At 39.1% G+C, this 107214-nt stretch overlaps 6 protein-coding genes across 9 annotated transcripts; 2 read left to right on the top strand and 4 right to left on the bottom strand.

The window, feature by feature from the left end:
* Nucleotides 1–879: 879 nt before the first annotated feature.
* On the bottom strand, nucleotides 880–6733 carry LOC137276991 (15-hydroxyprostaglandin dehydrogenase [NAD(+)]-like). Its single transcript, XM_067808646.1, has 7 exons — nucleotides 6453–6733; nucleotides 6177–6300; nucleotides 5678–5784; nucleotides 4389–4485; nucleotides 3766–3842; nucleotides 2709–2860; nucleotides 880–1358 (listed from the first exon to the last, which is right to left on the bottom strand). The coding sequence occupies exons 1-7, from the start codon at nucleotides 6543–6545 to the stop codon at nucleotides 1232–1234; spliced, it is 777 nt and encodes a 258-aa protein (XP_067664747.1). The 5' UTR covers nucleotides 6546–6733; the 3' UTR covers nucleotides 880–1231.
* Nucleotides 6734–14527: 7794 nt separating this feature from the next.
* Nucleotides 14528–20853, bottom strand: LOC137278318 (uncharacterized). The gene is made up of 2 exons (XM_067810584.1): nucleotides 20696–20853; nucleotides 14528–18159 (listed from the first exon to the last, which is right to left on the bottom strand). Exon 2 carries the CDS (start codon nucleotides 18118–18120, stop codon nucleotides 15397–15399), a length of 2724 nt encoding a protein of 907 aa, XP_067666685.1. The 5' UTR covers nucleotides 18121–18159; nucleotides 20696–20853; the 3' UTR covers nucleotides 14528–15396.
* Nucleotides 20854–23425: 2572 nt separating this feature from the next.
* On the top strand, nucleotides 23426–50714 carry LOC137276990 (EGF domain-specific O-linked N-acetylglucosamine transferase-like). Its single transcript, XM_067808645.1, has 7 exons — nucleotides 23426–23493; nucleotides 27949–28418; nucleotides 31017–31079; nucleotides 37684–37773; nucleotides 43772–43890; nucleotides 45897–46002; nucleotides 47218–50714. The coding sequence occupies exons 2-7, from the start codon at nucleotides 27957–27959 to the stop codon at nucleotides 47545–47547; spliced, it is 1170 nt and encodes a 389-aa protein (XP_067664746.1). The 5' UTR covers nucleotides 23426–23493; nucleotides 27949–27956; the 3' UTR covers nucleotides 47548–50714.
* Nucleotides 50715–51023: 309 nt separating this feature from the next.
* LOC137278317 (coiled-coil domain-containing protein 124-like) lies at nucleotides 51024–59044 on the bottom strand. Of its 3 annotated transcripts, none has more exons than XM_067810582.1 (5): nucleotides 58988–59044; nucleotides 57072–57266; nucleotides 56592–56763; nucleotides 55015–55132; nucleotides 51024–54387 (listed from the first exon to the last, which is right to left on the bottom strand). In XM_067810582.1, exons 2-5 carry the CDS (start codon nucleotides 57228–57230, stop codon nucleotides 54183–54185), a joined length of 654 nt encoding a protein of 217 aa, XP_067666683.1. In that variant the 5' UTR covers nucleotides 57231–57266; nucleotides 58988–59044; the 3' UTR covers nucleotides 51024–54182. The 3 variants fall into 3 exon arrangements, with proteins under 3 accessions (XP_067666683.1, XP_067666682.1, XP_067666684.1); XM_067810581.1 differs by lacking the exon at nucleotides 58988–59044 and adding an exon at nucleotides 58673–58879; XM_067810583.1 differs by lacking the exon at nucleotides 58988–59044 and adding an exon at nucleotides 58743–58843.
* A 260-nt stretch (nucleotides 59045–59304) lies between these two features.
* Nucleotides 59305–70251, top strand: LOC137278316 (nicotinamide riboside kinase 1-like). The gene is made up of 7 exons (XM_067810579.1): nucleotides 59305–59641; nucleotides 60150–60240; nucleotides 60591–60648; nucleotides 62466–62592; nucleotides 63439–63510; nucleotides 65268–65371; nucleotides 66084–70251. Exons 1-7 carry the CDS (start codon nucleotides 59607–59609, stop codon nucleotides 66170–66172), a joined length of 576 nt encoding a protein of 191 aa, XP_067666680.1. The 5' UTR covers nucleotides 59305–59606; the 3' UTR covers nucleotides 66173–70251.
* A 1983-nt stretch (nucleotides 70252–72234) lies between these two features.
* On the bottom strand, nucleotides 72235–99955 carry LOC137278315 (m7GpppN-mRNA hydrolase-like). Of its 2 annotated transcripts, none has more exons than XM_067810577.1 (9): nucleotides 99769–99955; nucleotides 98261–98412; nucleotides 97400–97527; nucleotides 96417–96515; nucleotides 79755–79907; nucleotides 78915–79027; nucleotides 76109–76472; nucleotides 74460–74523; nucleotides 72235–73886 (listed from the first exon to the last, which is right to left on the bottom strand). In XM_067810577.1, exons 1-9 carry the CDS (start codon nucleotides 99855–99857, stop codon nucleotides 73765–73767), a joined length of 1284 nt encoding a protein of 427 aa, XP_067666678.1. In that variant the 5' UTR covers nucleotides 99858–99955; the 3' UTR covers nucleotides 72235–73764. The 2 variants fall into 2 exon arrangements, with proteins under 2 accessions (XP_067666678.1, XP_067666679.1); XM_067810578.1 differs by having other exon boundaries at nucleotides 76157–76472; nucleotides 99769–99944.
* Nucleotides 99956–107214: the final 7259 nt, after the last annotated feature.

Raw genomic sequence — 107214 nt, 5'->3', positions numbered from 1 at the left:
TTGCAGATTTGACCAATTCATTTGTGTGGATCGCTTCTCATGTTAATCACTGGATTGTCTAGTCCCAATTAGATTATTTAGAGACTGCTGTCATACAGCATGACATTACTGACGTAAGTGTGAGGCAACACACACAAATTAGTTGTCCATGATTTGCAGCTTGTCCCCCTTGAACAAGAATGGATGTTTACTTTGCTTATCATTTTCATCAGTCATATTCAGTTGTAGCTCACTTGAAGAACTGAGAACAGGTTCAAAATCATACCTCTCAAATACTTGTCAGTCAGGATCTACTTCTCCTCGATACAATTTGTCGATTTCTGATGAACAAACTAACATGAATGTCTGATTGCTGATTGTGTGTCATTGTCTTGAAACCAGATATTTACCATTTACAACATAATTATAGGGGGATATTGAGTGCCCATGTCATACTGTGTCAAAAACAAGAGCGCCTAACATACATAGTTATTTCCCAAGCAAGAGTTAGGGATACAATGGTGTTTCGTCACTAGTGTCGTAAACAATAGTATGATATGAGCACAGATATAATCTATTTATTTATTATCATAGAATGGAGGAAAATAAACCCAAATCTACTTTCAAAAGGCTGGCTACCTACTGTTGCCACGTGGAATGCAGTGCCATAGAAGAAACATAATATATAGCATTGTTCATACACATCACCATCACAAAGTGATTATTTGCCCAAAGGTATCATATGAAAAATATGAATCTCATATTTTTTCCCTCTGATGTAATAAAAATAACTATCACAACACAGCATCCACTTCTTACCAGCACCAGAAAACAGGTGAGCCTAAGTCTATGTTGGTTGAAGCCCAATTTTCCAACAGGAGTTCAGCAAGAAGCAATCCATTGAGAAAAATATATATACTTTATTGCTAAAAGTTTGAAAAACCAAGATACAAAGCTACCTGAAATATATTAAGTCTCTGTAATCCCCATACCATTTCGTGTTCTGTTGAAGCTGAAGAGGTAATGGAATACCTGAGTAACTACCAGTGTAGTGATTTGGAAGAATGGGGATGAGTGTATAACAGGGAATCATACACTCAGGTGATTGATCTATACTGAACACGTGCCAAGTTGGCAGACCAATATTTGTCTTGCATGCATTGCAAGCTCTGATGATAATCTGAATATTCAGTTGATTTTGAACACGAAGTGATGTTAGATTCACTCCCTGTTTCAGGTCATCAATATATGATCAAAGTTTATTAGCCACATTTGGTCTTTTTATGTTTATTCCATTTCGCTTAGTAACTGTGACTATCACACCATTTTTATCAGGAAGGTCCAGAAGTTGTTCAAAGGCATCAACTACCTCTTGCACCCTGAAACAGGAACATGATATCTGAAAACAAAACAAGTCATAAACTACAGGAACTGAGATACTACTGATTATTCATGTATCAAGCAAAAACCCTGCCTGTAACATATGTAACAAGTCACCTATTAAACATTCCATGCTAGTTAACTAGTTAAGACAGTTAACTCACCAAGAAAATCCAGTTTCTACCCTTGCTTAACAAGGCCGGAATTTTGCAGCTCAATTACAGCATCATCAGAGGCTGGTTATGTCTATTTCTTTCTCATCAAGAGACATTTACATAATCACAAGAACACTCTCCGTGGAGTATACACTAAAGTAACATGCAGACTGACCAAGATTGACCTACTGTACACACAGTTTGCAGAATAGCTACTGGCCTGCTAGCAAGCACCGTCTATTACCATATTAAAGCCAGGAGATAAGATAATCCAACCCCCTAACTTGACCCATTAAATCAGTGTCAAAGTGGTATGTTTTGTATGTAAGCAATGGGTCGCGGCCATAAGACATCTGGCAGTTACAGTCTTGGATATAAAACATAAGTATGTTTGTTGAGAATAATATCTAATGAAGATTATACAGACAATTTTTCTATAAACCTATGTTTGTTTTCCTTTTTATATCCAATGCGCATATATTATTGACAGAATTATAAACTACTTTTCTCAATGTTATTGGAAAACATTCTCGTACAAATGCTTTGTCTACAGGTTCACATCAGTGTCAAAGAGCAAAGGAACAGTGTTTCAGGGAGATAATTAAAGTGAATAAGTTGAAGTATACAATCAACAACAGTACTGATAAATGTTATCAAATGTACACCATAACTTACTATATCCATTTTTATGGAGCGAATGTGTGCTGTAATTCAATTGCACATTTCGGCTTTCGTCACCTTGAACTATACACTCAGTAGTGAATTTTCATGGGGTCATTTTGTAAAAAAATCTCTCACCGACTTGTTAAGTTAAAATCGACTTTTAAATCATACAGGATGATAAAAATGTACATCATACTAGCAGCTTCATGATGAGACCGTGTCTATTTTGCGTTAGACAACTATGTTACAGGCTCGTAACTTTCAGGCATAGCAAGCCTGACCACCTAGGAAAATTTAGAAACGAATCTACACACTGTATACACAATATTTACTAGCGCCCATTTCACAAAGTTATCGTAGCACTACGGCTTTTGTAAGTCTATGGGGGCTACGATCACCTTTGCGCTACAATTGCTTTGTGAAATGGGATGCTAGCTTTCTTCACCCAACTGACTTATCCTGTCAGCCGTCTTCAATTTTCAAAGTAAAACCTGGCAGTCTCATTGCCAGGACAAAATAATTAGTACTCACGACATTACACCCAGCATTTTCACCAGTTCTCGTGCATCTTCAGCGTACAGGGACTTTTTACCATCATCAACTCCTTTCATGATCTCAGTTTCAGCAAATGTTGGACAGAAGCAGCAGAAACTTACACCCATTGATCCCAAATGAGGATTGTCCTTAAAATGTGAAAATGGGAAGTGCATTTTTGTCTAACAAGTACATGTACAGAATAAACAAACTGTTCAATGATCTGGAAAGTAATCTATACTATAATGTCTTCACTGCTACAGATAACCTTTGGGTTCGTTGAGTTACGTACTCATGTGTGTTCATCTATAGTCATAAACGTCGAAAGGTAAACGTCATTTCAGTCTTCGATGCCATTTTGTATGGTTTTGATTATAAGGGGGGGGCCCCATTTTATTCTGGGGAGGTGAGGGTGTGTCATCAATTTTGTACACATGTTCTGGAGGGTGGTTCATTGGTTTTGTACATGACAAGCATGGGGGTTGAGTCACATACCTTTTTAATGAATTTTTTATTCTTTTTATTTTTCCCAGTGTACATGCAACTCAAAATCATCATCACAGCCCCCTTGCCATAAATTGTGAACGGTCCCCAAGCTCACTGTGATATAGTGCAGCAAATAAAATACAGATTTGAAATCCATAGATTCGTATTATACGTACAGTACTCGCATTTCATATTCTTTTCATGTGACTCAAGATCATTTAGCTTTAAATTTCAAATGTCAAAGGGGGATATTGTCAGGCAGTAACATGAAGCCAAAGGGGTGCAGTAAATGTGAAGCTATTCACTGGCAAATAGGAGATAACCAGATAATCTGCATGTTTTTGTTGGACATTTTCTCTTCACATCATAAATTTTGCTGTTACATGTTTTTACACCAACTAAAGTTGCAGTCTTGTGCATCGCTATACAAGGGCTCTAAAGTATTATAGGCCTTGGATCAGAATACAATACTGCAATCATTACACCCCTACTGATGTTATATGCAATTATACACCATGGAATAAATACATTTACTCAATCTTCAGCAGCAACTGCAACAGGTACTTACCGCCCAGCTTCGTGTGAAACCAACAACACCAAACTTGGAAGCTGCATACACTGGCGTGATATATACTGGCGCCAGACCTGAAATGAGATGAACCATTGCTTGTTATTGAATCTACCTGTATGATTGGCTTGTGACATCTTGTAAATCCCATGCAGGTCCTCAAGCTGACCTGTATTTATGTAATGACATCATAGTGTTTGTAACATCATTTTCTTGTCACATCACAACACATTATGTTCACATGTTGAATACTACGAGCTTTAACAACACAAATCTCAGTGGCATACAAACATACTACTGAAGAGATGTTTAAGAACATGGCGTGACAAATTAACTATAATAATCAGAAAGAATCACATGTTCTTTTAACTTTTTTTGAGTAGTATATTTCCCTGACAACAGTCTTTGTAGATTGTGAATTTCTGAATCAGGAAAATTTGTTAATCAGGAAAAATTGTCAACTGGGAGTATTTCTTAATCAGGACAACCATTCAATGAGGAAAATTTGTTTGCTACACTGGAACAATATCTTCAACTTTACAATTTGTATACATGGACAATTTGCTGGAAACAGTCCAGAATATCAGGTGTCATTCAAAATGAACTGTATATGTAGAACATACCTGCAGCAGATGACACATTAATAACGAGGCCTCCATTTCCTCCCTTGTCACGTCTCAAAGCTTCCACGGCGTACTGAGACCCCATAACAACTCCCTTCTGTTCAACACAAATAAAGATAGGTGTAGTACTTTATTAAAACTGATCAGTACTAATTAGAGAATAATCACAAACCCACCAGCTATCACAGACAATACTGATTCAGTTTTAGTTTTCTGTGTATTAGCTATACATGTTTATTGTTACTTAGATGAAGAAGTACCAAATGTGAAGAAATATGAACTCTTCTGAAATGTTGAAATGAAACTTGTTTTCTCTGATGAGTCTGTAATGTTGTGAACAGCTTATCATTCTATACACCTTGTGTATGGATGCATTTTTTTCGTTTGTTATTTACATAAAATATATAATATCTACACAGGATAAACACCTTGAATGAGTAATTGAATATGGTTTTGCACCACTTTTAGCAATATTTCAATATTATTGCATGGGACACCACAAATGAGCCTTGCACATTGTATCTATGTGTGGAGTTGAAACCAGATCTTCAGCAGAACAAGTGTATGCTTTAACCACTAAGCTACCCTATCACCATCCCCCAAACTCCCCCAACCTACCCCCTCCCATGCACCCTTTGAGTTACATGTGTACATGATGACAAGTGTTAGGTCTCTGTGTTTTACAGGAATAGATGTCTTGGTCATAAATACCTGCAGTAAACTACTGGTGCATTGACAGTATGTGTAACTATTGATTGTTCAGTAATTGACTTCCCTTGATAAATGCACAACACAAAATACAAGAAGTACCAGATTCGTTCACTTTGATTTAGAGTGCAGACTTGCAGCCTCACTGACTGTTTTAAGTGTTTGCGTGATGTGGGTTTCATGTTTCCAGTCAGCTATTAAAAGAGACTGAAACTACTTCAACTTGTTTTCAATTTCATATAAACTATACATTCATTTGAGAAATGACTTCAACTGAAACAAATCATGGAGAACAAAAATCTGGCAATAGTTGCTCGCAATACACTATTGCTATTACATTAGTATGTAGCAACTGACTACCACTATTGCAATAGCTTTTCCTCTCAATAGTCACCCCTAGTTTCCTGTTATTGTGACCTCAGATAATGTACAGGAAAATAAAAGGCAATTTAACCACTGCATCACATGCATCAGTTAATCTCTTGATCTCTTGATCTCTTGATTTTATTGATGTGTGCAAACAAGTTGACTGTAGATGAGTCAAGGTACCAACCAAGAATAATAGAACATGGTCCACTTACCAGGTTAATGTCAATCATTTTGTTCCATGCCCCTTCATCAGCTATGCCAGCATTGTTTATCACCAAATCCAGTCGACCATAGTGCTTCTTGACAGCATCAAATGTGGCTGAAAGTTTCAAGTAATTGCAGAAATACACACTATATTGTATGATGAAGCTTTCGTGATTTACGATTCTGTGTGCATGTGTGTATTTGTTATGTTCAGTTTGGATTTTGTTTTGTTTGTTTTGGCATCAATTTTGTACATAGAAATAATAGAAATATATAAAAATCATGTTTAATCATGACATCATGGTGGGGAGGGGGTGGTCATTTACATTGTACATGCTTTTCATAAAAATCATCACCATCCCCTAGCCATAAGGTTGATTACTATTAGTGCTGAAAATCCCTTTATGTCCTCCTGCAGTGCATTGTCATCAGTCTTCAACCATTGAACAATGATGTATTTAAGTATTGATAATACTCAAACATAAATTTCATAATGAAGAATCGAACCCTTGACGTCTTTCTCTTGTGTCACATCACACTTTGCGAAAAAAGCTCTGTCAATGCTGTACTGTTGTTGGAAAGAAGACACGGTTGCCTCCCCTGTTTGGACTTTGATATCGGCAACACAAACCTGTTTGTAAACAAAATATAAGTTATTCAAGAGATCTAATGGTATGAATTTTGACACATCCTGTAACAACCATACGTTAAGACACACTAAACTGTAACACATGTGAAACGGTCGTTTGTAAAAAGGGCGCTCCAGATATTCTATGCGCTTACGTTAGCCCCTCGCTTCAACAGGACCTCCGAGAAAGCTTTTCCAAAGCCCTGTGCTGCTCCGGTAATAAGTGCAACTTTCCCTGAAAGTGACATGATGCATTGATGGTAATTAGGGGCATTTACAAGAAGATGCACTTCAAAACAACCCTTCCAACGCGTGTGTTCTTTGATCCTGACAATCTTTAGGTTACCCTATTTGACATCCGCATTCGTCAATCCATTCGTCTTATCCAGACTGAAATTCGTCTGGATAAACGATGATCTTGAGTTTATCTCCGAATGTGAAATCCGACATCCACCTGGTCAGTCTAAAATTGTAAACAAACACTGGAGTATGGTAAACGGGTTAAGTCATACGCGTGATTATTAGCGACAATGGATTTCACAGTATCGCTGATGTAACGAGTGCATGTGTGAGTAAGTTTAGTTTTACACCGCACTCGGCAATATCCCTCGCTGTAAATAATCGAGTCTGGACCCGACAATCCAGTGATCAACAACATGAGCATCGATCTCATGTTGAGATGACATGTGTCAACCAGGGAAGCGAACCTGGCTAACGTCCCCGTTAGTCGCCTCTTACGACAAACATAGTTATCTTTTATGGGCAAGGGTGGGTTGCCGAAGACCTGTTCTACCCTAGACCTTCAAGAGTCGTGGGACACCAGAAATGAGCTTTACACATTGTACCTATGTGTGGAGTTAATCCCGGGTCTTCATCTTGAGTTAGTCAGCTTTTATGGCCGTGAAGCATGGGTTGCTGAAGGCCTATTCTATCCCAGACCTTCACGGGCCTGACGTAATGAACTCGATGGTGAATGAATATATTTTTTTCGGCGCATTTAGTAATATTCAAGCCACATCACGATAGAGAACACCAGAAGGGGACTTCACACACTGTACCCACGAGAGGAATCGAACACGACTCCTCAGCATGATAAGCGGATGCTTTGGTCTACCCCACCTCACAAGTCTGTAGTGTTGATGTAATGATAACAGATGATCTTATCTGATCTGATGATGATACTGTTTTTGGAAAAACAAAAGAAAATCTTCAAAAATCGTTAGACTTAATGTGTGATTATTGCGAACACTAGAAATTAAACGTTGATTTATAATTTATCAAAAACAAAATTACGGGACCGGCTAAAACATCAATATTAGAATGTACATATGGAAATAGATATTCAGATATCGTTGATAGTTATGATTATTTAGAAAGAGAATTCCATGGAAATAAAAGAATGGTTACTGGTACTAAACGAGTAGTAGCAAATGCCACAAAAGCGATGTACTCTTTCTTAAAGAAAGCACGAAATGTAAATCTACCACTTGATATTCCCATGTCAGCTTTTGATATAATGATGTCACCAATCCTTACATACGATTCCGAAATATCGGGACAAGAGAAACTAGAACTTACTGAAAATGTCCATTTACAGTTTCTAAAAATGGCCTCCGGTCCACCCCAAACTTTATGGTTCATGGCGAATTAGATGGAAAATCCTTTAAATGTAAGAATCTTTGTCAGTATGTTGGGGTTTTGGGCATTTACTCGCGTCTACTGGGACGATCATACAATCTCATGTTTATACCAATACATGTATATTAGTCATGACTATGAACAACACCCTTCGGCATACCCTTGGTTACACTCCATAACACGTTTCTTTAATCTGGAATCGGTTTATCTGAAATATATGTAAATCCCGCGGCATTTCCTCCAAAGTCCGTAGTTTCAAAAGCAAAACAAATCCTAACAGTTCAGTTTATCATCCAAAACTGTGTTCCACATGAGATATCGCTTGTGTGAGATCAGGAGAAATCGCTTTGGCTTTAGATTTGCACAATGCCCTGACAATGCTATGATGTCATGAACTTTTAGACGTCACAATGCCATGACATCATTGCACTGCAAATCTAATGCATGTGCTGTGTTCCGAGATATACATTTTTCATTGAAAACTAATGAAGAGTGATTTGTCTACTGATATCAATTATATCAACACTCGTTGATAAAAGTAAAATTATCATCGGCAAGCCTCGGATTCTTTGTTACTTTATCAACTTGTGTTGATATATTTGATATCAGTAGACGCTTGGGTGAGATTCTCTAATTATTCAAAAATTGCAAGAAGATAAACGTTCCAGTTCTAAGTGATTCTATTATCAGTACTTTAAAAAACACTGTCTTTTGAAAGATATCTTTCATTTCCAAAATCTATACACATCCCTATTTTGAAATTTAGAACCTCAAATCTAAACCTTCCGATCGAAACCGGCAGACGGCAGAACATACCGAGAGAAAAAAAGAATATGTAGACAATGCAACTGAAATGTATGTCACTTAATTCTTACAGAAAATGATTCATCCCCACAATACTAGTATATCACAGTTGGGCCAATTTATCAACTCTTTGCAGGGTCATGTCGCCAGTCAGTTTTAAACTCAGCAAATGTTTATCACTTTCAATATCTCACTTATATAAATTATTTCGTAAATAACTCATCATCATGACACATGTTTATATTTATGTACATATGTATATTCTTTGCTCTTGTATGATCGATGGTGGTTTTATGAGAATAAAGAAGTTGAAGTGGAAGCCTATGAACAGAATACTATTGTATGGATTGGTACTGATGAAATATGATAAGGTCACAATAATGCAGACCTAACGTTGTGGTGCTGTCCAACGAGAAATTGCTGTGATGTCAAAATTAAGTATATGAATATATTCTGCGGCCAAGCCTTAGTTTACAGACCTGGCTGTACATCACCATGAGTTCGATTCACATAGAAGTAATGATCAGCAGAAGACTTTAATAACTTTCCTGTAGGACCCTTTAAGGGTCATGTAACCAAGGAACCCTTCATAATACATGGCTGGGTACGGTGGTTGTTTGATGATGATTGAAGGGGAGTAGGGTGCCACCTTTCTGTTCTGGGAAGATGGGGGTGGCATCAATATTGTACATAAATCTTTAAAAATTAAGGAAATTTGAGGGGGATGGGGGCAGGAGTTCATAACATGCTGGGGCGGTCACTTACTTTACAAGTACATAAGTCTTAGGGGCATAATTTACATAGTATGTGTCTCCATTAGAAATCATCATCATTCCCCAATTCCATGAATTATGAACAGTCCCCAATATGTTTCCCCCTGTTGATCTTCCCCACATTATACACCATTCACAGAAGTAGGAGTTACTGGATTTACAAGACTGATAAAATAAATATGATGATGCAAATAAGAAGGAAACAGATGATGAAGAGAAATAAGGGAAAATGTGACAATTTATTCCATTCCTTTAGAAATATTTCATCTGTATGGAAATATATTACTTTTCTCACATGCTTTGGCATTGAGTGAGTGAGTTTGGTTTTACGCCACTTTTAGCAATATTCCAGCGATATCACGGCGGGGGACACCAGAAAATGGGCCTCACACATTGTACCCATGTGGGGAATTGAACCTGGGTATTCGGTGTGAAGAGCGAACGCTTTAACCACTAGGCTACCCCCCCGCCCCCATTGGCATTGACTAGTGGTATGTATACTTGCAAAATGGAAAATCCCCTACAGTTTCAGTATGGTATAGAAATGAAAGGTTTTCATGAAGGTTTTTACTTACGTCGATAGATTTACTCTGTCTATAACATTGTCAAATATATCACTTTTCCAGTAGAAGGGCCTTTCTGCTTTACATGATTTGAAGGAAAACAGAAACAGGAGACATGTTTCATCTATTATGGAAATTTATTCATTCATGTTTATGGAAAGAAGAATATACACAAGATTCATGGCACACAAAATAACTGCAAGATCTAAATCTCAAAAACATACATCATACTTCATGCATTCAAACTAACATACAAAAAGAATTATGGTTTTGTGTAATATTGCCCCAAGAATATTCAATTACTGTTACCCTGAATGACATTTTTAATTTATTTTCACACTGTTTATTGCATATTCCCTTTTTGGTTACTATGTTCCATCTGAAATATACAATACAAAAATTTAACATGTACCCATATCTTTCCTATTACTGTAGGTAACCTGTCATAGTATGTCTGATTAACTATGGTAAGATTAACCAATCAGGTGCACTTGAAATTTGTTTAAGTATACATATGCAATAGAACCTGCACATATTTGGCATAACAATGTATAAATCTAAAAGACAGCAGATGGTAAAATGTCATCCCTGTATTGCATTGTGTGTTATTGGTTTTGGTAGGTTATTACACTTGGAAATGGGGTATTATCACTTTTATTGCATTTTACTCACAAAATGAAATCACAAATCATTACTAAACATTTATGATTACACATTTTCCACATTGTGAAGAGCAACTGTAACAATAGTAATGGTATTGGATCTCAAAATAACAACCTGATTCAAACATGACAGTTTGATGAAAGCAGCACCACAAAGCAGTGTGTTTATTTTAAAATTGACTTCAGTATGTATTCTTTTTAAAGTTTCTGTTAAACACTGAGCCAAAAAAGAAAAGGATCAAGAGCGACAGATAACATTTTGTGGTCACTGACTTACGTACCTGCTTGTGATCATCTCAGTTGGGAATACTATTTTCCTGTGAATAACAAAATAATTTGTACCCACCTCCCTAAAACTCATTTGGGTATTTTGCCATTTTCCATTAATTTTAAGTTTAAATGTTGGTTTACACTTGTGTTATTTATATTTGATTATCAATTTGAGAAACAATAAGAAAGACTGAAAGTTGCCTAGTTAATGTGTTCAAATAGAACCTCTTAATATACCTCTTTATTTTATCTGTTTTTGTTTGTATGTATGTAAGATCAAATATAATGAGTACTAGTATTTACAAAACTTCAAGCATACTTGTACGCTATAGACTTACTAGAAATTGGGTTTTCACACACATATTTGTGTATTTACAGATATGCAGCTTATCTGTACCTCTGGGATCATGAATATTTTTGAGGACGCTTCTTGTAATGAAGACTGGGCACCAAGTTACATATAATAACAATGACTCATGAAGATAAGGGTTAGAAATGATCTTCAGTATGAAATCACTGACGGGATTTGGTGGTCAGGCATGCTAACTTGGTTGACACACGTCTCTGTATCCCAACTGCGTAGACTGATGCTCATGCTCTTGATCATTGGATTGTCTGATCCTGACTCGATTATTTACAGACCGCCAACATATAGCTGGAATATTGCTGAGAGCAGTGTACAACTCAACACATTCCCTCACTCATATATCATATCATCCCAAATATGTAGGATCCCTAACTCATTTTGCACAAACTACTATGAAATGGCATCTCTGCGTAATGGAATCTGAAAATCCACATCTATGCACAATGGTAACTTTTAACACTTTGGTAAACCTGCTGACATGGTGCTGAGCTCTCAAGCATTGAAACCCAGGGCATTTATACCCTGGCACCTGAAAGGTGCAACTGTTCACAGCAAACTGAGGCAAAAGAGGTTACTGGGTCAGCTACCACAAATCCTTGAATAGATGCTGATCACCTATTAAAAAAAATCTATTTGTTTGACACAGAAACTATCAATTTTCATACAGGATGTTTAAGTAAATACAAAATGTGAGATTTGCTTTTGTATGACAGCTTTGGTTTACCAATGATAACCTCAAGGGATATTTACACTGGAAAAAAATGCTTCACATTCCATTTGCTTTGACCTTGTGACTACCCAACATAGGCAGCTTATCTATCTTACACTGTTGTATTCTAGTATTTAAGTCTGGCAGCTATTGAAGGACTTACAGTTTACTCATATCAAATCAAACATCGGAACTGTATACCTAACCTCACATATGGTAATAATGTACAATCTGTGACATCATAAATGTAATATTGCCTCCAATCAACATCCCTTTCTCTCTACAATCCCACCTGCAATACCTATAATTACTACTAACAATCATGCATGTACAGCATATGGTATATTATCTGTCACTATCTACCATCTAGACAGATAAAGTATAAACCTGGAATTGCCTGTGCAAGTCACTATCCCCTGAACTAAGGATTGTTATGCTATACCATGTATATATTAAGATGTACAACCACATCAAACTAAACTGTTCAAAATAATTCCCTTGGAAGCCATACATCAATGCATTCCCATAAAAATCATATCTTTCACTCCAACACAAGACAGTTCTGTGCTATGATCTGAGAACACCTCCATAGAAGAAAGCAGAAGGTAAACAATGAGAGCACTGTGACGTCTCCAATATCAAAAGCACCGATTTCACCTATATGTCAGCTATGTCAAGGTGGGGAACACCAGAAATGGGTTTCACCCTACCCACTGCCTCAAGACAATGTATAAAATATATAAATATTCAATGTACTGTCTTCTTTCAGGACTTCATTTTAGTGGGCTTATTAAACATAAATTAAATCAACTGGTTTAAATGCTTCAATCATTTGTAGTGTGAGTTAAAAAGTCTCACTGATTGTTTATGATGAAGTTCTCTGAATACAATCTCCTTAGATATGGGCTCAGATCCTCACACAGAGAAAAAATATGATTTTATTGAGAATGTACACCAGCACATCCTTTCATGCCACTTCTCCTATCTTCAAAAATAATATTTGTGATGTATAAAATATACATCTCATCACCAAAGTACTCTTCAACAACCTTTTCTGAATAAATGTTTGATTATCTATGCATGTAGCTGTTCCTCATGTGAAGTCAGGTTGCCTATGACACGACATTTCAGTTTCAAAAATGCTTCTCTCTTTTTAAAAATTCAGAATCTTTGACAACTTAAATTGTCACAACTATTATACCAGTCCGTCTCTTCACACCCATTGTAAAGGTCAGTATTCTAACCTCATAGTGTTACACCAAGTAACTAGATATACATATGTACACAATACCTGGGCTACAATGGCAGGCCTGCAAAGGTGAACTCTTTCTTACAAATAAATCACTTCAGCATTTCTAGTACCATCCATACCTTATTTCTGGTTTTTAATAACTATTGTGAGTTCTTCTTGCAACATTAATTGTTCACTTGACTTGAAGTTTCCTGACAACACAAAACCAGGCACATTAAAACAGGGATGGCAATTTTCTGTGCATCCAATTTTATTTAAAACTGACACATTTTGTGAATCATCTGAACCCCCATTCTATGGCACAATATTACATTTTTTGTTGAAAACCGATTTTCCTATTGCCATCCCTATTACCAAATGGTTTGTGACAGCTGCAGAGATACCAACCCCTAAGGGTTTAAAATGGTAGTTTCAAGGTTCAAAATTAGTAGTTTGACCAAAATACTGGCAGTCAACTAAATACAAAATCTTGATGGGTTCTGAGATACATATGACACTACAGAAGCGTGAAGCCTTAATTTCAGAAGCCTCCAACAACAGATTTCCAAATTATCAGCATTACATTTCTTCTAAAATGTATTTAATCATGAAAAATTATGTTTTTGTCGATATATTCAAATGTTAAGGAAAATTCTTCAAATTTTGTAGAACACTCTAGTACAATCGTACTGGTGCAGTTGCAACTAAAATTTATAGTAACCACCATAAGAACTGTAAAGGTTGCCATCTCTGAAGCAAATCTGAAATAAGTGAACATTTTCTGCCGAACATGTACCCCTAGAGCAGGGTGATTATATGTAAAATACAGAACATACACTGCCTTACCTCGAACTTAAAACACCTAGTAATATGGCTTGTGTACAATTACAGTATGTTAACAATATGCAGGCTTCTACAGCTGCTCCGGCTGCTGAATTCCCTACCTGTGATGGGTATGGCTGCACAGGTTCACAGAATACAAAAAGGAATGCACTTTAATTATTCAGGGATCATGGCTCCAATACACAGAACTTGGGTACTTATCCTTCATTACTGTTGACAGATTGAACTTGAGGGTTTTCATAAATGTGAACATGTCTCACCATATTTATCAATGCTTGCGGCGTCTATCTTAACCATATTTGTGATGTCTATCTAAATTGTGTTTGTGACGTCCATCTTTATAGTGTTTGTGTTGTCCCCCTTTATCATGTTTGTATTGTCCATCTTTATCAATGTTTGTGGTGTCTATCATGTTTGTGGTGTCCATCTTAATCGTGTTTGTGTTGTCCCTCTTTATCATGTTTGTGTTGTCCATCTTTATCAATGTTTGTGGTGTCTATCATGTTTGTGGTGTCCATCTTAATCGTGTTCGTGTTGTCCCTCTTTATCATGTTTGTGTTGTCCATCTCCAGCAATGTTTGTGGTGTCTATCATGTTTGTGGTGTCTATCTTTATCAATGTTTGTGGTGTCTATCATATTTGTGGTGTCTATCTTAATCGTGTTTGTGATGTCCATCTTTATAGTGTTTGTGTTGTCCCTCTTTATCATGTTTGTGTTGTCCATCTTTATCAATGTTTGTGGTGTCGATCTTTATCAATGTTTGTGGTGTCTACCAGTTTGTGGTGTGTTTGTGACGTCCATCTTTATCATTTTTGTAACAAGTATCTTTAACTTGTTTGTGGAGTCCATCACAATCATGTTTGTGGTATCCATCATTATCATGTTTGTGGTGTCTGTTTGTGGTGTCCATCTTTATCATCATTGTGCTGTCTGTGATGCCCATCTTTATCATGTTTGTAGTGTCCATCTTAATCATGTTTGTAGTGGCAGTCTGTGGTGTTGATCTCTATCATGATTGTGCTGTCTTTATAAGTGACAACTAACTTTTCCATTGGGACATGTCATGGGAGAGAGTTACCATTAGCTAACAAAACATACCATTTTTGACTCAAGAAAACATGAACCCATAACTTTGGTCATCACTAGTTAGACTGTAGAACACTGTCCAAGCAAAACAATGGAGCAACTGTGTATCTATCATTTACCATATAAAATACAAAGTCATTTTGTCAACTTATCTAAACATTTACATAATGTGTTTTCATGTGAGAATCTAAGGTGGTGCTCCATAGGTATTCCTCACCACAAATGAAGCACTTGAATGGCTTGGCGCCATCATGGCGTCTCATGTGCATGTCCAATGTGACACGCTTCGTGAACTTTTTCCCACACTTTTTACAGTCAAAGAACTCCCTGGTTGAGTGGAAGTTGGTGTGGTGTTCCAACAGGCTCTTGGTAGAGAAGGACAGATCACAGTGCTGGCATTTGTAGGGTTTTTCAATGAAGTGGGATTGGATGTGAGTGTCCAGGTCCTCCTTGTTGGTGTACTCCTCCCCACAGATTCCACACTTGAACTCGTTGCCCTCCTGGTGACCAACGGCATGTTCCATCAATCCTCGGCGTCCTCCGAACTGCTTGCCACACAAGGTGCAACGGTAGGGATTCATGACATCATGCTTCTGCATGTGTCTGCGGTAGGCACTGTTTTCTTCATAGTTCATACCGCAGATAGTGCATCTGTATGGATTCTCATCCGTATGCTTGCGATGATGTCGCTTCAGACGGACTTCTGTTGGGAACTTCTTACTACACACTGTACACACAAAGGTTTTCTCAGTATGACTCTCCATATGCTTGGTGTATTGGCTTCTACGTGCAAACTTTTTGTCACAGACTTCACAAGAATATGGAGTTTCACCAGTGTGATGACGAACATGCATGTTGAGGGCTGAACTTTGTCGGAAACACTTGCCACACATTTCACACTGGTACGGTTTTTCCCCAGTATGGACCCTCATGTGGATCCGTAGAGGTGGTAGGGTCCGGAATGTTTTCCCACAGACATTACACAGGTGGGGCTTAATGTTTGTGTGGATCTTCTGATGCTCCAATACACCACGTCGCGAAGAAAACTGCTTCTCACAGATCGGGCACTTAAGGTCCTGAGTAGTTCTTTTAACATAGAACTGTTTTGATAACGTATATGGACTATAGTTTGTTTGGTCAAAGCGTTTACCACAGTTGAAACAATCAACCATTTCTGTTGAGCTGTAGATTTTTATTTTACTCTCACACTGATCACACTGAAAGAGACGATAGTACCGATGATTCTGACGACGATGTTTCTGCAGTTCATTCTTAGAACCAAACAGCTTCTTACAAGTACTACACTTCCACTTGTATGGATTTTCATCTACTTGTGTTCCGATTGTCTTCACCACTTTGGGTTCCTCTGACTTTGGTTCCTCAGGTCTGGCATCCACAACGTCTCCACCTTCAACAACAGGCTCATCTACTTTTGCTGCATCACCTTCTCCCTCGTTCAACTTCTTCAGTTTCTTTAACTTCTTTTTCTTCTTGTCCTTCAATTTCTTTTTCTTCTTTTCTTCAACTGGTTTTGGCTTGAAGGAACATTCCTTACAAGCATTTAAGTAAGTTACTTTTCCATCTTCAATCTTAGCGATTACAGATGTTATTTTCTCCACGTGTTTCATACACACCTGACAGATGTCTTCAGGGGTTTTAACCTTAGGTATAACTATAGGAGGAGCAGGGATTTCAGGGACTGGAACTGGTTGTACTGGCTCTGGTTGAACGTCACCCCTCCCTGCAGCAATCTGTGAGTTCTCCCGAGTTAAACAAGCATTACAAGTATCGAAGAACATACTCTTTCCATCCTCTCCGATCTTAAACAACACTGACTTGTCAGGTTCTACAAGCTCCTTTGCACAGAAGTGGCAAGCTTTAACCTTTGGTTTCCTGCCACTACCTTTCTTTCGTATCTTCGGCATCTGAAGAGTTACGTTGTCCAACATCACTTGGTTTACCTTCCCTTCGTCTTCTTTTCCTGTTCGTAGAACTGTCATCTTTTTCTTCTTCTTCTGAGATTTATCTTCCTCCACTTCTTTCTGGAATGGGTCTGTGTTGTAGTCAGAATGAAACTGAGCCCTGAGTTCCGTCAGTTGACAATTGTCAATGGTCTGGGTGACAACAGCAGGCTGAGGAAGGGTATTCAATGTATTCACAGAGTTGAGAGTGTTAATAGTGGCACTAAAAGAATTAACTGGATTGTTCACTTGTGGTAGAATGTTGGTATTGGTTGCATTGATATTGAGATTAACATTACTAAGCTGAACTGTCTGGTATGTTGTCATGCTGTCCTGCATGTTATCAGGTGTCATTATCATCAGCGCAGCTTTGTAAGCCTCAGACGACTGATAGTTCACATTCTCTCTTTGGGGCTGCATCATATTTCTAGAATACCCATGATCCTTTGCTTGAGTCACCATGGTATTCCCAGGATGTTGCTGCATTGACCCTCCATTCATGGACATTTGGGCATAGCTGCAACTCTGACCTGGAAGAGTGGGCTGCATAACTGTCCGCGGAATTCCCATAGTTCGTGGCACCCCCATACTCTCCTGTTGCGTCTGCATGCAGATGTTACCCAGCATCTGTAGCCCGTCCCCCATGTCCATCCCTGTTGGTACCATGTGTACAGGCCTCATGCCCCCTATGTTTCCCATGGGTGGAGGGGCATGAATGTTTGGAGGGGCTAGATGCTGAGTCTGGCTGGCTTGTGGCATAGGGATGTGACCTCCCATGTTCATACTGTTATGATGAGAGACTGGGGTGTGCTGGACTTGCCGGACCTGAGCCTGATTCAAGTTGGGAATGTAGTACTGGAAGTCTTCAGTGACCACCAGCACATTCTCGTTGTTATCTGGTATTGGAAGATCCATGGTGGGGATCTTCAGGGATCAAACATCCAGAGCTTCAAACTGAAAAATATATACAGAAATCGTGAGAGGTTATCAAAAATAATTGAACTAAAAAACACCTTAATTATTTTCAATTCAATTCAATTCAATTCATTTATTTCCAATAGTGTAAGCCATCAGCCCATGACTACAGTACATGCTGTGACATGTCAAGGCGTGCATACAATAAAATGTTGCATTAGCTAACACAGGGATACTGATCTAAAGAGCATAGCTTTATAGATGTAGATAGATAGGTTCTTTATCAGATCACCATTAGAAGTTGACAATATAATGTTAAATTTTTCTATATTTGGAAAGGTATAATATTTACAAGGTATATATTGCTGCCTCAACTCCTTGTAAGACTGACAAACTAAAAGAAAGTGAAACTCGTCCTCAACATAATCAAGCTTACACATGTTACACACCCTATTATTTCAACTAATACCTGAATACCGTCCCGTTTCAATGTGAAGCTGATGAGAGGAACACCTGAAACGAGCTAATGCATATCTGAACTTCTTTACATTTATACACTCTATATAAGACTCCTTTGAAAGATAAGATTTAAAACAAGAATATATGAAAGTTTTGCTACCAGTTTGGAGTGTATTTCGCCAATTCTGTTCATGTACAAATTTCAAGCGAGAAGTGAACTCCGATAATAATAGACCTGGATTAATAACGTTTTGTTGTTCCCAAACATACCCAAAACCTAAACTGTACAACAACTTCTTACACCTAGTAGCCCAATTATCTTTACCGGATTTAGAAGCTTGCACTAACATACTAAAAGTGTTTTATGGTTCAACTTCTTTATTATACAAGGTCACAACGTTTCGAGACAGATTCTAGTCTCTTCTTCAGATGAAGTGAGGGTAAAACTAAAGGGTTGCAGTATATATACACATAACAGTAGACTGATAACAATGGGTAACAAGATATACAGGTTTCTATTAACTGATGTACAGGCTTCGATTGATAGATGTACAGGCTTCAACTTATGTACAGGCTTCAACTGATTGGTGTGCAGGCTTGTGTTGATTAGGTTAACGAGTTACAGGTAAAGATGTTTGGATAAAGATTAGTCACTGAGGATAAGGTGGTTCCATGCATTGGGTAAGTAAACACCTCCGTCTCTGTTGATTGAGGGATTGTTCCGCTTGATTGCAATGGCTTCTAGGAGCTTCCGTTTTTTTAAGTCATTGGCGTTCCTAACTAATGTCCTGGTGTTGTCCCAAACAATCTTGTGATTGGGGTTGTGCATGATGTGTTCACATACAGCAGACTTCTGATCCAAATTTTGAACTGATGTTTTGTGTTCTTTTAACCTGATAGCCAGTGGTCGACCAGTTTCACCAATATATGTATCTTTACAACTGCATTGGATCTGGTAGATGTATCCTATTTTGGAACGTTTCTGTTCCTATTGTGTTCCTATTTGTAACTCCACCATGACATTCATGTCCTGAAAACACACACTACAAGTTGGTTTCACTATCAATAACAGTTATTGAGAAAGTCTGTCCCCACTGTGGATACTGTCAAGAAACACATGATAAGGGCCATAACACTGTAACAAATTGTAACATATGGTTTCCATTTTTGAACTCCATCAATCATTCATGTCCTGAAACACATACCAAATTTGGTTTCTCTAGCTTTAACAATCTGAAATGAGAAAATCGGACCATGTCATCTCAGACAGACGGATAGTGCTCAAAGCTACTTACCTATATCCCCCTCCCAGAATTTTTGTTCCCCAGAAAAATGTGTATTTATACACTTAGGATCTCTATCTTCAACTACCCTAGCCTCAGTTAAGATGATCATAACAAAATCTGCCACAAGTCTAACTGTTTATTGAAAACACAAAAAACTAAGTCTACAAGTTTAAAGAATTCTCAAAAGTTAGCTGGAATTTCTTTTTCTAAATTGTCAACATAATCTTGTTTAATTGCTATAACTGTGATAACACACCTAATCAAACATTACATTAATGAATTCATAAAACAATCACTGTGCCAACAAGGAATAATTTCCTTTCACAATTTCGCTTAAAGTATGCAATCAGCTATGTACGTAAAATAGGCCTACACTTTTCGAAAGCCATGTTTTCTCATTGAAAAAATTAGTGTCAAGTCTATTATAAAACAGTAGAATGTGTCTTCGTCCTTCTTTCATAGTAATGCAATATATAGACCCACAATCACATAACGTTTCAAGATATTAGTGTCTGTATTACACGGATGAGAGAGTAGCTGTTTAGTTCCGTGAACCATATATTTATTCCCATCACGAGTTATCTGCCCTTGCTGGCGATTGCGCGACAAAATAAACAGATTTTATAAGTAACAAATTCAATCTAAATACACAAAAACCACCAGGTTGTCATAAGAAAGTGGTAGAAATTATTAAAATCTAAGTGCTTTCAATCAAACATGTCACAAATCAGTAACCTTCGAGCATTGGAATAAAGAACAGTACTAATATGCTACATTTCGACCAAAAAGAACGCCTTTAAAACCATTTCTAACGGTCATTAATCACTTACTCATGTGTCAAAACCTTGTGTGCTGTAGTTTGAAATCCGTGTCGTGTGACTGCTCGTGAGTATGTACATTTCAGTGCAATACATCCGGATATTTGACAAGAAATCCTTTGATTCTGACAAGCACCTGTCTGGACAGCATTATACAGGTGGCGCAGTTTCAGGAGGAGGTAACTCTTACGTTTTAGGAACACTAGTCAGTTCGGTGGTTGGGCGCATGCCTTCTAAAGCAAGAGTTTTGTGTAGATTACATAAGTTCAAATACGGTCATAGGCGTGATGCAAAACATTCACTTTTATGCAGATCCTTTGGTCAGGAATTCCTTCTTTCAGGTTTGAATCAAACTGAACAGTGAAAGCGGTATACAAACATAAGAGAAGTGGTAGCATTATGTACAATCAGGGAGCCTATATAGAGTATCCCTGGTACAATCCGCTAATCTGAGATGTTTCAAAACATCTAAATTTAACAAAGGGAATCTCAATACATCGAATAATGACCTGTCCTTACTTTCACCTATATTTACTTGCCATTTTGATGAATAAAAGAGAATGAAAAACAATAGAAATGAAATTCCACTAAAGGTTTCAGCTTATCACTGCCATTTATATATCCAGGGATACTCTACAACAGGGATAGGTCACTCGCTTGCTTTCTTTAACATTTGTACTAATTAACGTGTGCCTCGTCATGCTCCAACTCTCACAGTGGCTTGGCTCGTTCCCAGCTCAACTTCAGTTGTGTTTCACAGAACTTCAGCCATTTTATTGTATCAGTCAGAATTTTACAATGAATCAATGAATGAATTATAGTAAGAATTAAGAGCAAGAATTATGTGACCGAATGAAAGATAGAAAGAAAAAGAATAAAAGAAAAAAGTACATGTGTGAATGAATGAAAGAATGATACACCGCGGCCGATGTTTTTGAGGACGTAACTAGGAATACTCAAACAACGACGCATAGCATTTTAATGGCGAATCGGCGAAATGTCATATATTCACACACCTCAATTACACCCTAACAATTTTTCAGTCATAAAACTGTCACTATTACTTGCAAATACATTTCAACTAAAGGTATGTTCTCCTTCTAAAGATTAAACGAATGTGTGAAAGAAGTTTTTATCGGCACAATTTAGTCTATCTTCGCGGTGAATCGAGAATAGAAGCCAGTGAGCTATAACTTACCGACTTGAAACTTTACTACAAATCTACTGTCCTAATACGGACACTAATTCCAATTATTTGACTTAAACTGAAGTGACAAAATAGTTAACCTATCTTCTACATGTTGGATTTCAGTTGTTATAACACGAACGTAATCATCTGTTGAAAATAAACCGGGCTCAATCTTAAATACTACGCTGCCACCATATTGGCTACACTAGTTACGTAACGACCCGAGACACCCACACAATGAACTATCACCATCGTAAAGTATTCATACGGCTTTTGAGGACACCTAACATTTCGTTGACACCATTTAATCACTCGAGCGACTATGAAACAGCTCACTAACGTAAACAATAGTCATCAGAAGATGGCATATCCCCAACATATTTGAAAGGACAAAATTATCACCTGACGGTTACTGGATGGTTTTTTTTTAGTTATTTTTAGATCGTGAAAAATATAAATGCCATATATCTGTAAACAGCAAAAGGCACAATGTCAAGATCTGTCTTTTGTATCTACCAAGATCTGTTGAAAGATATCAAGTGGTTTTCAAGTTGTGCTCCGGAAACGAAGCCCATCACTCCCTTTTAGGACAAAGTCCGAATTGTTTTCATGGAAACGGAGAAAAATAAAAATACCAAAAATTTGTAAATAGCAATATTCACCAGTCTGGGATCTAGCTCACATATGTGCCAAGTTTTGCAGAAAGAAGTTTTCAAGTTGTGCTCCGTAAACGAAGACCATTCCTCCCTTTTGAGACTAAGTTCGAATCGTTTCCATGGAAATTGGAAAAATGATAAATGACAAAAATCTACAAATAGCAAAAGGCACCACTTTAGGGTCTGCCACACATATCTGCCAAGTTTTGCTGACAGATATGAGGAAGTTCTCGTGTTGTGCTCCGGAAACGAATCACACCTCTCGCTTTTGAGGCTACGTCCGAAACGTTTCCATGTAAACCGAGAAAATAATAAATCACAAAAATCTGAAAATATCAAAAGGCACCACCTTAGGATGGGATTGATATATCTACAAAGTTTTGCAGAAAAATATTGAACTGTGTACTGCTTCGGAAACGAAGCCCATCCCGAAATTTGATGACCTAATTATGATGACCTAATTGTATGGTCTGACGGACGATATAAAACTTCTGCATGATGATGATGATGACGACGACCAAATTCGGTGGGACATGTTGTAGCTTGGACGATGTGACTCGCACTCAGGATGATGACGATGACACTTGTGTCGGTGGTGGAGGGGGAGGCAATGAGTGTTGTCAACGGAAAAAATATGATGTACAAATTATCCTCAGTATTTGTCATACTGCGGAGTCGAGTCAACTATCAATTCAGCCCTATTCCGATCTTTTGTAATTTCAAATTTGAAAGAAGTTGCAAGTATTACTTTTCTAGGTAAATATGTTGGATTGAACAATACAAGCGGATTAACGAGTAGAGTAGGGAGATTTGAACCTGTGATACGAGGAATACCACATTCCAAAATGTAACAACCGTCAAATTACAGTTACCTCCCTTAGACCATCTGGCACTCTACTTTACTATAACAGGTGTGTCCAAGTTGCAAGAAGTAGAGCATAGATCTGTGTCTCCAAGTAACGACAGTAAGTTTGATTTATTAATAAGCACAAGATAGTTTTTCAGATTTTTTAGACATTTTAACGACCCGAAGTAAATTATGTACGGACGATAATATGACATTTGACACACTTTTGGCGTTTACTTTGGACCAGTACTGATTCAAAGCCAGTTGACAGAAAATGGCTACATTTCAGACGCTTTTCAGACGCTTCATCTGTGTGTACCCTGTCTCTTTCAAAATCCTGCATCCACCTCTGAAATCTGAAAACTTTTCAAAAACTTCTTATGAGCATTCGGTGTAAGCCTGAAAAAGTAGCCCGTGCATTTTTATCGACGGGACACGGTATCTCAGCTTCAGGACTTCCACATTTTCATTCTAGGAAAATTTAAGCTGAATTAGGGGGATTGATTTTCAATACACTAACATGGACTTATTTCACAGTTCTCACTCACAAATAAAGCTTTGGTTACATTTTTTAGTTGTCTTTGGTTTATTGGGGAAACTAATTATTACAGAATCATTCTCACTGCTCAACAGTTATCGCCAAAACATCAATATCGCACATAGATCTAGTCAGTTATGGTCAGTTATAGTTCCTATATTGTTTTCCGCATGGTATTTGACAACAATAAAGGACAGCATAAGAAAATTCATCATGGTAAGTAACATGAGAGAATACTTAAAGGGGCACTGATGCGGAGCGAATAATGTTTCTCGCCAAAGGTCTAATTACGGAACCAAACTGCAAATTGGTCAGCGCCCGCTCCTTCGACCGTGACGGACAAAGGAACTGGGCTCCTGTCCATATTAGCAGAATTTCTTCACCCAAAAGAGTCAGGAGGCCGGATGCCCATCATATGCCATTATTTAAAAATATCCATGGTATTCCTTGTCTGATCGTAACAAAATATCCCAGCAGTGTAGTTTTTTTCGGATGCTTGGATGGTATAGTTAGTCGATTTTATCCTATTTCTCTGTTTTTAACCTCGCTATTCAATCATGTTACATGAAAATATGATGTCTACAGGCACGTAGCAAGCCATTTGTTTCAGTACGGAAGATTGCAAAGCTTTATATTTAGGTAATTTTGAGTGTTGGTTCAGCTGTGATAGCAACTATCATAAGTAAATTTTGGTAGCTGTGGTAGCTACAATGGTTTATTATTTATGATAATAAAAACACACAGTTGATTTATTTGAATTCGTAAACAATAAACGATGACTTTGCCTTTGGTAGAGAAATCTGAAAATTTTCTTACGTAAATAAAAAACCCTTATTTCACCTATTTACCCAAGTACACAGCAAATGCCTGTATGTATTACTTATGTAACAAAATTCCGTTGGTATCCTCAAAACAGTTTCAGCCCATAAGTGTTTTCAGGCTGCATCCGACACAGAGATTACATCTTCCTTGCTGTAACTTGCGTTTGATGGTGTAGGTGTAAACCTACACGTGTTATTTGTCATCATTCTCTGGATGGTCAATTAATGAATTCATAACAGGTATAATTAGTAGTAACACCACTCAGGTTACTCAACAAAGGTTCCCATTTGGCATTTCTCCTGTCTTGAGTAAATACTCAACATTATAAATTAAGGTCTGTAATGGCAAATGTATTGTATGTTATGTAATATGTGCATGTAGGTGATGCAAGAGGGTTTATCAGCTGAGTTACAAAAACAAACATCGATCAAAGGATTAACCGATAACACACTGATTGATTAATTACTTTTGTCAAAAGGTAGTGTGTGTAGATGACTACACACTGTCGTAAAGTGCGATTGTAAAAACAACATCCTCCCTTCAAAGAATTAACCACCCTTGCGTTGATAGATTGATTGCTCTTTATTGGTTAACTAAATTACTTATAATAGCGGACATCATACAATTAGTTGCCAGGTGTGCTATCTTGGGTGACCAGTGAGAGGTTTATCAGGTTTTCACCAACGAATGACGTGAAACGATGTGTTGCTTTAGACAGTTGTGTAAGACACGCGACACAGAGCAGGATTATTTACCAGCTGCAGATGAATGGAATACGATTTCTTTTACATGGATATCGATACATTCCTGAACAAGGTAGTAGCCTGACATTGTTGCTATAAAATTAGTCTGTTTTACATTCATTATTTGCATTTTGTTTTAATTTATTTGTTGTAGCATTCAGCAGAATCGATATGACAGAAAACACACACTAGATCGCGTATGTGTGTGAAATAAGATCCACATTGGCAATCTATACAATGTATAAATGTTGCTGTTATGTTAGAAATTTACTACGAGTATAAGCAGACCGTGTGTTCTTTTATTAATTTTCAAAATCATACAAATATGACAATAAACTAATTAGGGTTATGAGACAAAATATAGAGACGTACATTGGCTCCGGTATTTTTCTGTCCTGATAGCTTTTTACCATTTCTACCACTGGCAGATGATTAATCTTCAAAGTGTTTCATTTGTTATCATAACACATTTGTAATGAAGTAAAAATGACTTCACCTCAGTTGATCTGTCTATAATTAAACTATCAGTTGCACATACGGACTGCGCAGCAGAGGTCACGAACCAGTCACGAATTCTGGGATATCATCCGGGTACTCACTGGAGAAAAACAATAACAAAGGTTTACACCAGTCCACGAAAATTGCTCTGCATCAGTGCCCCTTTAAAGGTACAATAATGATCGCTATAGAAAAAGACAACATAAGACGACGTCCCACAACCTATATGATAGCAAGTTCAGGTTCACAAGTCATCAGTTGTTTCATTCTCCATCAATTTACTGTAAAGGAAGCACATAAGTAGTCATTCAAGCAATGTTTGAGGTTACTGTATGATATATATGTATACAATGTATATATATTATTTCATGAATGGTATGAGAAATCCGGAAGGGGCGATAACTGTTACAGTTAGTTGTGACAAAACATCTATTCATACTGCCATGATTCCCTTTCACTGCGTTATATAAAAACACAACTTGAACACAGTGAAGGGAATGGATACAGCAGTGAATAGCTAATTAAGTATCATAATTAATTTTGTTTCATTAATTTAATGAATGGTAGAGAAATTTTGTAAATGCCAATAAAATATGCCGATAACTGTTCTCAAGCCAGTAGACTATGAAACTGAACTATTCTTGCAGTCATGGTAGTGTCTGGGAAATCCAGCTCACAAGTTTACAAGTTCACATAATTTTTCCTGCTTTATTGGTCAGTAATTATTTGATTTTCGTCTATTATCAAAATTCCAATTGGGAAAAGTTCCACCTAGTGTGACCTGGCATCAGGTCAATCACTGGTATGTCTGGTCCAGGCCTGATTAAGCTGTGGTGATCTACTTATACAACTATCATAACATTTTGTGAACTCTCATAACTACTTATCAATTGCATGATTCTGGCCTAATCTTAAGTATGCGTTTATGAAACACTTTAACCTGATGATGATACCAGGTGTTTGCAAAATGGTGAGCATGTGCGGCCCATCAAGTGACACCCATCACAAACATAGGCAAAGTTTTGTCAGTCATTCATTGAAAATTAATAGGAGCATGTAGGACAAGGGCTAACTGGGACTTCTTCAGACATAATGTATGTTATTGATGCATGAAATAAGAGAATGTCCTCCATAAAATATTTTTAAAACTTTACTGAACATGTTGAGTGGCTTAGTGGAGTTTTACATTGCTTAGCAGTATTCCGGCCATATCTCAGCAGACGACACCAGGAATGGGCTTCATACATTGTACCCATGTGGAGAATAGAATGTGGGCCCTCGGTGTGATGAGCGAATGCTAACCACTAGGGTACCCCACCATCGCCTGAACATACTGAATGTTGTGTCCCTGATGAAACAACATTTGAGCAAATGATGATGCTGTTTGAAAACTGCAGACTTCCCAAACACCTGTTACTGTCTTTTATATTTGGATCACATTAAACTGAAAATGAATACAGTATTTATTGATTTATAATTTTAATATATTTGGGGTCTGGCTGTTATATTGTGTATGAAACATGTGTAACAACATTGTACTGCAACAGGGCGAAATCTTACATTATATTACAGTACTTATATCTATAACCCGTGAAGGTCCCAGGGTAGAATAGGCCTTCAGCAACCCATGCTTGCCATAAAAGGTGACTATGCCTGTTGTAAGAGGCGACTAACGGGATCGGTCATCGGTTTCCAATTGCGCAGATCGATGCTCATGTTGTTAATCACTGGATTGTCTGGTCCAGGCTGGATTATCTACAGACCACTGCCATATAGCTGAAATATTGCTTTTTGCTATCATGCTCTTATTAATGCAGAAAAATTTAAGATGTCAAGTCAGAGCATTGGTATGTTTTAGAACACTTGAATAGGTGTAAAATATTAACATGAATCAAATCACTATTGAGTTTTAAAACAGATATTTGTCAAACACCATTTTATATTTTTCATCATATATGTTTCATCGTTGCAGACAGCTCCATGGCTAACGACAATCAGGATATATCCAAGCTGCTGGTATCCAAAGCATTGTTGCTTATTACCATATTTACAAATCTGTGTATAGCAACATGGCCGACCTCCAACATTTCCCCCTTGCGAGGTCATTATCCCCCTGTGTTCTGCAAGATGTCGCATGTCCTTCTCGATACCAAAGACAAAGTGTTTAAATACAAGCAAGATCCTACTTCCCAGAACACTTATGACAGTTCTTGTGGAGCAGCAGCAGGAATATGGTCTGTTCGCCCCGATGATCAGTTGGACTCATTGACCTGTGATAAGACATACGACGAGGGGTATGTGTTTACGATGTACTTCTTCTTTGGCAGTAACTACTTCCATCTCCATTATGACATGATGATTCCCTTGTTTTCTGAGCTGCGTAATAAGGACAAGGGGACGAAGATTGTGCTCATGCCCTCAGTCGAGTCAGTTCGCTTGCAGGTAAGTCTTGGAATTAGTATCACATGACGTGAAAATGGGGTCTGGTGAGTGCGAGCGAGTATTGTTTTTACGTCACTTTTAGCAGTGTTCAATTACTCCAGAATTTCTCCATCATGCTCATTTTTGGAATAAAACATGGATCTTCAGACTAAAAAGCAAATGCATTAACAGGGATTGGGAAAGAGAACTTTGACAGTTGGCCATTTTCTGTATTATTAGCCATTTTCTGAATTTGGAATGGGCAACTGCCTTTGTACCAATAGTATCAAAATTGTAGGCCCTTTGGTTGCCAGGGGCATAGCTGCTGTTATTGAAAATAGCCCAGGCTTACACATGATTGTTGCCAAAAAGGTTGGACAAATCCTCAGTACTATCTAAATATAAAGCGTTACAACCTATCAAGCTTACATGAAAGTTGGATGATATCAATCTTATTAAACTCAGATGTGGTATATTGACTCGTAGCCATTTTGTCCATGTTTTAATCCCACACACCAGGCCACAATAACAAGTATCATTATTTAATCATCCTTTGTTACATAGTGAGTCACTGACTGTCTTGTGTTGCAGACACTTTATCCACTGGAGCAATGACAAAGTTGATGAGGCCAGACCAATTTTATTTCTTGTTTTATGGATTTTTGTCCTCAGAAACCCTAAAGGCTGGAAGGGAAAAAAACAACTAAAATCACCAAAGTAATAATCTTTCTAAATGCTTAAAGTCATTTACTTTTGGCAATTTATGGTGTGTATATGGGGCAAAAAAATAAATCTAAAAACAATTTCCTTTTAAGTTTACGGTTTTGGCCAATAAAAACATTAGGATTGTATATTTGAGCGGAGAAAGTTAGTGTTTATTTTGTTTCTTATTCTGAAAAATATTACCATAGGTTCTGTAAAACAAGAGAATAGATTGGTCTGGCCTTAGCATTATTTAGTAGAGGGGCTTCTGTAGCAAATATGAATTACACAAGCCTTTGCACTAATTGTCCTGATACGCATCTTGTATTATGTAAATGGATTTTGTCAGAGGATAGTTTGTAAGGTATAGTCTGGCAGAAAATGTTTAAAGACAGTGTTTGGTAACTTTACCTTAAAACTCTAAGTGCTATATGTTTCCAATTTGGTTTGAGGCTTGATAATTCTTCTACCATTGAGGATTTTAATTGTCATAATTTATCACTCGATAGTAAGAAAGTTGTCTATAAGAGCTGTCATTGTTTCAAGTCACAAGAAGACCTCACATGTCAAGGGTGTTGAGCTACTTACTGGAACAGCGACACGGTCATGCTTGGCAGGTCATGTCACGTGACTTAAAGCATGTGCATTTCACCAGCTGCACACACATCTACACATAGAGAAATGTCTACATCCAATTTGTCTGCTGACACAAAAGACATTATTAGAAAAATCTATAATTATTTGAAACGAGAAAGTGAAAGGGGCCATTTATGTTTTAAAGTAAAGTTACCAAACACCGTCCTGAAACATTTTCTGCCAGACTATAGTGTTGGGAAACAGAACCAAATCCACTGTCAATTATCAGAGAACTTTTGAGCGATTTCTCCAGTTTTTTCTCGTTAGTGTTATTGTAATTATTCTGTTTATTTATACAACAAATATTTATCAGTATATCTCATTACATTCACAACAGATGTAAAGTTTATTTATGAACAGGTTGCAGTAATATTTACTGTAGAGATGAATACGAAACTGTGAAAACAGTGCACTTAGCATTGCACTGTAGCGCGCATATTTTTAGTGAATATTTGTCAAAAGTAATGGTTATTTAACTTCACTCAAGCGTGTTTGAAAATAAGTTTTTACAATCAGTAATTATTTTTAATCCTTCTTTCAATCCATTTTCAATTATCGGAAAACCACTATTGTTAGGAAACATAGTTACTGTCTTCAAGTTCTTTTGAAATGTAACATTTGTCACTATACCAACTGACATATGAATTATCTAAATACATCGTTACTAAGAGTTAACATTGTTCCATACTTTTTTCAATGTTCCAATCATTATCAGTGTTTATATGAATGATAAATGGCAACATAAGGTAATAGCTTTGCGTGCTTGCAATTTGAGAGTTTTGGTTTCGAATCCTGGTTGGGACAGCCCCCAAAGTACTAGCATTTGTACATTAATGAGAAAGTGTGACGTCAAGTATAACAGTATCCTTGGTCAGGTAACAACTGTTAAACAGAAGCCCAAGTAGATGAGTCACTGTATTTGATGATGAATTGCAGTAGCTGATGTTTTGAAATAATTGCATTGATTATTTAATCTCATTTGGAAATTCAAGCTGATGTGAAGATTAATAGTATCATCCCAAGCCCAAAGAAGAAATAAAAAAAAGAAGACCCTCTGTCCATCTTTTACATTCATTTTGGAGCTTAAAACAGATGTTTCATCTTGAAACTTTGTGTACATATGTTGACATTACTTGATAGTCACAATGCTGTTATATCTGCTGTTCTTTTTATACTGAGATTTTCATAATTGTACAGTTTATTGTTTAGTGCAACTTTGTGATTTAGAGTTGTCTTTATATGTGTGGTACATGTCAGATCCAGCTATTTCCTGTGTTCAAGGCTATGTACTGGGAGACACAGGCATTCCGTGATGAATCCAAGTACTGGTACCAAATGCTGAAGGTGAGAGGTTATTTTTCACAATGATTCCACAGGAATCTTCATCAATTCTTCATAGGTTTGCATTCAGTATGTTCTTCCAGAGTGACTAATATTTGGATGAATATTCTGGTTAGTAGAATGTGTAGCATTCAGTCTCTAATGGATTTAAGTCATGAATAGTACCTTGCGAAAACATTTCCATTGTTGTGTAATCTGAGTGTCGGTATTAAAACCCTTAGGTTCCCTCTCAGTGGAATGTGAGTGAGTTTAGTTTTATGATGCACTCAGCAGTATACCAGCTATATGGTGACAGCCTGTAAATAATCGAGTCTGGACCAGACAGTCCAGTGATCAACAGCATGGAATTGGGAACCGATGACGTGTCAACCAAGTCAGCAAACCCGACCTTCGAATCCCGTTAGTCACCTCTTACAACAAGCATGGATTACTGAAGGCCAATATTCTAACCCGGACCCTCACAGGTTCTCAATGGAGTATGGTTAAAGTTAGTGACTGCACTGCAAAACAGCTACATATGTTCTTGATGGATGAATCTAGAGTACACAAAGCTATAAATTACCCAGTATTGACAGTGTCAGGTACACTGACACATTCAAACTTGTGGGTTTTACCATAATGATAAATAGCTAACACGTTGACTGCCTATCACGTGTATACTCTTAGTATCAGTTCTGGTATTTGCCACTACATGTCATCTCGTAACTACATCAGTAGTATAACTAGTTTCACATGTTGGTGAAGCAGGCATAAGAAACAAATGCCTCCTGGCATTCTCTGTTACCACAGGAGACAATTGATTCCTGGCATTCTCTGTTACCACAGGAGACAATTGATTCCTGGCATTCTCTGTTACCACAGGAGACAATTGATTCCTGGCATTCTCTGTTACCACAGGAGACAATTGATTCCTGGCATTCTCTGTTACCACAGGAGACAATTGATTCCTGGCATTCTCTGTTACCACAGGAGACAATTGATTCCTGGCAGACTGGACCAAAATTGATACTATGAGTATACTCATGGTGGCAATGAACATGTTGAGACTTTAAAGGGGCATTGATCCAGAGTAATTTTCGTGGACTGGCTGTTTCTTTTGTTATTGTTTTTCTCCCGTGAGTACCTGGATGATATCCCAGAAATCATAACTGGTTTGTGACCTCTGCTGCACCACCAACATGCGCAAGTGATAGCATAGGTATAGACTGATCAACAAAGATGAAGTCATTTTTACTTAATTTTCTGAAAACAAATGGAAACACTTTGCATTGAGCTGTGCTACGGAATAATTAGCGTAACGCCAGTCGGCTGTAAGTCATTTAAGTCATGTGTGTAATGGCAGACTAAGCGAACAAAAGAAATGTTACGCATGCTCAGTTTCAATGTTTACTGGGTAATACCAAAGGAGGGAAGTGTAAATGAAATAGGATTTAGACCCAATTGTATGGTTATTTGGAATAATAATATATATAAGTAATAAATGACATGAAAGACCTAAAGAGGGTACTGCTATAGAGCATATATTGCTGTTGATATGTTATGTACATTGCAACTCTACCCTGATACATGAAATAATTAGAAACATAATGCATTGCAACACAACCCTAATACATGTAATAATGAGAGGCTTAATGATTATAAATACAAAGGGAATGATAAGCCAATATGTACTGCACGATGATTTACATTGTATCTTTCTAGTGCATGTCATAAAAAGGAACATAATGCTAAAAACACATGGAAATGGTGAGAAAAAGAAACAACACATATTAGCCAACTAGTGCTTCCATAAGGGTCTGCATAAACTGTACTTAATTATTTAACTATTAAACTAAAGTTATAGCAACAATGTCAGGATATGTTACCTTGTTCATGAATGTATCCATCAATATCCACATTAAAGAATGATATGCCATTTATCTGCAGCTGGTAAATAATCCTGCTCCTTGTCATGTGTCTTTTGACAGTCTAATATTGGATAAAGAGATACATAGTTTCATGTTTTTCACATTGGTGTTTTGTCTCATTGGTCACCCAAGATAGCACACCTGGCAACTAATTGCATGGTTTCCACCATTCTAAGTAATTTAGTCAGCAAATAATGAACAATCAATCAACATATTGACACTAACTTTTAACAAATCCGCTTTGGAAGATAAAAGTAATTAATCAATCAGTGTGTTATCGGTTAATCCTTTGATCAATGTTCATTTTTGTAACTCAGTTGATAATTCCTCTTGCTGCACTTCTAATCACATATTACGTAACATGTAACACATTTGCCACATCAAACCTTGATTTATTGCATGGAGTATTTACTCCAGACAGGAGAAATGACAAATGGGAACCTGAGTGGTGTTAGCACTAAGTATAACTATTATAAATTCATTAACTGACCATCAAGTCAATGATGACAAATAACATATGTAGGTTTGTACCTTGGGTTACAGCGAGGGAGAAGTTCTCGCTGTATTGTATGCAGTTTTAATTGCCTGAAAAACTTATTAGTTGATGCTATTTTGAGGATACGAACAGAACTTCATTGTTGCATAAGAAATACATATAACAGCATTTGCTGTGTACTAAGGTAAATACGTATAATCAGTTTTTAACCAAGAAAAGTTTAAGATTTATCTAGCAATGGCAAATTAAGTGGGTGTTATTAGTTTCAAGATTCAAATAAGTCAGATATGTGTTTTTGTTATCACAGGTAATAAACCAGGGCCGTAGCTACCATTTTAAAAAAGTGAAGGCTTACACATGATATTTGCTATGAAAGTTGGTCCACCCCCCAAATACTATCTAAGTACAGTGGAAGCCCTCTAAACCTGAAATGCTTTGGGACTGTCAACATATACAGGTATAGCAGGTGTGCTGGTTTAGTAGCTTTTCCCTTTTCAACCTGAGAAGGATCTCTTTGTACTGTACAATACGACTGAACAATGAGTTGATAGTCATCCGTTTTTGTTCGTCAGTACAAATAACATTTGATTTCATCTCAAGAGCAATGCCAGCGAACCATCTGATGCCTATAACACATTGATATTAATAATTCTGAAGCAAAATGAGTAGCTTTTTCTTTCTAGTAGGGCCAGAAATGGGTATGCTTTTACTGCAGGCAGTCAAAGACCAATCATTCTTCAGTGTGTTACATTCTTTAAATGTAGATGCATATATCTGGTGCTTTTGACAAATTGGGAATTGATTAATTTGTAATACAAGTGACACCTACCAATCAACAATGTAACTCACCTTCAGATTCTTAAAGGTCACATGCAACCAAAAAATCAAACATAATTAAAACACAATTATCACTTATTCATGATGTATAATATACACTGCTGCTTGTAAAAATTCAGATAGACAAAATTATAAGCGTACAATCGCGATTCAAAAGTGCAATATTTTGTACTTGGGCTTACTTCCCTCGAAACAAAGCCCTCGGGAGACCGAACCCAGTCATAGCGGGTGAATGGGCACTCCAATGTAACGGCTTCCGATTGGCTGGTTCATTTGCTGATACGCTGAGGGCTCATTGTGTGTACAGAAAGAAGATCTGTTTGATGGGCATTTTAGAAGTATGGCGAGTCACAAGAAAGTAAGATTCTTTATGGATAACAACTTCATTTATTGTACTTGATGCATCGTTTCAGTATGGATTCATATGCAGCTGTCAAACTAAATCATATAACTAGAAGAATTTGTTTTTTTGGTTTGGGTTTTGTAAATACATGTTCTCTGAGTTTGCGTTCGATCCAATCAAAAATCATCTCTGTAGAGATGGTGAACTACTGCGTGGCTGGAAACTTGCATTTGTCAAAGTACAAAGCAGGACTTGAAATTGACAAAGGTTTGCACCAGTTTCCATTAGATACAGTCGTCCGAGAAAAATGGAAGTAGTTTGTTTGCAACCCACAGACATGAAAACATGTCATGTGTACAAGTATCACACCTGCCTAATTACATAATGTGGCGGAGACAGGACTCGGATGCACAAGCCATAAATCAATTTATTTTGTTTATGGCGTATAGCCTGATAGGTGTTAAGTTCAAATTGCATGTGGTCAGTGATTGAAGTTGTGTATATTGTCTCTAGCAGACAGCCAGGCAGACAAATAGGTGTCAATAAACCAGACATTGAGCTTTCTCTTTGACAGAGGCTGCTTACCACAATCAACAACTCCTTTTTACGAAACGAGTAGATTATTTACTTGTTTGCGTACACAACCAAGGTTAGACTACTGCTCACGACCTCATACTCCGGGCATGCATACTGTTTCAAGCTCCATGAACCTAACCACTGCACAGCTGTTGAAACCACTTTTTCCCCCAGTGCAGGGGGAAATTTAGCGAATCGTTTGAACTGGCTTTTTTTCAGCATGGTTTTTTTTTTCAACTTTATAGGTTGAATTGACATTTGTGATGGGTTGATTTGGTAAGAGCATACCGAAAGGTATCAGAATCTGCAAAGCTGTATTTTACGTTGCATGTGACCTCTAACTATACTCCAGCTTACTCAACTGTAATCCACTGTGTTCTAATTGTGTCAATCATCACGAGAGCCAAGATACCGAATGCCGGTTTAGTGAGCATTAATTACCATACAAACAGTCAATTGGGCGGTCTTTATTGTGCCGAAATATAGAATAGACTGACACAGGAGTAGAGGGCACGTAAATGATCATAACTTAACCAGCCATGCCCAAATTCTAGTGCCGATATTATGAACATGCCAAACTGGAGGGCTGCGGGTTTTAAAAGCTTCCACTGTATAAAGCTATATGATACAAATGGCTGGCTTCATGTGTGTAGACATCATATTTTTACATGACATGAATAAATATTGGGGTAAAAAAATACAGAAAAGAGAACAAACTGGATCAGTCATTATACCATCCAGGCATTGGAAAATCTTAGAAAGCCAGTGCACTGCTGGGATACTTTATCACAATCAGACAAGAAATACCACGGATATTTTCCAGTAATGGTATGAAATCAGCATCCATCCTTCCTAATACAAATTTGGACACCAGCCTACTCTCAGTGGCCATCAGTCGAAGGAGCAGGGGCTGACCAGCTTGCAGCTTGGTTTTGTAATTAGACTGTTGGCCAGAAACATAAATCGCTCTGGATCAGTGACCCAGGATTTTCTTGTACAGATGCACCATGATAAAACTGAAAGGGCAAAAGGGTGATATAAACCAAACTTACTCACATGAGAAGAATTCCAGTAAACTTTACGGTTCTGCATAACAAAAATATTACATTAATGATTAGTGTAACCATGTATGAAGTGAATATGATATGCAGCACAAGTACAAGGTAACAAATACTTGTATTCAGTCAGATACCAGCAAAGTAATATTTATTGTAAACCAAAAGTCACTGTGTTCTGTAATCTGATTGGTTGAAAAACATGATCAAATGGTATTAGATTCCTGCAAGACTGTTCGCTGCATAGTGATGTAGAAACATCGCAAACAATTGTTTTGTTGTGTCATCAACAGTGGTGAAGTCATTCAATTCATATTGTGACGTAAGGTTAGAATGACGTTACAAATGAGGAACTCCAGATGCTACCATGGGAACAAGCTGAAATGGCCAGCTGATGACACTTCATTGCTGTACCCAGACTCAGTGTAATTGAGTGCAAACAGTAAAACCTTTTGGTTTACTTTTTTGTTTTCAATGTTTGATAAACGAGATGAGTTGACCTGTTTCCGGGTGTTACTGAGTATTTGAAGCATGGGGATATTTCATTTGAAACCTCCAGCTGATGCCGTTGGTTCCAAATGTATTATTTATATACTCAATAACACCCAGAAATTGGCCAACACAAGATGTTTATCTCTTAATTGTTATGTGATGTGTTTTCACCATATCGACAGTGTTAGTTTGACATGACAATGACCAGTTACCACTGTGCTAATAAAAAAGGAAGACATTCCTTTAAAAATATCCATGAATACTTAACTGCAATGTTTATGGATTAGGGCTGCAAGAATTCAGTTTGATTCATCAAAACTCAGATCTGAAGATCTGACATCTTAGTGTTTATTTTCAATAATGATTATCACCATTTCGATTTGATATTTAATATCTTATATTTTGATTATTATCTAATCATTATCTGATCATTTCCTCACAGCGAGACTGAAATTTTGACTCCACCTTCACCAGATTTGACTGCTGACATAAGGCTAACATTGGTTGACGCTGGATTAGTGAGAATTATTGTTGGGAGACATCACCAAACTGACAATAGAATTCATGCTATAAAGCTGGCTCACTTAAACTCTGAGCATTAAATGAAATCTAATCAAATATAAAAAAATAAATCGAACTGAGGTCTGAGTTAATCGTTGCAGCGCTGTCATGAATAGGGAATTATGTTCATGAAGGAGTACAGGTCCTGTTTCACGAAGCATTAAGTTGATCGTAAGTCACTAAGGTAACCTTAGTGCAATGTTAAATAATGGGAGTTACGATTAACCTCAGTAAAGTTTGTTTCATGAAAGGAGACCCAGACCAGTTTACCACAGATGCAGGGTAAGCCTAACATCCCTAGTAACAATTCGTGTCTGACAGTGTGATGCTTATGTTGCAGGTGTTGGCCTCCTCACACATCCTTCTACCACTGGATGACAGGATACACAGTAACTATGGCAACATCTGTTTCAAGTCCATCAGTTTTGGGGTCAGTGTGACCATATCAGTGTTTTTGGTTCTCAAGTACAACCCCGATGCAGAACAGTAAAATACGATTTTGATACAAGTTTGATCATAGGATTCCAGGACTTACATCTGGTGGCATGTGGTCCTGTGTGTAGAGCTCAGATAACAAGACAGTCGAACTTCTGCAACTTTGAGCTCTAACAGTCCTTTGCAGTTTGAGTGTTGAGGGTTTCTAGGACTTTGGTCCTGCCCCACAACGAAACATGTGTGACTGATGTGGTCTCACCTTAGGCAAGCAAGTTTATTCAAAATTACCCCCGTTCACCAAGCAGAAAATGAATACCCAGTTCGACAAGTCACATGACTAATAAATTTCTAGCACCTCACCACCAGCTTGGGTTTTTTTTGGGTAATAATGTTTTAGCACTTTGGCAGCATTAACATCTTTGGTCAGAATGCTTTCACCAGAACAGTTTGGGAAGTCTTATTGTATTAATCATGTTCTTCATTTCTCCGTATCCTGACTCATGCTTATGATTCTTATCTCCTCCCCCTATGTGAAGACATTAGAACACTTGAAATCCTTTTGAAGTTCCTTCTTTTGATGCGGACATACCATCACACTTACCCTCAGGAATCCATCCTCTTTTCCAGCCATATCGGTCACATGTTGAACCATGCTTGTCACTCTTTCCTCCATCGCCCAACGAGGATGGTTGGAGGCACATTGAGTCATGACACAGTGGATATTTTCATTTTATATTTCGGTACCTTTATCCAAATTTTGTTATATTTGGCTTTTGGTTTGTATTAACTATTGTCATAATGTGAAATTAGTGTTGAAATTTTTGTAATATTAATGTATTTGGACATGTTTTTCATCAACTGAGATTGTGTTCTTAGTTGATGAAATCGGTGCAAGCTACGCCTGTCAGTGGTTTATCCTCATAATATATCCTTCATGCACAATTGTTTGTTCAAAGACTTGCTACATAGGCTGTCTCAAGTCATGACTGGTAATTTGGTTGATATGACATCTAGTAACCATGTCTTAACTACTGCTGAGATTCATAGGGGCCCTTATTCATTCTCCAAACATTCGTAGCTCTAGAACTTTGTAACTTTGGTCGTAGCCAATCTCTTAAGAATGGGATTACAAAGATCGAAAGGTTACGAACGTTTCGAGAATTGCCTGGCTGGTAAATTGCCACATGTATCTCAGGTTGACATGGAGACAGTGTCAAAGTCCCAAGAAAGGTCACTGTCAAAATCAATGTTGTCTCAGCCAAAGAAGTTGAAGTATAAGAGGGTAAGATTTTTTATGGATAACAACTTCTTTATTGCATATGATGCAAGAAGTTGAAGTAATCTTCATCCTCCAAGACTAAGTCTTCAACTACAAATTCATCACTGAAACAACGGACAGACTCTTCTACAAAGTACCTCAGCGATGTCATCATCCCACGTGACGAACGGGATGTTTACAACAAGCCTCCGTTCCTACTCCCTGAGGTACAGAGCATCAGCAAATCAGCTCAACATTCGGTGTCTGCTATACCTTCATCAACTTCATCTGCAACGACACAACAATCTTCAGAGAGTCTATGATTAATGCAGACATCCTCAGCATTTTCACTCGACACATTGGATACGTCGTGTGTATCAACAGCCGGTTCATGCACTAGAACCTTTGACACTGGCCTCTTCATGCACTAGAGCCTTTGACACTGGCCTCTTCATGCAACAGTTCATCACTCACATGATGGACCTCATAGAGTGGCGATTTGAAGAGGAAAGAAATAATCAGTCATCTACAACAGTAGCCCTGTGCGACAGTTCAGTAGGTGGTACAGCTCTGTCGGATGAAAAGGAAGCATTGGATAAATGCTTGCATTCACGAAGGACATCACCATCAGCTGTATCATCTAGATGCAGTTTGAACAATGCACCCGGAGAGTGCACAACTGCAAGGATTCGCTTCTTGGAGATTTCCTCTACACAACATGGATCTTCAAGGCAAATGTTGTGATTCACTGTCAATTGAGATGAAAGTCTTGGAAGAATCTACGATCATCAGTGAGTGCACTCACGCACCATCAGCACTTCAGCAGGAAGGGTTCGCTGGAAGCTTCATCAGGACACAACAACTTGAGGTATGGGTCGTCATCACCATTGAACACAGATCTACATCATTCACAGGAGCATGTGCGCATGCATACACAAACTTATGTACAGAATGCAGATTATTCTACAACACCAGCGCATGCTGAAGGAGCTTACCAAAGTTCACCATTTAACGCTAAAAGATTCCAACTTCAAAGGGGATAAGAGGATATTATCTATTCTGCTTGCTTCAATGAAGGATAAGCAGTTAATCTCCAAGCATCTGGCACCGACATCAGCAGGACTTACTCCTTTAAGGTGTCTAGCATCATGCACTAGCAGTGAGGAATTCAACAAGATTATCTACGATGGTTCATTGAACCCAGTTACTACAGTCAACCTGTACCAATTTACAGGAAGCGTGGAAATTGCTTCACAACATCTGTATAAGATAACAATGGTATTATCTTCAGTTGAAGATCACCAACACAACTAGCAGGAGGAGAGTCTACCGACATCAGTATCAAATGGTAGAAGGTCTTCTGTGCTTCTACTCAATCATCTACACACATGCTCACTCGTGTATCTCCAGGACAAGCTTAACAGCCAAGGTACGAACAAGCCCAAGTGCCAGGGAGGGAATCATCGACTGCACAAAATTTCATGATGACCATTTGGCTGCAACACTGGTGACATCATATCTGGAATCTGATTGGTCCATGAGAGACAACACTTGCACAGAATGCTGCCATAGGAAGTTGTCTACAGATGTAAATAACACTTCAAGGTAGAAAGACCTCATTTGCAACCCAGCTGGCAGTCTACAACGTCTTCACAAGGCATAGATGTCTTCTGTTTAACTGGAGGCTTGCAGCAACAGGTGACAGTTTCTGCTGCCATAGCAAGCCAGCTATTAATAGATTTTTATTTTGTTGGCAATCTGTTATCGATGAAGTGAGAGAGTTGCATTCCATGGAAGAAGAGAGTTCACAACATGGAAGGACACAACATTACAACGTTTACACAGGGACTTATTTGCCAGAGCCTAACTGCAGCAGTCATAGTAGCCACTACAAGGTTGGGGTGCCCACCCAGACAATGAGGTTGCAGCAGGAATCTGGACGAGCGACAAATGCGCGCAGCATATCAACCACTTGGAGATGAAAGCCGTAGTCAACACAGTATGACAATGGTTGTCTGTATTGAGGAACAGACTACTAATGGTCCACAATGACTACGTAACAGTAACATTCTACGTAAACAAGCAAGGATCAACATGATCTCACATGCTGCCACAGCTAACCTTTCAATTCTTCAACACTGTCGACAACTTGAATCTCTACATAAGGGCATGCCACATCCCAGGTCATCGCAGTCTAAGTAAACTTAGTCTCAGTGTATTTCATTACACTCCACCACTGAATCTAACAAAACCTAGTAGAAGGTCGTGTCAGGTAACCTTTGAGCGACTTATAACTCCAATCAAACGCGAGACGGTTAAATAGATTTAACCAATCAAACAACGGCTACTATTTAGGGATCAGAAGGACTTTCAAAATATTCAGGTCACTGACACAGAACTCTCCACAAACAAAATCCGCATATAACACAATTATCTGACCTGCAGTATATACGCTTTGGGGTTTCTGTTGACATGGTTACCATTAGCTAATATTTCCGCAAGATGACATCCTTGAATATTGCCAAAAACACCATTTTCAGCGACTGTTTACTCACCGTTGTCATGATTGTACGTAAGCCGTGTGCATCACCCAGAAGCGAGCGTAAGGTAAATACCATTTGGAATCGTTTGGGTACGAACCTGTTCGAGACAAAAAGTTTAAAAGGTATGTGCTAATGCCCACTATCGCGATTTGGTAAGCTGTGTTCTGATTGGTCAATCTCAAAGTTTGCCTGACGTGACCTCCCATACGGTTTTGTTAGACTCAGTGGTGGAGTGTAACAAAAAGTACTGAGACTAAGTTTACTTAGACTGCATGTCATCGCATCCTCTACAACCATTTCCTACAGAGTAGATGCTACATCAGGAGGCATTTCATCTAGTCAGTCAGATATTCGAATCACTGCATATAGACCTATTTGCCACCATGTTCAACAAACAGATACCAACGTTTGTATCTCCAGTACTGGATCCTTTTCCATGGGCAACAGATGCTCTCAGCATCTCGTGGAGAGGAATGAATGCTTGCATGTTTCCACCTCCAGTCTTACTACCAAAAGTCATCAGACAGATGAAACAGACGATGAAGCTACAACTGACTTTAGTCTCGTCTTACTGTCCAGTGAAGGAATGGTTCTCAGTGCTCATCGAGGAACTTGGACAACCATCACTAGGTCTACCAAATTGGAAGAACCTACTCATCCATCTGCACACCAAACAAGCTCATGGCTACCCGACATCATTCCAGCTACAATGGATTGTATCAAAACCTGCTTGAAACATTGAGGATATTACACTATGGCAGCAAAGGCAGTCACCTGAGGTCTATACAGGTCTACTCAGACCATATATGATGACAAATAGATTTGATCTGAGACATATGCCCAACAGAAAGGCTTCACAGCAACAAAAGCCACGCATCCTCAAGTAGCAGATTACTTCTGTCACCTATGACATACTAGAGGACTGAAGGGTTCCCCACTATCAACTTATTTGGTTGCACGCAGCTCTGTTATCACCATGAAAACTGGGATGAAGCTGACTAAAGTGCCTGAATTGTTCACCTTGCTACACTCATTTAAGGTGGAAGAACAACAAAGAAGGTTTGAGGCACCAGCTTGGGTTTTGAATGTTGTGCTCCAGCATCTCACCAGTGATACTTACAAGCCACTAGATCAGACATCCTGTGAACTGTTGACACAGAAAACACTGTTGGTACTTAAATGCTCTGGTAACTGCAGCATGGATGTCAGAAATACATACTCAGGACTTCAGTCGATCACTATTAGACTCCGAACATTGTTAGATTGTGTATCCAAGAGTGAGATATGATTTTATTGCCAAATACTGCCTGGACATCCTGACAGACACAGGATTTAGCATTATGCCGAGTTAGTGGGTTGAAAATATATTTCCAGTGAACCAAGTCAAGGAGGCGAAAGTTCAAGCGTCTGTTCATCCCCTTGTCTACTGAGACACCAACAGAAGTATCCCGCAACACATTCTCAGTATGGATGAGGGCCTACAAAACAGCAGGACTTGAACCTCCGCAAGCCTCCAATCCACATGTAGTAAGAGCCTTGCTCACTTACAGTGATAATGGAGGGCTGCCTTTTTTAATCAAACACTGTGTTTGCTAATCACAACCTAAAAGACATAGCCATGCAGGACATCTAAGGCATTCAACAGTTGAGGCCCCTTGTAGCACAACAGCTAATGGGTTCCACAAAGGCACTGAGACACACTCACCCCTTTTAAACATGAGTGATGATGACCCTATACTTGTAAAGGAGATACTTTTACATGAAGAAGGGTTGCAACTCTATGATTTGGACATCATGAAGAAAGAATTGCTATAGATACCTAGCTGGAGGAAGAAACTCAGAACTTGTCTCAATAGCTATCTTGATGTAAAATTGCATTAGGCACTAGCAGGATACTAGCTGATCTATATATCCACATGAACACGGCAGTCACTTCACACAAAGAAAAGTCTGACTGGGTGTGGGCCCCCCAGTTCATAGATGAACATTGGAAGAACAGGATTGAACTGCAGCTGCTATAGTTACAAGTACTGGATGTACTGGCAGCCAACAGAATGTGGTGATTGATGTGGTGAACATACTTCTTAATACTGAATTATTCAAGGTGCTGATGATAAAATTGTAACAGTGTTCATATATATGATATAAAACTTCCCTGAGTCCATTTGAAGTATCGCTGGATTGTGTTGCAGACCCCCATGTATTCCAGCAAGGACAAAGGACTCATTCTGCCCTATATTCAGTTCATCAAGGAGGAGCTTGGTGTGAGACATGAGCAAGTCACAAAGGATAAAGTTGGTATTATTAAGAGGTAATTTGTCAGTTGCTAAATTACAAAGGATAGTTGGTGTTATCAAGAGGTAATCTGTCAGTAATCAAGTTAAGAGGGTGAAGTTTGTATTGTCAAGAGTTAACATGTCTGTCATCAATTCACAAAGGTTAACGTCAGTATTACAAAGAGGTAGTCTGTCGGACATCATGTCACTAAGGATAAATTCAGTATTATCAAGAGAGAGTCTGTCAGACATTAAGTTACAGGGCTAAATGATGCAAATAACTGGCATGAGGCAGTACTGCAACATGGTGTGGAAGTTGTCTGCTGTGGACCGAAATGGTCATAGATGTATTTGTATTTATGTTTATTGGCATGGTTACTGGTTAGACATTCAGATGCTATTGAATCACTCCCTTCTATAAATGTAAAATATTTATTAGAACCAAGGTGAATGATCTGATGTGCAGATCATTGAACACTTCCTGAAACAACTCTCATCAATATTACATAAATCCTATCATATGTTGATCAGCACATGTTGTCAATCATGTCAGCATCAGCCATTAGCATGCAGCAGTGCCAGTACAGTTGAACCCCGTTTCGTTCAGTAATTGTACTTGATAGTCCAGACTTCTGGACCCAGACAGCAACTTTTCAAACCATTCCCATAGATTTCCTTTAAAAAAAATGATCCAGGTATCCAGACGGAAAGATATTTAGTAAATCCTATCATGTGTTGATCGGCACATACTGTCAGCATCAGCTATCAGCATGCAGCACTGCCAGTACAGTTGGACCCCGTTTACTCGCACCCATCATTCCCAGAAACCCCGCCTTCCAGACGATTTTTGTATGAAACGAAACTTACGTTCAGTAATTGTACTTGCTTATCCGGACCCTGGGCTTTTGGACCCAGACGGCAAATTTTCAAACCTTTCCCATAAATTTCCTTCAAAAAATATAATCCAGTTATCTGGGCGGAACGATATGTGCACACGTGCATATGTATGTGTCACGTCAATACCGTTTACCGCATGAGTATTTTTTCATACTTAATCTATCGAAAGGCATTTGATGTGAATTGATTAATTAGCCATCAAAACACTAGGGATGCGTGTCACTCCGGTTGTTCATTAGGATTTCACAGGCGTGAGAACATCTCATCAGTAAAGAAAACACATGTTAAGTAGGATTAGGGTTAACTAAACTGTAATTGTACTGTATGTAACACTTACAAATCAACCCCTACTATCTGTCGCAATGCAAGTTAAAAATAGCCTGCCACATGATCTAAGTCATGTGATCCCATCTGGAAGTTTACTTTCTGCAGACAGCCTAAGTTCAACTCAATGTCATATGTATTCAGGGTATTTGAACATAAAAATGCGTATGCAGTTGGCAAAATAGAGACTTTTTGTCATTGATGTACATTTATTTTTTCTCTATCTTACCACCTGAGCTTCACACATGCTACACGATTACATCCCAGACAACTTGTAACCTGCGTTCTGCCTTCCATGTTTTATCGGTACACTTATATGTCATGATGATTCTCTGTCATTGCTATTGACTATTGATATACGTGATGAAAAATAAATTCACATTTTGCTTGTTTGATCCAGTTAACCGGATGTCTCGCTATCAGGACGATTTTCGAGTGAAACCAAAACATGCAGATAAACGGGGTTCGACTGTATACACTAGTTACTGAGATGGGTTTGTTGTTGTCTTTGACAATATTCCAGCAAAATCACTGTGTTGAACACTAGAAGTGGGCTTCACACATTGTGGCCATGTAGGAAACTGAACACACTTGTTTGACATGATAAGCAAACGTTTTAACCTCCAGGCTACTCCACTACCCTGGGTCAGTGAATTTATATGATTACACCCAATGGGTTTATGGTTCTTGCCAGACACAACTAACTGCATCCTATTATGCTACTACACTCAATATATTATTTTTAATGTCATATAGAAGAACTGACAGACAATGCACCTTATGAGCTGGTGTGTCATGAAACCAATGCTCTTTTTCTCAGAACCAACCGTCGCAGAATCCTGAATGAAGGAGAACTGGTAAAAGCTGTATCCAGCATTACCAGTGTGGAACTTGTAGACTTCTCTGGACTCACATTTAAGCAACAGGTTTGTACTACCATTTTTATTTGTAGTTTATTCATTTGTTATTTGTTCTTGAATATAAGAAGGTTTTACCCTCTTATTCATATCTTATTTTTTCAGATATATTTTGAGTCTTTTCATTCTTGGCTAAGTTACCTCCCTTGGCATAAGTGCAAGAAATAACATGCCATCACATCCAGTACCTAAAATGTAATGTCCAAACTTTAATTTTTTAAATGTGATTGTTGTATTTGTTTAGTTGCCCTCACTTTTTTTTTATTTCTTGCCTGCCTCAAGATTCTTTCCTGGCTGATCACTGGATCACCATTTGATCCTGATAATATTAATAGGCTATTTACATACCACATATACCCATGTCAGTGACATGCTCAAAGCACACAAAATGAAAAAGTTCCAGAGTCACTATGTACAAGTAAAGAAGAGAGGTTAATGGGGATCACTCATGAAAAGCTAATTTGTAGAAGTATGTCTTGAGTTGCCTCCTGAAGAAGGAGAAATCAGTACAGAGGCTGAGATTCTTAGGAAGATTGTTCCATTCTACAGCAGCAGAGTAGCAGGAGGTTTGGCGTCCATGTAAAGTTGATTGTACTTTGGGGACTCTGAGGAGATTTTTACTCTGAGAGCTGTACCATACTTCACATAGCTGTGCAATTCAGTGTCATGTTTTGCTGGACCCCTTCAATTTATCACACACTTTTTAATGGCCCCTCCAAAATCACAACCTTCATATAACAAATGACCATCGCTAATTGATGTTTCTTTTATAAGAAAGTCACGGAATGTCCTTTTTCAAGCTTCCAGTATAACTGTGATGAAAAGTGGTATTGTGGGGATTCAGGACCTTGATTTTCAAAGCTCTCTTAGTGGTAATATAGTTGTAAGTTAATGTTAATGTATAGCTTTTACGAGTATCTTAGGATGATGAGTGTTTCCCTAATATGTGCTGAGGGAGATATCCTTAGTACCAGCAGAAGAGGACAGCAGTGTTCTTGACTTGAAGTGCTTTACAATTAGTTGCCTGAATTTGTTTTATTGTGACATTTTTCAGTTTGGATGATACCAAATTTTAAATGAAGTGGCTGTTTTTATCAAAATGTATTGCTTTGTTTTTACTAAAATTTCTGGATGGATCTGATTCCAGGACATGAATTCATAGTGATCTTTTTGTTGTTAATCCTGTAAAATCTCTGATACCCTTGATGTATCTCCTTACTCCAGGTTGAGAAGGTACAGGAATACTCTGTGCTTGTTGGCATGAATGGGGCAGGGCTCATGAATGGTCTGTTTCTGTCCCCGGGTGCCGTTGCTGTCCAGCTGGTGCCATTCAGGGCAGATGTCAACTTCAAGGAATTTGGTGTACTCCTCAGGAACCGTGGTCCTTACCTTGAGTGGCACAATGAGCATGCAGAACTGTCTCAAGAAATCCCAAATGATCCCTACCATGGACAATCAGACACTACAGTTCAAGTAGCAGAGTTTATTGGACTCATCAAGAAAGCTTTGCAACTTGTTAACAGTGATGAGTACAGTGATAAAACTGAGCTGTGATTATATATTTTATAAATGAAGGGTAGTTTTATATTTATTTCGGTTTAATCTTGTTACTGTGTTTATGTATTTTTCTGATTAATAAGCATAATATGTTTTACCAAAGGGACCGTATTTAAGCAGTGTATGAAAAATGTATTTTAATATATTATAATGAAATTGTTTTTTTTCTCTTGATGTTTTGCGCTCTCACTGAAAATATTTTTAGAACATATTGCCTTTTTAAAACTTGAAAATTGCCTTATTCTAAACCATACCTTACATGGTCTTGACATGGCAAACTAAAGTTTGACAACACATGTTGTCAAGAAATAGGATCGGTGTTTATTCCCAACAACTTTTCCGTCAAACTTCCAACTTTTGGTGTCGAACTCAAGTTTGCTGTGTGAAGTGTTGTCAAAATCGAGTTGTTCAGAAACAACCAAACACAGTCAACGAAATTGTCACTTGACCAGACCAGTAGAGACATGGTGCTCAAATGACACAAAAGTTTGACAGTATGAGTTTGAACATATGAAAACGTGAGTTTGACAACTTTCATTATTTTAAGAAAAAGAGGTGTCAAAATTTAGTTTGCTGTGTGAAGGCCGCTTTAGGAATATTCACTTAAAGTTTCGTAGTGCATATGACAATCAATATAGATGCATCAAATTTTCAATTATGATAATTGTTTACCAAACCTAAAATGACTTGAATTGGTTGTTTTTGAACAACACAAGTTTGACAACACTTCAGACAATAAACTTGAGTTTGACAACACCAAAAGTTGGTGGGAATAGAGACCAATCCCATTTGTCAACAACAGAGTGTCAACACTGAAATTGATGTTGGTGCTGTGATGTTGGAATATTCACACTTTCAAACTCTAGTTTGACAATGTGTGTTGTCAAACTTTAGTTTACCATGTGAGGGTGCTTAAGATTGAATTGTACAAGTATGTCATCAAGATTCACTTATTCCAGGAAGCATATGAATAGACATTCCTAGCATTGTGCACATACATACGTTGTCAGACTCTAGCAAGGCTTTTGAGCAGTTGTGGTAAAAGGGCTGTATAAATCTATAGTTGTTATTATTGTTACAAGTTATCACTGTGAAATGAACATAATGATGTGATAGCAGCATCTATGAAGTTTTTAAGCTGAAGTTCTAATGAGTATTTTCTCACATATATATCGTTTGAGTAGAAACCTATGCTTTCAGTTTTAAATTATTTAATTTCATCAACACATTTTACTTTTCATGTTTGAGTAAGGTTATAATGAGTCAGACCGTTCCTAACAGTTGTTTACACTAAGAATCTGTGCAGCACTGAATCCAACTATGATTTAAAGAAACTTTATTAGTTCTAGAGTTTGTTGTCTCTGCCAAGTTGTATCAGTGCTGTAAAATAATGTCAAATGGACAAAATGACTCGCTTGGTCTTATTTATTGATGCCTTGGGGGATTTTCTGAGGCAGAGAATTTGGATTTTTTTTGTTTTTATAAGTAGATCTTACATGATGATCTGTTACTCCTATAGGTGATGTATATATACATCTGGAAAAAAGTATTGCTACACCAAAATAATTAAAGGCTGGAATTTCTTTGATTTTGATAGTGACCTAGTTGTAGAAAAAAACTCGTACTTTTCATCTCCTCCATCTGTTGCATCTCCCAAACACACCCATGCAAGAAACATGCAGGAAAAAATGCACATTTAAGTCATGCACAAAGAATTATCTTTGATTGAAGTTTGCCCTGTGTGCTCTTCATAAATTGTTGAGTGTAAAATACTTTTAGTATTTGAATATTACTCTTATTGGTGATTTTTTATTTATTTGTTTTTCCCTCCTGCCTTTAGGCAGAAAATAAAATAGAAATAGAATTGGTCTGGCCTATTTATACATGTCTGGAAACTCCCTCTGAAGCAGATGATGTTGTTCACCTGAAACTTTACATGGTTTCTTGCCATGCTTTCTCTTTATGTGCTTGCAGAACTTTTGATCCAGTTTTACAGATAACCATATGGTATATGTCATTTAGCATATAATAATTATTAACATATGTTCTTTGACCCTTTTATCCAGATTTAAAGGATTTGCATTCTCCCACTGGCTTGGCTTTTGCCTTTAAAATTTGCTCAAAGAATTTAGCCAGATGGTAAACATCACTGCCATTTTTAAAATATCATTTTATTTCATTACATTTCTACTTGTATCATCTGAAGTATTGTTTTTGGAACCATTTACTTTTATTTGTATATCCTGTCCCTGTGTTTTGAGCCTTGTATCAACTGGTCCCAATCTAAATGAAATTATATGGTGAGACATATTTGTATGACTCATTTCTTTCAACCATAATCAAACACATATGAGACCAAAGAAATCAGAGGTTTTTTGTCAGTGTCATGATACTCCCTCACATCATAGTCCTTTGATTTCACCAGTACATTTGAAAATACTGGTAAAATCATTGGATTACTGAACGCATTAATCATTCCTGGCAACTTGTATAAGCCGTAACACCTTGTACCTGGATGTACCTTGCATACAGTTTTGGGGCATGAAGGGATGTTATTTCCAAGGCTGCCATCATTCCATCCCTTACCTATGGCAGGATCCGCTGACAAGGTTGGAATGCCTCCAGTCCAGTCTGGCAGCATCAATGTTATAGTTTTTCATTCAGCAAATTTCTGTTTGAATTTCATTTCTGTTCTTATCAAGTATATAAAACAGAGTCAAAAGCAATTTGTGTGTACTTAAAATATATTTGAGTGTTATTGTTGTCAATGTCTGTATATTTAATCGTATGAATGTCAGGGATGAGAACTGCTGTGGATGTCAACTTCTGCATGATGAGGAATACAACATTGTAGTTTGCATTCTTACGCCATCTCCTGGTTGTTTGTCATAAATAGGATGACACCCAAAGCAACTCTCTTCATATTTGTATCACTTCTAAATATCATTCAGTGACATGTCAATTTTCTATTCAACACAAATATATATTTTTTAAAACAGAAACATATTGTTGCTTGGTGCTAGTTTCTAAGCATATGCAGATAGCTGTAGATCTTGTTGCTTGGAAGAGATGTACAAATATTATGTGGAGTAAATGATTTTCCTGGAATATCGCATGTTAGATAAAATCTACTTTTGTGAAGAATAAATGGTTTCATCACCCAAGTTTTACTCTGCTGTTATTACTCATAAAATGTTTAAAGAACCTTTGACATGACAACAGTTTGTCAGACATGGCACTTTTAATAATATTACAGCAATATCACATCAAGGGACACCAGAAAAGGGCTTCACAAATTTTACCCATGTGGGGAATGAAACCGAAGTCTTTGGTGTGACAAGCAAAAACTTGAACTAGTGTACCCTGCTGACCCCACATTTTACAAACCCTGGATACAATAGCCCTATGAATAAACAGGTGTTACAATATACTTCTTTTGAGAAGTATGTGCAAGCAAATGAAAATGAACAGCATTCAATCATGAACATTTATTTCACAGGTTTGTCATACAGAGGGAAACACCATTCATTTATATTACCCAACACAAGATGCTGATCCCATTCAAGATTCTGCATATCGTAATGTCAATGCTTTTACTTGGGAAAACTGAAAATTATGGATAAAAAATATAAAATTGGTAATTATTTTGGTTCCCATTGAATATACATAAAATAAACTTTTTACCAAGGTGGCAAGATGGACACTCAGCTGCCTAGTGTCCATTTTTGTTACAATTCCAAGGTTCAAGTGGTAAATATATATGGCCTCATTCATTTCGAACTATTTGTTAATGTGATTATTCAATGAATTATCACCATGATATATCCACGGGATATACTTGGCACATAGCTCACATGCAACACTGTAGCACCACTTTATACCACTCCACCTTTGATAGACATATCTTAAATATGATACACAAAACCAATTCTTATGTTATAAAGAGTATTTTTCAAATGGAATGACATCTGATGATATTTATCAAAAGTTGAGTAGTATATTAACATGTTTCATACAGTATCATCTGGATACATATACATTTTGGCATGCTAGGGTTGTCAATATCTGACAAGTCAAAGCCCATCATCTGGAGTGTATATACACAATGCTGCAAAACTTATTTATTTGCTAAATACCCACTTCCTCCTCTGTGTAGTTCCCTCTAAGGCGACAAATATGAACACATTTGATAATAATCCATTCAACCCTGTAAAAACAAGTACACCTCAAAATTGTTTCAACACAACTTGATGCCGTTAGATTTTTAGCAAAATAAGCTCAATGTTGAATGTAGTTTACACTTCAAAAACATTAAATTTATGTTTGGTAGTGGTTTCACCTGGTGCATATATACTGATTATCCCTGATGAAAGCAAATAGGCCAGTGCTTATTGGATTTATTGAGAAGCAACTGCAAACTTAACTTCCATTTAATTAGGTAGACCTAAGTATTCAGAGGATGTCTCTACTGAGACTAATATCTGACTGACAACCATTTTGTAGTAGTGCACACAAATAAGGAAACCTTCACAAATTCATCACAGTTACATTGTAGACCCCATTGCAAGGTGTAATAAATAAATGACTGCTTCATAAGCAAAACAAATAACCACATAAAAACAATCAACAAGAAAATAGCACTTTGAAGCAACCAGTTTTTTTAATACATGTCAAGTAGTTTTTCAGGTAGTACTTTTAGCAATATTCTTGCAAAATCACAAAGGGGGACACCAGAAATGGGCTTCACACATTGTACCCACTTTGGGAATCCAGGTTCTTTGGTGTGACAAGCCACTATGCTTCAGTTACAAGATATTTTTACTGCAGATTTGGAAAGCAATATTTCATGATTGTTTGCACTGGCAGCCTATTTCAGAGTAGGAAAATATATTGTATAAATACAGGAAATACCACATTACAGTTCAATCTCACTGTGTGATGCTCATTTCTGGTGTCCCCCACTGTGATATTGCTGAACATTGCTAAAAGAGATGTAAAATAAAAACTTGCTCACTCACTCACTCAAAGGTATCTTAGCACTAAGATGATCATAACTCAGAAACATAAATCTGCAACAGTTTTATCAGTTATAAGCTTGCTTTCTTCAACAACACCCAGATGTTTAGATTATACCACTTAACATCCTGTGGATTATTGCCTGAATACACAAACACTGGGTGGTGCAGAGTGAGAGAGTGAGTTTACTTTAACACCGCACTCCGCAATATTCCAGCTATATGGCAGCAGTCTGTAAATAATGGACAATCCAATGATCAACAGCATGAGCATCGATCTGCACAACTGGGAACCAATGACACATGTCAACCAAGTCAGCAAGTCTGGCCACCCAAACCCGTTTGTTGCCACTAACAACAAGCATTGGCTACAGAAGGCCAGTATTCTAACTAACCCGGACCTTCACGGGTAGCTACTTTTAAAAAATCAAACTGTGGTCTTGTTCAAGCAGAAATGGGGAAATATGCCAGAGTTCAGAACAAGAAATACAGAGATGTCTTCCACAACCTAAACCACTGTCTTGTGGCATTTCTGCTACACATTGTATTAATGTGAGACAATGATACTGTTTGCACATGCACAGAGTCCATGAGATATATAATTTGTCATCACCAGATGAAAAAAAACACAACTATGCAGCAACTGTGCATATTCCTTGGTAAAGGAGAAAGTAGTGCAAAGTATTGACTCTAGTTTCATTGATACGTATTTGGGTCCTGATTTTGGTTTGTTGTTGTGTAACACCGCCGTTAACAATATTCCAATTTCCAACTGTATGGCAGTGATCTGTAAATAATCAACTCTGAACCAGACAATCCAGTGATCAACAGCATGAGCACTGCAACCAACCCAAATGGTATTTGATGGCATTTCTGAACCAAATCAGCAAGTCTGACAACCAATCCTGTTACTTGCCTCTTGTGATAAGCAACGGTCACTGAAGACCAGTTGTAGCCCAGATCTTTACTGGTTGGGTCCTTCATTTATGTTTATAACCATGTGTAACTTGGACTGTTACTAAAACAACAATACCTATGTATGGGTACATCCTAAAACAGTAAAGGTTTCAGTGCACTTACAAGATCACTTACACACTAGATTTAATTTCAATAAAAACATCACAAACTGGTGCACTAGAAAGGATCATGTCCTTTCAAGCATGATTCAAAGACAAAACTATGTATCCCAAAAGACATTCTTTTGTAATGGTCACTTTTGTTTAGTGTGTACAGACTGTGTTCAATAACTGAATCAAAATAGATGAAGTGCAAAGAAACCAGATGATATGATAAGCAGTTTTCACATCAACCAACATACTTTTTGGATTTGTGTACACATGTACAGACATTTGTGTGGTCAGATCAAGTGTGTGGTATGTGCTGGGGTAGAGCTGTTTCAATACTGATCGAGAATTTGGAGTTCCAAACCATGGTTCTTGTCGCCATGATAACACTGAGGGTACATTCCAGTTCAGTCCTGCAAACTGTGTTTGTGTCCACCAGTACTGACAACTTGTGTCACCTGAAGTCCCAGTTCATTACTTCACCTAATTAATAACATGACTTCACCTGGGATTAACAACAGGGGGTAACACATTTACCATTTTTCAAAAATGTTCATTTTGCATTATATGAAATTGACCTTTGATTGAGAGGGTTGTCAGGTGACTTCTGCCATTCTTTTTTCAACATTTGTTTTAACTGTGATAATCTAAGATTAGGATTTTCTTGTTTGAGACGTGGAAGATGCTCTGCTTCAAATTCAGTATATGCAGCTTTGACACGCTTTTCAGGATGTCGCTCAAGTTTTTCTGGTTTAACACTGAAAAAAAAGAAAGAAAAACATAAAAGGTTTCTTTTCACAGTTTGTTGTGTAACATCACAATCAGCAATATTCCAGCAATATGGGAGCAGCCTGTAAATAATGAAATAATAAATAATAATAATAATAATCCAGAGATCAGTATTGCAAGCCATATCCCATTACAAGTAACAAGGCCCAAGGAGCTGGATCCTTTTGGATGCTTCAAACAGTTGTGAGTTAGTTTCATACCGCACTCAGCAATATTCCAGCTGTATGGTGGTGGTCTGTAAATAATTGAGTCTGGACCAGACGATCCAGTGATCAACAACATGAGCATAAATCTACACAACTGGGACATGATTACATGCCTGACCACCCTATCTCATTAGTTGTCTCTTAAAACAAGCATGGGTTATTGAAGATCAATTCTAACCTTGTCACGGGCCTCTGACAATAGACATCATCAATGACAAATGAATACATACAGCATCACAATATGGTTAATGTAAAGTTGTGCGCAGGAAACTTTCAGTTATTAATCCTTATATCATATATCTCTGTAATTTTCAGTAATGATTCAAGAACAGAGAAAATTAATGTACTGTTCTGGAATAAAACCTTTACAGTTTTATTAGTTGTTCGCACCTGAGAAGGGAAATGGCCTCCTCAACAGTTCTCGCTTCCTGGCCGTCCACATCCAGGCAGTTTAAGTTTTCTTCAAGGGGTTTTTCATCATGCATTAACTCCTTCTCCTGCTTCTCAGCTGAGAAAAAAATATTTGAAACTGGTTTACAGCAAACAGTCTGGATCAACAAACACTCAGATGATCAGAGGCCCAGGTAAGCTGCATATCGCACAGAATATTTCCAATTATGCATTGCACAATAATTGTTGCATACCAATTATGCATTTAAAATGTAAGATACACAAAATAATTTTAACATTTTAAAATCGCTTGTGTGATGAATAAGGCCTTGATTTTTATGAAGTTGTACTGTTAGTGTTAGTATAGGACTAATGTTGTACTGTCAGTTCAGGATGAGTGATTTTTTAAAATGAAATTCAATTATGTTTACCTTGGTTTTGATAAGGTATGACTTAAGACAGTACATGCCTGCTCAGTAAAGTTACTCGGTGACATATACTTAGGTGAGTAAAATCACTGAAATATCCACATATTTGAAAACTGTGGGTAACAGAAGTGAAATACCCACCCATCATTCAAAATACCCTCTCCCCAAAAATACAGTAGGTACAGTACCCACATGAGCTAAATCTTAACTGGGGATCTGGATGATTGTAATTGTTATTTTAATATAAATGAAGGCATGAGGTCAGTTAAAACACATTTTATTTATGCAATGAAGCATGATCACTGATGGAATATGTCTAAAAATACTAAGAATTTTTAGATATCCAGGTACATTCATAATGATGATAAAATCTAAAAAACCTTTTGTTTGCTGTGCTACCAGGGATACACTGCACTCAGCAATATTCCATCTATATGGAGGTGATCTGTAAATAATCGAGTCTGGACCAGACAATCCAGTGATCAACAGCATATGCACTGATTTGCACAGTTGGGAACCGATTTCGTGTCAAAAAGTCAGTGAGCCTGACCACCCGATCCTGTTAGTCACCTCTTACGACAAGCATAGTCACCTTTAACAGCAAGTAATGGGTGCTGAAGGCCTATTGTGGCATTTAATAAGTTAAATAATGCCTGAGAGCATAAATGAATGATAACACAGTAAATAGTTGAAGTTGGCTATAATGACAGGTCGTCAAAACTGGCACCTCAGGCCAAATCTGCAGTGAATGGGTACCTGGTGGGATGAGGGAGTAATTAAACTGTAAACCTATTTGAGACCTTGAAGTGTTCGTCTTGTTTACACTTAAGGTGGCTAAGAATGAAACTTAAAAATACACACTGATGCTAACAGGGACCTATGGCAGATTCCCAGCCAAGTACTCATGGAGGTAAAACGGGGAGAGGAATTACTTTGTAAAAAATTGGGATTGTTTAAATAGACTTTACATGTAAATCAGTAGTATTTTAACATCTTGCTCAGAGCTCAAAAGCCTCCTCTTCCTCTTTACTGGTCTTGTTACCCGTGGAATACAAGCGAAATCTTCAAAGCTACTGATTTTGTCAAAGTTCTGAAAATGAGGTCTGGATTATTTTATTAATGGTGTGGTGGTGAGTGACTTGATTTTACCTGCTGCCGCTGCTGCTTGAAGTCTCTCCTGCTGGGCAGCAATATCTGCACGTGTTATCTTAGATGCAGCCACAGGTTTTGCACTCTTCAGCTTGCTCATCTCTTCGTCATGAAGCTGCTGCAGCTCTTTCTTCTTCTCAAGCTGTTCCAATCGTTTCTTCTCCTTGTCCTCCTGACCATAAGGTGAGTGAACGTTTACGCTTGTATCGTGACAAGTGAATACTTACCCACAATACTACCACTCACTTAACACATGTTCACTGTTGTGTGTGTACAAATTACAATGTGTATAAACACTTAGAACCGATAGTAATATGAGTCTCAAAGACACAGAAACTGTGCATACACTGAAGCTATGGATATTTATCAGTTCTAGCAGTTCTGACTAAAGACAGTTTTGTCTCCACATACATGATACAAGCTATAAGAATGAATCTCATTCTTTTTTCACATTGCTAATTTTCATCAACTTGTTCTTACTTTACGTTGCTGTTTTCTAGCAACATGCTTGTCATCATCTCTCCAAAGTTCATCTTCAGCTTCTTTTTGTTTCTTTTCTTGTTCAGCATGTTTTTGGGCATCTCTTCTTGCCCTTGCTTCAACTGCTTTTGAATTCTCTCCTTTGAATTTCTTTGGCATTTTTCAAATATCAAAGTGTCCAGTACTTTGATATATCTGAAACATATGAACAAAACGAAGGTAACAGATGGTAAGGAAAACCTAATGCAAACCTGTGGCTTTGGTTTAGAGGGAGAGATGGAAAAGAACTGGGGGATTTACAATTTTATCAGTAAACTTGTATTCCAGCCATGGCATGCCTTGCTATATTGTTCTAGTGTTCTAGTTAGTGGATTAGCAGGATTAAGGGATTTATTGCTGCACATCACAGAATGTCAGCTTAATATGGGATGAAAACCTGAAGTGATGAATACCTGAGACATTTACCACTTTGTTTAGCCAGGACGTGGGTGAGAATTCCACCTGTAACCCCTGCCTGAAATGTATTCTATTTCTCAGGACTATTTCAAGTTTTTTTTGCAGACACTAAATCAGCCATTTCGGAACATATCACCAAGTTTCCTGAACACAAAATCAACTAGGACACTGTCAAAACACTTACAAACAACAAACATGATTACACACAGCAGAGAGTGTCCGAAGCAGTACAAATACACTGTTTTAATCCCTCTGTTAACAGAGATCAAGGCTATTACATCCCTTCAGCTTATCCAATTATCCACTCTACCCACTCTGGCTTTTCCTCAAGCTCCCTAACTCATATTCCTCACCTCTAGCTTCCCACTACTTAATCCCCCGACCAACTTGGCTTCTGCCCGGTTAACTTCGTTTCACCTATTGTCCCACTCATCTCATTTTGTTATTTTAAGATCATCACGTCATTGTAGCCCATCATGTAAGTTTCTCTGATGCCCTTTTTTCCACATTTGTTATTGTTATCTTTCATAGTATATATACTGGTGTACCCCCATCATTCCAGCATATGCTTGATAATCCATAGAGTGGTGTGATCTCTATACCAGCAACTTCTAGAATGCCACTCAAACAAATTTTTGGGTTTGGTTTAAGGTTTGGGTAATGGCTAGTTTTAAAGCATTTTTCATATACAAAAAAAACTGTACTTGGGCGCAGATGAATTAAAAAATGACATGGGTTACAGATGGAAATCTTTCCGGGAAATGAATCCAGAAAACTATGGACATGTTTGTGCACGCTAAGGTGCAATGCAGTGATAGAAGGCAAAGTTCGTAAACAGGAGGTATTCACATTTCGATTACTTCCAGGCCAGAATTACTAAACTGGATTTTTCTAAAGCAAGAGCTAAAAATTGATTAAAAAAAACCCCCAAAAATAACAGGAAACATCAAACAGTTCTCGAAGACGCAAAGAAGTAAGTCGAGTGATATATGGGTTAAGTGAACCTGACTACAGTATTGACGGCTTCGGAAAGTCAAACAAACTGGCTTTAACCTTCAAAAAATGCTCACAAACAGTGTGGCTTCTAAATTAATTGTACATTGTATTTATAAAACCTAAATACAAAATTGTCATATCAAACATACCCTCCAAACTTCTGTCCTGAACACCCTCGTCTGCTAGCTAACCTGACAATACGTCTGTTTCACAATTTACCTTCGGACTAACAAAATGGTTAAACAGACAAGTTATGACCATCAGTTCAGTCATAAACATAGAAGAGCAGCCGAGTTTAATATTTCACACCACTTTGCAATATTTACACGCAAAACGGAAGTGAAACAACACGAAATGATTAATGTCGAAATTCTGAAATACGACAAGAAATTCAAACGTTTCACGGTGCAACTCTAAATGCAGGTCAAGTCTTTTTCTTTTGTGAAACATCTTAATTTATTTACCTTAGTTTCAAGCACAATTCGGGAAATTACTACCACATCGACCCCCAATCGCTTCATTAGTTAAACACTAAACTTTGGGATTTTGGCTCCGCATGTACTACGAACGATACCAATTTTAAATCAACCAAGCATGAAGCTCCGTGCAGCGTAAGCTGGGCCCCTTCTCGGATATCGCTAGCGATGGCAAACGGAGTGTGCGCAAAGGGAAACGGGAACCAGCTTACGTGCAACGTGCCAGTAATGCGAGGAGCATTCATTTTTGCAAACTGGTATCCTGTCTATATAATTATATGCAGCGTAGATTTGCAACGCATCAGACACAAACTACTTGTTTATACAATATGGCTGACAAAGTTTCCTTACATGGGGATAACACAGATGAATGTGAATTATTAAGTGTTCAAAAGAAAATAAGTGAAACCAGTCTTCAAGCGGATGTATCTGCTAACGAAGGCGAAAAGAACGAACGAAAAATAACTCAAACAGATCACTTGAACAAAAAATTGCTAGGTGCCTTTCTGTCTCGCCTGAACACCAACGACAATTCTGTTGCTTTTGCTGCCAATAAATCACAAGAAGAAAGGAAGGAAGACAGCTTTGACGAATCTAACTAATCACTATGTCAAGAAACTATTTCGTAATTGGCGTTTCAGGGTAAGCTGAACTGATAATTATTAATTCGATTGTTCATGGTTGGTGTTTTGCTAGCCGAGAGCCGCGATTCGGTCCTTTACAGCCAAGACATGACGTAGCCGAGAACCGCAATGCGACTGTATCATATTTATGGGACCGCATCGCTGCTCTCGGCTAGTACGGGGTACGGGCGGAACTCTTACCGTTTTTCTTATGGCGGCAGTCTTCACGCTGAAGCAGAGGTTCCATTCTCCATCTGGGTACGTGAACATACTAGACTCTTATATATTTGTAAGTATGACCTAAATATATAAGACATAGTATTTACGTCGTACTTCCAAATATATCAGAGTCGAGTGCCTATATACATGATATATGTGAAGTCCATTTCTGGTGTCCCGTGCAGCCATCAGTCACTGAGATGACAACCCTCTCTTTTACGTGAAATATTCTGCAACTATTGATATTGGACTTAAGTTTTGGTGTTTATTCATATGTGTTTCTTCAATTTGCGTTTGTTAATTTCCAGTGCTACAAACAGTGGGAAAACAACTGCTGTGAAGAAACTATGTGCAACTTTTCCAGGGTCTACCACAATGTGTCAAGACAACTACTTCCTGGTGCGTTCATATTTAAGACAGGCAGTAAGAGCTGTAGAGATTGTAGTTAAAGTTAGCAGGAGTGTTATGAATATGGTTATTTCCTGCATTAAAGCAACAGTTGACCCATGAAGATCTGGGTAGAGTAGACTGTCCAAGTGGGTACCATGTGTGAAGACCATTCATGTTTATGGTGTCTCCTTGTGTGAACATATTACTGAAAGCAGCATAAAACCTAATTCACTGACTCTCTCATATGACACAGGAAGAATTTGCTATTGGCAAGGAAGATTATGGATACATATATGTAGTAAGATGTTATAATCCGTCTGTCAAAGTTTCTCTAATACTTTGTTGTGAATGAATTCTAGAATCCTGGTGATGAAAGGCTAGAGATGATACCACAACGAAGCCATGCCAACTGGGAAAGTAAGTTTGTATCATGTCTTGTCTTGTTTTTCCCCTGTTTAAGTGACTGAAATAATGTGGTCATTCTCTGGTTGATACATCTCACCACAGGGACTTGTATTGCTGAAGATATTATGTCCTGGGCCCAACAAATTACACTGATATCCATATACATATAAAGAAGGACCCGAGAAGTATCATTTTCAGCAATACAAGCCCCTATGCATCTAACATTAACCACATTGCAGAGACAGACAATCATAGAGCTCAAATGTTGCTTTGAGAGGATTTGACAACAATCCAGGAGGACGTAGGTTTGTATATTACCATGATTACCATATATGGAATTTTTTCTTGGGCCACCTAGTAATGGTAATTAAGTTTTTGACTGTACTTTTTGCCCCTTATTGCAGCGTGGAACGGGGGACAATGTACTTAGCAGCATGTGTACATATGTACATCCTGATTCTTGTTAATTCAATATTTCATGAACTATTGTACCCAGTGTCTTCAAATTTGGTGACAGCCTACATTAGGGAAATACACAGACACTGGTTTAGTTTGGCGACTTTGACCTTATTTTCAAGGTCACCACGACACTTTGATAACTTTCCAACCTCTTATTAACATGATATCTCATGAATTGTTGTACCTAGTGTCTTCATATTTGATGTTTACTTCGTGGAATCACACAAAAACTGGTAGAGTTGAGTGACTGTGATGTTATCTTCAAGGTCAGCATGAAACTTTGACCACTTTTCAAACTTTCGTTATTGCGATATCTCATGGACTGTTGTACCTAGTGTCTTCAAATCTGGTGACAGTTTGCATAATAGAGGATTATGCAGACAGCAATTGATTTGGGTGTCCTTGACCTTGTCTTTAAGGTCACCACAACACTTTGACCACTTTTCAAATTTATGTAATCACGATATCTCATAAAACATTGCACCAAATGTCTTCAGTATTTTGAGAGCCTACTTGCTGTGATTATGAAGACACCAGTCATTTTAGCCACCTTGTATGTGACCAAAAAATGAAAAGCAGTAAATATGTTATAATTACATCATTCTTCTTTAGCAGCAAGGGACATTGCCATATTAATGGCAAACACTTGTTCTGCTTATTTTACTTTTAATTAAATTGTAATGCAGTATTGTATATGAATGACTAAGTCTTGATGTGCATAAAACACTTTGCCAATACAGTTGACGATCGTTGTGTTAAACTCTAGTGAATCATTATCTCAGTTGTCTCGATAAAACATCTGGCTTCTGACAAAAATCCTTCATAACTTATCATTATTCAAGTTCTTATAACTCAATACAGATATCTTGATGTAATTTCATGATCCCAACAAACAAAGCTATCCCTTTAACTTGATGTTTGAAAAGAAACTCGATATTCACCTGTTTCATGTGCAGGTATCTGTTTGAACTGAGGTTGTTTCCACACGTTTACACACAGTGCAGCATGAATCAAAGGGATGCAGTAGTGTAAATTAATTAGGGCTTATTAAGTTGAAGGTGTCACTTGTTTGTTATTTAATTAAGATTAATTAAGAAGGAAATAATTAGGAAGTACTCACTGTTAGTGTTATGACTAAACACTACTGATAACGGATTATAGTTTCGAATCAAGACATATTGAGAATCCAGCTGATGTTTTTGTGTAATCACATGACTGGCATGTGATTGGTGAGTTTTTTCTAAATCATGATATGTGATGATATATGCCCTGGTCTGATGTTTCAAAGTTCAGATAACTTCATATTTTTGGGGGGTTCCATGAATATATCGAGACAACAGTGCTTGAATGTGATTTTTATTCATATTCAGAACTGTCTGCACTGGATATGAAGACAATGGTGAATCATGTCCACAAGTGGATACAGTACCAACAAACCAAGAAAAGCAACTCCCCCTGTTTTCTCTTCATTGAGGGCTTCCTCCTGTACAATTATAGGTAGGTAAGGCAGGATATTTGTGTCACATGTTGGTGGGATGGAAAAATATACTACAAAGTTACACTGAATAAGACGTCTATGTATTAGCTGTTTGTAGAATGGCTTGAATAATCAGGTACATGTAATTGGCAGCATGTTTGGATGCAGAACTTTCACAGTCTAGGTCAGTTTATTGCAGTTGTAATTCTATTTTGCAGGCATGACATGACATTGAAGGAAGAGATTCTGAGCTGGAATAGATCTTCAGCAACTTAGCTTGTCACAAAAGGCGACTAATTGCATAGGCGGATCCATCAATTTTCATTGGGAGATGAGGGGAATCAGGGGGTTTGAAGCCCCTTGGCTCCACCAATGCAAAACATTAACTTCGATGTAGTCTTTTGTCATGCGTGGGGAAGGGTGTTAATCCTGAAGCCCCCCTCTCCCCCATGGTTCCACTGATGAATTTGGTTGAATGTGCAGACTCATTTTTGCATTTCATTGTATCCTAAAAGTGTATTCTGATGCTTGTGTTTTCAGTCATGTTCTGTAGATATAAATGAGCATTGTTGAGGATTTGTTGTCTTTCTGCGCTTTCATTCTTTCTAAATCATTCAACATTTTATTCTGTTGAATGTTATAATTCAGTTAGATTTCTCACATTAATGTAGTGGTAATGTCTGTAAATTTGCTATAGGCTTGACAAAGCCTCACTCACTCACTCTGTCTCACTCTGTCTCACTCACTCACTCACTCACTCACTCACTCACTCACTCACTCACTCACTCACTCACTCACTCACTCACTCACTCACTCACTCACTCACTCACTCTATTTGACATTTCATTTGCCGTGTTGTGTTACAGTCCCTTGGTAGAGTTATTTGACCGGAAGTATTTCCTCACCGTCGACAAGGAGACGTGTAAAGATCGACGGAGGTATGACGCTTGTTTCTTCCTTTGAGTGCATCCACTGATGTCTGGTATCAGTCAACACACTTCAGTGGTGGACTTGTACATGCTGTATGTACTAGAGCTCCAACAGTTTTGTTCATCGAAAATGAAATCTGACACCTTAGTTTCAGCTTTGGATAGACATTATTGCTATTTCAATTTGATATTTGAATGCTTATTTAAATTATTTCCAAAAACCCAGAATGAAATTTTGACTCCAACTTGAGCTGCTTTGAGCACTGAAATAAGACGAAATATTATTAACACCGGACTAATTATCCAGTGAGGATTGCCAGTAGTAAAGATGACAATGTGTTTCACTCAAAAATTGCCTACTCAGACAGTTTAATTAAATCGGATTACTGATAATGAAGAATTGAATAAAAAATGATCAAATCAAGGGTCCAGTATGGAAAATCGAATCAAGGTCTGGGTGAATTGTTGCAGCCCTAGTATGCAGATCATACACTATTCAGAACTTGCAATTTTGTATCACTATTTTATATTTCCAGCTGTGAGGTGGGAAGGAAGATATTGTTGTAGGGTTTTTTTGTTTTTTTCGTCTGCATTCTTCCATCAGCTACATTTAGTTTCAAGAGCACACATCAATGATGCAGATTCCTTGAACCAACTTTGTACAGATATCAATCTAGCCACTAACTGAATGTTTGAATTTAATGTTTTCTGAACAAATTGTAAAACGCCAGTGTGGCCAATGATGGATGCTGCTTTCAGTCTCAGTGACCTTTTCAAGTAAAACAATAGATGGCTAAAGGTGCCAGTTGGCTACAAACATATAAATCAGACATTGATCATCTTTTGACTCTTTTGAATAAACCCCAGGCTTCTTTAGTGCTCTGGATCACATGGATTGCACTCTACAGAAGAGAATGTGTTTTATAAAAATAAGTGAACACATGAAATGTGGAAATCTGAGAATAAATAAAGGGACACTGCAATGAAGTGGTGTTGCCTTTTGTGTCCCTCAGTATGTAATAAGATAGAGTTTATGGAAAAACAAACAATACAACGATATTGTCAGCCACTTATTTGTGAACCCTTTGAAGATTGGGTTCAAATTGATCTGTAGCAACACATTTGAGGCAACTGACATGATCTTGTGGTTCATGCATGTTGTTGTGATTGATGCTCATGACATCAGTCACTGGAATGCCTCGACCACTGAGCATCATCATTACAGCTTAGATATTGCTGAGTTAGGATCTGTACAATAAATTAATGAAAGCTACTAAATGAGCTACTTCAGCAACCCATGCTTGCCATAAAAGGCGACTAAAGGGATCGGGTGGTCAGACTCGCTGACTTGGTTGACCCATGTAATTGGTTCCAAATTGCACAGATCGATGCTCATGTTGTTGATCACTGGATTGTCTGGTCTAGACTCGATTATTTACAAACCGCTGCCATATAGCTGGAATATTGCTGAGTGTGGCGTAAAACTAAACTCACTCACTAAATGAGAAGTTTTCAGTCAGTAAGAATTCCAATTCAGTTGACGGAAGGACAGAAGAAACCATTGGTGTGTAGAGTTAGCAGTGTGAGATGAGCAGCCAGAATTTGCCAAAATGTGATGAACTCATAAGCACCAAGATGTACCACAATTTTCATCAGTACACTGAGATAAATGAGATACATATTCTGATGTTATGATCATTTTCATATGGGCGATGTCGATAACATTCTATATTATATTATTAATGTGTGGATGTGTTACTTTTCAGGGAAAGGGTGTACGTGCCGGCAGATCCATCCTGGTATTTTGAGGAAGTGGTGTGGCCGATGTATAAGCTGAATCTAGAAGAGATCAGGGCCCAGAATGACATTTGTGAGTTTCTCTGAATTATGTTGGCACTTGTATTATCAGATGAAGGACATGTCTATTTTGGTAACAAACTGCCTGGTAATCTTGATTAAACAAGGGACCCGTGTGACTCATTTTGACCAAAATTTGCACAATGTCACTGTAGTGGATTAGAGAAAAAGAAAGTCATCGTTGTATGGTGAGCATCTTCTGCTTGATTCTGACCTTACTGTTTATAACTAAGATTGCCCTAGACATGACAATATTAAATATTATTATGTCTTGGTTCATATTACTGGGAAGGTTCGGGGTAGAATAGGTCTTCAGCAACCCATGCTTGCCACAAAAGGCGAATATGCTTGTCGTAAAAGGTGAGTGACGGGATCAGATGGTCAGTCTCGTTGACTTGGTTGACACATGTCATCGGTTCCAAATTGCACAGATCGATGCTCATGTTGTTGATCACTGGATTGTCTGGTCCAGACTCCATTATTTACAGACTACTGCCATATAGCTGGAATATTGCTGAGTGCGGTGTCAAACTAAACTCACTCACTCACTCACTCACTCACTAGGTAATCAATTAAATATACATGTTAGTAGATATGAGTTATACATCGAAATGAATATGTTTTTCACAGGCTGATTATGAGGTAAAAGGTTGATGGTAGATTAGCATTTCTAAGTTTTTCCAGGTTTTCATCAAAGTTTCAGAGACTTTCTTATCTTTTGACAGGTTTTTTGAGTGGAGCAGAGGATCAGGAGAAACTTGTAAACACAATAAAAGAAGATATTCATGAATTCTTGAAAAAATCCAATAGTTGATTGTGAACATGTTTAGGTTAGAATCTTGGATGGATACTGTGAACATAGCTGTATTAAGGTTTTATGTATTTTATGGAACGGAGATCAGAATAATGGTATTTAGGGTTGTGACCAGTAACCCTGATACATGGGAAGGGGGGTAATGAGTTAAACCCAGGTACCCATCTCAGTATCAAGATGCATCATGCAATAAATGGTTAAGATTTTGAAACCCTTGAAATTTTAGCCTCCAAGCTAAAGAATGTATTGCCATTTTTTGCAAATTTGATGTCAGGAATTAACATGACAAGTATCCGGATAGTGTAGGGAAATTGGGGGTGGAGTACAAGGGTAGAAAATTTTGACCCTTCCCAGCACCTATATAAGTTGTTGACTGACCACAAGGGGGAGCATGGGTTGATGTACCCTCGCTATTTGTTTATCTTCTCTGAGTCTGAAGGGCGAGGGGACCATAAACAAAGATCGAGGGTATATCAACCGATGGGCCCTGAGGTATCAGCGAACAATTTATCTTACCGAACACCTCACTGTTAATTTTGAACTGTTTGAAGTATGGATATCAGATTGTACACTTCAGCAAACCTGTGTGAATCAAATCTTGCATCTTGTTGTTTTTCCTGCAGGTATTGTCTTAGTAAAGTTGCAGCGGTGTAATTCACCTTCTTAATATTCAGAGGGACTGCATATGAACATATTGTCAAAATATATTTATTGGAATGCGAGGCAAATCTAAAATCTGCGCAGGTTTTGCAGACGACAGGAGAAAAACAGATTTAGAGTTATTTCCCTTCCATCAATTTGCATTCACAATCATGCATGGTTCTATTTGTGATAAAGAATTACTACCAGGAAGTACCGGATGAGTTGCCGTTGGCAGGGGTACACTGAAAATAACAGAAGATTGCTTAGCCAATCAGAAAACAACATTTATGTGTGAGGCAAGATAATGGTATTTGCATGCATTCCTGTTTCTGAGAAGTATAAACATGTCTCAGGTATTTTGTTGTATATTGAGAACCGAATTACTGTATTATATGTATCTACCATTCCACTGATAAACTTTGGAGGCAAACGTTTTGATTCACTGAAAAATGATTTCATATTGAATTCATGTTTACCCATAATAACTTATGCTGTCTGATATTAGTAACAGTTATATATCATGTATATGCAGTAGGCATTTTAGAAGCAACAGTTTCTTTATGCACATCTAACACTTAACAGTTTGGTAAACTTTGCTACTCCCCTTTGACATGCCAGGATCTCCTGATCTTAGATTCAAACTCCTGATGATCTTGGATTTGTCAATGGCATACCCACACTGTTGGGCTTCAGGAAATAATCTTTTTTCTTTAATCATTTACCTGCTTAAGCATTTCTATGAAGTTAGCATATCACAAATCAAATGATTCCTGGATCAGATTGTAACATTTTTATCAGTCCAGGGAATACTTTGTATGTTTTGGTTGAAAAATGTGTTGGTCCTGTTTTTCAGGGGATGGTGAATAATATGTTCATGAATAATTCAGGAATATATAAAGTTTTAAGTTTTCAAACAAATTCAGAATTCAATAGCTTTATATTAGTATTCATATCATGATGTCAGTGAAACAAACTGACAAAAACAGACTAATTCCATATGTTATTTTGAATTAATGTTTCCATGTATATTCAGAAAAGGGAAAGCAATAGACGATAGAAATGTACCTTTGAATCATGCAACTTTGTACTGCTTTGTCTAGTGCTGTTACTGCCTGTGTGCTGCAATTATGTTAGGCCAGACCAAATATATTTCTTGTTTTGTCCTCAGAACCTAAAGGCAGATGGAAAAGCAAAAACCCACATAAGTTTTTCAAAGGCATTGCTTTTCAAGTTAACACTCGCTGAGGTGCTGGGAGCCAAGATTTTGAACACAAATATTGTTAGATAATTCAGTTAAAGTCAGATGCTGGTGTTTTAGTGTCCAACAAACTGCCCCATATGTAGTTGAAGGATCGCTCACAGGGGGAATTATTTTTATTTATTTTCTTATTTTTATCTGTAAAACAATAAATAAACTTGGTCTGGTTTTAGTATTATATTAGTGGGTTGTTAGTTTGTTACACTAACATATTAACTAATGATAAGTGTTATTGCCTGTGAGTTTGCAGTATAAATAACATGTTTTAAGAGACTTTAATGTGCTGAACTAGTTAAGTACCTCATTTTTTAGTAGAACCAATCAGTCTACTCATTTGCCCGAGAAACTTACTTCACTTATAAATATTCGCCAGGCCTCACATGACTTTTTTATTTCGTTAGATTGATGTTATGATACAGATTCTTGTCAAGGCCACTGTAATCTGTGAGTACGGTAAGAAATTAACTGAATATTTTTGTAGCGCCTGTGGGGTTCGGCAAGGCTGTGTTCTTAGTCCTGTACTATTCTCTTTATATATCAATGAACTTGTATCGATATTAGAAACCAAGTTTGATGATGGTATATTTATCTCTGAAAATATGTTGAATATCATTGCTCTCTTATTTGCAGATGATCTGGTTCTGATTGCCAATACTGTCGTAAGATTACAGCGTCGCCTTGACGTCTTACATATATATTCACACCAATGGGGCATGGATATTAATACTGATAAAAGTAAAATTATTGTCTTTAAAATGGGTGGCCCATTGTCCAAACATGAAAAATGGTTTTATAATGGTACCCAGATGGAAACTGTCAATATTTATAAGTATTTAGGACTTATGATAACTCCAAAACTGATTTGGACTAGGGCATGTAAAACATTATCCGATCAAGCTAATAAAGCACTGTGGCCGATCAAGTCATTTATAAGACGATACGACATGTCACCCTCAGAAGGATTGTACATCTTTGATAAAAAAATTGTACCAATTCTAACATATGGTGCCGAGATATGGGGTTTTAAAAAGAGAGAAAGTATTGAAATTATCCATCGAAAATTTTGCAAATTCTTACTTCAGATTAGTTACAGATCATCTAATGTTGTTGCATATGGGGAATGTGGGAGGACACCCTTAAGCAATGTTTATTATGTCAAATGTATTAAATACTGGCTGAGATTGTTAAGAATGCATCCAAGTAGATATCCATATCAATGTTATCAATTCCTATTATCTGTTGAATTCAGGAAACGTGCAACATGGGCGCGTCACGTCAGTGATTTGTTATTTCATTATGGTTTTGGTACTGCTTGGATTTCCCAAGATGTTGGCGATACAAAAATGTTTCTATATATGTTTACCGAAAGAATTAACAACTGCTCCATGCAAGAGTGGCATCTTTCCCTAGATGCTCCTTCGCTGTCGTTTTACAAATCACATAAATCGCTGCTGACCTGTGAAAAATATCTATCATTGAACATAAGTAATAAATCTAAACGTCTTTTCACGTTATTCAGATCAGGATCTAGTGCACTTGGTATCAAATATACTAGACGAAGTATTGCCTCTTCCAATGACGACATTGTGTTATGTAAACACTGTAAAAGTATCGAAGATGAAATTCATATTGTTTATATTTGTAAACGCTATGAGGATATGCGTCGCCGTTACATTCCAAAAACGGTCCATGGATACTATTATTCCCTCCATAGCATATGTACATCATCAGACATTAATATCATAAATAACTTTGTCAAGTACTTAGAACATGTTTATTCTGCTCCTGTTAGCGTTGTTTCATGAAACTGGTAACCAAAATCACTATTGTACCATCTTGTTCTATGGGTCGTATGGCCTTTATACAAATAAACCCTTCTTCTTCTTCTTCTACAGATTCTTGTACCATTGTCAAGCTTAACATCAGTGAAAGAATCCGTATCAAAATGTTACACTCACAAAATAAGAATTGTTATCCATATATTTTGTGAGTATTATCATAGGTAATACTGCACACTCATGTTGTCTCCTCGGGATCTTAACTGCAGTGTTATTTGCTTGAGTTATTTTCAAGGACAGTTATGGGGTGTTCATGTTCTGACTGACAGCTTTAGAGCTGTGTCCTAACCATAGGCTTCTTATCTATTCATAGTTTTCAAAATAAAAGACAAAACTATTAACATTGTGTTTTTCTTGCGTTCTTGTGGGGAAATTCCAACCCCAAAGACTTGCAAATAGTACTTTCAAGGATCAAAATTAGTAGTTTGACCATAAAACAAGCATTGTCACTAAGGTGACATAATCCCATGCCCGACGTAAAAAGAAATGAAAGTGAAGGTCGAAGTTTAAGATGAAGTAAAATGTAAACAAAAACATTACTCTCAAACCCTCTTGATCTATTGCACGGTAGCTGTTCAAACACAAAAATATTCTGAAGAGTCACTTAGACCTTGACCAGTGTATGGAACTCTTAAAATACAGTCGCCATGACCTTGAAAATTATGTGAAGGTCACCAAAATCGACTTGGCCCTGCACCTTGGTGTTGAATATGAAGAAAATCCAGTGAACAGTTCTTGAGATATCTTGATGACGAGCTTAACATGCAGAAATATTCAAAGTGTGGCAGTGACCTTGAAAATTAAGTGGAAGCCACTAAAATCAACTGGTGCATGCACCATCCCTAGATAAAGCTTGGTCTTGAACATGAAGAAAATCCAATGAAGGGTTCTTGAGATATCTCACTAACAAGGCAAAACGCAAAAGTCACCCTGTGACCTTGAGATGAAGGTCAAGATCACCAAACTTGATTGAGACCTTTCTTTTACTGTGATAAACCTAGATATATGAAAAGAATCTAATCAATGGCACTTAAGATATTCCAATCTGAACTTTGCTGCTAAACTCGCAGCGAGGGATAATTAGTAGTCCGCTATAATACGTAAAATCATTATGGACTTTGAGAAAGATAATATCACACTGATAAAGAGTAAAGCTTAACTTCATATGCCTCCAACAGCAGATTTCCAAAGTTACAAATTATCAGCATTGCGTCTCTTGTCTTTTTGATGAAAATGTATTTGATTGATGAAAATAAATATGTTTGTGTCTACATATCCAAATTTTAATGAATTTTCTTCAAATTTCTTAGAATTTCTAGTGCAATCATACTGGAATATTTTGAGGCTGAAATTCTTAGCAACTACGATAAAGGGGTTGGCTTCTGTGCTTATAACACAACAATGTTCCTGTTTGTGTGCACAAGGATGTGTCTGGTGAAAACTGGAAGTATTCTTGAGACCTCAGGTATTGTTCTGTTAGAACTGCTACCCAGAGACCCACGCTGATGACACAAAAAACTCGATGAATCAGGTAGTCTGACTTAGTTGTGATGGTGTCTGAGCATCTCCCTACCCTATCCAGTTTATTGTCTTTTACAACAAGCATGGGTTACTGAAGATAATTCTTACCCAGATTTTAATGGGCTGCACAAAGCATCAAGTCACGAGATCTCTGGGATGACAATTTCACAGATACATTCACGGAGATATTGTTACTTGTTACAACATCTTTCAGAGTTGTCATCTAGTGTGAGCTGAGTTTTACACAGCACTCAGCAATATTTCTATATGGCGGCAGTCTGTAAATAACTGAGTCTGGACCACACAATCTAGTGACCACCAAGATGAGCATTGATCTGTACAATTGGGAACCGATGACATCTGTGAACGAAGTCAGCGAACCTGACTGCCTGATCCCATTAGTCGCCTTTTATAGCAGGCAAGGGTTGGTGAAGGCCTATTCTACACGGGTCTCTAATGGGATGGATCATTTTGTGAGTGTGCGTGAGTGCGTGCGTGCGTGCGTGAAAAGATAATGAACACACATTCAGCTCACTCCCTTTCGTTTTACATTAATTCTTTTAATATTTCACTCCAGCAGTATCACAGAGTGAAATAACAGAAAAAAACATTCCCACACTCCAAGTGTGGGGAAGAGAACCTGGGTCTTCAGCATGACGACTGAACGCTTTCATGACTTATCTGCCCCACCACCCATCTATTCAATGGCAAATATTATGGATAAACACTTCTATTTCGTGAGTTTGGCATTTCACAGCACATTCTTGTCCCTCTGTCTTCAAAATAACAACATGAATCAAGACTGTTAAAAAAACGTTTATACAACAGTAAACATTTACAAAACTATCAATGTACAAAACACATATTTATATTAAATAATGAATGAGTTGAAGTATTTCCTAATTTATCAATATGAAAACACTGCTTAAACATGCCCAAATGCTTCATGTTACTCAAGTTACCTACACATCGCTGCAGTCTCACCACCTGAGGAGATGTGCAGGTGTAATGTCAAAAATATTTCCCCTAAGGAAGTCAAGACTTAGTTTGTAAAATGAACTCATGAAATGATGACATTGAAACTCTTCAGTGAGTCGTCTCAAGTCTATGAAGATGCTAAAATGAATCTGTGGAGTATATCTTCAAATAAGAGTTTTTCATGAAATTAATATCCCCAGCACATAGGAAGGAATATGAATACAAATGTGTAATTATCTGTTGTTTATTGTCTAAAACAAACATACTCACGGTCCAAACAGATTTATGATGGATATTAAATACTTTTTGAAAGGAATGTTCATTCTCAGCAAAACAAGACATCTGAGTGGTTCCAAGTCTTATCCAATAAATCAAGTGCAAGGACTTACTGTTTTTTCACCAAAATACCCCATAAACTTTTTGAGTAGTACCTTGGTTGACCTTTTCTTCAGTGATGACCATGTTAAATGAAGCCACAGCCAGAAATCATGGAACCTTGTAAACCAATCCTTTCAGTCCTAATGACAAGATACAACATGTCCATAACTAAGAACAATCAATATCAGTTTTGACTCAACTTTCTAAATTTCAACTCAACTGCTACTGAGGTCACAAAATAAACCTGTATTCCCCCTCTCACTGGCACACACGTCAACATGATGACATGTCGGGGCTCAGTTTGAAATCATTTTCACCAAATTACATGTTTTGTAGATTTTCCACAGTCGTGTGATTAGATGACAAAATGAAAGTGGCAAATACATTTCAAAAACAAGATTGAGAACAATCTCTTTGATCCATTTCTGTGGGTGAAACGTGATTGTCTGAAAGAAACCCTTGATGATCTACCAACAACAGCCTTATCAATCTCATAGAAAGATTTTACTTTCAGGATGACAAGCACAGGCATCATAAACTTCACCACTTTCCATTAAACATTACAGAGTAAGAAATAATTTGTCACCTTATTTAAAGTTTCTTAGCTTTCATTTCCTTATCTATAGGCTGCATGATTATCTGTGAACACATGAAGTGAACAGTATTCTATATAATCACACATTCATGGACAGACTCCCAAAGGTGACTCTTGTCTTACAGGTTAAGAGTGTTGAACCATATATTTCATGGTATTGACAACCCAAAAACCATAATCAAGGGTAACCTGAGATTCCAGTACATGGTCAGTGGATCCAGGAACCTCAAAGGGGAATAATTCTTCACATCAAATTTGGGATCCTCTGACCACCAGGCTACCAACCTATTCATCCTGTGACTGATTTTGTTCTTTGGACATCCTGATAAATAATGAGCAAAAGTGTTGTCAAGGAAACAGCTGTTTTCCTGGAAATGTAGAACTATGAAAGACATGCCATTATGGCATCCACATCGAACCGAAAGTTGAGCCATGTCTTTGAATGAAGTTCTCCTTTGCTGATGTCCCGCTTCTTCTGTAATTTCTCTGATTGAGAGGACCGACCTGAAACATTTAATGCCAAGTGTCATTCCTTAGACCCATCAGATTTGGTCAAGAGTGATGGAAGAAACTGATAGTGCTTACCTTGCATTTTCGATCTAACTCAATAATTACTTCTTACATATACATCTATATTGACAGACACCTCATTTGATTTATAGAACAGTCTGTGGTGAAGCTATGGCTACAATTAATTGAGCCCATAAAGATCCAGGTTAAAGTTGCTCTACTACTGGGATCGGGTGGTCTGGCTTGCTGATTTTATGGTTGACAAGCGTTATCATAGCCCACCTGCAAACACTGATGCTCATGCTATTGAACATGACTGGTTCAGACTCAATTATTTACAGACCACTGCCATATGGAATTACGCTGAGTTTGGCATTAAATTCCTGTGATCAATTATAGCTATACGAACACAGAGAAAGTATTCCAGTATAAACCTGTTTCAACAATCTGATACTTAGGGATAAATCTGTCTTTTCAAATAAGAATATGTGTTTCTAGTTACTTGGGTAAGACAAAATGTGTCCCAGCTAAACAAAAGTCAATATTGAGCAACTTCAGTGTGTCTACCTTGTTTGTCAAACTGAGTGGCAAGATTCCTCCTAGTGTGTCCTGTGACAGCACCATTTCGAGCCTGGCAGAGGAGAAAATGATATCACATTCAAGTCATGTACATCTGACAGAGATGAAAGGGAAGAACATATTCTGAAATTAAGACAACTTACAAAAAACTGTGCTGATATCTTTTTTAACTTAAAGTCAATATAAAAATACAGCATCTCAAAGCAGTCAATCACATGCACCCTGGCAAACAAGGACAAGTTGAACCTGTACACAGAATGTGTTTTCGGGAAATAGGCCATGCACAGCAGTGAGTAAACCCATTTGGTTTGAGAAAGGGAGAGCAGATATAGGCACGTGCACGGACAGTGCATGACAAAATTTGTTACGAGCACAGCTGTACACGTCTTGCTCATAAGATCTACATGGTCAGTGCAGCAAGTCACCCATTGCACTACACATGATCGTGAACAACCTGGGGTCATTTAGCTCACAATGACAAGCAGTAGTTAGCAGCACTCATACATGCTAATACGGTCTTGCTCATAGGACCTACATGGTCAGTGTATGCTAGTCACCCATACATGCTAATACAGGTTACCGATGCTCGACTTACATTAGTTAGTAGAGTTGTGACGATTAATCGATACGCAAGTTATCACGATTCAAGAGCTGCACGATACAATACATCGATACGATTGTCATGTATCGATTCAACACGATACTTACATACTTGGCAGTCTACGAAAACACTGTCTCCCCTTCTATTTAGATTTTTGTGGAAAATATTGCCATGGTAATGCTCCGACTGAGATAATTTTCACAAATTTATTTTGTTATCTGTGCAAAAAAGCCAGTTGTGCCAATGTTGATCCCTGCTGTTCCATTGTTTTGGGAAAACACTACTTTACTGACACATGCTAAACGTTTTTAATAAAATGTCTTTCATGATGACGAGTTTTATTTTTCTTGGGAGAAGAATACCTTCCCTGAAATAACATAACAGCACAACATTATTTCCAGTAGTTTTATTTTTCTGTATACAAAGACAATATATCATGATACGTATCGTATCGTATGTATCGGACTACCAGTATCGTGATACGTATCGTACCGTGGCATGGGCATATCGTCACAACTCTATTAGTTAGCCAATAGCAACAGCTTAACAAACACTATTCTGAGTGGACTACTGAAACCTGGATCTTCATAATCTGTGTACTCAATTACAACAACTAGTCCTCCTGTCACCATAACTCTATTTTATTTCAAACTCTGCACTGAACGTTTCTCCCTAAAGCTCTAAATGGGTAGAACCAGGATGTAAACCAGAGCTATGTGTCCACAGTATTAAAAACCAGACTTCTGTGGATGACACAGAGAAAGGAGTAGTTTTAATTCTGTGCAACTATGCAGCCATTACGTGATGAACTGGAAAGTAGTCAGATACTTCGTTTTCTGCCTTTGAACAGAGTTGGAAGATCTTGGATTTTCTTAAAGATGAGATGGATACAAATAGGTAATAATAATAAGGGTCAAAGAGCACACACACACTACACACGTACACACACTACACACATGCACACACACACACACACACACAAACACACAACCTGCCAGTATTGTAGTAAGGACACTCTCTCATCATAGAGCCTCACCAGAATCTGGTACTGCTGTTTGTTCTGTTGGTGCGGAGACTGCGTCACCTGCTGTCGCTGCTGGCTTCCTGGTGCCTTGCCAGTGTTGCCACGCCCTTTTCCAGGGGACTCTGCTCGATGCTTCTGTTCCTTCACGGCCAGCTTAGAAGACTCCCTCAGCTGTAGGTACTCCTGGTAGTCACTCTGGAGCTGTTGACCAAATACTAATGTCTGGCGTTGCTTCTGCCGTGACCCGGACTGTCTTCCATCACTGGTGTCACGATTCTTGGATGCCTTCTGCTGATTGGTTGTATTCTTGAACTCCCCGTCTGACTGAGACTGAGACTGAGAGTCCGAATTGAAACCTAACCATTTGCGTAACTGTCTGAAATGGAAATGAACTACAAATTCTTCACACAGGGTTTCAAACTTGAGTACAAGCATAAGGACAGATGGCTTGTCTCAAAGATATCATCCAGTATTACCCACAGTATATTATCGCGACTCTATACAAATAAACACCCATAATGATTCAGTTTTGTACCGTTTGAATCGGAGCTCTTGAAACAAACAGGTCCTGCGTATTGAACAATTAATACTGGAGTAGATTTTATATGCTGGATAATGGAAGCAGGTACTCTAAAGCTTGTACGAGGGGATGTCAAGTTTTGAGCCTTGCATAGAAAAACACAAAATATTGGTATGAACCACATTTATTTTTCAACATAGTCCCTTTGTGAGTCAAGACACTTGTTCCATCTTTTCTGCCAGGCGCTAATGCCATCTCTGTAGAAGGCGACATTTTGGTCCTCAAACCAAGCCTCAGTAGCAGCAATAAGCGCATTATCATCCTGAAATCTACGACCACGCAAGTGTTTCTTGAGATTTGGGAACAGATGGTAATCACTTGGTGCCAGGTCTGGAGAGTAGGGGGGATGCGGCAAGATTTTGTACCCGCATTCCTGGACAGCAGCAGCTGCAACGCAAGAGGTGTGTACTGGAGCATTTTCTTGATGTAGAAGAATACCACATCTGATCTTGCCCCGGCACTTCTCCTTGATTGACTGTCGCACTTGAATCAATAAGTTATTGTAATATTCACCATTCAATGTTCTTCCTTTTGGTAAGTAATCTATGTGGATGACGCCTTTGCTATCCCAGAAGACTGGCCCCATTACCTACTGCACTGATCTGGAGGCTTTGAACTTTTTGGTCCTGGGAGAAGTGACATGTTTCCATTCCATGGATTCTTGTTTGCTCTCAAGATCATAGTGGTGGATCCAGGTTTCATCACAGGTTACTAGCCTAAAGTGAAAATCTTCTGGATTCTTGTTGTAACTGGTTAGCATGGTGACCCTTGTTTGCTTCATTTCATCTGTAAGCATTCTTGGCACCCATCTTGCGCACACCTTAGACATGACAAGATGTTCATGAAGAATTGTCGAAATGAATCCGTGTGAAATGCCTGTGGTCTCCTCTAACTCGTGGAGTGTGATTTGATGATTTTCCAGCACAAGTCTATACACTCTGTCAATGTTTTCCTGACTAGTGCTTGTTGTTGGGCGACCTGGACGGGGGTCATCTTCAAGACTCTCTCTACCATGCTTAAATTCATTGACCCATCGTTTGATGGTAGCAGATGAAGGGGAAGACTTCCCATAAACTGCTGAAAGCCTTTCTTCAATGTTCTTCACCGAGTTTCCTTCAAGAACTAAAAACTTAATTACTGCTCTATACTCAATTTTATTCATTTTCACTGCCGTGAGGGGGGTCTCTTTCTGTCAGTGTGAGCTGTTCAATAACTTCTGAGGGTAGGATACCAAAACTTATATATCACATCAGCTACACCCCAAGATTCAATGTCGTACCATAGGCTGTGACACCTGGGTATGAAAAACGCCCAAGGCTCAAAACATATTGACATCCCCTCGTACATCTGAAATCCTTTCACAACCAACATAAACTTGTATACTTAGACTAACCATCAGTTTGTCAGGTACCTTATAATATATGATTGTTTAACACCTCACCCAACAATATTCCAACAGTTACTCACACCAGCTGGCTATGATGATTTGTTATCAACCCAGTCACTGAGCCCAACCCATTAATTTAACAACCCTTTCAGACATTTGCTGGAGAACAGTTCTAACCAAGAACACACTTACAGTCTGTTTGGCCATGTGATCACCTAGTAGCATTCTGAACAAGTTCACGCATGGGTTTTCTATTCTACTTTCACTAGTTTTGATACAACCCCTTAACAGGTCATGAATCAATAATTTTGTCTGGACATGTGCACATGCCTCTTGCACAGCTGTCTGTTCCTCTCCTTGAACAACTCCCTCATACCAAATTGTCAAAAGTGTCAATATTTTAATGATAGTTTGTCAAACAACTTTTTTCATTTTGGGGACAAAATTCTGAAATAAACTCACATATGTTTTGGTTATGATTACAATTTCATTGAGTATTACATGTTTATGATTTTTCGAGTTAGATTGCAATTCATCAGTCTGCTTTTGAGCCATAAGGACTGTAGGAGTAGAAAATGAAAAGTCACACCCATACTGATTGGTCACTGATAGCCCTAGGCCAGAACAATTATCTGAGATCAATTATCTAACTCTGAGAGTTGAGCTCTGACTGGGTCAAGCAATCTTGATAAAACACAATGATACCCTGCCTAGCAGGGAAATGCATTTATAAACAGGAGAGTAAATCCCTTTCATTCTGACACAAGAAGACCATGTTGCACATGGATTTCTAGATACAACAATAAATCTCCTGAAACCTGTTACGACATCACTATCATGATAACACTCACTTTACAAATGGGATCACCATGAAGAAGTTATTTGGGTTCATCCCAAGCTTGCTCTTGCACCCAAGGTCCTTCTTGTGACAAGGCAGAGAGTCAATAGGGAACCACTGCAAACTCTGAAACAAAACATCCATTACATGTTCCAGTCTCGTATATCAAGGATATTACCAAGGAATTATCAGGATTCCAAACAAAGATCCCTTGGCATGAAAATTGGTAGAAATTGGTATTTTATTCAAAATATTTATTTCAACACTGTATTCAAGGCAATATTGTTAAACTAAGCATCAAAGGTGTTTGTTATAATTTGGCTATATTATCTATGAAATATATGTAACTAGAATATAGAGTAGACCAACTGGCAAGGTTTACGTACACTTGCTCATAGGTCATTGGGCGCTATTAGGTCTGAAGTCTCCAACAGATGTTGTTTAAAGTTCCCAAATGGAATAAAACATGTCCCACCTCATGGTGTTATAGTTGCCAGTAATGTTACATAACTAGTATTGAGGAAGAAGCTTTCACCATCTCTGAAACAAGGACTAAGGATATCCCAGCTATGGCGACACCAGAACTTGCTCACAGTCTTCTGAGTCTTTTATTCCGAACATCATGTAAACGAAGCTAACCATGTGAAAAATGTGATTTTTTGCCAATGCCTCACAAGGTTTAAAGGTGTTATTCAGATATTTAACATGAAGTTTGTATGTGGTATGTAATTATATTCAAACCAAACCATAAGACAGTCCTGTTTCTGACCAGACTTCAAACACGACCAGTATTAGTAGTACCCTATCAAAGATACTTGCTAACTTACAACAACAGAAGATGTAAATGTCAAACCTTTATTTCCTTTCGTGTCTTTGGCTGAAAGTGAGTATTGAGTGGTACCCCTGGGACGATGTACAGACGAGTTAGCTGATCATTCATCTGGTTCTCTAAGTAGTCAGTTTTTCGGATAAGTCCTGAGATGTCTAATCCTGTCTCCTCCATCACCTTAGAACAAACAATAAAAAAATGCCTATCAACAGACACACAAAGACACACATTCAATTTAGATCACAATCTGCCATTGCCTTGATTTACAATCCCAACAAGATACACTGTGAGACATATTTGTCTCTCTCCTTGCTTGCCTATTGTTAAAAGCACACTATGACATATAAATGACAAATTAGATGTGAGGATTACTAAAATGTATATGATAATTTTGATAAAGTCAGGCCGCGTTAATTCTGATGCTTCTTTTTTTTCATCAAAAACATTCGGATAGTGAAACGTACGGTCTACTGAAACAAACTTTTATGAACACAACTACAGTGGAGTTACTTCCATTTGACATGGCAATACAAAAGCATAAGAACGTAAGTAGTATAGGGAATGACAGTCCGAAAACACTTTTCAAAAACCCCTCTAAAAAGCCTCATTTACTAAATGAGGCTTTGGTGGGACCATTAACTCTTGCTACTATTGCCCCTACTACAAAGCTACGCCATCACGTTTACCGTGACTTGGCAGGCGGTAACACTGTGCCGTACGGTACGATCAATAATTCTTCTCTTACAAACCCCCTACCCGGCCCATCCCTCAAGTAGTATAAGTTAGGTTCGTCGGCTTTCATATCCACTTTATCTATGTTGTAAGTTTTGACTGACCATATAGGATCGGTGGCTCGCTTACGGCTATCGCCCTCGTGTTCCCCCGGCTGGTATAGATACCTAACTAAGACCCTATCTGGTATCTGTTTCTCCTTTCCACGCAATGGAGCAGACAACTCTGCTAACACTGATTTTAGTTTGATAGCGTCTGCCGGTTTCTTACCAGTGAGCCGGGTTACTTCATGGTTGATTGCCGACACCACCTCGGGTAACCTCGCTACCCATTCGGTCGATCGTTTTCCAGTGGTTGTCATTTCCCTAGCATATTGATGACCGAACAAGCGCTCAGCTAAAGTCCTATTAAATCTCTCAACTATAGCTTGGCTGCGATGGGCTCCAGCCGTGCCACGCCTGACCTTCGTATCGTGTTTGGCTAGCAGTTGTGACACGGCACCCATGAACTCCCGTCCGGGGTCAACTTGCAGCTCTGTTGGCCATGTCAGCGGGCTGCGTTTGTATATGCGTTCGAATCCTCTGGCTACTTTGACCGAATCTTTCGTGGTCAAGGGTTCGGCTTCCTTGTAACGACTGGCTACGTCCACTACGGTTAAGGCATACTTGTACCTCTTATCGTGGGGTAGGAACAGTAGGTCTGCCTGGTGAATTCTATTAGGTATGTTAATTCCGAAACTCCTTCTAGGTACGTAGCGTGGCGCTGGCAAATAGATCTGCCACAGGGCTTGTTTTTCAAGCCACGCTTTGGCTTTCTCCGGTGATACTCGCGCTATTTTAGCTAGCTTATCTACTGCGCTAGCTCCTTTCCAATATCCACGCGGGCTGTAATAAATAGCCTCAAATTTTTTCATGTCCATACGCGTATGTGTTTATACCATCAATAGCTATCCAACGTTTCGTGTCCATAGGCGATAGGGACGTCTTGTTTATAGTCAGTCCGTATATCTTATGTCCATCACTTCTAAGCGTGTTCATCTTATGTCTAAAGGTACGGGTCTTGAACAGGGCCTCCTTGAATCTGGCGTGTTTGATGTGTTGTTTCACCACATACTTCTTAACCCCTTTAGCTTTTCGGATCTCACTATTGTCGGCTTTCAATATGGAGTACATCTTAGGTCTCAAACCTATGTACTCAGCTATTGGCGTGCCAGCACACTCGTCCTTCATCTTACCTAGGACCTTTTTATTTACCGTGCTGTGCATGGTATGGGTCTTAGGATAGTCGCTGGTGTCGTATAAATCGATGTGTTTTTTCATATCCTCGTATACATCCTCGGTTCGAATCTCCATCAGCAGGGAATCCGTGTCAGTGTACAGCACTTCGCACCTGTCGCCGTACTGTTTCTTAAGCTCGTTGTAGTAAAAGTCGTACATCAGGTGTTTGGATAAATCGAGGATACTCATCCCAACGTAAACAGGTCGGTTGAATTTTATGTGACTTTTCTTCATGTGTATGGCAACTAGGTCATCTGTGAATATTTTATTACGGTTGAATGCCGGACTGACTATCAATTTTCTGAGCTTGTCTTCCTCACTAGATCTAACCAGTTTCACGGTTACGCGTTTCCTCAGGTTTTCCATAGTCTTACCAAACACCGAGTTGTTCATGAGTTTGTAGAGATTTTTCTCAAAATCACTGGTGGCTTTTTTTCGTAGGTCTGTGTTCATTCTGATGTAGGGCTCCATCCATGGGCTCTGGTCGAACATGAGCACCCTGTGTATTTTGGTCAGCCTCATACCCAATGACAGGTACAGCTGTAGGTTGCGATAGTGAACTATGTACTTGGTCTTATTCATTAAGTTAGGCACGAGTTTCTCAACGTCCGCCACACGACCACCTGACAAGTTATGTTGGTACTCAGACATCCAGTCTGTGTTAACCTTCATACGTTCGGGTGCAAGGGGATAGCTGTTGTGCGATGCGTGTAATGCCTTGGGATACTCTAAGTCAACTTCGAGGATATACCCTTTGTTCGAATCTGGTGCAATGCTCATAACATCAACGTTTGGTACCCATTCGAATCCTCCTGTAGGTAGATACTGACTCATAGCCCAGCCGTACAGGTTATTTGCGTCGAGGTAGAGAATGTGATTGGTTGGTTTGTTAGGATCGTAACCTTTCACGTATTGATTATTTGCTTTAGCGTATCGTTTGGATGCCATGGAAATCCCACCTCGCAAGCCTTTCTCAATGAATAGGTGCATGTCGTAATCTGTGAGCAATTCCAAATTAACTCCGGTCTTTCTAAGCAAGGCGTCCCACGACAGACCTGGGCTGGTGTAATACCATGCGGGGTCGAGTTTATACTGCTTTAAACATGTTTGCCGAAACGTCTCGAACACGTCGGCTAACAGCAGTACATCTGTCCTCAAGTACAGGTCGTGATAATCGCCAAGGTTCTTACAACCAAGTTTATTCCATACGTTAATCGCGTGCGAGTAATCGTCTCGTGAGACGGACGCCTCATTCAGCTTGCTATAAAAGCAGTCGATAGGAGGTAGTCTGGTCTCTGTGAACTTAGCCCAGCTATCCATGTACTCATATGGGTATACACCCTTCCTCATGAGCAGGTGTCTAGTCTCGGCGTCTGTGTATCGATCGGTGATAGGGAAGGTATTGTTGGCCTTGACCAGACTGTCGAGTGACGACAGGAGGAATTGAAACGAGTCAATGAACCTAAGTCCGTTTAAGCTGAAGGAGATGTATCTCTCCATGTTGTTGGGAATGCATGATATATTACCATCGATTTTCGCGATGGCCTGCATGATCAAGTGAGAGTCGTATCCTCTCAAGTTGTGAAAGACAACGGGGATGTTTATTGTCTTAGGATTGATTTTAAGCTTGAGGTTGCACGCGTTGTGAGCGGCGCCTCTATACTTACCAGTTATGTGACAGTGATCTCTCACCGAATCACCGTTAAGTGGCGAGTCGCACACGTGACAGTTAGTGCTACTGGCGTGAGCTAGCATGTCGGCTCTGGTCATACGCATTGGAGCGATTTTATACAATGCATTCCTAATAATTTTTTCTTCCTCCTGCAAGCACTTTAGAAACCTTTCAGCCGCGTCAGGACCCCTATACACTACCGGAGCTTTCGTTTCCCCGTCACAACGGACGACAATGTATCCAAACGAACAGGCTTTATGCTCTTGTGTTTTTTGTGTGAAACTCCCACTAGTGGATGATTCCCCAACCACTAAGGCTTCGAAGTCGGCGTATATTATATAAGGCACAGACATTTGGTTCTTGTGATTGTCGAATTTTAGGATATTTTCACCTTCCTTAGGCATGTCGACTCGTATGGCCGTCTGCCCAACACCTTGGCAATCCTCCAGGTGGGATTCTAATAAATCGGCCCGACTGAAACAGTGTAGGCATCGTACACAAAAGTGTTTTTCCCCATCGTGTTTCGACTGGTCGTGTAACAACCGGCTGAGATGTTTTATCCACGTGTAGTGATACTTTTCACCTTTTTGAATCATGAATAAATTAATAACTTGACAATCCTTCACCGGGCTGACCCTGTGTATTATTGTTGTATTACCTTCGTGGCCAAAGACATTTATAGCCAGATTATTCTGTTTTTCTACTTTAGTGATCTGGGATATTGGGGTGGGTTCATCTATACCATCCCAGTTGAGCCCATCATCCTGTGGATAATTAGAAGGCCTGTTCGGATTAGTGGCAGCTGGAAATATGGCTGACCTGAGAGATAACCTCAAGCAATCGTTTCCTCTATTCTTAACGTTTACTATGGCTTGTTTGTTCTTATAGTAGGGAGGCAAGGCTAGGTATGACCCACCTCTGAACGGCACGTATTTAGCTATATCTAGATAGACATTATCGATTTTATCTACAGCCCACCCGGACCCCATGTGCGTGTAGCGTTCTAGGTATTCTCGTATCTGCTGAAAACTTGTATCTATTGATGCGTCAATGGTCTCTGCATGTGTGACGACCTCTTGTTTACCTCGGAAGTAAGGTTGAACATACTCAGTGGTACTCCCAACCTGCTTATCGAGCGACATTTTCACTGTGATCTGAAACTTGATACTTCCTAGATTATTTAGTTCCTGGTTGACCTTATCAGCTATCAGAGGCTTGATATCTGTAATGTCTATGTTTCTATCAATGTGCATGCGCCAACCTCTCAAATAATTGCCTACGGCGTGCTCAGTGCGCACGAACTGTAGGTCAATAGCTCTATTCTGTCGTAATAATTCTACAAGCTGTGGTTTTCTCATACGAGAATACCCGCCTAAACCCAAATCGTGTGCCTCGGCTTTCAGTTGTTTTACAGTGGGTACGGGGGCATGTGATAACAATGCGGTTAACCCGGCTTTCCCCAGTTTTGAATAACCCGTGTATCCAAGCTGTTTCGCTTGAGCTTTTAACTGTTTTACCGTAGGAGGGACTTCTAAACCTAGTAATCTCAACAATGCTGGCTTCCGCATTCTAGAATACCCGATAACACCTCTCTGTTTTGCGACCCTCTTGAGCTCGCGCACAGTAGTCATTGTGTTTACACCTAAGAGAACTAATGTCTAATTGGTTCACAGTAAGGGGAGGTAACTCCTCCACTCTTGATAAAAATTTTATTTCTTGTAATCACTTATTAACCAAACTCGGTTTGTTGGCCACAATTCTCGTAAGTCTTCCAACAGCTTGTGTGAATCTATGTAGGCATCGATCAGTGTTTGGTTATTTGATAACAATTCGATTAACCCGGCTCTCCCCAGGTTTGAATAACGCCGGCATCCAAGCTGTTTTGCTATAGCTTTTAATTGTTTTACTGTAAGATAGGCTTCCATATTCAAGAATGTACAGTAGACATGTTTACACCTAAGAGAACCAATCTCTAATTGGATTTTATCTTGAGCAGTCGCCTACGTTCTTTTATGTAGTCTTTTTTATTCTCGTATATGAGTTGATGTCTGACTACGTTCGCTCCGTGAGCTTTACATAAACAGTAGTGCCCTTTAACCCCGATACCACACACAGAACACGTGTAGTTAGGACTTCCCATATGGAAACAACAGAACCCCTGATTCCTGCATTTCCTACCACAGGCCTCGGTCTTCCCCATAAGTATATATTCACATCGGTATGGAGCGGGTCTCATGTTTACTTATATAGGTATTTTAGTTTAATTGCTTAGCAACCAACGCAGTAGCTGCTATACCCAACACTATGAAGCCCAGTTCACGATTCATTTGCCCCTTGGATGGTGTGTAGTACTGAGCGAGTGTGGGTTTATTGAGCGGTTCCAATTGTTTACCAGTTAGTAAATAGTATTCTTTCATTGCTTCATCGACATCGTTGAATGTTTGAACGGCATGGTTTTCACGCGTGAGTTGTTCGTTAATAAAATCGATCCTCTGGAGGCGTTTTTTAGCGTACTCGGCCTGTGCTCTTTGTAATTTCTCAGTAGCGAGATCGTGTCGCTTCCTTTCTTCCTGTATTTCAGCCGCGTGATCATCTCGTAGTTTCGAGAAGAGGAAATTACTCCCGGAAAATGCCAGGGCATTCACTAACGCCCCACCGACCATCATAGCTATCGTGGCCATCCCTATATTTATTTCATTATATTATCAGGTATTATTCCTTGTTTTACTAGGATGTCTTTTGTGGCCATCGCCATACCAAGGTTCATTATGAGCATACCCATATCCTGCAGGTTGAAATCTAGCTTGATAGTTGGTTGTTTAAGCACCATTTTAGTCAACCGAGCGTACCCTACGGCTAGACTGGCTACCACTGTGGCGTGGTATGCGTCGTTGACGAACGTTTTCCCCTCAGACATTATATATATGATATAAAATATTTTAAATTATAACATGATATGCGGGTCTACCATGGGGGATACCCCCACACCCCCACTGTTGGGGGTTACCTCACTGTTGGGTTGTGGCTCACTGTGGGAGGTGTATAACCATGTTATAACCACGGCAGCAGTTACGCCTACAACCAATAACAGTCGGGTTGGGTTGGCCACTTTATGTTGGTTACACCACCGTTTTTTACCGGCAGCTACTCTCTTAGGATTCTTCTGCCTGGTTACTGTTGAAGTGGTCTCCACTGTTGGGGGTGGGGTCTCCTCCATCACTGTTGGGGGTACCTCCACTGGGGTTTCCTGTGCAGTATCCATCTATACTATTATTATTATTCTTTCTCTCAAATTGGCAATGTTTTGCCGTGATAATCGCCGCCGTCACTGGAGCCAACAACATACCATATTTGTGGTACAGCCCGCAGCTGATAGAGCTCACGGCGTGTTCGATAAAAGGGTCTTTATCTAGGTCCTCCCACAGGTAAAGTCGGCGCTCTGGTGGAATGGGAAGGAATTGTGATACAATACCGGTGTATATCTGGGTCATAGCTGATCCTATTGTCTTTGTCATTTCTGCTCCGAGCCGGGCCTCGTATCTAGCGTACAGCTTATCGATTTCTTCGGCTGACATTTTGTTAATTTTATCTGGAGTGTAGTCTCCAAAATAATGTTTGGCTTTGCCGCCAACAGCCAACGCCACCAGTTTCTCTCGCTTGGGGGAATCCCCAGTTGGGGAACCCTCCACAGACAATTGTTCGAGCAATTCCTCACACTCCATCTTATAATATAACAAGTAAGATTTAGTTTTAACTATATAATACCCAATACAAACAAAACACAGAGAAATGAAAGTTAAGTTGCACACGACAAATACTTCAAATATCATAGCTATGCTTAGCATTTGCTTAGCTTTGCTTAGCTTTTACTTAGCTTTGCTTAGCAAACTATATATGCTACTGGTTGGTCGGTCTTTAGTACGAGCTTAGCGTGTTTAGTTTCAGCGAGCTGTTTCTTCACCCGTTCCCGTTCTAATTTACTCATCACATCGTTCTCTCTCAAACACTCCTCGAACGAATCCCTGTCCTTGCAGTGAAATAAGGCCACCCATCGCGTCTGCTCCCTGAGGTCTTTCAACACCGAGTTGAACTTCTGCGTTAGCACCCAGACGCTGTGATTTGCATGCCGGCCGGAGAAGGCCAGGTACGATAGCATGTCTCTCTTTTTTGTTATCTCGCGATTAGCGCTGCAGTCGTCCAGTATAAACAGCGTCGGTTCCCCTTTAAATTTCTCGTGAAGAGCTTTCAACCAGTCCTGCAGGCGTGTTCCAGGGTCGATTTTGTGTACGTCCGGGTCCGTCATCACCCAAGGTCGCGCGTACGTTTTATTCATGCCCAGAGTAGGGCACATGATAACGATGTTATCGAACACATCCTTGTAGTAACCCTCCAACATATCCAACACGAAAACGGTCTTCCCACAGCCAGTCTGCCCGCACACTATGGCGCAGTGTGGGTCAGTGGGTAGTTGTGGTAGTTTATTGTTGGGGGGTGTGGGGGGGTACCCCCCATCAGTAGATGGCTTGCACAAATCTCCCATTGTCTATATTAAGTTGCGCGTCCATAATAACGTACAGATATAATTTCAACTTACCAGCGGTTTGAGCCTTCTTAGTAATCTGGATGGTTATCCCTTCGCTGCCGTTATCTATACGGCGCCCGCTACCGTGCAGTTTATCATCATCCGTGGATCGCATGTCCAACCATAGGGCGTACTTGGTGGTCAGGTATTCACCGATCTGCACGGAGCCGAGGTCCAGGTCCTTTGTTATGTAATCCCCAACTGGTAGCTTTTTTATCTCATCCCACTGCTGGTGTGGCCTCATACCATGACTGAACAGCTGGTTGGGCACGCCCTCGATGGTAACTTCCACCTTTTCAATCTCGGGGTTGAAAAACTTCTCGCTGTCCCTCCGGAATGGATCGTAATCCTCCACGGGGACGACCAGGATACCTTTCATCGATCGCGCCGGTACGTTCAGGTTGATATTCCACACAGTGTCGCTCTTATCTCGCACGACTGATCTATGCCTCAGTACGCGATCGTACAGTATAGCCATCTTCCCAGAGTACTGACTTCGAACCTGCCTGGCCAGCTCCGGGCTAGTGACCATGTCGAACTCCAGAGAGATGTTGTCTATGGTATAACTGGCCTCATCACCGTTCGGTGTACGCACTACTTTGCTATAGTCGTTAAACGTGAGCTCGTATTCGAGCCTATCACCCAGCGCGGCCTGGTAAAATGGCGCGTGTCCCGTGAGCAACTCGAAGTCGAGCGGCACGCAGAATCGATTCCCGTATGCTAGAGCGATAGCCTTTTCACCGTCCGATAGCTTGTCTTGTTGGTCTTGCGTGAAGACGTATCCTATGCGCGCCCGGGTTGATTTGCTGATACCCTGGTACACATCATTGACTCGTTCTCTCTCGCTTTTCCAGAGATCCTTGTAGCAGTGAAACACGTCGCTGTCGTCGATGCTCAGTACCTCGTTACCGCTGATCTTGACGGTCGTTTTCTTGATGATAGCTCGACCCACGTTCCGCACTAGCTCGCGTTTGTCGTTGTCGGAGGTCAACGTGATATTGAACGCCAGTCGAACAGTGCCTGGTACAATGAGGTCATTCTCACCAAGGTTTGGAAATCTAACCAGCAGAGTTTGGTTCTGGTCTATCTTGCTGGGATTGTTGGTGATGGTCACCGACTGTCGCACGGCTCTGGCACCTAATGGCTCTCTCAATTTTCTGAAAGGATCTAATTTTCTACCGTACATTGTTATATATAAATAAAATATATTTAAATACTAATGGATGAAGACATAGATATGACGGAGATGCCGGGCGCTAGTGCCCAGGCATTCGATGATGAGCAGGAGACCTCATTTACTAGTTCACCATTGAGCCAAGAACTCTTGGAAACAACGGTAAATGATTATTACAAAAGTTTAAAAAGCGATAAAAACTACGTTGAACCCCAGGGTATATACCATAAGAATTTTTTTGTTGATACAAAGGGTGTTCTACGTCTTAAGTCTGCCCCAGGGGTTGACCTCTTTAACAAGATCAATAAAAAACCACTGGCCTTGTCAACTCTAGCCAGCCGCAATGGTGGTGCTGAATTTATCCGTGAACATCTAAACATGCGTGATTACGGTGGTGCAATACCTAAGACCGTTAAAGAAGATCTGCAAGCTACCAGATCCCACCTCACCACTATAGATGAAATGACGCCAGAGCGTGCTACAGAAGCCTCGGACAGCATAGAAAAACTGTTGAGCACCTACTGGGACAAACCGTTACCGGGATTTGACTTTCCGGTAAGGGAACTGTACGGTTTAGACGAAGCCGTGAAACGCGTGCGTGGAGAACTCGTGAACAACATGGGGAAACTGAACGAAATCGACGAGCACATCGCTAGGGAAAAAACCAAACTCACCGAAACTGATGACGATGATATGAAGAATCGTATCAATGAACGAATACGTGATTTAGAAGACGAGAGACGTACACGATTGGAAGCCGCTTCCTCGAATCGTGAACATCTTCGATCCCAGATCAGTCGTATTCGGGAAACAATCGATAGAATACTGAACGAGGATACAACTTTAGCCAACAAGATTCGGATATTATTCCGGGAGCAAGGGGTCACCATCGCCAGCATTCTGACTGCATTGGGTTTCATCATATCAACCCTGGTGGTGTCACTGGTGGGAGGAACCCCTGTGGGGCCTGCCGGCGGAGGGGGAACTCCAAGTGGCGGTGGTGGTGTTAAAAACTGGATTAAAAAACTCGGGGAAGGCCTAGCTAAACTGGCTGGTAAAGCCGCCGAAGCCCTTCCCGGCATACTGGGTAGCATCGTCTCGTGGTTGTTGAGCGCTCTGTCTAAAACTGCCATGTGGCTCAGTCAAAACCTGTGGGCAGCCATCGTCGCCGTGGCGGGTCTGGTGTACGTAGCGGCTAAGAAATCTTTAACCAAATAAGTCCCAAAGTTACCCCACCAACCACTAAGGCTGTTTTATTATCAATATGCTGCTGAGCCTGAATATGAGAGTGTGTGGGGGGTACCTCCACATGAATTTTAGGCTCCGGAGGTGGCGCCACTATACCCTTTTCACGTGGTGGGATGTGTGGGATATGTGGGGTGTTAATATCGGGGTTGATACCCAATTTTTGGTCCGCCGTGGCTATGACTATTTTGTTGTTATAACCCACCACTTTTTTTATTCTCAGTTGCATATCACTCGGAGCCATGTACAACCCCACGCCGAACACGTAATTGACTTTCGATCTGGCGTATTCTAACACGTTTTGGTAACGGTCGATGGCCCTCGGGAGATCAACTGGAGAATTGATAGCATCCTCAACGTTGGAAACGAATTGTGTCTGAGCGTCGTAAGCAGTTCCCTTACCGAGGATGTTAGAACGCGTCATCGACTGCGCACCCAACAGCGCCCACACGTACGTTCGAATCGAATCGTTCAAGCGTATTGTACCAGCACGAGTGAATCCTTTCGATGTTTTTGAGATCATTTTAGTCCAGGCTGTGGCTGCATCAGGACTGGTTTGCTTTATACAGCTGACATGGATCTTTTCATTCGTTGTGGGGCCTGTAAATGTATGCCGGTTTGGGTTGTATGAACCATCTTTAGAACCGGCATAATATTTTCCGGACCTGTAGAAGTACACGAGAACTATACCGAGACCATGGTTCACACCAGGAAGGCGAAAGTCTTTATTCGTTGGAATCTCAAACTCCCCACAAATACGTTCATAAGCGCGTCTATCATAGGGGTTATTCGTCATACTCCACGCTTTATCTTGGGGAAGAGGAGCACTTATTTCCTTCAATATTCGTCTCGTTTGATAATAAATATGAAACAAAATAACCGCCTTACTCAGTTCGTCTATACCATAGTCTGGTTTCACACCCGACCCTGTTGTCACACACCACACAGCAAAGTTGAGTTGGTTCTGCCAAAACTGCATTGGGTTTTGATTCCAGTTTACCACCGCCTGCGCGTTATTAACGGACACGACATACTTTTCAAAGATATCAATAAAGGTTGTTTTAAACCCCGTACCATCTGCATTCACCACGATTTTCAAGTGTGCTAAATCCATATTATATTATATAATTTATATATTATAATATGTACATAACACTTCCAGGAATAACTAGCGGTGAGGCCGTTCAGCTGACGCACGCGATCGATAACACGTCAGGTCAACTCGAAGTCGCACTCTGCGATATCACCTACCTACCGCAATGGACTAACATTAATATCAGCAACAATAAGCTGTTCGTCAGTGGAACTCGCAGTCAAATAACTGACGGCTACTACAGCGTGTGCTCGCTAAACGACGAGGTCTTCAAACCCCTGGGAGCCGAACTCAAGATGAACGACTCAAACGGCACAGTGGTGTTAATCAACAACGGAAGAACCTCCTTGAGGCTCGGCCGACCATTAGCGAGGATACTCGGTATATCTCCTGACGAGATAAAACCAACAACAACCGTCACAGGCACGAAGTTACCCGAACTAGTACCGTACCGAGAGCTATACATTCATCTCGGTCAGGTGAGCACAACGTATAACATTCAAGGAGGCCACCCTTCCACTATACTGAGAGCAGTGCCGGTGAAAACTGAGAAATTCAACGACGGTAGAACCGAGTCATTTTCACCACGGCAGTATAAGAGATTAACCCAGGGCAACATACCTGAGCTGACAATATCGGTGTTAGATATAAATCATAATCCTGTAAATATAGGATACCTCAGCTTAACGCTTCACGTAACATGACCAGCGCACAAGGGCCCGGAGTGAAAAAATGCGTCAATATCGGGATCTCCGACCTCGGAGACACACGCGGTTTCGACGCTTCCGGAGTAGATGGTAAAACGTACGCCTTGCAACTGAAAAACAACATTTACAAACGCGTTGAAATCCCCTCCGGTGGAGCCCTAAGTGATATGATAGATACCACAGGAGCAACAGCCAACACTAAGTACGCCCTCGTCAACACCGGTGATGACAACTGGAGAATATACCCATCATTCGGAGGTAAACTGTTCGACTTAGACGATGTTGAGAGCACTACCGTCGTCAAAAACAAACCATATATGCTCGTCTTCACCGAAGATGACAAGTGGGTGTTGTTACCCGATAACAAATGGTTTCTCAATATTAGACTCGTCTCCCCTTACGTGTTCACGGATAACAAAGACAACCACCTAAACAAAGTCGTGAACAATGGAACCCTGCTCGTGGCTTACGTCCCAACTCAGAGACGTAGTATAGTCGTCAGCCCAGTCAACACTATAGCAGCCCACATGCTATCGAGTAAACCAGCCATGCAAAACGTGAAATTACAGTTGGTGTCTGAATTCGAAGGCGTGGTTAAGATACTAGAGAGTCTACCGGCAAACTCAACACTGTTCATCAAAGTCTACCTAGGGGAACCATCAGGGAATGATGTCGAGATCGTGAAGGGGATCAAACTCGGGTGGGTGAAACGACACCAGTTTCAAGTTTGCAACGTTTACGTGCGGGTGGGTGTCGACTCCAAGACCAGTCTGCAGGGGGTCAACGTGATCGTAGAAAACAAGATATCACTAATCAATATCTTCCTGCCTGACAACATACACTTCATGGGTATAAAGTTAACCCCTGAATTATTATCAGAAAACCAGTTGGAAATTATATCATAATAGTATAATAATGACTAATCATCATCCCAACACTACACTTAACGACCTGGGAGATACGGAGGGATTCGATCAGCCTGGTGAGGAAGATGAATTCTACATCCTACACTTCAAAGACAACGTGTACAGACGGGTGCCGTTACCAGATTTTAAAAAACCTAAATGGCTGATCAACTTAACACCCACCTCACCTAATATGATATTAAATAATGGGTATATCTCTAAGATTAGGAACAACGGTATCTGGCCCGGGGATTTCATTCCGGAGAATACATTAGTAAACACAGAATCTATTAGTTACGAAAAAAATGGGTTAAGGGCTCATCCAGACAATAAATTAAAATTTAGCAGTAGTTATTTACACGACAGGCAGCTTGAGATATTCTCCCCTTCCACCCTCATCATAGAAGTCTTCTTTACGTCTTTCTATATAACCATCCCAATATCACACCAAATTTTACCCGGGGTGTCAATACACTGGGCTAAAGAACACATAAACCAATATTGTCGTATTGTTATACAACAGGATACCCACGGGGGTCCTATAAACCACTTAATAAGCCTCAGTGGGGTTTATGTTACAACAAGAGATTTTATTTACCTCTCACCTATTTCCCTGACTAGTGGTATAGAACTTGTAGACTTCAAATTCATTGATAGACTTTTAATTGAAACCCAATTAAAAAATCTTTCAAAATATATATTATAGGATGGGTCTGTACCCAGTCGTAGAGGAAGTAGCGAAGACGCTGGAAACCGTAGATGGGTTCCGTTTGAGGCAGTTATGTGATGTGAAACGCCAACTAGAACAAGACCGTGACACGCGGAAAGCACTATGTAAAAAATATAATAGAGCTTTCAATATCGTGGAGGGGGCTGACACTACCCTTATGGCAACCAGCATGGGACTAGGGGCGGCAGGCGTTGGGTTGTTAACCACCATCGTGGCTGCACCTATAGTGTTAGGTTTTGAAATAACAGCTGGGATAGCGGGGGTGTTAGGGTTGACGCTTAAGTTGGTATCACACAGACTGCATCGTAAGGCATTGAAACACGACGAGATTAGGGTTCTGGCCGAAGCAAAGCTGAACACAGTGAGTGAGCGAATTTCCACGGCACTCTCTGACAGTAAGATCTCAGAAGAGGAGTTTCGTTCAATCCTATCTGAACTCACAAAATATAATGGAATGAAACAAGATATTCGGTCCAAGTCTCGTAAGTCTGCTATCAGCGAGGATGAGAAAAAAAAGTACATAGAACAGGGGATACAAAAAGCCCAACAAGCCTTTATTACGAACACCAAAGAGATCATAGGCGGTTCACGTTAAACTGTTTCATTGATATAAACATAACATAACCGTAAGCGAGCCACCGATCCTATATGGTCAGTCAAAACTTACAACATAGATAAAGTGGATATGAAAGCCGACGAACCTAACTTATACTACTTGAGGGATGGGCCGGGTAGGGGGTTTGTAAGAGAAGAATTATTGATCGTACCGTACGGCACAGTGTTACCGCCTGCCAAGTCACGGTAAACGTGATGGCGTAGCTTTGTAGTAGGGGCAATAGTAGCAAGAGTTAATGGTCCCACCAAAGCCTCATTTAGTAAATGAGGCTTTTTAGAGGGGTTTTTGAAAAGTGTTTTCGGACTGTCATTCCCTATACTACTACGTATACACGTTTCAGAAGCTTTTATTACAGTTTGTAGACATAACTTGAATATTCATATAATAACCAATCAATGCATACAATCATGTCTGGATAGATTATACATACACATAACAAAATTCACTTGTGAAAGGAATCTACATGACGGTAACAGTTCTGAATGGTGGAGTCTTTTACTTCGGACCAGGCAGTTTTCTCAGTGCTTCTTGGAGATTAAAGGTCTGTGGCCGGTCGGCACACTGAAATGCTTGACAAGATATTTCTTGTAGTGGGTCTTGAAAGTTCTCATGATGCCAATGAGTGTTTGGAGGCAAGAAATGTACTTTGACGTTGGTCAGTTTGACATTGGCACACTTGTGACTGGCAGCATTGTCACGAAGTAAGATCACGTGTCAACCACCTATGGGCGGGACTTGCCATTATGACTGACAAGCGTCAGCTGATCTCATTTTGACACGATCAGTGTTTTATACAGGAAGTAAGCATGACAGGTATTACTCCAACTAACCAAAAGTGAGACCTACTAATTGATCATAATCACAAACTAATTACATCTTCAACTCGGAAGTGTCCCTTTAACAATTACCACTGAATGGGGCTCATGGTGTGAAGGGATTATCTGAACCTTTTTGATGTACCACCGGATTAATGAAGCAAAACTATGTGTAATTAGCTAATCTGTTACCGCTGATTAACGTCCGGATACAGAGAGTGAAGCATCGGATTAATGAATCAACAGGTAATGAGTTTAAATAGTAAATAAGATTGGTTACAGCTAGTATTGTTCGGATATCACGGAAATCAGATTATTGGGGTCCGGACTAACGCGGCCTGACTGTATATCCACAAATATTGGAAAGCTATTGTTCACTTGACTAATAATGCATATTATATTCATTTTGCCATTTGAAGTAATACGAAATGTATCTTTGATTAATGGATATAGGAAAAGTGCTGTGAAAATCATATAGTAAATGCATGATTTCCTCTGTATATTCACTGATTATTTTATTCACTGATTCAGCAAATTGAAATTATGAAAACAACTACCAGTAGTATTCCACTCGTGAATGAAATGTTTGTTTACTGAAGCCATTTGCAATCATCACCCCTTCTCTTGTCCACAAAATGTGATGTCACCTTGATTTGTAGATTACATAGTCGGTGACTTTATACCACTACGTACGACAGCCCATTACAGTAGGTATTGACACCATGGAAAGCAGACCCCGAGGAGATAGAATGCTGGAGCAAGTGGTACCGTTTTTACTTGATATTTTGCAAAAATAAAATTGGGTAAAGGTGGGTTAGTGATCTTAGGCTATTAATCACAGTGCGGGACGATTAGATTTAGTGTACTTGTGTAAAATGCAGAGATTTAGAAATTTTTGTCAGCGAGGCGTGGCATTGTATGTACATAAAAAAATCTGCTTCATGACATTAGTCAAGACTAAATACATGAGCGAGCATGATAATTACTGCGATCCATGAATCAAGGCTATACATGAATTTAAGGTACGGTTCTGTACATGTGAAATTATCCCACACAGGTACAAAAATGAAAAACTGTTAGCTCAATGAATTTCTGTTGTCATAAACATAATAAAAGTATGTCTGAGCACTGATATTACCTCTCTGACGGCGCAGTTTAAGGGACTCTCCTCAGCATTCACCTTGCCCTTAGGGAACCCCCAGCTTGCCTTGGTCCAAAACCCTTGCACCAGGAGACACTGCAAGTGGCCACATAGATCTGATTTATTGTTTTGTCATGGTAAGAGATATCTTCCTTCTTCCAAATAGTGAGTGAGTTTAGTTTTACGCCGCACTCATCAATATTCCAGCTATATGGCGGCGGTCTGTAAATAATTGAATCCAGACAATCTGAATCCAGACAATCCAGTGATCAACAATATGAGCATCAGCCTGTGCAATTGGGAACCGATGACATGTGTCAACCAAGTCAGCAAGCCTGACCACCCGATCCCGTTAATCGCCTCTTACGACAAGCACAGTTGCAAGCTATGGCAAGCATGGGTGGCTGAAGGCCTATTCTACCCTGGGACCTTTATGGGTTTCTTCGAAATAGAGGCAGTGGGATAGCCTGGTGATTAAAGCATTTGCTCGTCATGTTGACAACCCAGATAGTGCTAGCTTTTTGAGATATCAAGTCGAAGCCAAGCATGAATACCCCACATTATATGGCTCCAAGCTGACCAGTCTTTGTTTGAGCCACTGATGCTAAGCAAACCAATAAGTACCATATTTTAAAGTCTTTTGGTATGATGCTGCTGGGGATTGAGCCCGCAACCTATTGCTCTCTCTGCTGGCACTCTCACCGTTACATCATGTAGGTGGACCATCAATAAGTGGCCAGCGCACACTGACTACTGCAAAAAAATATTTTGTGTGCGTTTTGGATGCATACATTCTGATCTACATAATTTTAAAAGTACTTTAAAACAGCAACATTTCGACAAACAATAAATTTTAACATGATTCAGGATTGCACTGAAAATTTCACATGCAAAAGATTTGGACTACATATTTATAATTTCATTGCTGCACGCACTTGTAGAAAACCTACCACAGTCAATGTAATGCTAACTGAACATACATATTTTTTGTCTGGATCCAAGATGATAGCTCCATAGGTTGGCACACTCATTTTGTAGGCTCTCCATTCTTCAAGTCGTTTGTCCACATGCTCTGCATGGATGGACAAAAATGGACAATGGCGAAAAACTGACAGGGTTAAGAAATGTAACATTAATCATGGAATGAATCTATGATTCGTGTTTGGGCAGAAACAGATTTCTATCCAAAAACTCATTTTCAAAACTAAAAAATGTAACAGGCTTTAAACCTTTTGAGGAGGAAAACTAATTTGGCAAAGAAGCATAGTTTAGGTAAGGAAAGACAACTTTGGCAATCTTCACATTCATGAACTAACATCAAACATTGTCAACAATTATCATTCCACTAACTAAACTGAAAGTCATATGGGGTGAAACACTACAGTACAGCATTTTCAGAATCTTGGTATTTTACCTTTAATTTGGTATACGGTATACTGTAATGCAATCCAAAAATTCATTATTTTAAGTTTTCATTTCTATCAAGTTATAAAATGACAGATTTATTCAGCTGAAAAAAGAAAGATGATGATTATTTCCTGTTATTAAACAATGCAGGTTTGGCTCTTGTCCATTTTCTGCATTATGATCATATCTCATGCACAGAATTGAAATGGGCCAAACCGAAGGCTTTGTACCACAATACAGACAGCACCATGGCAAGAGTGTGCAATTTCACCCTTAAAAGTCACACACTTTCCGGTATCATGATTTCAAACCCTAATTACCGTCTTTCCTTAAAACATTTCTAGGATTTATAGAAAGAGATTCCAATGTTGAATTTATCCCATATTATGCACAATCGAAAATGTGGATCTATATAGCACATGTTAAAAGGATACTGTGTGAAGAGAAATCCTTGATTCCGCATGTCTTGAGTTCTGGATTTTCAGCACAGTAGAAGTCAAGATAAAACCAGTGTGCTAGCTCTACTTGGAAGAAGATACGGATCAGGTCTTGACGCTCCTCTTCAGGGATATTGATGATGAATCGACTAGAAAAAGATATGGAACAAAATCCATAAGCTGTTCTGCAAGAGCTGCTAAGTGTATATTCATGTGAACCAACAAATCACAGAGAGGTATCTTCAGTGTCCAAATCTTAAATGTCAAATCAGAAAGTCAAACCCATGTGTAAACAGTAATAATTTTGTGGAATTCATAAATATCTCAAAATACCTAACAGTTTTGTAATTTCCCTTGAAACTCTTAATAGTCTTATGTATGTTGAATGACACATATGTAATTGTTACGCTTTGAGTAAAATGTTTCCAGTATTTCTTTTTTAACTTTGAATGTGTTTAGTTTTATGCTGCTTTTAGCAATATTCCAGCAATATTACCAAGGGATCACCAGAAATGGTCTTCACACATTCTAAACATGTAGGGAATCAAACGCGTGTCTTCAGCACGACAAGCAAATGCTTTGAACATTAGACTACCCATCAGCCCTTTAACTTAAAACATCTATTCCACTACAGACACTCACATCACCCCATTTACTGCAATCAACACAGTTAATGACCACATGAACTGGGCAGAAATGGCTATAAAGGTTGTGTTGGCCAGTTCATATCCCTGTGATACAAATTAGAGCAGACTGTTTCTTAACACTGGGTTAATTTTATTTATCACTTAATGACTATGATTAATATGAACATGATGAGAGTGTGTGTGTAGAGTTTAAAACTGCATCCCCTACTTTAACCACATAAGATAATAAAAAGCACAATGTCACATTTTCAACAATATTTTGGCCTACATGACACACACTGGGGCATTTGTAGTCACTTTAGCACTGCCTGTGCAATAAAAGACTTATTATCCCTTAATACTTACCTGAAATCAATAATTGTAATTTCATGGCAAACAGCGTCCATACAGAGAACACTTGCCATATATGGAAGGTAAACAATTGCTCTGTACAATGAAAACTGTCGCATGCAGTGTTGTCAGTGTTTGCGAACTGGTTTCAAACACATTATTGTACTAAAGTTTAAGGCTTTAAAGTTTCAGTTATCTTTGTGGGTCCTCTAGTAATTGTTGTATTAGCTTTTGTTAAGAATTATGGTATATGTCAACATAATAATATTATTTGGGATGGGTGAACAGGAGAAACTCTTACAAAGCCAACAAAGCTAATTTTTTCCTTAATTCTGACAATATTTTGTTAAGCACCATTCATCACATTAAGTTGTTGATTTAGCAGAATTAAGACTTTCAAGTTAATTCAGCCAGTAAAACGTTGTATCGTATACCTTGGCAAGAACACGACGTTTAGCTAGCTGAACTAACTGTGAACACAACGGTGAAGGGGGCAGTCTTGAACATAATAATTTTTTAATGACAAACCTGCACAGGTCGTCCAAAACATATCCAGGGATTGAAAATGCTGGGGTTGAAGGCTGGGTAGTTGATGTGGGAGGTGCTTGAGTTTCCATCTTTCATTTGTCAAAACAGAAAGTCATGTAGGAAGACAATTTTGAAATTTCACATGAATCTCCGCCATGGTCACCGGAAGCGGAAATAATGTTAGAATATAGTCTTTTCCAAAAGAGAAGAATAATACCTTTATGTACCTTAGACGAACAAGGACATTTTCCCTTACGTTCGGCCATAACTTGACCACAATAAATTCTGTATTTTTATGCATGAGATCAGTGGCCTCTATACAAGAATAATATAATATAACAGTAATGAGATCAGGTTGGTACACCTTTAGGGTCCCTCTTTAATGAGGGCTCTTTAAATGCAAGGCAAATTTCCCTTGCGGGACAATAACGTTTATTTGCCTTGTTGTTTTATGGCTTTTTTCACCATCGAGTAAATGTATCTTTTCAACGATAGACTATACTTCTGTAAACAGAATGTATTAAACAGATACATACAACTAAAACAATCACTTTGAGACGCAGACTTACATGTATACAACGTATGAACTAAATAGCATCACCTACCTCTCTGTTTGAATTAAAGGTATCTAGGACATTGTTCATACAATGACTTGGGATGATAAGCAGAATCTATATTGATTTCGAATCCAACTGAAGACCAGGGGCGCCTTTAACGAAGCAACCTTTACTAAGGTTAACCTTAACTCCCATTCTTTAACATTGCACTGAGGTTACCTTAGTGCTTTGTGAAAGGGGGCCCAGAAGAAAGGGGGCCCAGGGGGGGTTATGACTTAAACGAACCAATAAATCATTCCATTTAAACCTCAGTTCCTATAGATAATATACAGCATCGACCTTTGGAAGCGAAATTCCACAAACACATACAACTAACTTCATTCAAACAAATCAGGAAAGGATCAGGCCAACAACTACGCAGTACTGGTTTCGTTTTCAAATGCACGATTTCATCCAGGAACACACGCACAAGTCCTAAAGACTAGTGTCCAGCACCCAACACTTTTCTCACAAGCTTCCCACAAATCGGCAGCACCTTTATAATCCATACACTTTCAGTTATAGAAAGATTCAGTTTGGTAACAATCCCTTCATCCACTGCCATAATGCCGATGATCCACACACTTAAATCAATCAACGTAAACTTCGGGAAATCAGTAACATGAGAGAACAGGATTCACACAACACAATCAAAAACAAATCGGGATAAGAGAAGTCGACCGTAAATCCCTAGCAAAGGAGTCTGAACTCTCCAGAACTAAATCAGTAAAATAATGGAGTAGAACTCTCTCATTAAATCAGTCCTTTGTATACATGCACATACTTCAGTGGATCACTTGTTGACCTTGTCAAAATCCTCAACCAAAATGGTTTAGCATCAAACAACACAGCTGCTCAATTACTTCTGCCTATCCACTACCAGTTGCAGAAAGAACTCCTTTGGTAGTACACACCGAACGCTACACGCCCGTCAGACGCGTTCACTGACCAGAGAATCATTGTCTCTGACGTCAGCTGATTGTTGACGTATTATATTTATGACGAAATCACTTATGGGGACACAGAAACCAATGACGTGGCGCTATTGTTGATGTCACCGACTCCAGTATGGCCACATCCCCACTCTATTCCTGAGTCTTTGGGGATTCCTGCATGTATTTTGCAAGGGTGGCGATTTATTATCCGGGGCTGTGCGACAGCTATCAACCCTTTGTCAACTCATCAGGATGTTCTCCATCATGGATTTAGCACAGATTGCTGACAAGTACATCATAATTGTAATCGGTATAACAAGTCAATAAATAGCAAGGGAAGCTGAACCCTACAGAATAGCACTGACCTTGTTATTTTCACATGCGCATGAAGATTTGAATGGTGTGGCTAAGCACGACACTCATACCATCATATCAATGTTAAACTTCAGAGTAATAATACAGATGACCGCACTCAAAAACACCATAGCAACTGCCGTGTACAAAACGCGAAATTCCACAAGCACATACAACTACGCACTGGGTACTAGTTTGGTTTTCATGTGCACGATTTCATTCAGGAACAAACACACAAGTCCTAAACACCAGTGTGCAGCTCCCGACAATGTTCTCTCAAGCTTCTCCAAATTGGTCTGCATCTGGGTTATCCAAACACTTTCAGTTATCAAAAGATTCACTTTGGTAACAAGACCCTTCATCCACTATCATAATGCCGACGAACCACACAACTAACTCAATTACCTTGTACATCGACGTGAACTTCCACTAAATCAGTAACATGATAAAACAGAATCCTCTCACCAAATCAACACAGTCTTCGGCGTACATGGATATACCTCAGTAGATCACTTCTTGACCTCGTCAAAATCCTCAACCAAAATGGTTTAGCATCAAACAACATAGCTGCTCAATTACTTCTGCCTATCCACTACCAGTTGCAGAAAGAACTCCTTTGGTAGTACACACCGAACGCTACACGCCCGTCAGACGCGTTCACTGACCCGAGAATCATTGTCTCTGACGTCAGCTGATTGTTGACGTATTATATTTATGACGAAATCACTTATGGGGACACAGAAACCAATGACGTGGCGCTATTGTTCACGTCACCGACTCCAGTATGGCCACATCCCCACTCTATTCCTGAGTCTTTGGGGATTCCTGCATGTATTTTGCAAGGGTGGCGATTTATTATCCGGGGCTGTGCGACAGCTATCAACCCTTTGTCAACTCATCAGGATGCTCTCCATCATGGATTTAGCACAGATTGCTGACAAGTACATCATAATTGTAATCGGTATAACAAGTCAATAAATAGCAAGAGAAGCTGAACCCTACAGAATAGCACTGACCTTGTTATTTTCACATGCGCATGAAGATTTGAATGGTGTGGCTAAGCACGACACTCGTACCATCATATCAATGTTAAACTTCAGAGTAATAATACACATGACCGAACTCATAACACCATAGCAACTGCCGTGTACAAAACGCGAAATTCCACAAGCACATACAACTACGCACTGGGTACTAGTTTGGTTTTCATGTGCACGATTTCATTCAGGAACAAACACACAAGTCCTAAACACCAGTGTGCAGCTCCCGACAATGTTCTCTCAAGCTTCTCCAAAATGGTCTGCATCTGGGTTATCCAAACACTTTCAGTTATCAAAAGATTCACTTTGGTAACAAGACCCTTCATCCACTATCATAATGCCGACGAACCACACAACTAACTCAATTACCTTGTACATCGACGTGAACTTCCACTAAATCAGTAACATGATAAAACAGAATCCTCTCACCAAATCAACACAGTCTTCGGCGTACATGGATATACCTCAGTAGATCACTTCTTGACCTCGTCAAAATCCTCAACCAAAATGGTTTAGCATCAAACAACATAGCTGCTCAATTACTTCTGCCTATCCACTACCAGTTGCAGAAAGAACTCCTTTGGTAGTACACACCGAACGCTACACGCCCGTCAGACGCGTTCACTGACCAGAGAATCATTGTCTCTGACGTCAGCTGATTGTTGACGTATTATATTTATGACGAAATCACTTATGGGGACACAGAAACCAATGACGTGGCGCTATTGTTCACGTCACCGACTCCAGTATGGCCACATCCCCACTCTATTCCTGAGTCTTTGGGGATTCCTGCATGTATTTTGCAAGGGTGGCGATTTATTATCCGGGGCTGTGCGACAGCTATCAACCCTTTGTCAACTCATCAGGATGCTCTCCATCATGGATTTAGCACAGATTGCTGACAAGTACATCATAATTGTAATCGGTATAACAAGTCAATAAATAGCAAGAGAAGCTGAACCCTACAGAATAGCACTGACCTTGTTATTTTCACATGCGCATGAAGATTTGAATGGTGTGGCTAAGCACGACACTCGTACCATCATATCAATGTTAAACTTCAGAGTAATAATACACATGACCGAACTCATAACACCATAGCAACTGCCGTGTACAAAACGCGAAATTCCACAAGCACATACAACTACGCACTGGGTACTAGTTTGGTTTTCATGTGCACGATTTCATTCAGGAACAAACACACAAGTCCTAAACACCAGTGTGCAGCTCCCGACAATGTTCTCTCAAGCTTCTCCAAAATGGTCTGCATCTGGGTTATCCAAACACTTTCAGTTATCAAAAGATTCACTTTGGTAACAAGACCCTTCATCCACTATCATAATGCCGACGAACCACACAACTAACTCAATTACCTTGTACATCGACGTGAACTTCCACTAAATCAGTAACATGATAAAACAGAATCCTCTCACCAAATCAACACAGTCTTCGGCGTACATGGATATACCTCAGTAGATCACTTCTTGACCTCGTCAAAATCCTCAACCAAAATGGTTTAGCATCAAACAACATAGCTGCTCAATTACTTCTGCCTATCCACTACCAGTTGCAGAAAGAACTCCTTTGGTAGTACACACCGAACGCTACACGCCCGTCAGACGCGTTCACTGACCAGAGAATCATTGTCTCTGACGTCAGCTGATTGTTGACGTATTATATTTATGACGAAATCACTTATGGGGACACAGAAACCAATGACGTGGCGCTATTGTTCACGTCACCGACTCCAGTATGGCCACATCCCCACTCTATTCCTGAGTCTTTGGGGATTCCTGCATGTATTTTGCAAGGGTGGCGATTTATTATCCGGGGCTGTGCGACAGCTATCAACCCTTTGTCAACTCATCAGGATGCTCTCCATCATGGATTTAGCACAGATTGCTGACAAGTACATCATAATTGTAATCGGTATAACAAGTCAATAAATAGCAAGAGAAGCTGAACCCTACAGAATAGCACTGACCTTGTTATTTTCACATGCGCATGAAGATTTGAATGGTGTGGCTAAGCACGACACTCGTACCATCATATCAATGTTAAACTTCAGAGTAATAATACACATGACCGAACTCATAACACCATAGCAACTGCCGTGTACAAAACGCGAAATTCCACAAGCACATACAACTACGCACTGGGTACTAGTTTGGTTTTCATGTGCACGATTTCATTCAGGAACAAACACACAAGTCCTAAACACCAGTGTGCAGCTCCCGACAATGTTCTCTCAAGCTTCTCCAAAATGGTCTGCATCTGGGTTATCCAAACACTTTCAGTTATCAAAAGATTCACTTTGGTAACAAGACCCTTCATCCACTATCATAATGCCGACGAACCACACAACTAACTCAATTACCTTGTACATCGACGTGAACTTCCACTAAATCAGTAACATGATAAAACAAAATCCTCTCACCAAATCAACACAGTCTTCTGCGTACATGGATATACTTCAGTGGATCACTTCTTGACCTCGTCAAAATCCTCAACCAAAATGGTTTAGCATCAAACAACATAGCTGCTCAATTACTTCTGCCTATCCACTACCAGTTGCAGAAAGAACTCCTTTGGTAGTACACACCGATCGCTACACGCCCGTCAGACGCGTTCACTGACCAGAGAATCATTGTCTCTGACGTCAGCTGATTGTTGACGTATTATATTTATGACGAAATCACTTATGGGGACACAGAAACCAATGACGTGGCGCTATTGTTCACGTCACCGACTCCAGTTTGGCCACATCCCCACTCTATTCCTGAGTCTTTGGGGATTCCTGCACGTATTTTGCAAGGGTGGCGATTTATTATCCGGGGCTGTGCGACAGCTATCAACCCTTTGTCAACTCATCAGGATGTTCTCCATCATGGATTTAGCACAGATTGCTGACAAGTACATCATAATTGTAATCGGTATAACAAGTCAATAAATAGCAAGGGAAGCTGAACCCTACAGAATAGCACTGACCTTGTTATTTTCACATGCGCATGAAGATTTGAATGGTGTGGCTAAGCACGACACTCATACCATCATATCAATGTTAAACTTCAGAGTAATAATACAGATGACCGCACTCAAAAACACCATAGCAACTGCCGTGTACAAAACGCGAAATTCCACAAGCACATACAACTACGCACTGGGTACTAGTTTGGTTTTCATGTGCACGATTTCATTCAGGAACAAACACACAAGTCCTAAACACCAGTGTGCAGCTCCCGACAATGTTCTCTCAAGCTTCTCCAAATTGGTCTGCATCTGGGTTATCCAAACACTTTCAGTTATCAAAAGATTCACTTTGGTAACAAGACCCTTCATCCACTATCATAATGCCGACGAACCACACAACTAACTCAATTACCTTGTACATCGACGTGAACTTCCACTAAATCAGTAACATGATAAAACAGAATCCTCTCACCAAATCAACACAGTCTTCGGCGTACATGGATATACCTCAGTAGATCACTTCTTGACCTCGTCAAAATCCTCAACCAAAATGGTTTAGCATCAAACAACATAGCTGCTCAATTACTTCTGCCTATCCACTACCAGTTGCAGAAAGAACTCCTTTGGTAGTACACACCGAACGCTACACGCCCGTCAGACGCGTTCACTGACCCGAGAATCATTGTCTCTGACGTCAGCTGATTGTTGACGTATTATATTTATGACGAAATCACTTATGGGGACACAGAAACCAATGACGTGGCGCTATTGTTCACGTCACCGACTCCAGTATGGCCACATCCCCACTCTATTCCTGAGTCTTTGGGGATTCCTGCATGTATTTTGCAAGGGTGGCGATTTATTATCCGGGGCTGTGCGACAGCTATCAACCCTTTGTCAACTCATCAGGATGCTCTCCATCATGGATTTAGCACAGATTGCTGACAAGTACATCATAATTGTAATCGGTATAACAAGTCAATAAATAGCAAGAGAAGCTGAACCCTACAGAATAGCACTGACCTTGTTATTTTCACATGCGCATGAAGATTTGAATGGTGTGGCTAAGCACGACACTCGTACCATCATATCAATGTTAAACTTCAGAGTAATAATACACATGACCGAACTCATAACACCATAGCAACTGCCGTGTACAAAACGCGAAATTCCACAAGCACATACAACTACGCACTGGGTACTAGTTTGGTTTTCATGTGCACGATTTCATTCAGGAACAAACACACAAGTCCTAAACACCAGTGTGCAGCTCCCGACAATGTTCTCTCAAGCTTCTCCAAAATGGTCTGCATCTGGGTTATCCAAACACTTTCAGTTATCAAAAGATTCACTTTGGTAACAAGACCCTTCATCCACTATCATAATGCCGACGAACCACACAACTAACTCAATTACCTTGTACATCGACGTGAACTTCCACTAAATCAGTAACATGATAAAACAAAATCCTCTCACCAAATCAACACAGTCTTCTGCGTACATGGATATACTTCAGTGGATCACTTCTTGACCTCGTCAAAATCCTCAACC

This window comes from Haliotis asinina, chromosome 3 (assembly GCF_037392515.1).
Source record: "Haliotis asinina isolate JCU_RB_2024 chromosome 3, JCU_Hal_asi_v2, whole genome shotgun sequence".
Lineage (NCBI taxonomy): Eukaryota > Metazoa > Mollusca > Gastropoda > Lepetellida > Haliotidae > Haliotis > Haliotis asinina.
Note: the sequence above shows the minus strand (reverse complement) of the source record. Positions and strands in the feature narration are given on the sequence as shown.

Coding starts and splice junctions, on each gene's coding strand:
- LOC137278317 (XM_067810582.1), bottom strand. CDS start 57,230: ATGCCAAAGAAATTCAAAGGAGAGAATTCAAAAGCAGTTGAAGCAAGG. Junction 56,764..57,071: donor CTAGAAAACAGCAACGTAAA/GTAAGAACAAGT, acceptor CCTTATGGTCAG/GAGGACAAGGAGAAGAAACG. Junction 55,133..56,591: donor TCAAGCAGCAGCGGCAGCAG/GTAAAATCAAGT, acceptor TTTTTTTCTCAG/CTGAGAAGCAGGAGAAGGAG.
- LOC137278316 (XM_067810579.1), top strand. CDS start 59,607: ATGTCAAGAAACTATTTCGTAATTGGCGTTTCAGG. Junction 60,649..62,465: donor AAGCCATGCCAACTGGGAAA/GTAAGTTTGTAT, acceptor ATTCATATTCAG/AACTGTCTGCACTGGATATG. Junction 62,593..63,438: donor TTCCTCCTGTACAATTATAG/GTAGGTAAGGCA, acceptor GTTGTGTTACAG/TCCCTTGGTAGAGTTATTTG.
- LOC137276991 (XM_067808646.1), bottom strand. CDS start 6,545: ATGTCACTTTCAGGGAAAGTTGCACTTATTACCGGAGCAGCACAGGGC. Junction 6,301..6,452: donor TGTTGAAGCGAGGGGCTAAC/GTAAGCGCATAG, acceptor GTTTACAAACAG/GTTTGTGTTGCCGATATCAA. Junction 4,486..5,677: donor AAATGATTGACATTAACCTG/GTAAGTGGACCA, acceptor TGTGTTGAACAG/AAGGGAGTTGTTATGGGGTC.
- LOC137278315 (XM_067810577.1), bottom strand. CDS start 99,857: ATGGAAACTCAAGCACCTCCCACATCAACTACCCAGCCTTCAACCCCA. Junction 98,413..99,768: donor GTTTTGGACGACCTGTGCAG/GTTTGTCATTAA, acceptor ATCTTTTTCTAG/TCGATTCATCATCAATATCC. Junction 79,028..79,754: donor AGACACGAAAGGAAATAAAG/GTTTGACATTTA, acceptor GTTTTGTTTCAG/AGTTTGCAGTGGTTCCCTAT.
- LOC137278318 (XM_067810584.1), bottom strand. CDS start 18,120: ATGGATCTTCCAATACCAGATAACAACGAGAATGTGCTGGTGGTCACT.
- LOC137276990 (XM_067808645.1), top strand. CDS start 27,957: ATGGCTAACGACAATCAGGATATATCCAAGCTGCTGGTATCCAAAGCA. Junction 28,419..31,016: donor TCGAGTCAGTTCGCTTGCAG/GTAAGTCTTGGA, acceptor CCTGTGTTCAAG/GCTATGTACTGGGAGACACA. Junction 46,003..47,217: donor GACTCACATTTAAGCAACAG/GTTTGTACTACC, acceptor TCCTTACTCCAG/GTTGAGAAGGTACAGGAATA.